The sequence below is a fragment of the Heteronotia binoei genome, chromosome 13 (genome assembly GCF_032191835.1).
Source record: "Heteronotia binoei isolate CCM8104 ecotype False Entrance Well chromosome 13, APGP_CSIRO_Hbin_v1, whole genome shotgun sequence".
NCBI classification, from domain to species: Eukaryota; Metazoa; Chordata; class Lepidosauria; order Squamata; family Gekkonidae; genus Heteronotia; species Heteronotia binoei.
The window spans coordinates 54,209,452-54,353,630 of NC_083235.1; the positions used below are offsets into that span (position 1 = coordinate 54,209,452).

General features: G+C 43.0%; 1 long non-coding RNA gene across 1 annotated transcript; it reads right to left on the bottom strand.

Annotated features, from left to right (window-relative positions):
• Positions 1-38,428: 38,428 nt before the first annotated feature.
• On the bottom strand, positions 38,429-111,596 carry LOC132581230 (uncharacterized). The gene is made up of 2 exons (XR_009556114.1): positions 111,394-111,596; positions 38,429-39,756 (listed from the first exon to the last, which is right to left on the bottom strand). It is a non-coding gene; the product is annotated as an uncharacterized LOC132581230 (long non-coding RNA).
• Between the last annotated feature and the right edge of the window lie 32,583 nt (positions 111,597-144,179).

Below are 144,179 nucleotides of genomic sequence, written 5' to 3' on the forward strand. Positions count from 1 at the left end.
GGGAGCCAGTGCAGCTGACGGAGCACTGGTTGAATATATGTTGTCCATGATGTTCCAGTTAGGACCCATGCCACCACATTCTGGACCAACTGGAATTTCCAGATCACTCTCAAGGGTAGCCCAGTGTAGAGTAAGTTACAGTAGTCCAGTCTGGAAGGGACTGCTCACTCCCTCGTTCACTCAAGGCCCAGTGGCAGCTACATGGAGAGGGACAATACACCCAGAGCTGGAGCCAGGGAGGGAAAAGGAAGGGAAGGGAGGGCAGGAGACAGAGGGCAGCGACCAACAGCAGCCCACCATGGCCAGCTGTCTTTGGCCCGAGGCCTACCTGCTGCTGAGGTGGTAGTTAAGGGTGGCATTAGGCCCAGCTGGTAGCTGTGGCAATGGACACCAAGGGGGTGGGGGGCCAGCAGTAAATGGGCCCACCTAATCTGTGGAGAGTAAAATGTGAGAACGGAGGAGCCAGATGAATGGGCCAATAGGATGAGAAGGCAGCTTCTCCTGTGGCCCAATCCTCATCTGTCCTAGGGCTAGATGATGAGGTTGCTCTCTGTCAAGATTGAGTGACATGAAGCTCAGCCAATGGAAGACAAGGCAAGTTGTCAACAACATGGCTTACCTTTTACAGAGAAAGAGATAAAACAACAGATGTGATGTGTGTGCAGTGCTGCATCCCTGATGCAATGACATCACTCTGTGTTAGGCTTCCCAATCCCCAGGTCCCAGAGGGGGATCCCCCAGTTTTACAGGCTTCCCCCCTCCCCCAGCCAGCTGGCCGGTGGGGGAAGCCCCACCCCACAGCCCTCATGCACCTCCCTGAACGATTCCCATAGGGATGATGGGGAATTGATCTGCAGGTATCGGAGGCTCTAGGAGGGACTGTTTTTTGAGATAGAGGCACCAAATTTTCAGTATAGCATCTAGTGCCTCTCCCCAAAATACCCCCAAGTTTCAAAAAGATTGGACCAAGGGGTCCAATTCTATGAGCCCCAAAAGAAGGTGCCCTTAGCCTTCATTATTTCCTATGGAAGGAAGGCATTTAAAAAGATGTGCAGTCCCTTTAAATGCGATGGCCAGCACTCCCTTTGGAGTTCAATTATGCTTGTCACGCCGTTGCTCTTGGCTCCGCCCCCAACATCTCCTGGCTCCACCCCCAAAGTCCCCAGATATTTCTTGAACAGGACTTGGCAACCCTACTCTGTGTGACACCATCATGTTGGGAATGCCCCCCCCCCACAAGAAGATGGGGAGATGGAACCTGGCAACCCTGTTCAAAATTCATTGTACAAAGACCATCCCTTTGAAATTCTAGAGAATGCTGCTTAAACACTGAGAGCAGACAAAACTAATCAAGCATTACAACCCTTTCCACACGAGCTCTCTGATTGGCACCTTTGGTGACAAGCACATCCCTCAACTTACTTTTGTGCTTCTTTTGTAAGACTTGGGATGGGGCTTGTGTAACCCATGCCATTTCACTTTAACATATTTTATTTCCATTAGAAGGTTTAGCATTTAGGGCCTAGAGAGAAAAACGTTATGTCATAGGCAGCTAGTCAAGCAGCTACTACATGACCCATTGTAAGAGCTCCACCTCCTCAGTCAGTCTGGCCTGCTGCAGGGCCAGAAGGATAGGGGCACACCTTCTTTAAAAACTATGGCCTAATTATTTCCCATATTGGTGTTGGTGTATTCCTTCCTCAACCTCAACACTTGCCCCCTGAAGATCATATCTCTGCAAATGTTGCTATGATCATAACCATCATGATTCAGTTTTACTTGTAGCTGTGAAGTTTCTGGGTTTATGATAAATATTTGATACTTTGAGAACTATAATACCTTGAATGTTTTCTTTTTGATGCAATTTCGTAATTACTTGCCAAGCCACAAAGGTGCTGCCATTTATTGACTTGAATCGCCCCCTCCCCAACTTTTCAATTGTCAAAGATAATTTAGGAGATGGATCTACACAACCAGCTTACATGCCTCTCCCACATTACCAAATGAGCATAAAAAAACAGGAAAAGGCATTCCCTTTTCCTGTCATACCCAAAGCCTGTCATATCCTGAGATGAGTGAAAAGAACCTTGTTTGGAAATATTAAGTCATTTAAGTCATATGCAAAATGAAATCTGAACATTCGCTTGAAGGACAGTTAGTGCAATCCAGCTGCTCATTCTGGTTCAATGCACCCAGGTAATGGGAATCTTACTTTAAAGCCTAACATATCAAGCAAAGTAAAGAATCGATATATACTCAAGGCTTATAATAAGTAAAATAAGAGTGTGACAGAATGAGGAGACTAAAGCCCAGCATCTTAGCAGGCAACAACTTGCAGGGACTTTAGTCTAGCCCAACCTATTCTTTTAGCAGTGTCCTCTTTATTTAGCTGATAGTATACAGCACAGGGTACTTCTAAACCCATTTTAAGCAGCACAGTCTTCACATCAGCTCAGGAGGGTGGAGAAAAGGGGCTTGCCAAAAATAAGCCAAAACAGTCATCAGCAGGCCACACACACAACTTTCCTCTTTTAAACTCAGTTGTTCCTGCTCCTCTCTCCAGATCCAGCACCATTTCAAAATACCACCCCAAGTTCATCAGCCTTTCTATACTCCAGGAATTTCATCTCAAAATATGAACACAATTACATCATTTCTGTTATTACCTTTGGGAAGCATTTAAATACTTGTTTGTTTTTTTCCTAAATGGATGCAGCTACTGCCAAACGTGAGCAACACGGAAATCTAGTTTCTGCCATCAGGTTAGATTAAGGCTACTGACACTTCAGATCTACCTATTACACTTTTGTAATCTGTCCTCCAAAGGTTTTCCCCTCCATCACAGCAATAGAGAGTGACTGACCCAAAGTCTCTCAGTGAGTTTAATGGCAGATCAGGAATTTGAACTAGGGTCTCCCTGGACTACACATGACTTTTTTTGTAGCAGGAACTTCTTTGCATATTAGATCACACACCCCTGATGTGGCCAGTCCTCCTGGAGCTTAATCTAGGCCCTGTACTAACAGCCCTGTAAAGTCTTGGAGGATTGGATATATCAGGGCAGTGTGGCCTAATACGCAAAGGAGTTTCTGCTACAAAAAAGCCCTGCCTACTACTATAACAGTCTAGTTACCGTGCAACCCTGTACATATTTATTTAGAAGTAAACTATATGTAATTCCATGGGAGGAAGCACAAGTAAATATGCATAAGAGTGGGCTGCATGACTGCAATCTTATCCACTTTACTGAAAGTAAAGTCTTATTGAATCTAGTCAGATTTATCTTGAATAAACATGCATAGAATACAGTTGATGTCTCTGTTTCTACTTATGCTTTATTTTGCATGAAACCAGGGGCTGAGAATTCCATGGGCTTCCATAGTTCCCTGGCTGGCACATTCAGAATTGCTCTCATTCTATCCCTGACTCCTTTCATATTCAAGCCCATCTAATGTAGATCGCAAACCCACTGAGAGACCCAGGCTTCAATCTCCATGTCTACCATGGAAGTGCTGCCCACTCTCAGCCTAGTCCTCTTCATAGGGCTGTCATGAGGATAAAATAGAGGAGGAAGAATCATGTTAGCTGCTTTGGGTTCCTGTTGGGAGAAAGCCAGAGTACAAATGAAATAAATAAGTAAATAAATAAATCATCCTCTGAAGGAAGGGGGGGGGGGCTTCTGCCATTCCCCCTTTTCACTGCAGCCTTCTGCAGCATGCCATACACAATTTCTACAAGTCCCCCTGACCTTCTGGAGCAGCTTTTTAGAGGTGCATGGCCTGTAGGAGAAAGGGGAAGAGATAATGAGAATCCAACCCCAGTATGTTTTCTTTAGTCTACCTTTTTGGGGGCAGGGCATTAAACATTAAGCAGAAACAAAAATAAAAAAGGAACGTAACGGGGTGGGAAAATAGTTGTGATATTAAGGAACAGGATACAATTCCAGAATTTGCTAAATCCACAGCCGGAGAAAGGAGAGTAGACACAGTTTGAGCAGAAAGAACATGCCATGCAAAATGTTCTCCAGTATTTTTACCTGTCTGCCTGGACTTAGTTTACATCCCTTATTGCTCCCCATGGTGCTGACGACATAATACGCAAAACACTAAAAATGGGCTAACACCTCTTAAAAAGATATTTCCACTTTGTGGTTAGCAATCAGACTTTCTCCTCCCCTTCTCCCTTTCACTTGCTACCAGACCCCCACGACAGAGTCTCTAAGTCCATTTAATTTGAAAAGCCTTATTTAGACTAATTGATAGCAGATGAGTGCCACAGAAAATGCAAAAGGGTATGTACATAGCATGACTACTCAGAAACAGACAGACATGCATGCACACACACACACCGACCCCGACTTTTATTTCACACTTCGAGGCCTACTGCCAAAGGTGGTATTCCTCCAAAAGAAAAAAAAATAAATTAGTGTTAAATTTTTTAACAGTTTTTAAACCTCTTTTTAATTGCTTTGCATAAACCTGTCCTAGAATTTTACAGCCTTCAATGGTCTAGACCTCCTTGCTGGTTTTCATTAGCCCAAGAGATGTCTGGCACATTAAATTAGAGAAGGAAAGCTTGCAGGAGGTAGGAGGGGAGAAAAAATAATAAACAGTAAATTCTAGAAATGTCTTGCTTTTGCGGGTTCCTGTCTTATATTATGCTGTACAAGACTAGTGAACACCAAATACAAAACATGGGCAGGCTACATGTCTCCTGTAACCCCTTCAGGGAAGGTTTCATGTCAGTTTGTAATTGGAGCCCAAATTGATGGTAGAACCAAACACTCCACTGTGTAGTGGCTACCAAATCCTTTGAGAAGCATGCCAGATTCCTCATATGGCCAAGAGGTACAATTCATATAGTATTTATTGCTGAGTTTATGTGATGCTCCCATTCCTGTCCAATTCAGTCCTCACAGCTGTCTCTCTGCTTACCACCATTTGCATGTGTCTCACTGTTCTGTATCAATCAGTCAGTCTTTATTGCACGAGTAAAAAATAAAAGTCATTGCAACGATACAAAATAAAATACAAATGTTCAATGAGATAAAAATTGAAAAATAATAAAAGCTGATAATTTTTACAGAAAGTATTAACCATCAAAGTCATCATTATATAGGTCAGGACAGCGCATCCCTTCATCTTTTTTATCCTTTATGATGGCAGCAGCAAATTTTGCCATTTGAAAAGAAATAAATCTGTCTCTGTCGTGCGTATCACTCTTGGCTATATTTTTGAATTCTTTTTTTTCCTCTTCCTACTATCACAAGGTCCTTATTTCTCACCTCCAAGTGCAAAAATTATTAAAAGTTACTTATTTTTAATTTACTATTTTGGGGGAGTTTTATTAAATTTATTCACAGTTTTTAAAGTAATAATTTACTTTGTTTGGATATAGGATATCCTCCATACAGTGGGATTTCCCCCACTGAAATATTTTCTTTCAATTGTATTAATATCTCTTTAAGATCACATTTGAAATTTGTTTAACTTTAATGTAAAGGCCATTCTGTACAAGCAGTAATTAATGGTTGCTTTATAGACTGAGGCTCAGGACTTTTTTTTGTAGAAAAAGCCCAGCAAGAACTCATTTTCATATTAGAACATACTCCCTGACATCACCATTGTTTTGCACAAGGCCTTTTTTTAAATAGAAAAAGCCCAACAGGAACACATTTGCATATTAGGCCATATACCCCTGACACCAAGCCAGTCAGAACTGCATTCCTGTGTGTTCCTGCTCACAAAAAACCCTGCTGGGCTATTATTGAGGATAGAGATAATTCTGCTGTGATCATAGCCAAGGGTGTTGATGACAGAACAGCTAACAACTGACAAGCAAATCTGTTTTGAGAATTTTTAAAGACTGGAAATTTCCAGAGGCCCAAGTTGCTGTTCCATATAGAAACTGGCACAGTAGTCTCATTTTATATGGTTCTAAAAGTGGAGAAATCAGACAGCCTCTTCTCTTCCTATAAAATCAAAGGATACCAAGAACAGTTTTTTCAAGGTTATGCTTAGCATGGTTAATATGAGCTGTTGAAGAGCCTGACTGATGAAACATCCCCTCTCCCTAAATATTTAAAGCTATATGCTTATTCTGATGGTTTCCCATCCATTGTCCATTTATGGTATTGTACTCTTCTACCAAAACCCAAAATTTTGTTGGTTTTTTTCATAATTAACATTAAGTAGGTTTTTACAATAGGAACTGAACTGCCTCAACAGCCTTCTGAGACCAATTTAAGTATGGAAAATTAGCAGCATGTCATCCACATAGAGAAAAATTAAAATATTCTTTCCAGCTACTTTGACTGGAAAGAAATGGGGTCCCAACAGGTATTTCACCATATCATTTATTTATAAATTAAAAGGCATTGTGGCCAAAACACAATCTTGGTGGACCCCTTTTGTGCTTTTTTACTGAGCTGGACAATGATATCTTGAGATGGAATCAAATGCAGCTTTGAGTTCAAAAAACATCACATATAGATAATCTATTGACTATTAATTGATAAGACTAGATAATCTATTGAATATTTATTGATAAGACAAGGAATAAGGACTGTTATGAAGAAAAATTCAATGGGCTCTAGAAAGAGGCTCTGGGCGAGTGCCGCTCCACCCTTACTGTCTTTCCACCCACCCATTCAAATGAAGGCATTCATTCCTCCCACTTTTGGTATCTTCCCACCCACTCCAACTACCTTCCACCCCCAACCACATCTTCCTCTCAACTGCCTCTGCACCCTTGGCACTTTACTACTCCCTCCACCCATGACATTCATTCATCCTTCCACAGGGGTCATTTTGTAGAAAAATAGGTGGTGGAGCTCATCCAGGGATTGTTATGCAGCTGCATCTACTATTCAATGGACAAGGTAGGTAGGTGGGGAGGAAGAGGGGGAACCCTCAGAAAGGTTCAGGAGCTGCCTTCCCCTGCCTGAAAACACTTCCCATGACTTCCTCAGGCTGAGCTGCCCCTGCTTCATCGGGAACTGGCCGGTTCCCTTTGAAGCAGGGGAGGGCCGGGCTGAGAATTTGTGTGTAGTGCGTGCAGCCCGATGACATTACTTCCGGTGAGATCATCGGGAAGTGCACACACAGAAAGACACGGGGGGCAGGCAAATGGGCCTCAGCCTAGGGGCACCAGAACCCCTAATGCTAGGCCTGTTTGCAGTGCAATGTTGCCACCTTTTTCTGTCATATTCAGCCTTGCTAAGTAAACACCCAACCTCTCTCCGCACACAGAGAGAGGTTGGGTGTTTACGTAGCTGCAGTTCCTCCATAGTCCTGGCAGTTCATCACATATTCAGCCTTGCAACATTTGATATCAGCATGAGCTTATGGCATGATCTGGGTTTTTTGGCCTGGCATGGTTATGTTACGGTATACTATAGAGTTTGCGCTTCAAGGTGGTCATTTTCTGTGGGAAAACTGATCTGACTTCAGTTTTCCATCTCCTCCCCCTCCCTGAAGCCTCTCCTAGCAAAAGTAGTCTTGCTCCACAGTGGGGACCAAAGCAGGAGGGAAGCAACCTCAGCAGGGTATAGTGACACAGAGTCCACCCTGCAAAGCAGCTATTTTCTCCAGGGGAACTGAACTCTGATATCTGGAAAGCAGCTGTAATTCTGAGCGTTCTCCAGACCTCACCTGGAGATTGGCAACAATGGCTTTCCAGGAGGACATGGATGGTTTGGAAGGTGAAGTCTATGACACTGTACCTGTCTGAGGTCCCACCCTTCCTCAAACCCCACCCTCTCCAAGCTCCACCCCTCAAATCTCCAAGAATTTCTTAACTTGGGGTTGGTAACCTATCTCCTTTTCAGCCAACCATCAGCCTTCCTTGATCTGCCCCTCTGACTTCATCTTTCCATCTCCTCCCCGCTCCCTGCAGCCTCTACCTAGGAAAAGTACAATCTTTCTTCACAGTGAGGACCAAAGCAGCTTACATCATTCTCATCTTCCCTTTTGATCTGCAGAACAACTCTGTGAAGTAGGTTCAGCTAAAAGTCTGTGAATGGTCTGAAATTACCCAGTCAGCTTCCACAGCAAGAACTGGGGTCTAGCAGATGCTGCCCTGAAGCACTACCTCCTATGCCACACTGACTGTAGTGGGGGGCTTGCTGCTGAACAATAGCAAGAAGAAAGGCCTAGTGTAGCCAGCTTCCAGGTGTAGCCTGAAGATCTCCTGGGATCACAACTGAACTTCAGACAACATATCTCTCTCCCTCTGGATAAAATAACTGTTTTAGAGAGTGGACTTTATAGAATTATATTCAGTTGAGGTCTCTCCCTTTACTGACAGAACCAAGCTTGGTTGCCTAGCAGCTTCCCTAGTGGCCCCATCCTCATCTGTCTTGGGGTGAGGCTGAGTGGAGGAGGGAGGGAGTAACAGGAAAGAGGTGGCAGCCATGGCTCCCAGCAGTGCCAGGCCTTGCTGCCTAGTAACATTACCACCTTCATTCCCTATCTTTTCATCATCTCCCCATTACTGCCTACTTTGTCTTCCGAATGCCACAAACAGTGGATTGGCAATTGTGGGTGGGAGAGAGAAGTGGACTCAACCAATGGAATGCAACAGAACTTGAGTGGCTGATGCAGTCAGTCATGATCAGTATGTTTGGGCTTTTATATTATAAGGGGATGTTGTAGAAGGTAGCGGTCCAGGGTGGAATGCCTTACTATTCTGTACAGGCAAACATACACAAGAGTCTGCTATGGGAAGGAAGGACAGGTCTGGAGCTTCACTCTTTAATTGTGCATGCTGGCACTGGATGCCGCCTCACCCAGGGTGAGTCAGTCAACAGGCATGGATATGGGTGTGGACCTGTAACTCTAATAAGCACATAATGATGCTCATGAACATATGGCCAGTCCATGGTGATATTTGATGATCTTGTATGTGACATGAAATTGTGCAGTGGATACCTAGGGAGGGCATTTTTTCACCTTTTATTTCCTTTTTAATTTTGAAACGTTATATGCATTATTCATTATTTGCTTTGTTTCCCATTTGCTTTTTTATTGCTACATTTCTGTTTTCTATCCAATTTAGATTAACATTTTAGGAACCGGTTTTATAGGCAATAAAATTTATCAGTTACTCAACAGGCAGAGTAGGCCATTTAGTACCATAGAAAGGCAGGCTGTATAGGCACAGGAAAGATTAAAGCATTTTTAAGAAATGTAGACAGAGTTACACAGTGGGGCGTAGAGGCTGACATTTTGTAACCCAAGGAAGCAGACAGAATTATAGTGGGGACTGAGGAAGCTATTTGTCACCCCCAAATAAGCAGGCAGCTATAACAAAGACAAAGCAAGAAAGTGCGGCAAAGCAGGCACCAGTGTTTTCTTGGTTTACTCTATGTGTGAAAGTGCTTGGTGTAAAACTAGCAGTAGAATAATATTTCTTAGTGGTAATCATTTAACTGTGTGTAGTGATGCCTGAACACTTGCCAGCTTGGCTCAAATCCTACTTGCCACACATGAGCAAGGAGCCAATTTTTCATTAAGCAGTTCAACTATATGAGGCATTTCTGATCACAGTCATTGAGAACAGTATGTTTGCCTGCATGTTTGAGGGATTAATCCCCACAAAAAAGAAAAAAGGAGTTTCTGCGGATTTAAGAAAAGGATGCCTTTAGTGGCCTTTTCAAGGCAAGCACAATAGTATTGCCAGCCTTCAGTTCTTGATTTCTGTCAGGAAGAGTGAAGGGGGAGAGTGCTGTTTTGACCATTGAGTGAGGACTCACTGGGGACAGACTCAGCAGCAAACACTGAGCAACTTGGGAAAATAAGATGCCCCCTACAAGTCTGTGTGGGTCCCCTGCTTGTAACTCTATCTAATTTTCAACATGGGTCCATCTATGCATATTACAACCAAAACACTTCCAGACAAGGAAGATCTTTGTATAGACCAGAGAAAAGCCCCTGGTTGCAAAAAACAAAACAAAACAAAAAAACCCTGAACTCTATTAAAATAAAATATGTGAGGGGATTGATTCCCCCAAATAAAACAGTGGCTGTAGCTTTAAGAAATGAAAGTTCTCTGGGATCCCAGTGACCATTTTGGGGTTGCTAGGCAAACACAACAATATTGCTGGCTTTCAAATCTTGTTTTTGTCAGTAAACAGCGGTAGAGAGGGCCCTTTCCAGGGTTTTTTTGGCCTCCCAATCCACCATTGCTCCCCTCCCTCCTGCCCTAGAAGGAGGACTCATCAGGGCAAGGCCAGCTGAAACCACTGGACAACTGGCCATCATGCAATTTGCACAACTCACCCAAGTAACTTGAGGCCACACAACTTGCCTGGATGAAGTTGCAGCCTCTGCAAATTTTGGCTGGGATTGGCAGCGGTTATAATACAAGTCACTTGTATCATGTTCAAATCTCCATCAAAGCTCCCTAGGTGACTTTGAAACAGCCACTATCTCAACCTAACCTACTTCACAAGATTGTTGTGAGGAGGGGAGAAGATATATATGTGCAGCTTTGGGTCCCCACTGGGGTGAAAGGTAGGGTATAAATGAAGTAAATACATAATAAATAAACTGAAGACTGGTAGGCAAAGAAAAGAAAGATTGGTTGGTGAGTGGAAAGAAGAAAATAAGGTAGGGAAAGAGAAGTGGTTATGAGAGCTGTTAGATGGAGAGAAAGAAGAAATAGCATGGGGAAAGGAGTACAGGGTGAAATGAACTGACACCCAGAAATCCTTAGGGGTTCTTCACTTGTATTAGTGTATATTACAGAGTTACAGAATGCACCACCTCTGAACCATCTCTGGATTATGAAATGTTCATCCAGTAGAAGCAGGAAAAATTGAAATTTGTTAAATCTTTCCAGCTAATTATCATATGTCACCTACTAGAGGTCAGAAATGGTTGCCATTAGTGAGCCAAAAACAAGCCACCAAATGCCATAAGATATCTTCAGAAGATAGTAGGCAAAGATTTACTTTTCTTCAAGCCACTGGTATTAAATTTTCCAAAAGGAGACATACGCTGTCATTTTAAAATAACTTGCATTTCAAGAGTGGATGTGTTCTCATTAAGCAGCTTTCTGTTGTCAATGCCACTCCCCACACACATACGCATACACCAATTCCTGCCCATATTGCCAAGAACCAAGAGATTACAAGTTTTGCTGTTAATGGTACACATATTTGCAAAGCAGATGCTTTAGAATCAATAGGATGCTCACAAACAAGAACCAAACCCCAGGTTGAAGTCAATTCTTCCAGTATGTGTAGACTGTTTAATGAATAATGGCAGAATGCCACTGGTCATTTTAAAAGTCTATAGAAATTATTGGGATATAGATCTGGGCTTTTAAAAATATATATCCAGTCAATGCCTTATAAAATTCATTAAGATGGGAGAAATGTCATTTCTATTCATTGTCTGTGTAGTTGAACCCATACTGTTCTATCCCCTGTTCACATTTATGATACGTTACAGAGCTACTTTAGTAAGTCTGACACAATTTGGCAGAGGGGGAAGAGTTCAACTTCAAAACATGGATTTGCTCAGCTCATAATGCCCAGCTGTATTCTATACTGAGAACCTTCCCCAGATACCATCAACGCTTCCAAATTTCAGAACTGGATTCAGAAACACCAAGCTATTTCTGATTTTTTTTAAAAAAATAAAATAAAAATAAAGAGTAGCTCAGTTAATTGGACCCAAATCTCAGTTGAAACTAATGGAGTTTGGCAATCACTAATATGCCCTCTTCCAGCAAAATCATATGCATGCAACAAATTTGGGAGGAATCCCCACTGAGACATATTTCCATACAACAATGTACTGGAGCAGGCTTAAGACCATATACATGTTGATGAGCCTGGGCATTACCCAAATATGAACAAAAATCTTTTAACTTTACCTATGACTATAAAAAAAACTGTACTGAGATTTCAGGCACTGAACATGAGAGTAGTTCTCTACTATCATGACAACATAGTTAATCCCGTTAATCATCTCCTGTCCCCTGTCATGTGAAACTGCCAACTGACAGGTTGCTGGCCTATCTGCCTATCCTTCTCTGTTTATATACCTGTTATACTTGCACCCCATTATTTTGTCACTCCAAAGTTTAAGGAAGCTGACGTGTTGGTAGTAGCAATAGTTATAAAATAAAGAATGGCTGTTTCAGTTATTTGCCAGCCTCGATTTTTTAGGCTGAAACTAGAGATTTCAGTAGAAAATGTTCATTGAAACAAACAAACCTTGGATTATGTAAACGTTTAACATTGTTATTTCTTTCCCTGGTACCTGCTTCTTCTTCATTCCGGAATTAATAAAATAGATGCTGTCACCCAGTCAAGAATCATGTAATGACTGAGACAATGACGCAGTGCTACTAGACATCAGTAAATGAAGTCAAGTGGGTAGATACAACTACGGTATCTGATTCTGATAACATGATTAGGTCACTGAGATAAATAGGAGCCACTAAGGTTAATGACAAGTGAAGGTGATATAAAATGAATGACCAAGCATTTTTCTCAAGGTATACTAAAAAATCAGCAGATGGGGCTCATCTGCCCAAAAGTGGCTTTCATTCAGCCCTGAAACTAAGTAGAGTTTTTAATGGCCTCTCTCTCTCTCTCATTTTTGTTGAAAACAAAGCAAGAAAAAGAACCTAGAGTAGCAGCCAAGGATCACATCTATATGAAATCTGATGCACAAGTGACTCATAGTGTAGCCACACGCAACAACAAATGTACCAAGCACCTCTGTTGACCAGAGCATACCCCTTCAAACCTGGCCATCAGGGGTAATTTGGGAAATTGAGTACCTGTTCAGTTTGCATAATGACAGTCCTTGATCATGAGGAATATGATCATTCCTTGGACAGGATGGGGGGTAGTGGTGGCTTTGAGTGTTTTCTCACCCTGCTTATCAGATGAAAGTGCTGTCACAGACAGAACTGATATGTTTGAGGGAAAAACGGTTTGATCTGAGCAGTCTCTCTCACACGCACATACAATCAACCATTTAGTAGCACTGATTAGGCATGTGGGTGGAAGGGATAGCATTTGACTACAAGAATCCTACAGGGCTGAATGAAAGCCACCTTACATCATGACAAAGCTGCCTCTATGTCAAATTGCAAGCCCTAGTTTGTTGTCTCACTACCACCAAGTCTTTGATGCGAAGACCTAGCACAGCAAGGGACTGGGGTTTGGTTTGGTTTTGAATAGAAAAGGTTATCAACCTATGGTTCACCCAGGACTGGAATGATTGTAATGGAACAGAGTGCTCAGAAGCTCGCTAAAGGATTCCTCTTCAATATTCTGCATAGGTACAGTTTGCAAACAGGTTCTATCTACCCTGAGCAATTATGTATCATCGGCTACAGGGTTCCCTTGTTTCTTGCAGTAGTTCTGCTGAATTCTCTGGACATGATCTGGACAGTCTTCAAAGGGGACTGGATTTGACTGCAGGCTGAACTGCTAACCAGATGACCAGACCATTAAAAGCTAATGCTAAATCCAGTCTCCAGTAGTTTATTGGTGAGCACGTCTTGCCAGCTTTTACAAAAGCATTTGCTGGCTACTTTTCACCACCTTTTTCATAATTGTTCTTCACACAGTTCTCCCTGCCCTGAATAGCTCACCACAGCAACTTGTATTCAAAGATACGAGATAGTTTCCTGATGAATGATCCCTCATCTTTGTGATCACCTCTTCTTGTTAGTGCCATGTACATGCATGCACCCACACCCAAAGAGTTGAAGTTTATACTATTTAACAAAGTCGCTGAACTCATTTATTGCTCTGCTCTTGCCTTAGGGCTTGAGATCTACAGACCAGATGGATAAGGTTTCAATAGCTTTTGATCTTGTCCTGTTTTGAAGCCTAGAAAGGACAAATAAGTGGACACTGCTCATCCCATCTCAGTTTTCATCTTGGGAGAAGGTGCGGACAGAAAGGGGCAGCCAGTCACTAGCTCGGTCAAGGCCTAGTGACTGCATGTACATGCAAGAATAATGCATGGCCAAAAATTCCTATGTTGTGTTGCCTCAGGTGATGCTGATAAGCTTTTGACAGGATAATTGTGCATTCAATTAGTGCTTTGTCTTATTTAACAGAAGAGTCGGGGTTACCTAAAAGTTTGAGCAGCAACCCCATCAGGAATGGGAAAAGTTTGCAGCTCTGAAATGTTATATCATAAAGACTTTGGTATTCCCCGCCACACCCATTACCACCCCTCACTTTCTAATCTTGCAGCATCTTATAAGGCAGAGTGAATTAAAAACAAACAAACCCTCTCACACCATCATTTCCCATTCAGCTACACTGTTTCTAACAGCCTTTTCTATAGCTCTCCCTTTCCCTACAGTTACCTAGCCTGATCATATGGAATGATCCTGTCCCTAGTCCCCAGTGCCTTAGTTGTTCACTTGCAGGCTATATTCACTGGCAGTCAGTTGCTGAGCCCCAGGGGAAGGGTGGAGATGAGGAGGCATCTGGCAAATTAGTCTGCTTTATCGCTGGGGTTCCTTCCTATCTTTGCAGAACTGTAACAACAGGATAGAGCCTTACCATGATTCAACATGAAGGAATCTGCTTTAGGCAGCAAATTCCTGAGAGGGTGCCATTTTGGTGCATCAGACGATATCTCTTGGTGCAATTAACAAATAAGTCCCAGTCTAGAACTCTGTGTGTCTCTTGAAATAACTAAGACAAGCATATATTATTTTATTGGCCAGATCTAGGTTTTTAACCCTTGTTTTCATGTTAACCGAAGGGCCTTCCATTATGGTAGTCGTGTGTGTTCCTGCCCTTCACTGCATGCCCCCTTCCTAAGTTTTATTTGTGTGGATTCAAAAGATTGTACGCACACCCAAGTAAAACATTTTTTTTCCTGGTTCACAGCTTTCTCTCTCTCTTGGTTGTTTGTTACATTAGGATATTTGTAGCAGTTTTTATATTCTGCATGTGATCATCTACCGGTGTGTTGAGAGATTCAAAAGAAAAAAAAAGTCATTTTAGAATGTAAGGCTGACAGACGCACAACTCTGACTATGCATTCTGAGCAACTACCTTTTAACTACCTTGGCATAACCCATCGCTTCTAAATAATGAATACAATATAACTTGTATACCTATTGCGGCATTGGAAAGACCATATAGACAAAAAGGCATTTCTTAACCAAGGATAGTTGAATGGTTCAGTACTTCACTCTTCTTCGTCATATTCATCATATTTCAGAACAAACATAGAGTTAGATCCAAAGTCAGTTTCCATTAGTAGGAAAAGGGGGGAAGTGATTTTTGCTGATTTCTTCCTCTTCACACACCCCTTGTGTGCCCTTAGAGTCTGTTGTCCCCCAGGAACAGCATTTTGGGGAGCTTAGTGGGAGGAGGAGAAGCAGTTTCAGAACCAGTATTGTAAACTGGGCCTAGCATATAAGGAGTACTTCAAGCACAGACCAAGAACAGCTTTCTGGTAGAAATAGGCTTCCCAACTCTCCCGCCCTGGTGGGGGACCCCAGGATTTCCAGCCTCTTCCCCCGCCCCCCCAAAAAACGGAAGCGGGGGGAGGGGGGAAATGGCGCCAAGGAGCGTGGCGAGCCGCCCCATCTCGGAACAGGCAACGCCGCTGCACTGCTGCCATCTCTTCTCCGCTTCACTGTAGCTGCTCCTCCGTGATGGGCTCAGGCTGAGCCCATCTCGGAGGAGCAGCTAAGATGAAGCGGAGAAGAGGCAGCAGCAGCGCAGCGGCATCGCCTGCTCCACTCCGCCTCTGAGGTAAAATCAGAGAAGGGGAGGGTGGAGGCAGCCCAGGAGCATGGCGAGCCACGAATCTGGGTCCTTCTAGGACCCGGACTCGCGGCTCGCCACACTCCTGGCCTGCCTCCACCCTCCCCTTCTCTGATTTCACCTCAGAGGCGGAGCGGGCGACACTGCTGAGCTGCCACCTTTTCTCCGCTTCACCGTAGCTGCTCCTCCGAGATGGGCTCAGGCTGACCCCATCTCGGAGGAGCAGCTACAATGAAGCGGAGAAGAGGCGGCAGCCGCGCAGCAGCATCGCCCACTCCGCTCCGCCTCCGAGGTGAAATCAGAGAAGGGGAGGGTGGAGGGAAGGAAGGCATTTAAAAAGTTGTGAGGTCCCTTTAATTGTGATGGACAGAACTCCCTTTGGAGTTCAGTTGTGCTTGTCACACACTTGCTCCTAGTTCCACCTGAGTGTCTCCTGGCTCCACCCCCAAAGTCCCCAGATATTTCTGGAATTGGACTTGGCAACCCTAGGTAGAAACCAGGTTTCATAATGCTTAACCAGCAATGTAGGGAACCTCCAGGAGGGTCTTATCTGCCACAATTACAGCTGATCTCCAGACTACAGGGGTCAGTTCCCTGGAGACAATGACAGCTTCAGAGGGTGGGCTCTGTAGGCATCACATACCTGTTGAGACTCCCCGCCCCACAAACTCTGCCCTTCCCAGGCTCAGCCCCCAAAGTGTCCAGAATTTCTCAAACTGGAGTTGGCAACCCTACTGCCAACTGTCTGGTAGAGCTTCTGCAGATCATGAATTAACCCTTGGGTTACCTCATCCTTTCCCCTGAAGTCTGTCTAAAGTCTAACAGGCAGATAGGCTGCTCTCAGCAGTCCGTGGGGAATGTGATTATTCTCCCCAGGATTCCCTGGCTCTTATGGTCAATAGGGTTATTCTCATAGGCAGCGCTGTTGTGGCTTGCATTGGCTCAGGTAGCTCTGGAACATTTGCAGGATTAGTAAACCCAGGAGTATTCATACCTCTTTTATAGAATCTGATCCAGTTAGGGCTGTGATGGCTTCAGGAGAAGTTACCTCACAAAATAATAGAATCATAGAGTTGGAAGGGACCTCCAAGGTCATCTAGTCCAACCCCCTGCACGATGCAGGAAATTCACAAATACCTCTCCCTAAATTCACAGGATCTGCATTTTTGTCAGATGGCCACCAGCCTCTGTTTAAAAACCTCCAAGGAAGGAGAGCCCACCACCTCCCAAGGAAGCCTGTTCCACTGAGGAACCACTCTTAACTGTCAAGAAGTTCTTCCTAATGTTGAGCTGGAAACTCTTTTGCTTTAATTTCAACCCGTCGGTTCTGGTCCTACCTTCTGGGGCCACAGAAAACAATTCTGCAGCATCCTCTACATGACAGTACTTTAAGATCACCTCTCAGCCGCCTCCTCTCCAGGCTAAACATGCCCAGTTCAGATGCACCATTTACTTGGTACCTTGGCATTTGGGAACTCAGGCTGTCTTGGTAAAGTTACAGGAACTCTCATTTCATAACAGGATTTGAGCCACATAATATCTTATAACTGTTCCATTCCCACTGCTGAGCATACAAGGAATATTTAGAGTGCAGATGAAACAAAACTTTTTTGGTAGAAAGCAAGCTTAATAAAGTTTAAACCCTGCCCCCCAGCAATCTCAGATCTCTCCTGCAGACCAGGGAGATTAACCCTTAGGCCACCACATCCTGTTAATTCCTCTAAAACCTGCACAGTTTTGTTCTCTTTGAAGTGGATATTCACCTATCCATTAATAAAATACAGCAATTTATTTCTGGAACTGTCCTGGGAAAGAAGAAGTATTATTAGATACGTGTAACAATCACAAATATGGGCACATCCCTCTTATATCAGTATCAGTCACATTTCTAGGAGTTGGTTGGATCTTTTCAAGTGTATGCTTTTAAGTTCCACTAAAATTAAAACTGTGTACTCTGAACATCAGTAGCTTTAAAACATCATCTGTGAAAAGGTTCCTGTATGTAACAAGATAACGTGGATAACCCGGGCTAGCCAGATCTTGTCTGTTCCTGGAAGCTAAGAAAGGTTGGCACTGATCAGTATTTATATGGGAAACCACCAAGGAATACTACAGTCACTGAACGAGGGCCAGCAATGGCTCAAACCACCTCTGAACATCTCTTGCCTTGAAAACCCTCTGAAGTCTCCATAAATTGGCTGCAATGTAATGAGCAAAAAAAAAGAAAGGTACCAAGACGGGGATACAGAAGGTAAGGAAATAGTGACTTGAGTATTGATTTTGACACTATACTTGCAAAACTTTCTGAATTTAAGATTAAAATAGCTTATTATTATTTGCAGTTCAGACAACACAGCTGAGTAAATCCAGGGTTCTTGCTTGTTCATTAAAGTACTAATCCTGTGTTTTCCATTGAACAAATCTCTTCCAGGAATTCCAGGGTGGTGCAGAATCTATGAGCGATTCATTCATAAAGAAAGAGCAGAGGGAAGTTCTTCCTACATAACTGTTTCTGCTTTGTACTGCAAAGCAGCTTTAACTTTGATTTTTCTCTTCCTAAATGAAACTACTGACAACATTCTAGGAGTCACATTCATGTGACTACAACATGAAAAAATGGAACTTGCAGGGAAAAGATCATCCTTTCCTATCCTGCACAACCATGTCCCTGGCACCCATTCTATAGAAAACCCTACAAATAAAGCTGAGAGAAAGGAGGTTCCCAGGACCAATGAGAATTCAGTGTAATCAACAGTGCCATCCTAAATGGAGTTAATCCCTTCTACATTCATTGATGTCAATTGTCTTAAAAGGGGGTAGCTCTGTTTAGGATTACTTTTTGACCCTTGTTTGAGCCTTGTGCCCAGTTCCCCCACCCCACCCCCTCACTATGCTGTCCATGACAACTCAAAAGTAACTTCCACCAAATTCAAAAGGGACTTGCTCCAAAGTGAGTGAGCCTAGGACCGCAGCCTTATTGACATGTGAGTGCTTAATACAGGTGAGAATTTGGAAGTGCAATCAAAAGTCAGCATAGGTTTTACATTTATGTTAAGGATCCATTTTAAAAACAAGCCAGATTTAATCCTCACATATGAGAATTCTCAGCAGTCAAATAATGCAGGAGGTTCATTGAAGACTGGCACAACTCTCCTAATGGAACTTTATCCTTTTGCCCTTGGCACACAGCATCATGTCACAAACTGATTTTCAGTCTCACTCAAGTTTTCAACATGATTGTGCTTATACTGGTTGGTTGCTGTTTGCAAAGCACATTCAAAGCCCAGCTGGGTTTATGGAACTAGTTAGATGATTCTTCTGATGAAGGCTTGTAGGCCCCCTCCCCATCTCTTACAGTTATGCAGGATGTAGTTGGGGACAAGTAAGTAGTGCCCTTCATGTACTTGTGAGCTGAAACTCTTCTGTTCAGGAAATCTCAATGAATAAGTGCTTTGATAAGTTTCCTTTGATGTTTTCATAAGAGAACACTACAAGGAGGAAGATAAGTTCCAACTGTAGTGGGGAAGCACTTCTAGTGGTGATCTGTAATATAAGCAGGTAGCATTATTGTCAGGATCCATAATTAAAACAAATCAGCCTGGAGGCCCATTTGGTCCACTGAGAAGTTTCATAGCCAGAGGGGTCATAATTCATTCCAGAGAGACAAACTGAACTGGCTAAGTTACTGCTCTACAGCCCATAAAGGCACATGTTACTTGGTTGGCTCCCACTGGGTATGTAATTTAATACCCCTTTGAATATTAATCCTTTAGCTTATGTCACCTCACCTGTGGTTTTTGGGCCCACTGATGCTCCTTTGGTTTGCCAGTAATCGGGGCCCAGCCCTGAAGAATCAGCCGAGCAGGATACACGTGGCGCCAGCAAGCAGGACAGCTTGGGGTATGGAGCTTAGCCAACCTGGCTCTTCACACATGGTAGTTAGTGCTTTTTAAAAACCCAGTAGTTATTACAATTAAAAACATTACTGGGGAGCGTCTCCCTAGTTAAGCATATTAGGATTAAAATAAATGAGAGCTGTACCCCTGGCAACAAAGCAGGTAGTTTATACACTGTTATTATTTTCAGAAATTATGCAGGAATTGGGGTGTGTGGGGAAAATATCTCACAAAACAGTTAATGTTGTAGCAAATTCCAGTTAACTCTTCATGAGTTGCAAATGACCGCTGCACATTCCTATCCATAAGTGTGGTCCACTCTACAGTTGGTATGAGAACCAGACTTTGGATCATGTCTTGTCCTTTTCCCCCCATTTACCTTATCAACACCCTTCTAACCATCTCTTGTGAACAGATACTGAACTGACCTTCTCACTGTGCTTTTATTTAACAAATCATCATCATATCTAATAGTACAGTGCATAGCTTAAGGTCACAAAAGCAGCCAAACCAGGCTGTCCAGGTTTATATGTAGGACAGAAGTGTGCAGAAAAAATATGACTTTATAAATTAAACAAAAGGACAATAAATAACAAATGCCCTGATGAAGATTGGGTGTGCACCAAGAGTCATGGAATGGTAAATGCAGGTAGAATCAGGTGAAGGAAAAGGCGGGAAACGCTAAGGGAGATGGACAAAATTCACCAAGCCTTTGAGAAGTTGTGCAGTTCTAAATGGGTAGAATGGTATGGAAGAGGTAGCTCCCAACTGTTTGCCTGCACCACGATTCATTGTAGACTCCCTGTTTATTTAAACATAATTGTGCAAGTTTAGCAATCTTGCAGGAAATTAAGGTTGTCAGCTTCCAGGTGGGGCCTGGGCATCCCCTGGGATTACAATTGCTCTCCATATGACAGAGGCTAGTTCCCATAGAAAAAAACCAGCTACTTTAGAGAGTGAATTCTATGGCATTTTAGTCCACTGAGGTCCTTCGCCTCCCCAAATCCAATTGCCTCCAGACTGCATCCCCAATTTCTGCAAGAACTTTCCAACCCAGAGCTGACAACTCTCTGCAGGACTGTTGTGAGCAGGACATTTATGTAGAAAAAGCCTAGCAGGAACTTATCTGCATATTAGGCCACACACCCCAACACCAAGCCAGCCACAATTGCATTCCTGTGCATTCCTGCTCAAAAAAAGCTCTGGTTGTAAGGATAAAAATGTCACTCTGAGCTCTGTAAAGAAGGAAAGATACAAATAAATAAAATTTAACATTTTTGATACAATATACAGAGTAAACAAATTTCACTATATAGTAATCAAATTCCCCTTTATAAATTTTAAAGTTTATTTAAAGGAGAATACAAGATAATAAAATATCCAACATTTCAACCATCCTATAGACATAAAACCGGTTTCATATTGGCAAATCTGAGCTCCCTGATTGGTTGGGACTTGGTGGGACTGCACTGCATCAACCTTTGGCCCGTCAAACTATCAATCAAGAGTTCTTGTGTGCCATTGGAGAGCCAGTTTGGTGTAGTGGTTAAGTGTGCAGACTCTTATCTGGGAGAACAGGGTTTGATTCCCCAGTCCTCCACTTACAGCTGCTGGAATGGTCTTGGGTCAGCCATAGCTATTGCAGGAGTTGTCCTTGAAAGGGCAGCTGTTGCGAGAGTCTTCTCAGCCCCACCCACCTTACAGGGTGTCTGTTGTGGGGGGAGAAGATATAGGAGATTGTAAGCCGCTCTGGGTCTCTGATTCAGAGAGAAGGGCGGGGTATAAATCTGCAGTCTTCTTCTTCTTGACTATGGCTGCCAGTTCCAGGTTCTGTGGTGGAGTTTCAGGAGGGCATAGGAGTTATGGCTTCAGAGCCGGGTATGCCAGACACAAGTTCTTGCTGTGGAAGCTGACTGGGTGATTTCAGACCAGTCACAGACTTCCAGCCTAACCCACCTCACAGGATCGTGAGAGAATGATGTAAGCTGCTTTGATCCCCCACTCCCCCACTATGGAGAAAGACTGTCCTTTTCCTATGTGGAGGCTGCAGAGAGGGGGAAGGTGATGGAAAGCTGCAAGTCAAAAGAACATATAAAGGGAAGGAGATATGGTTACCAACTCCAGGTTGGCGATTTAAGGGGTGAAGCCTGGAGAGGATGGGATTTGAGGAAGGGTGGGACCTCAGACAGGTACAATGCCCCTTCCTCCTGGAGAACCACTGTTTCCAATCTCCAAGTGAGAGCTGGAAATCACTCAGAATTGCAACAATTCTCCAGTGGTAGAGATCAGCTCCCACTGAGGTGGGGGGGGGGGAGTGAATGACTTCATTACGAGGGGGAGACAGCAAGGGGGGGCACTCACCCAGAGTCTCTTTCTAGAGCCTGTTGTATTTTTCTTCACAATGGACCTTATTCCTAGTATATACTAAAGCTGCAGAACAACCAGACATGGTTATTTTCAGTATTCCTCCCCCCCCCCCCCAAAAAAAAGCAAAAGCAACTTAAAAACAGAATAGGCCAATGAACAGAAAACAAAAAAAGAGTTTCATCCCTCAATGAAATATCTGCAAGGAGGTGAACATCTCAGAGCACAGTGTTCCAAAGCTGTGGGGCAATTACAGCAAAGGCCCTGCTGTGTGTGAAAGTCAAACTTTCCTCCCTGCTAGGTGGAACCTAAAGCAGGACCTCCCCAGCTGATTGGAACTTTCTGGAGGGTGGGTGGATTTCATATCTATGACTACATGGTGCCCAGGCTGTTTAGGGTTCTATAGGTGAAACCAGCACTTTAAAAAATAACAACAGGGAGCCAGAGCAGTTGCTGCAGTATTGATGTTCTATGTTCTCTCCTGCTGCTACCTGACACAAGTCTGGCTGTGGCATTCATCTGGAGTTTTGAAAATGTATTTAAGGGCAGCCCTGAGTAGATTACATTACAGTGATTATGTTGCTGGCCAGCGGTAGGCAACCAGAGGCATCTGGGGGGTACCATCAGTGCAATTGCATCACATCACTTCTTGGGAAAACTGGGAAGCAACTTCATGCCATTCTAGAAATTGCTATGGTAAATTTATAGAACATCTGGCAACTTCTAGAGTTTTCCCTTGAGTGACATAATGCAATTGGGGTGTTAACAATTTTGGGGTTTATTTTTCTCCTGCCACCTGAAAGAGTAGTGGAGATCAGAAGGTCCCACCATAGCAGGAGATCTGGCAGCCCTACTCTCAGGGCTTTCTTTTAGTAGCAGGAGCTCATTTGCATATTAGTCAATCCTCCTGGAGCTTACAGTAAGCCCTGTACAAAGAGCACTGTAAACTCATGGAGGATTGACTGCAGCAGAGGTTTTCTGGCCTAATATGCAAATGAGTTCCTGCTACCAAAACAGCTGCCAAGGTATGACTCTTGAGGAGGGGCCATGGCTTAATGGTAGAGCATCTGCTTGACATGTAGACAGACCCTGGTTCAATCCCTGGCATCTCTCCAGTTAAAATGATCATGCATTCACATGAGCAAGTATGGATTGCAGTGGCAATGTCACTATCAAGGTTAAGAGCTAGATTGGTATGAAAAACTAGAGACATTTTCCTACATCTCTCTGCTGGAAAATAACATTAACATATATTCAACCAGAAGTTCTACAGTAAACTGCAGAGTTCATATTTTCACTTGGAGAAAAGCAAAGTATTAAAGCACCCCTTTCAGAAATTTTTGTGTAGGCTTCTAAATGGAGATGTTGTAGGTGTGCAGTGCCATGGTAAACCCAGTTAGATGCTTTTCTGAAATCAGAAAAGCGCATATGCTTTCCTGATTCATGTGATACATGTGGGTAGCCTGCATCTATATCTAGATTCCATCAACTGAACTGCTAATGTTATTGGTCTTACTGTCAGCCAAGGACTGGAGAATTCTGCGTTTTCAAACACTGACAAATTTACTGAAGAGTTTTCATGAATGTGTACATCTACTAGGCTGCAAATTCCAAAGAGATTTGATCAGTCGGAATTACTTAAAATGGGGGATGCTAAACAAAAAGTTCTATCAACATGCTGCCACACGCAAAATCTTTGCAAGCAGATCATGAATATTGTTAATCCTGTGTCAGTTGAAATTAACTTGTTTTTCACTTGCACATATCAAAGGAGCTGGAAAGGGTGATACGTGAAGCAAACAAGCATCCCTTAACACACCTCTGCAACTTAGTCAGGAGTAACACCTCAGAAGGTCAGTAGCTTGCAGCTATGGGTTATGAGGCACAGTTATTTACAGAATGATAAGAGAAATTTAAGTGGCACTTAGCTTCCTTGGCACTTGTCTGAGAAAGGTGGTTTTTACAGCAAGTAAAAGCACTTTACTGGGATATATCATGTTATAATAGAAATTTCCTTTTTCATATCCAAAAGCAACCTTTCAAGATCACTGAACTTGAAAATGCAATGTTCAGGGTTTCCCCTTCTCCTCCCTTCTTTAACACACACACACACACACACGGTGTGGGGGGAGAGAGAGGGAGAGAGAGTCTTGCATGATCTCAGCCAAATTGCTAATCCTACACTTTCTGTCGTTTCATTTGATTTTAGGAGAGAGGTGGGGTGTTTTTCTGAAAGTGAGAGCAAAGGAGAGGAGAAGTGAGTTTGAAATGCAGGGCAAGGATACAGGTGCAATGGAATTTCATGCATGCTTTGCATCTCAGATGTTTGTGATCAAGAGCAAACTCTTCCTCCTGTCTCCTTCTTGCTTCCACTTGCCTTTTTTAAGTGGTCTATCAGAGTTTAGTGTCTCATACTAAGGATAATGGAAGCCTATGCAAGCATGGGGGATAGGGATACGTGGGTGGGTACATGGGCTGAGCATCCTGCACAGAAAATTAGGAGCAATATTTACATGATGCCTCAAACCCTTTGGAAGAAGGAGGGGGATCCTAGGCAAAACACCCTTGAACAAGCCTCCCTCATACTGTTGCAACAAGGACAGAATGCTTGTGTATGGACGGGGCACCAGTAAAAATTTGTGCCTACCTTGAGCTTGGAAGGCAAAGGGTAAGCAGCAAAGTAATGAAAGCATGTCAATATCATGCCAGCACCCAGTGTTCTTCTGCTAATGTAAATCCAGATGTGCCAGTGCAGATGATTTATGGCTCATAGCTTTAGGGCACTTTCTGATATCAAGCTATCTCATCCCTAATTAGATACCCCCTAGTTAAATAAACTACTGTCTGAGCTGATTTCACAAATGAAAATACAGATCAGCTACCTGAAGGTTGTTTTCTGTAAAATGTGGAACAACTGCATAGTTTGGACCAATCAAACTGGTACCTTGATCAAGAATGTGAAGGATTATTTGGGAATTTAGAACACGGGCCCTTAGCTACAATGAAGGCATACTGCTTTTGGGAAATACAGAAACACCTTGGGCAGTCTCATTTCCCCATACCTCAAGTGTGAGTAATAAAAAGTGACCTCCCTCCCTTGCAGGCCCGTGATGATGATGGATGAGCTAATGATAGCAAAGTGCTCTGTTGCACTTAAAATAACTCCATTAGATGTTTTAGCTAACAAGCCATCTGTAACAGGATACAAGAACTACAAAACAGCAAGGCAGTAGTAACATCAGAAACAATTGGGAAACTATCAAGGGACAAAAGAAAGGAAAGAGAGCCTGCCTACTGGTTAGAGTGCAGCTATAGCAAAAAAAAAAAAAGACTATCATTGAATGAATCTCATTTCATCTACAAAAAGGACATTGCAAACCACTTGGGCTGCAACCATAGTTTGATTCAGGTCTCTGATTATAGGGTTGCCAGCTTCTGCCTGGGAAATTCCTGGAAATCTGGAAGTAGTGCTTGTGGAAGGGGATTTTGAGAAGGGATTTCTCCTAGAATCTATGGATACCGCAGAGCTGGCCCTCTCAAGCTACCATTTTCTCCAGGCGAACTGATCACTGTAGCCTGGGGATCAGTTGTAATTCTGGAAGGACACATAAGAGGCTTGCAGCCGTAGATTCTGTTTGTTCAGAAGGATCAGCAATTTGGATGCCTGAAGCTACTTCCAGCTGTTGTTTCCTACCACAACCACCCATTAGATTGAAGTGTGTAGTGTAGGCATGTGACAAAGGCCCCAGAGAATGCAAGAAACGAATTTTGCAAAGGGAAGGGGCAGAAGAATCACCACATTTCCCAGCCAAATGACTTCCTCCTCCTCAAATCTGAAGTGTACCTCAGGTGTATATTGTTATTAAATTCATGATATGGAAAAGCAGTAATGAAAAGCAGCATTGAAATGCTTTCCTAGCATGTCAGTTTGGGTCTTGTCAGTTTCATATATACACTCTTCCCTTCCAGCCCATGCGAGGCATCTTTAGGTACACCTGCAGCTGCTGAACTGGGCATTGTTAAGCTGTCAAAACAAACAGTGTAGTAAAACACATGCTGTATTGAAATCTGCAAATCATCAGTACAAGGGACCACACCAAGGGCTGGGAATTCCCTCAGAGCTGGTCAGCAGCAACTGCTGCAGATGGACTTTATGGACCCCAGAGGGGAAATAACAAGAAGAGCATCTACAAGTTCCTCTAAATTACACACCAGATGATGCTGGAAGGAATAAAAAAGAAAATATTAACTGGAAGAAGAAAGCTCAGGGCAGACACATAATAATACCCATCATCATTGAGGACAAATAGCTAATGTGATAGGATCAACAGCCAGCATTGCACACTCATAAACTGGCGAGAACTATCAAGGGTCTGAGGAAGAACAGCCGAGGTCATCCCGCTCCAACCCATTCAAAAAGTAGACTCTTGTCCTGTAAGCTTCAGGACTGCCAGCTCCTGGAGTATGAAAATTATAAACCAGTTTCTTCTACACAATGGCCACAATCCAGAGAACTACTTTAGGCATGCCCAATTTCTTGTTCATACCTAGAAGAAGTTTTAAATCTTTTTTCCTGGAACAGCCAGTCTCCTTGGCACACCATTCCTTTTGGCAGACAAACTACTTTTGAAACTCCCCTGCATCTTGAAAGCATTTGCCCTGATCTAGATCAGGAGATTTGCTAATCACTTACTGGATCAGGAACTGCAGCCATAACTCAGTGCATCCAAATACAGTGCATCTCTATCCAAAGTCTGACACAGAGACAAAGCAGAATGTTCCTGCAAAGGTAATGTGGGGATGCTAGAGGCTGCTTTTTGAAAACAGCCAAGACCCTAAACACAACTCCCAGCTTATATCATTAGGCTGAAGGTATGAGATTAGCTAATTTGAAGTATTAACATTGGATTTTGGGTTGATCATCTGGTTCTTTGCAGGCATGAATTCCAATCACACACACACTTAAATGTGAGCTGTGATTCTTGTTTACTTATAGAACACTGTCACAGTTTACTCGCATAAATTGATGGACATAGCATTGGGGTTGCCAACAACCTGGAGGAAAAAAAACCTTTCTTGTCCTTTGATAAAGGCCTAATGGGATGTTATTTGTCCAGTGATTATACTTACTTCTGCGTCACAAAAAAAAGCTTCATCTGCTGGTTTTTGTGCATTAACCTCTCCTTTTGATTATCTGGTGCCTGGAGCCAGTCAAACATGGAGGCAATGAGGCTTCTACAGATTCTTTTCTGACTCTAGAAGATATTGGATTTATATCCCGCTCTCCACTCCGAAGAGTCTCAGAGCGGCTCACAATCTCCTTTACCTTCCTCCCCCACAACAGACACCCTGTGAGGTGGGTGGGGCTGAGAGGGCTCTCACAGCAGCTGCCCTTTCAAGGACAACCTCTGCCAGAGCTATGGCTGACCCAAGGCCATTCCAGCAGGTGCAAGTGGAGGAGTGGGGCATCAAACCCGGTTCTCCCAGATAAGAGTCCGCACACTTAACCACTACACCAAACTGGCTCTCTCTAAAAGAGTATGACAGACACAGTTTCCATGATTCGACTGGGATCACTGTATTCAGGGGAAAAAATAACACTTTTCACTTTGAGAGTATAATTCTCCTGTTTGATTTTACATATCTGCAGGCTGAAGCACAGTCACAATTCTTTATTTTGTTAAAAAAAAATCTGCACATTTTTCTAGGCATAAGTCCACTAAAACCAGTGACTCCTTTGGAAATATACATAGAAGGATCTAGCTGGATGATAGCCTTTTCTGCCTTTCATTTCTGTTTCTGAAGGCATAGGAAGTTGGTTCATGGTTAATTGCAGACCCATTCTGCTAATGATTATTATTTAGGATATCTTGTATTTTTAAAACATAACTAGGATATCTTTAAAACATTATTTAGAACATCTTGTATTTTAAAAACTGAACTGTAACTTGGGTTATGAGTTAATTGTTTTCAAAAAGTTAAGTATTAGGAACAGTGTCGCGCTCATTTTGCTTCTTGAGAGAGCCAGTTTGGTGTAGTGGTTAACTGGGAGAACCGGGTTTGATTCCCCACTCCTTCACCTGCACCTGCTGAAATGGCCTTGGGTCAGCCATAGCTCTGGCAGAGGTTGTCCTTGAGAGGGCAGCTGCTGTGAGAGCCCTCTCAGCCCCACCCACCTCACAGGGTGTCTGTTGTGGGGGGAGAAGATATAGGAGATTGTGAGCCGCTCTGAGTCTCTGATTCAGAGAGAAGGGCGGGGTATAAATCTGCAGTTCTTCTTTTTCTTCTTCTACAGATACATGCAATAAAGGATACCCAGTGTTGCATTGGGCCAAAACTATTCTAGAAAGATGCACAGCTGAGTACCATTTTACCCAATTGGCATAGACTTTTTTTCTATGTCATGGCATGCAGTTCTCAGCAAAATAGAAAATGCTGAAATAAATCATTTCATTCTGCAACTCTTCCTTTCAATAGCATATGCCTATCAAATTCTTCACACAGCAAACGTTAAATTATGCCAAGGAAGTGTATCAGTTATTCCTTAGGTTGCCAAACCCCTAGTGGGACCTGAAGATCTCCTAGAATTACTGATCTCCAGACTATAGAAATTGGTCCCCCCGAAGAAAATGGTTTTCATCAATTAGATTTATGGATCACCAATCTCTGGTATAGCAGGGCTCTAGCCGATGCACAACAGAGATTAAAAAAAAAAACATTAAGCATAATAAAGAATTATTTACAGTCTAAAATCAGATGGCAAAATCCTATAATTACAATTGTAGACTGCCAGCTACTTGGTCTCATGCAAAGGGAGACCTGTTTGGAGATGTGCATTTTCTCAGTCCAGGAATAAAACATGGCTTTCTGAACAGGGGAGATATGCCTCTCCCCACTCCAGATGAAATGCAGATGCATGGGAGAAAAGCAGCAAATACCTCATGCACTCTCTTTCTTGTTGCTTTTTGGAACTTCCAGAGAAAGGCCTTTAACCAAATAACAGGCCAGAGCAACAAGAATAATTGAATACAGTTCCAATTTGTCAACTATCTATACATGCAATTGCGTAGGGAACCGAAGAAGATGAAGATATTGGATTTATATCCCGCCCCCCCACTCCAAAGAGTCTCAGAGCGGCTCACAATCTCCTTTTACCTTCCTCCCCCACAACAGACACCCTGTGAGGTGGGTGGGGCTGGAGAGGGCTCTCACAGCAGCTGCCCTTTCAAGGACAACCTCTGCCAGAGCTATGGCTGACCCAAGGCCATTCCAGCAGGTGCAAGTGGAGGAGTGGGGAATCAAACCTGGTTCTCCCAGATAAGAGTCCGCACACTTAACCACTACACCAAACTGGCTCTCCAGTTTGGGTGTCCAAAGCTTATGCATCACAATATGGCCATGTTCCCAGTAATACTTTTCATTTAAAGGCTCCCAGATGAGTGAATTTATCATCTGAGAGCAGAGCTTGGTGGGGAATTCAGACCACCTCTTTCCCCCCATTTCTCAGATGGTCCTAGGTAGTCTGCTATCAACAGTAGATTATGCTGTTTACAAGGATATAACTCCTCATCATTTTTGTCCTCTTCCTGATGGTTTTGGTTGAGAGGAATCTGGCTGAGTGCCTTTACACCTGTTAATGATACCAACTGACCATCAGGAACACATACCAGGAACTGCATTTTGAGGAGCGGCTACGGTTCTCTTCTGGCTTGGGGATCTATCAATGAGCCAAAAGGACCTCTTTGTAAATGTCATAGATGATGAGATGATGACCAGTTACCACTGATGGTTAGCCAAAATAGTTAAAAGCGGTACCTCCCATCTGTGAAAACACCTGGATCCTCATTTCTCTAGGACAAATCAGAGGAGTATTATCACTATTGAATACTGCTAGCAAGTTTCATATAGATCAATTGGTTGGCCTTGGCTAGAAGTGAATGATAAACTAGTTGGGTGCTTCTTGCTTGCTGGATCAGCATTAAGTTTTAAAAGCATTCTCTGCTGAACTGATAGGTGAAGTAAAACTTCAGGGTCCACATGGACAACTGGATTGGTAAATCCAGTCACTGCACAAGCCCTGTGCAGAGGTGCGTTTATTAGAGACATGAGAGAGAGAATCTGACACTGATGACAGCAAACACAACTAATGGGATATAATTAATTGAAGATGACTTACTTGTCTTTTTCTTCCAAGTGACACAGGTAAATAGTCATGGGACTCCCAAATCCTCACCTTCTCATTTAGCCACGATGATTCGGCTTATCACTGGCATTCTATTTCCAAACAAGCCAAGATTATACAGCTAATCTGTAGGGAGGCACAGCCTTTGTAGAAATTGTTACAAATGCACCATCTGGATACCTTCAGAATGGATATAAATGAAGATGGTTCATTGGGATTGACAACAAGTTGAGCTAAGATGGAGCAAGGAGTGGAATAGAAGACATCAACAGTATAATGCAGGCTTCAGAATGGTCTTTGTTGTTTCACTTAGCATAATGTTGAATAATATGCAGCATATGTGCTGTGCAACTCTAAACAACTAGGGCGTGCTGTCAGGATGTCTATGTTTAGAACTGGCTCAGGGCAAAGAAGTGCTTTGAAAAAGGATCCCAAACCATAGGGCTACTGTAATTATTTATATTGTGTCAAACTAAAGATGTGCGTGTCGGTGGTCATCAGTGCTGCTTAAATTCCTTTTTGCTACTTAGGTGATGGAAACACAGCAGGCACTATCAGCAATACACATTTTAGTACTAAGAATCAATGTCCATAAAAGAAAATACTTCTGAGGTTACTGCTAATATCCCTCTTTGTCTCTTTAGGAAAGTGAAACCTTTTAACCACATTATGTTATGGGACACCTAGCAGATGGGAGCACTCTAGTTCTGCAGAACTTTATAAACTGCCAATTAATATATTTTCTATTCATCTCCACCAGCAAAACATGGAACTGGCAAAGATAGGTAGTACTATTGTACTTTGGCGAAGTCCAAAGCAAATCAGTCACCCACCATCACTGTTGATTGTTATGTAAGCCAAAATGCCCTCAAAATGAGGATGGGGAATTGTCAGCTGGGCACCTGGCTTAATCAGGATCTTTTACCTGTGTATACAGGATTCCACGTCCAGAAATTAATGCTTAAAAATATTAGGGACTCTAATTAAGTAAAACAATTACAATTTATTCCAGAAAAATATAGGTTTGCATACCGGATAAAATACTCATAAAATCATTCATACAGTCCTAGGAAATATATAGATATAGAGACAACATTTGGGTAGACAAACAGGGTGATAATTACCGATCGTAGTCTTCAAGAAGGCTCCAATGGCGACGATAGAGGACGGGTGAAATGGGACCCTCAACTGGCCAAGAATTGGGGATGGATCTAGACAGCGGAGTTGGGTCAGAGGTTAAATAGACTAACTTAAACCCTCAAGAAATAGGAGGTACACGGGAGGAGAAAGGGGAGGCTCTGCAGTGACCATAAGGGCTGGACTTCTGCAGTAGCCAACAGCAAGTTAATTGGTGGCACCTAATTGGGTGCCCATGACTGGCCAATGAACAAGCTTGGTCCAGGGGTACCTGGTTGGACTTTCAGGTTGCAATGGACCAGGCTGAGGCTCCAAAATGACAGTTGGGGAGAAGAATGGGGGAGATTACTGGGTGGGGAAATGCTTAAGACTATTAAACTTATCTAAAAGGGTGACAATAGAGAGCCAAATCATTGCCTAGGTGACACCCGGTTTACACAAAGGAACTTGGCTCTGGCAGAAGATGGTCGTCCTCTTTTTCAGTCTTCTCCTTGCTACCAGTCTTTGTCCTGGGTTTCGTTGGACAAAGGCTTGGGTGGTCTGGAAGGATCCATGCCTGGATAAGCTTGATGGTTCCATGGGTGGCTCACATCTGTTGCGTACGTGTGCCTCCTGCTGTCCTGAAATGGAGTCTTGGTACTGCTGGAAAATAGCTGATGTTAGCCTCCCAAAGTGAATTCTATGGTCAAGGCTGAAAACCGCTTGGTCTGGATAGCTCCTAACGGCACGCTTTTCTTCCGCTCCAAGATAGAGATGGCATTCGCCCGAAGCGACTGGAAACCATCCGCTTTCCTTACTGGCGCTCTTCCAGGAACACGGAGCGCTGCTTTAGCGTTGTGGCTTTTAGTAGTCATAAGTCCTTTCCATTCTGGTAGGCAAACCCACGTCCTTCTGTCAGATGTGTGAGAGCTCTGTCTCCAGGCACTCTGGCACCCAGACGGGTGACTACGATGTTCTGGAAATTAGGGGCATTTCTTTACAATTAGTACTGCTTCCCCAGAAGTCACAAGCTACATCTAGTTAAAATAGTCATGTCCTGCCCACTGCTGACTCGAATGTGGATGTAATATAAATCACAGGATCATGTCCTGTGGATGCTCTGGGAACTTTATTTCTCCTGCCAACACAATATGTTGATACAGGCAGTGAGGCACATCTAAGGAGAAATCTAAACTAAATGCAGATTTGACTGGCCAACAAATTATCCTGTTGTCCAGGGATGGGCCCATTCCCAGACTCACTTGCCAGCCCTCTCCCAGTGTCAGGAGCTACATCTAAGGGGAAAGCACTGAACAAGGGCTATGAGAGTGGCAGCCCCAGACTCACCACAGCTGGCAGGGACTCAGCAGGGGTCCCAGAGGACCAGAACAGCAACATCACATCACTTAAAGAAGCAGGCAGCCAGTGGGAGGAGGGAGAACAAGCATCACAGGAAGTGATGGGCAGGTCTGTGGGAAGCTGGCACAGCACAGGGGTTAGAAATTTCCTGTCTGGTAGACCTCCTGGGTCAGCAAATTGGGCTGACAAGGCAGCCCCATGAGGGATCTATCATGGAGAGAACAGGGAATGGAAGGAACCAGATCAGACCTGCTTTGAAAGACTAGACCATATAAAGGACTGGGGTTGCTGGGGGGAGGGGGGGTTGGGGAAGAGGCAGGGCCAAACCCAATTCATAGAAAGCCAATTCCGACAACAGACCATGGAAGAAACAATGGATCCTGCTCCAGGACTGTGTGGGCAGGTGTTCGGGGAGAGAGAGGCACCATGTGGTACAGCCATCTTCTCTCCCTATTCTAAGGCCTGAGAAAGTTCAGGGGCTGATGCCCATGCTACAGAAGGACATGCTTCAGGGCTGGCTTGTGCAAACAATGCAACAGTAACATTAGCAAAACACCATGGACATTTCCATGTAAGGATAGTGCGGTTATTGTGTTGGACTAGGATTTGGGAGGGTTCAAATCCCTACTCTGCCATGGAAGATTTTTAAAGGACCTTGGGTCAGTCATATATTCTCAGCCTAACCTATCTCACAGGATTTTGAGAGTATAAAATGGAACAGAGGGAAACACAGCCTTCCAATATGTATTAAACATTGATAAGAAGTAGCCAAATGCCCATATATCCATAGAAACAATGCTAGTCATATTTTCATGCATATTTCCAGGTTACAATTGTAAGGGTTATGAACACGCGCAAACTGGTTTGGTGCAAGGATTTCTGTCCACAGTATGTGACTTGTGTGGTAGCCTCTTCTGTGGCAGCCCCAAATAACCACTGAGCAGGCTTTCGGAGGTAATTTTTGGCTGCCATAGCAAGAGGAAGCCGTGAAAGTCACACTTCATGGGTAGAAGCCTTCACACCTGTAGAAATGTTGCTCTGGAATCAATGCTCCCTCTAAGCTGTGGAGTCTTGTGAGCAAAAATTCTACTTTGTGAGCTATTGACATTAAAGTCATGAGCTACAGTTTGCTCTGGGCCCATTTTTCCTGAGCTAAGACAAAAATGTGTGAGCTGGAAGCAAAAAAACTGAGCTAGCTCACACTAACTCAGCTTAGAGGGGACTCTGGGAACACCAACCGATAACTGGAATCTTTAAAAACTGAACTTGTGTTTTTTAATGACTCTGTAGTGCTTATCAGCTGATAAGGCAGTTGATCCCCTTTCTCAAACGCGACAACTTGGCAACAGTGATCCATGCTACAGTCACCTCGAGACTGGATTACTGTGATGCCCTCTACATGGGGCTGCCCTTGTCCCAAATCCAGAATCTTCAACTGGTGCAGAATGCTGCAGCCAGGTTGTTAATGGGGCTTCCTTCACTGGAACACATTCAACCTGTGCTGAAAGTGCTGCACTGGTTACCTATTACTTACTGGATTCGCTTCAAGGTGCTGGTTATCACTTTTAAAGCCCTATATGGCCAGGGACTTGCATACCTTAGGGACCGCCTTTCCCTGCATGTACTCCAGAGAGCACTTCAATCAGGGTCACAAAACCTGCTTTCGATCCCCAGCATCAAAGAGGCCAGGCTCAAGATGACCAGAGCCAGGGCCTTTTCTGTTGTGGCTCCTTGCTGGTGGAACGAGCTTCCGGAGGAGGTTAGGGCCCTGTGAGAGCTTTCACAGTTCTGCAGGGCCTGCAAAATGGTGCTCTTCCACCAGGCATTTCTGAATTAAAATCCATGACAACAGTTAAAAAACAGATATTAAACCATCTGGTTCACAAAAAACAGACACTATTTCGCCCACCTCAAACACTCTACTATGACCTGGGACTTTTTTCTTAATAGGACATCTAGCAGTAACAGCTAAATAATAAAACTTAACATTGACTGAATTGGCAGCTACCCATTACTAATACATCAATATATCCCGCTATTAGATCAAAATAGCACCTGACATTGTTTTATGATATTGTTTTATATGCTTTTATCTATGATGTACTTTATATTTTTGTTATGGTTTATTAATATTGATTTTTATGACCTTTGAATGTGAGCCGCCCTGAGTCTGCTTTGGTGGGGAGGCAGAGATACAAGTCAAATAAATAAATAAATAAATACCACCAGGTTTCAAACAAGCTTATATCTACCGCTCCATTGGGTGCATGGTTTGGAGACCCTCCCCCCGCTTCAGGGTCATCAGAAAGCGGGGGGGGGGAGGGAAATGTCTGCTGGGAACTCCATTATTCCTTATGGAGATTTATTCCCATAGAAAATCATGGAGAATTGATCTGCGGGTATCTGGGGCTCTGGGGGGGCTGTTTTTTGGGGCAGAGGCACCAAATTTTCAGTATAGCATCTACTGCCTCTCCCCAAAATACCCCCCAAGTTTCAAAAAGATTGGACCAGGGGATCCAATTCTATGAGCCCCCAAAGAAGGTACCCCTATCCTTCATTATTTCCTATGGAAGGAAGGAATTGAAAAGGTGTGCCGTCCTTTTAAATGTGATGGCCAGAACTCCCTTTGGAGTTCAATTATGTTTGTCACAGCCTTGATCTTGGCTCCACCCCTAACGTCTCCTGGCTCCACCCCCAAAGTCCCCAGATATTTCTTGAATTGGACTTGGCAACCCTAATTCTTGGCAACCCATCTCCCACCTTGTGTTGCCGACAGACACGGATGCAAGTGAAACATATACATTTGTTCCCACAGTCAGTTTGGTTGCCCAACAGCTAACTGCATCCTTAAATGAACTGTCAGAAGTGCACATTCATTAAGAAGAATGTACACTGAATCCCTAGCAAGCCATAACAATGGGATTCATTGCAATCACAAATAGCTGAGGTAGATTCACTAATGGGAAAACATGTAATTTCCTTGCAGAATATTTCTGTTATAGAGCTTCCACCACAAAGGAAGCTCTTCCATATGCCCAAAAGGAGAACTGCCAAGAGAACTATTCAGAAAACCTCAATAAATCCAGGAGATTACTTGTTTGCATTCACACCCTTTTATTACTGAGTTACCCATTTAAATAGATCCTTTTGGCTGTCTACCCAGATGTGTCAACAGCGCCACATTTCAGCACTGCATTAAAGGCCCACATGCACAAGCAAATATTATCCATGAGAAATGTTGTAGACAGTTGGCAATGCACTCAAAGAAATATGCTACAATTATTGCTGAAGGTCTAGTGAGTGCATCCACTGTTTTCAGGTTTTGTTGAAAGAATAAGTGATTTGACTTCAAGGGCCTAAAATCTTAAGGTTTTTATATCTTTTTGGCATTCCCCTCCTCTTCATATAAACTGTTATAGCTGCTTATAAAAGTGTTGTGTGATGTGGCACTCCTCATTATACTCTGCTGTTTCCACTGCCATTATATCAGACGCCGCATTCACTCAGATAGACTTCCAAAAACAGAAAACTATTCATACATGCTGATGTCACTGAATAAAATGTCAAGTGACATGAAATTGGTTGTGCCCAATCCTACTTCTAACAAGATGGAGAGCTTTCAGAAAAATTTGGAAAGAAAATAGGCTAACCCAAACTGTTGATTGCTACTACTGACAGCAAGTGTGATGTTAGCGTGCCAGACTAGATGCTGGAAGACCTATGCATTAATCCCCACTCTGCCATGGAAGCTTGCTGGGTGACCCCGGAACAGTCACACACTTTCAGTCCAATCTACCTGACAGGGTTGTTCTGTACACTTTCTTAACCTATTTTGGAGGGGACTTCCTAAATGTTTCCAGAGCAATACATTCTGCAGTTCTGGGCTACCCAGACCTGTAGTGACATACATGATTTACACATACCAAGGCAATGTGTGTCGAGAAGGTGCAGAATCAAAGCACATTATTCCCCCCCCCTCCCACATTGGCTGCTTGAAAATATGCACGAAAATTTTGTGCCCAGTGTGTTGATGGCTGTGTGCATGGATGGAACATACTCAATAGAATATCATTATGCTTGATTTGCACACAATGTAAAAAACCCTCAATGGACCTCCATTGGTAGTTTCACATCTTCCATGTCTTGTAGTATTTAGGTCATCTACACCATGCTTGCCTTTCTGGTGCTTCTTCTAAACCAGTGCACAGAAGTGTTCAGCAGAGCAGTAACTCCCCCTGTTGGCAGTTCCAGAACGACGTATACAATGTACTTCAGTGCTGCTTATTTAATTCTAATGCACTTTGAATGAAACTCCTTTATTTAATACCATTCTTTGTGAGGGGCTGAAAGAACCTTGAGAAGCATGAACAAAAAAAAACCCCCTTTGAAATTATTTCAAATTGTACTGTAAAATGAATATTTAGAGGGATCACCCAAATTACTATTGCCAAATGACTTCCACTACCCTATCGTTAACAATGCGAGAGAAAAATATGGATGGATGGACAGTTGGATGGGAACATTATCATTTTTACTGCTAAATACACTAAAGCCCATTTCAAATTAAAATTAGGCAACTGACAGTCAACTGAACTGGGTTTACATAAGACTGCACTGTCAGTTTGTGTTCCAGCTAACTCATTTCACTTTCTGGTTAAATTTTTTTTTACAAAAAATCCTCAAATCCAAAATGAATTTATTTAAATGAGCAACACCTCCTGGTTTTTGCTGGAATTTTTGCTATGTACAATCTCAACACCAAGATAATTGACTAGTGCAAAGAATATATCTTCTAGTACAACACCAGGTTAACCAGGAGCAGTGGTAGTCTCTATTTTAGCAGAAATTATAGGAGTCTACATTAGTCAACTGCTTGACCTATGGAAGGTCATAGTGCTCATGTGTTCGTCATTGAAAGGGTCTGTTATCTTCCATTCGACAAAGTTTTGCCTCCTTTCCAAATGTTTAGATGTCTGAAGAGATGACATGAAGGTTTACTGAGGAAAGACCTTTGCCTAACACAAAATGAGGCACTTGTGTTATTTTCTTTGTGAAACTGATCCACAGCATGACAACCACCTGCTCAGTGACAGGCTGTAATATCAGTAAGGTACTGATACTGATGTCACCCCGTCGACTGCGGGGTGACATGATAGAGGTTTACAAGATAATGCATGGAATGGAGAAAGTAGAGAAAGAAGTACTTTTCTCCCTTTCTCACAATACAAGAACTCGTGGGCATTCGATGAAATTGCTGAGCAGACAGGTTAAGACGGATAAAAGGAAGTACTTCTTCACCCAAAGGGTGATTAACATGTGGAATTCACTGCCACAGGAGGTGGTGGCGGCCACAAGTATAGCCACCTTCAAGAGGGGTTTAGATAAAAATATGGAGCACAGGTCCATCAGTGGCTATTAGCCACAGTGTATGGAGCACAGGTCCACCAGTGGCTATTAGCCACAGTGTATGTGTGTATATAACATTTTTTGCCACTGTGTGACACAGAGTGTTGGACTTGATGGGCCGTTGGCCTGATCCAACATGGCTTCTCTTATGTTCTTATGTTCTTACTTTAATGATGTCCTTTTCTTCATTGCCCTTTTCTACTAGTCATACAAGAAACACCTTTAGAAGTAATGTGATAATGACTGAAAGGACAGACATTGTAGATACAGGTGGGGTTGCTCTTGCATTGCCAGAACTTGGTTGGAATAAATTTGGTGGTTCTCATCATGCACATATACAGACAAAACCTCTTTATTTCATTTTTAAAAAAAGGTAAACCAGAAATTATGAAGAATAAATTTAGGGCATAGGCAGGACATGCTACAGACTTGTACCATTTCTCATGCAGACAATTCTCTTTGATGTTGTGGTTGACTGAGATCACCCTGTAGTTTAACTGAATCCAGGTCTACCAGTTGCCATCTCTCTCACTTGTCTATGCTACTTGCCTGGGATTGCTAAATCCATCTCAAGACAGATGAGTCATGCATCATTTGATTATTCCTTATGGTTACTTCTCTGTTTAGCTAGTTCTGTTGACTACTAAGCAAAACTAGATACTCAGGCAAGTAGACAGACCTAGCACAGAAACACTTGCACTCCAAGAAAATAATGCTAATGTAATGGTTTTGCACAGAAAGGAAAGATGCTGAAATGGCAACATGAATTTACTAGTCCTGACTAAAATACTCAATAGATTCTAGTACAATGAGAAACATTACTCCTTTAGCTTCTTTAAACCACCCCCCAAGGGTTTACTTTCATCTAGCCTTCAGAAAAGGTACAGGGCTAATGTACTCATCCTCGCTCTCCCCACCTTCGTGGAATTTCTTATATTTTAGATGGACTTTTCTACAGAACATTGCATAACTATCTCCCTTCCTTCATAAGGAAATTTTATCTCCTGCGTTTTCCCAAGACCAACTCACTCTAACCCCATGAAGAACTGACCACAGTTTTTCTGATAATCTCTAATCATGGATATTCCTTGTCCAATTGCCTTGTTGACCCACAAGTCTGTATTAAGTAACAAGCCAAAAGTAAACATGGTGGACATCAGGTCAACCAGGGCACTAAAAAAGGCAGGAGACAGTCTCAGCTGTTTCCACTGAATATATAAGCTCTGAATGTGTGATAAAAAGAAGGAAAATGCACATTGAAATGTAATTAAATGTCTGTTTGCCGCAAGTGATTTTCAAGTCTATAGTGTAGGAAAATATCCAACGATGATAGATAATGAGGCGATAGCTGTAAGCTGAAAATTCAGAGAAAGCACAACAAAATTAACCGATTAATCAGGCATAGCTAATAGTTAGCCATCAATTTTCTAGCTAAAGATCCCATTCTGTGTTTCTGTTGATCATAAAACAAGATCTTCTTGCCCACCAGACATCTGTTTTGGATCTTGAACATGGTGGACCTCTACCAAAAGGTTCTGGCATTTCCAAACAGGTTCCCTTGTCAGCTGATGTCTTTTCTACACAATGAGTGGGTCTTTAGCAGCCTGGTCTTTCTGTTAGCATCCTTTGTGTTGCAATTTACTTCTTTCTTTTGGGATGTGATCCTGCAGAGAAACAAAGAAGCAGAAATATTATTTACTATTGAAACTCTTTTCCCAAATAGTTGAGCTGCATACTCTGTCCCCTACTAGCATGACACTTAATGTTTTGACAGAAAACAGCTCCTGCTTCAGTAGAACAATTCATTTTGACACAGGTCTCCAGAGGGCTCATTCTGATTCCAAAATATGCAGTTTTCATTAACACAGAAATTTCATTTTGATGTTTAGCTACCTCTAAGAATATCTGAAGAAGAAGAGTTGAATTTATACCCCACCCTTCACTCAGAGTCTCAGACTGGCTTACAATGTCCTTCCCTTCCTCTCCCCACAATAGACACCCTGTGAGGTAAGTGGGGCTCACAGCACTCTGAGAGAATTGCTCTTGAGAGAACAGTTCTGAGAACTATAACTGACCCAAGGTCACCCAGTTGGCTTTATGTGGAAGAGTGGGGAATCAAGCCCAGTTCTCCAGTTTAGAGTTCACTGTCTTAACTACTACACCAAACTGGTTTTAATTTACCCAAATTAAGACACAAATCTAGATGTGATGGTGGCAAAAATCAAATGGTAGAACTGGTCACTACCAAAAGCTCATAGGAAGGGATATTCTTGACTCTTCATCACGAGCACGTCGCCACACTCGCTCTAGCCATCTAAGTTGCCATTTCATCCTCAGAAGCTCCATGGTATACCACCTATGTCCCATCCCGAGGCATGTTGGTTTTGGGGCTAGGAAGATCCCATCTCCGACACTGGTATTGATTAATGCCAGGTCCATCAATAATAAGGTCGTGACTCTGCGAGATTTTCTCGTGGAGCAGCAGGTGGACCTGGCATGTATGACGGAGACCTGGATGCAGAAGTTAGTGGAGGCCTGGTACTTCTAGTTCTCCATTGCCATCGATGACATCGCTCCCTGGCGCCCTCTTCATTGTCGCACCAAAGCTGCCCCATGGTATACCATGGAGCTGCTGAGGATGAAACGGCAACTTAGATGGCTACAGCAAGTGTGGCGACGTGCTTGTGACGAAGAGTCAAGAACCTCTTACAGAGCACTTATGAAGGTTTATGAAGGGGCTATGAAGTCCACTAAGAAAAAGTTCTATGCGGTCTCCATAGAGTCTGTGAAGTCATGCCCAGCCCAACTTTTTAGAGTAATTTGGTCATTACCAGTCTTGCCAACAGACAATCAAAATGGTAGAGAATTGGATATTGGCTCTGAGGCTTTTGCGACATATTTCACAGATAAAATCCTGACTCTCCACCTGGACCTACCCGCCGTGATTGATACGGTAGGCGACCTGGAAGCCCCTTGGCCGTCTTTTGGTCCTATATTGGACTGTTTCAGCAGGCTCTTACCGGAGGATGTGGACAGGATCCTGGCTGCAGTGAAACCTACCACTTGCCCCCCGGATCCCTGTTCATCCTGGCTGGTGAAAGCCAGTCGGGATGGTATCAGGGATTCTCTGGGTGATATTGTCAACTTGTCCCTTTCAACAGGGACCTTCCCAGAGAAATTGAAGGAGGCAGTGGCGTGTCTGCTTTTGAAAAAACCATCATTAGACCCTGGGGTCTTGGCCAACTACCGCCCAGTTTCGAATTTACCATTTCTGGGTAAGGTAGTTGAGAAAGCAGTGGCGGAGCAGTTACAGGTTTTCCTGGATGATACATCCACCTTGGACCCATTCCAGTCGGGCTTTCGGCTGGGCCATGGGACGGAGATTTTCCTAGTCGCTCTCACAGATGACTTAAGATAGCATCTGGATCAAAGTGGGTCAGCGCTGCTGAAACTTCTTGATCTGTCAGCATCATTTGACATGGTCGCTTGTGACCTTATGACCCACTGCCTCACCATTGCCAGAGTTCGGGGGGTGGCCTTACAATGGTTTTCCTCCTTTCTCCAGGGATGGGGACAAAGGGTGGTGCTTGACAGGCAGACTTCCTTGCGGCATCCACTTATATGTGGAGTGCCGCAGAGAGCCATTCTCTTGCCAATATTATTTAACATCTATATGTGCCCCCTTGCCCAGATTGCCCGAGGCTTTGGACTGGGTTGCCACCAGTATGCTGATGACACCCAGCTCTATCTGTTGATGAGTGGCCGGCCAGTCGTCACCCCTGACCAGTTGTCTGAGGCATTGGGAGCCGTGGCTGGGTGGTTACAACACAGCTGGCTGAAGCTGAATCCAGCTAAGACGGAGGTCCTGTACCAGAGTCAGGGTGAGGTGGGTATGGGCATTGAGCTCTCAGCTTTGGACGGTGCCACATTGGTGCCAACCTAAAGGATGAGAAGCTTGTGAGTAAGCTTGGATGCCTCCCTTTGCATGGAGGCCCAGATCACAATGGTTGGCAGGTCTGCCTTTTGTTATCTTCGGCAAATCAGGCAGCTAGCACCATATCTATCCCCCAGGACCTGACTACAGTGATCCATGCAATGGTCACTTCCAGACTAGACTACTGTAACTCGCTCTATGCTGGCTTACCCTGAGACTGATCCGGAAACTACAGTGGGTGCAGAATGCGGCGCTTGCCTGCCGACTGCACCACCTTTACGAGTGAGCATTCGGCTGGCGCTTCGCAGTCTGCACTGGCTGCCCATCGAGTACCAGATCCACTTCAAGGTTCTAGTGCTAACATTTAAAGCCTTACATGGTCTGGGACCAACATACCTGCAGGATCATCTCTTTCTATATATGCCCAGGAGGTCGTTACGTTCAGCCTCCCAACATCTGTTGGCAGTCCCCGACCCAAGAGACGCCCGACTCGCCTCAACTAGGGTCAGGGCTTTTTCACTCCTGGCCCCAACCTGGTGGAATGAGCTCTCTATTGAGATCCGGGCCCTACCTGGCTTATTAGCCTTCCATAGGGCCTGTAAAATGGAGCTGTTCTGCCAGGCTTTTAGCTGAGGCTGCGGGCATCTATTCTTGATCTGGTTGGCCTCCCCGGCCAGCACTGTCATCTGTGCAAGGAACTGGAATAAAAACTGCCATTCCCTATGAGATATCATGATGTGAGATGGTGAGGCTGGGCAATATGTGATGTCATGGTAATCTGAGTGCTGTCGAGTTGTCTGTTTTAAAATGTTTTTATTGCATTTTATTGTTTTATTATATGTTGTACTCCACCCTGAGCCCTACGGGGAATGGGTGGAATAGAAATTTACTAAATTAAATAAACAAACCAACTAAATCAAATATTTAAAACTCAGAAGTGGTGGACAGGTTGCAAAAGCGGAGTCCCTAAAATTCTCTGCTCAGCTGCTTTTCTTTGTGGAGCTCTAAAACTCAAATACCCAGTAGAGACAAAAAGAGACAAGGAAAAGTGGTTTGTGGAGAGAAGCATGGGCAGGGGAAGCAGCATCTCACTAGCTGCTTCTTTTGCCGGTTTGGTGTAGTGGTTAAGTGTGCGAACTCTTATATGGGAGCACCAGGTTTGATTTCCCACTCCTCCACTTATACTTGCTGGAATGGCCTTGGGTTAGCCATAGCTCTGGCAGAGGTTGTCCTTGAAAGGGAAGCTGCTGTGAGAGCCCTCTCAGCCCCACCCACCTCACAGGGTGTCTGTTGTGGGGGAGGAAGGGAAAGGAGATTGTGAGCCGCTCTGAGACTCTGAGATTAGGAGTGGAGGGCGGGATATAAATCCAATATCATCATCTTCTTCTTTTCTTCCTACCGCCTCAACAAGTCACACTGCCCTAACATGTAGTTAGAGTCAGACCTTCTTAAAGAAGTTGCAATCCTGTCCATACCAGTGTATTTAGAACATATGGCATGCCTAACAAAATAATGCAGCAGATCATACAAAAACTGGATGTATAAATTACATAAGAGTCAGACACATTGCATAGGAGTTTCCAGAAAACTCAAGCGGGAAATTCAGAAACGTTTAGTTCTCTTAAGGAGAACAATTCAGTCTCACATGCCCTCTCCTATCCCCAACAACACCTTTGCGCCAAGATATCCATTGATCGTCTCATGGGTACAATTCTAAGAGCAAATCCAAAAGCAGGTAGTTGCTTTCACAATATTTTGTTATGGAACTCAGAAGCTCACTGAGAAAATTATATTAAAGCAGCAGCCATTAAAGCAGAAAATGACAGTACAACATCAGTAAAGCAAGAATAAAATAAGGTAAGTAATCATTTCTTATTTTGCCCAGAAGAAAGATACCAGCACAGAGAGACAGCAACTCTCCAAATATATGGGCCCAACCTTGAATTAATTGAGTGCAGTCATGGTTCAACGGCAGAGCATCTGCTTGGTCCGCTTGCGGAGAGGGCGGGATATAAATGTAAAGTAATAAATAAATAAATAAATAAATTGGTAAGCTGAAGGTCCCAAAGGTTTAAACTCCAGTATCTCCATTAAAAAAAAATCAGCTAGTAGGTAACATGAAAGACCTCTGCTTAAGAATCAGGAGAGATGCTGCCAATCTGAGTAGACAATACAGACCTTGATGGGCCAATGTTCTGACTTCGTATATGGCAGCTTCATGTGAGTAAATTATTCATATTTAATAGAATGCCAAGAATGAGAAGTAATGTGCCCCGTTTTCGAGTCCTCATAGGTCCAAGGGTCACTCACAAGAACATTTTCATAAAATGATACCTTCTAACATACTTAATTATTATCCAAATCAAGACTGTTCAAATGTCTTCCAGTCTTGAAAAGCACACTGATACAGGACAGCATAGCTAAGCTACTTTATATTATGCTAAGAACCCTTTATTAATTTGGGGAAAAGACACAGTGGCCCTGTTCATACAGCGTTGAGTCTGTGTTAAACTGACTCGGTTCTGTTCTGAATATCTTTGTTCTGGATATTATTGACAGACTGCCATACTGCAATTCAAATCACTCTGCAGTGAAACCGTCTTCTGCCATCCACATGACAGCACCATGCAATTATTTTTTTCTTTCACTGTTATGCGCATGGTGCATTATGCACATGTGCATAGGTTAAAACATTATGTGGTTATGCAGTTATGCTCATATTGCTAAGTAATAAAAAAACTGGCGACTGTAAACCGAGGCTGAGGCTCCTTTTGCTCTGAGACAGCCATCAGACATCCGGAAGTTGGTTAATATCACAGCAGAACTATCCAGACGGAGAAAACTATGAGGTGAAACCGGAGAACTCAAAAAACACCACAAAGGAGCAGATAAAATAATCCGGTTCCAAGAAGGATTGGCCGGGGGGGGGGGCTACCACGAGTTAATACTGGGAGGCAGATGTTGCTGTCTGATCAGCCACTTTAAATCCGGAAGGAAACAGCAGCAACATCTGATTATACTGTGTGTCTGAACAGGACCAGTGTAACAGAATGTCCCCATATATGTGGCTTGAAATAATGGAATGGATTTATTTTATTTCATTTTTAAAAAACCTATCCTTTGGATACATTTTATACTTTATGCACAATTGTATCATTTGGATACATTTTATATTTTATGCACAAACAAGAGTTTGTTGAAGTTTAGCGCTTAATCCATATCAAATGGAATTAAAATGTTATAAAATTTTGGGCTTCTAATTCTAATCTATGCTATCAGTTCAGGGAAATGAAGAAGGAGGTCATGTTTACCTTTGATTAAACGGGATTAAAAATACAGAACATAATGAATATTCAGCCAGAAACAGTAAACACAATCCTGAGGAGAACTTGTTCCAATCAAAGTAAAACTCAAGAGAGGCAGTTTTGTCTAAACTGGCAATGAGTCCAGGACACGCTGGCTGTGTCGTTCTCCTAGAAACATTAGATTAGAAATAAATGAGGCTTTGCCCCAGGATGCTAACACGAAACGACTGGCCACAACCACGTGGCTCCAGCTGGCACTTCCTTTCTGTTGCCTGGCAACAGCATGTGCTTGACAGAGGATGATAAACAGAAGGCCAGAGGGAGGAGGTTCTGCTCAGCCACTGTGCTCAGAAGAACTAATCCTGGGAGGGAAAGGCAGCATTAGGAATGGGTGGTGGTGAAAAAGGAAATTAGGTTGGACAAATTACCATTGCACATACTCCCTCACAGGCTACACAAGCAGGCTCTGTTACGCTTTTGGGGGCTAACAAGATGTACATTCTAGCATCTGGCCAATGTTTGACCAGCATGAGTCCAGAGACCAAAAAAAAAATAACACTCAGGTACAAGATAGTCAAGTCTGCCTGCAATTTACCTAGGTTTTGGGGCTTTTTTTTGGTAGGCCTCTTTGGTAAGATTAAAAGAAGCTAACAGAAGATATTTGGAGCCTGGTTTTTCTATCAACAGAAATTCAGGCTTTTACCATTTGGTGATGTGACTTATGATGCTGCCTGAAATGCTCAGCTAAGATCACTGACAGATATGGTCCAGTGCCATAGAGTCCAGCCTTCAAAGCAGCCATTTTCTCCAGGGGAGCTGATCTCTGCTAGCTAGAGATCAGGTGTAAAAGTGGGAGATCTCCAGGCTCCATCTGGTGGCTGGCAATCCTAAAAGGTCACCCAGTAAATGTCATGGCAGACATAGGATTTGATCTCAGGATCTTAGTCTGACACTAACTGAACAATTTCATTGGCTGTGTTACAGTGAGCCCCTGTACCACCACTACTGGACCACATGGATGTGTGTGTGTGTGTTTATTTATTGTTATTGTGGTCCTTAGACCAGACATACAAAAGGAATATACAAATATGCAAAGTTTCCAGGATTTTAAAATACTTAAAGCATTAAAAAATATTTTAAATTTTGTCTAAAAATTAGTAACTTCCTGTTTTCTAACTACCATTCATTTCCTGTAACCTCAGTATCGCCATGCAGAAACTGGCCACTTGGGAAGTGATCTTGGGATGTCTATCAGATAGAAGGAACTCAAATTTAGCTTTTTCTGAAAGGCCTGAATTTTTTTCAATCAGTGGGGGTGATGATGTCCTTATAAAAGGGGCATATGAAAAACATGAACTCTGTAGTCTCAACCTCCCTTAACAGGCAAGTACAGAGCCTTTTTGTCAAAGGAATGTTCTTATATTTTCATTCAAGTACAGCAGAAGGCAAGGCAAAGCACCTTTGCCCCAGCAAAGACTCTTCTAAAAACTCTTTTTACTTTTAAAGATATTAAACAGTTTGCTGGTTCAACTGTGTTTCTGATATTTGCCCTCATCATACTATTTTGTACGCTAGAGAAATTGATTTGGCATTCAACATCCTCAATTCTCTGCTTAACTATTTTTTTTTCCTGGTCTATTCCACAGGATAAGAGTGCCACGTGGATATGTTCCCCTCAGATGACCCTGGGCTTCTCAATTTGCCCAAATGATATAAGTAGCGGCAGCAATAAAGCAACTTGCATACCACCAGCATAATTTTAATACTCATTCTTAGGGACTAACAATGGCTTCTGCAAATCAGACTCCTAGGATCAAAGGTGCATGTTTGTGTAGCTGACAAGAGTTATCCCGAGCTCACAAAAGTTTGTGACATGATACAATTGCTAGCAGGGGCAGCATAAGGCATGGGTTGTTAGGCACACAATTCCAACATATCCCTACCCTTTATTCCCCTCCACCTACCACAGCTAAAAAAGCCTCTCATAGGCACCAGTGGGCTAAAAGGAGAAGCAGAGTTGATGTCCCTCCAGAAAACAGGAGATTAGCATCAGAATTCCCTATAACATTCAAAGAGCCTCTGGGATGATATCCCCTTTTTTGATGGAAGAAGGACCTGGGGGAAACAGAAGAGGCGTTGATTCTCCTGCTCTTTGCTTCCAGACTGACCTACCATCTTCAGTCTGCATTAGGAAGTGGGTCCTCCATTGGGCTGAAAGGCCTGGGAGGTGTTTGATCATGTAACACCTGATGCCAACCCTTTTAGGATATGGCAAGATCATTGGTGTTTTTTTGCTATAAGACTAAACACAGATGCCCCTCTAGAATGCGAAGGATGAGCATATTGTTCTTGGTTGCTGAACTGTATCAGTCTGCATTCTAGTTTGGTGACTTCACTTTTACCACTAAGGAAAGGCAACAGAAGAGTTTTTAACACAACTTTTGAACAGTTTCCCCCTCTAAAACTGAGATGGTAGAAAAGGAATGTACATTACATTGTGCTTTACTATAAGTATTTCTTAGTTACAGTCTTATACCCCCCACACCCTTCTTTACAGTTCTTTGTACGTGGTGTAGTGCGAGTGTGCAGCTTTTGAAGTTTCTTTGGGCTCCTAAGTATGCTGCTGCAATCAACGCCTCATAAAAACAGTGATATGAGAGGCCATGGGTAGAAAGCTGTTTATCTGTTATCTCACTTATTCAGGTAGGTCACTCTTTGCGGCTCATAAGAAAGACTGCTGCCATCAAAGATCAAAGCTATTTCCTGAAATGCCCCACCCTGGCCAGATTGTAGATGGCATCTAGCTTTCCTGGTGGTAAACAGCAATACTAATGCTGTTTACTAATGAAAAACTTGAAATCCTCATCCTGTGTGAATGATGGTAGTGAATCCAATCAATTTTGGGAAAAATTCAGAGTCTTCAGGCTAGGATCACAGTACAGTTAGGCCAGCTGAGGTGGATCCTATTCCTACCCTACCATTCCACTGAGAAAAAATCTGAAGACTTATTGCTGCCTAAGGAGCCTTCCTCCAATGGAAAAGCTACTTAAGCTGCAAGAAGGCTCCTTGGAGGCAAATTAGATCCATGGCACTATAGATGGAGATACCAGAATCCACAAGAATAAAAAGCATGTGGATTAGAGCTACTGGCCCAAAAGTTATTGAGATTTGCAGTAAAAGTCAAATTTATCCTATATTCCTCCCCATCCTGAGATTAGAGTTGTCAATCCCCAGGTGGGGGCAGGAGATCCCCCGGTTTGGAGGCCCTCCCTCCACTTCAGGGTCGTCAGAAAGCGGGGGGAAGGGAGGGAAAGGTCTGCTGGGAACTCTGTTATTCCCTATGGAGATTTATTCCCATAGAAAATCATGGAGAATTGATCTGTGGGTATCTGGGGCTCTGGAGGGGCTGTATTTTGGGTTAGAGGCACCAAATTTTCAGTATAGCATCTAGTGCCTCTCCCCAAAATACCCACCAAGTTTCAAAAAGATTGGACCAGGGGGTCCAATTTTATGAGCCCCAAAAAAGGTGCCCCTATCCTTCATTATTTCCTATGGATGGAAGGAATTGAAAAGGTGTGCTGTCCCTTTAAATGTGATGGCCAGAACTCCCTTTGGAGTTCAATTATGCTTGTCACAGCCTTGATCTTGCCTCCACCCCTAATGTCTCCTGGCTCCACCCCCAAAGTTCCCAGCTATTTCTTGAATTGGACTTGGCAACCCTACCTGAGACACAAGTTTTCACTGTCTCCCTCTAGTTAGCAAGGAAAGGAATATGGCCTCTCAAAACTGTTACACTATTTTAATACGTGCCTCATTCAGAATCATACACTACTAATCAATCCACATGCCACAACTCTAGATCTTCCTGGGAATGAAAGCAACAGAACTAAATTTAGCTAGATGCACTCGTGCCTTGCATAACACTTAACAACACTGCATTGATTTTAACTGAGCTTTATGCTACATGCGAGCATTCATGACCGCTGGTGGAGGGGGGGGAGACTACCGTACAGTATTAGACCCCAGCAGTGAAACTCACTCTGCACTTAACTATATATGAACCAAGTATTGCTTCATCTCTTGATCCCTGAGATGCAACCCAATACTAGTGCAGTCAAGATTTATCAATACAGCACACGGGGCAGCAATTATAGAACGACTATACCATTCACCACCATGATGGAGACAGAGGAATGCCTTGTAAATGCAGTGGAATAGGCACTGTAGGATGTCAACCTTGGTAACCTAGGACACTATATCATCATTTGATCCACAAATCCACTCAATTTCACTACAACAAAGAATTTAGCTTATATAACATTAGGTGCAGTTATTTTATTAAATGTAGGGTCTGCATCCTTCTGTCAGCTCCATTTCAAATGGCAGGTCAGACTGTATATTTACATATACAGTGGGATCTATCTAAACAAGTATCAGATAACAAGTAGCATATTTCTTCAAATCATAAGCCTTGAATCATAAGCCTCAAAAGTACTGCCTTCTGGCAAAAAGAAATAACCTGGTTATCCAACAGTTGAAAGCTCCCACAAACACACCATGTGGACTGAATGATTCAGCTCATGGCCCACACAGGCAGTGAGGCCAAAGAATCTCAAGGGCCAAAGAGTCCTGGCCTTGAGCCCCTCCCACCCGCTTTGCACTAACCACCAACTCACAGACTCATTCAAGACTGTATGGATGGAAGGTATATAAACTGTTACGGCTGTAGCTGGCCTCTGTACAAGGACACAAGCTGTAAATGAGCAAATTCCACCTCAAGCAGCAGGACAGGAAGACGTTTTCTTCCAGAGAAAACAGTGAGAAAGGCAATCATAGAATAATAATAATCAGCATCCAGATCTATTTACTTGCCTCAGCTCCTTCACCTGCTTCATTACTTCCACAAACACGTGTTCAACAACACCAAGAGACTCTCTTGGCCAATTCGTTTTGGGTCTTTTTATGATTCAGAAAGACACCCTGGGACATGGAATTTTGTTTATCTGCACAACTGTGTGGGTAGCAAAACAAAACAGGAAAGGAAGCTATTCTGGCAGTTTTAACTGTACAGCTTTCCCCTAGCAGCCATCAAAAACTAAAAAGCCCCTTTCAGCTGCTCTCTTTGTGCAAGAGGCACTTCTTAACCATGGATAGTCAGAAATGAGCGCTTCTGCAGTGGTTTCCTCCCTTTCAGAGATGGCAAAGCTAGGAAACCAGTAGGCTTCAGTGCTCTGTCTTTAAACTGAGGCAGGAATGCAGAATTTAGATTGTTTGTCTAAGCTTATTCCATGTTCAGAAAACTTCAAATTTATTCATTCAACAACTTATGCACCATGCTATTTCAGAAAAGCTTTAGGTAGAATAGAATGGTTTTTTTTTTTAAATTAAAGCAACCTTTAATAATTAAAGTAAGATAGCTACACAGATACGTTCTTGCAATCACATAATCTTGAAAAAACCATTCTGGTTGAGACTAGTGGTTCTATCAAGCCCAACATTCTGTTTCATAAAGTGGCAAAACAGATGTCTCCAGGAGGCTGACAAACAGCACACTGAGCTGTAAGCCTCTTCTGCTATTACTCTCAACATTAGTATTCAGAGGGTTACTAATTGCCATTGATGGGCCTGTCTTCCACAAATGTGTCTAATGCTCTTTTAAAGTCATTTAAACTAATGGCCAACTCTACATCCCACAGCAGCAAATTCCACGAGCCAGTCTCTGAGAAAAGTAGTACTTCTGTTTGTCTGCTGCCCAATAAGAACATAAAAGCAGCCATGCTATATTAGTCTTCAAATATTCAGTCTTTTGGATATTTCATTTATTGAAAAGAACTCCCTATAGGCTTCCCAATCCCCAGGTCCCAGAGGGGGATCCCCCGGTTTTACAGGCTTCCCCCCTCCCCCAGCCAGCTGGCCGACGGGGGAAGCCCCGCCCCCAGAGCCATCATGCACCTCCATGAACGATTCCCATAGGGAATGATGGGGAATTGAACCACGGGTATCGGGGGCTCTGGGGGGGCTGTTTTTTGAGATAGAGGCACCAAATTTTCAGTATAGCATCTAGTGCCTCTCCCCAAAATACCTACCAACCAGGGAGTCCAATTCTATGAGCCCCAAAAGAAGGTGCCCTATCCTTCATTATTTCCTATGGAAGGAATGCATTTAAAAATTTGTGCAGTCCTTTTAAATGTGATGGCCAGAACTCCCTTGAAGTTCAATTATGCTTGTCACACCCTTGCTCTTGGCTCCGCCCCCAATGTCTCCTGGCTCCACCCCCAAAGTCTCCTGGCTCCGCCCCCAAAGTCCCCAGATATTTCTTAAATTGGACTTGGCAACCCTAACTCCTTAGTGTTCTCAGAATGCTTTAACTGTCCAAGGTTAACTGATGTTTTTGTTTTCATTCAACTGGCTTAGCATCCTCTTTGTAATGTGCTAACTCCATACACAGAATTGCAGACTCCAAATAGAAATTTGATTGGTATGTTCAAGACACAATTCTGCATTTCAAGTTCAGTGCCTGTTTCAAAAGGGGAGAGAGAAATGAAAAACACAGTCACAACATATCTGAAGACAGAAATACTGGAATCAAGCTGATGTGCAGACTCAATGCACCACTCAGTGTTTCAGATATGAATCCCAGCCTAACCACCACTGAGACATCGGGGGGAGGGGAGACTCAGAACCATGCACATTTAAAAACACAGTGGTGTATACTTGAGCTCCACCACACACTTTCAAGGGGAATAGAGAAGCACACATTACAGTAGTCAGAAATGATAGTGTGTCACAAAAATGAAATCTCAGCTTGAATCCCACAAAAAAAATATCTTTTGAAGTCCTTCCATTAATGGAGCATGACTTTCTCTTTAACCCTGCTGCAGCCCCAAATGCTGCTCCCCAGAAAAAAAATGATGGGAGAGTCAGAAGTTTGCCATCGCAGAGGGGACGGGGATCAATTAAACAAGTGGAAGTGTTTTATATGATGTAACTTTTGGTATGTACATATATGACAGTTCTCCATTTTAAATTTGATCATTAGCTCTACTCCTAAATCTATTTTCAAAGGGTGGGAGAAACAATTCTAAATACTTTATGATGTAACAAAATGAGCCCTTTTTAGCATTTTGCTTAACCCAGACTGTTACTGTGCTTGGGCCAATGAAAGTTCTAAAATTGATTAGTTGAGCTGGTGCGATGGCACAGATTCAAAGTGGTCAAATTACAGAATCCTCAACAGTAGAAAGTTCACAGGTTTTTTTTTTTTTCTGATTTCTCAGTCTTCCGGGCAGATATCACATTGGGTTTTGTTCTATAGCATTCTTAATTCCTTTGGAAATGGGTGGTGGTGTTAGTTAGGCTGTGAAAAGGAATAGCTGTCACTTAAGTTATGATTTAAGCCTCATATATACCTTTTGGGTGCTTTATGAGAATGCCTAAGGATTGGAAAACTTGCTGGAAAGAAACCCAGAGAAGAAAGGACAGAAAGAGTAGAAAATGCAGAGGCAGGGCAATGGAAGGAAATGAGAATAAACATTGGACTAATACATACAGTGGTCCAGTTCAATTTCTATTAATTTCTTTAGTTTATCCATTGGTTGTCCTTGAGACATTATTTAATTTCTCATAGCTAGTATTCATTCAGTTATAAGGGTGGCAGCACTCTCCCACTCAGATGTTATAGGCTAATTGAAATAGTTCTGTTTTACAGGCCCTGTGGAATTGGGAAAGATCCTACAAGGCCCTTATAGCCTCCGGGAGGGTGTTCCACAGCATTGGCACTGCCACCTAAAAGGCTCTGGCCCTTGTAGAGCTCAGTCTGGCCTCCTTTGGTCTGGGGATGGAGAGAGGATTCTGCCCTCCTGAACACAGTGCTCTCTGGGGGACATGTGGGGAAAGGCAGACCCACAGATAGGCAGCCCTCTGGCCATATAGGGTTTTATAGGTCAATACCAGCACCTTGAAGCGGATTCAGAATGCAATAGGCAGCCAGTGCAGCTCTTTTAGCACCGGTTGAATGTGCTCCTGTTGAGGGAGCCCCATTAATAACCATGTTGCAGCATTTTGCACCAGTTGCACCTTCTGAATCAGAGTCAAGGGCAGCCCCATGTAGACGGCATTACAGTAATCCACTCTCGAGATGACTGTAGGGTGGATCACCATCGCTAAGTCACTATGCTCCAGGAAAGGGAACTCTGTGGAATTCATATCTGAGTAACATGGTTTTGGATCAAGCTGCCAGACAGTCTGGTATTGTTAATTTCTGCTTTATTCTGAGTATCAGATTCTGCTCTGCAATACAGAAAAGATCTTTGTAAAGGATGAGTCAGGTCAGTCCCATAATCAAAATATAGATGCTGGCCTCCAGGTAAGACCCAAGAACCCCACAGAATTAAAGCTCATCACCAGACTACAGAGTCTAGAGATACTTTGCTTTGGAGGGTGGACTCTTCTGTATTATACCCCACTGAGGTCCCTGTCCTCCCCAGGTTTCATCTCCAAGAGTTTCCCAATCTGGATCTGGAAACCCTAAACCCCCATCCCTCACCGGTAGCCAGAGGGGATCCTGCAACCCTATTACTTCAAAATCACATCAAATGCATTGCTAAATGTCCTATTATTAGATACCCAGGGCTTCAGGAAGCTTAAGCAAACTCTTTGGTTCCCAGAACACCCTTTGCTAGTAACTTGTTAATAAGTAACCATACGTCCCAGACAGGTGCTGTCGGCAAAGCCTTAGGAGTTCTTGTTTGGATGAAAGGTGAGTCATTTCCCTTTTATGTTGGTAAATGAACAATGCGTCATGGAAAAGACAGATCCTCTTAATAAGAAATGAAACAGTAACTTTTTTTTACACACATTCACCATGCACTTTCACACACACGAATTCCATAGCAAAGGGTGTTTTAAAATGGTCCTTTGGCTTTGAACTATTGAAGAATTTGATTCTTTTTTTATTTTGGAGAGGCAGTGCAATGCAGCAGTCAGACTGTTAGACAGACAGGAAGAGACCAGGGTTAAAATCCTCACATTCCCATGAAACTGTGGTGGACCACAGGCCAGTCTCATTCTCTCAGTGTTATAGTGAAGATAAGCTGGAAGAAGAGAGGTCCATGTATGCCGCTCAGAGTTCCTTGGAAGACAAATGCACTAACTACAGATTAGGACCAGGAACAAAATGCTAGTTCATACTTTATGAAATATATGGGATCTTGTGTTTGTGTACACAATGTTTACCACAAGCTTCCGGACTTACATCACTATTGTATGATTTATTTGGACCTTTATGAAATTTAACTCCAAGGAACTCACCTATTACATATATCCATGCAGTAGGCAAGCATGGGAAAAAGACAATTCCTCCCCTCATTATGGCCTCTGAACAAGGATTCAGCCTTTCCTGCCTGTTCCACACTCTAAGGAACAAAAACCATTTTGAACAGTGACTGTGAGCAGAAATTTTCCAATGTGGTGAAGGCCTGAGAGTCAAAATATAAACACAAGTGTTACCTAAACCACACGTCCTTTTAGCAAAGGTGCTCAAGGGACATTATATGACAAGTTTGCTCAGGGAAAAGGCAGTAATCTCTTTGCCCTCCCATGATCTAACCACCAACCTTCCACTTGCCCCTTAAAATCAGGGCAACACCTGAAATGTCATCATTTCATGAGCTGATTAGGGTCAGTGAACCATGCTTTCTTCTGTCCATCAATTACTTAACAGGATGCACCTTTTCCTACTGTCATTAAGCTGCCTAGGTCCATACTCAAGCATCATTAGGGGAGGGATGGTGGCTCAGCGGTAGAGCATCTGCTTGGTAAGCAGAAGGTCCCAGGTTCAATCCCTGGCATCTCCAAAAAAGGGGTCCAGGCAAATAGGTGTGAAAAACCTCAGCTTAAGACCCTGGAGAGCCGCTGCCAGTCTGAGTAGACAATACTGACTTTGATGGACCCAGGGTCTGATTCAGTATAAGGCAGATTCATATGTCCATCATATATCAACAATAGAAGACTGGTTACTTTTCTAATGCTTTCATGTCAGTGGAACAATTGAGTGGTGTGAGTATATCCAGTATATCCAAGATCATCCCAGGATGTAGTTTCCATATACTATGATTTTTCTTTTAATGAGATTGCATATTTGTAAGATGCTTTGGGGAGAAAAGCAGAGCAAATATTCCAAAATAAATAGATATGCACATTTTGGATCCAAAATTTTAGCCTACTAGGATCATGTTTTTATAACAACTCTGAAGTTGTCAAAAATGGCTGATGATGGTGAAATACATTATCTCTAGGGGATGCTTTAGAGAGGAAAAGCTTAAGGAGAAACCTCCAGTGATCAATCCCACTTAGTGTTTCACTCTCTGGCAGCAAAGCTTTGCAAAAATTCTACATTTTATGGGCTCAACACATCAAGACCCACCCACCCCCAAAGCTTAACCTTTGAGCAGTAAAGCTATGTCACTGGTTTTAAGACGTTCCACATCCCTCTGTGAGTCTTTTTGACTGTAAAGGTCTTCAACAATATGTCCATTTATCTGGAAGAACTTACTTGCCACAGATCAAGACAGACAACTTTTAGCCCACTGAAACCAAGTCTTCAACATTAGGTTCCTCTTCCCAGTTCCATATTCCACTTTTGATATAATGACTACTGCACCTTTAAATAGCACATGTGTCATACCTGACCTGGCAAGCTGACTAAAGAATGAAGAAAATCCCCTTCTCCTGGGTTTCTAAAACAAGTTGATAAACAGCATGGTGATGTTAGCTCTAAACCACAGTGGGTCTGGAGACAGCTCTTCCTGAGAAAACTCCTTGGGGCTTTTTAATAAACACCATCTACAAGGAATGGAGAGATGTTCAATTTCGAAGTTATGTTAAACTTATCTCCCTCCAGCCATCAGTCTGCACTCCTCTGGAGTCCTATTCCTACCCCCACCAATATGATTCTTTCTTTGGCTACAGATGTCTGTTGAACAGAGTTGTCTTGCAATTCAACCATAACACTCATGTGGCATCCTACATTTTAATAAATCTCCTTTATTTTTACATTTTAATAAAATGTAGGAGGTTTTAATCAATCCATTTAGGATTGCATCCTAGTTTCATTGTCACTCTGTTCTCAAAAAAGCATCTACATTTATTTTGGGATATTAGAAGCTCCATCTACCAAGCTTCAGAACTTTAGTCTGTGCATCCTCCATTTTCTTTCCCAGCCACTTTTAGTGTAGCGTCTCTAGCAACTAATTAAATAAATAAACTAAACCTGTAGATTCTATAATACAACATATCTGAGAACAAAAGCTGATATCAAACACAGCCACCTTCTATAACAAAGTTAGTTGGAGGATGAAGCAAGAGTTGAGACAGATAGAGCATGAGGGGCAGAAAACTCATAACGAAGATGAGAATATCTTATGGGACATTTATAAAAGCCTATGAGATGGCAGTGAAGACTGCTAAGCAAGATTTCTATGCGGCATCCATTGCATCTGCAAGCGCTCACCCAGCCCAATTGTTCTGGACTATTCGGTCATTAAACTCATTGCCTTCAGGCAACCAAAATGATAGAGGTATTGGCTATTGGTTGCAAGGCATTTGTGAGCCATATTGCAGATAAAGTTCTGCTGCTCAGCTAGGACTTTCCAGCCACAATTGATACAGTAAAGCCCCTTGGCTGTATTCAGGTCCAGTTTTGGACCAATTTAGCCAACTCTCCCAGGAGGAGGTCGACAAGACCTGATGGCCCACCACTTGCCTCTTTGACCTGTGCCCATCCTGGCTGGTTAAGTCCTGCAGCAATTATGATGATATTGGATCTATATCCTGCCTTCCACTCAGAATCTCAGAGACTCAGAGCGGCTCACAATCTCCTTTATTTTCCTCCCCCACAACAGACATCCTGTGAGGTGGGTGGGGCTGAAAGGACTCTCACAGCAGCTGCCCTTTCAAGGACAACCTCTGCCAGAGGTATGGCTGACCCAAGGCCATTACAGCAAGTGCAAGTGGAGGAGTGGTGTCCACTTATCTCTGTCTTTGGGAGTTTTCCCAGTGGGGCTCAAGGAGGCTGTGGTGTGATCAGTTTTGAAGAAACCATCATTGGACCCAACAATCCTAACCAACTACTGCCCATTGTCCAACCTACTGCTCCTGGGCACAGTGGCTGAGAGAGCAGTAGCCAAGCAGCTTCAGGTTTTCTTGGATGATGCCGCCATCCTGGATCCATTCCAGTCCAGCTTCCACCCTGGCCATGGAATGGAGACTGTGTTGGTTGCCCTTACAAATGACCTCCAGAGTTGGCAACCCCTGACCTAAGTTATAAAGGGACTGGGACAAAACAATGTTGCTCCTTCCCTCAGGGCTAGCTCTAGAAGTTTCCGAATCTAGCTCTGTGCATGTGCAAAGTCCACCAGCATTCAAACGAAGCAGCAGCATTCTAATATTCCACATACATTTAGGTAATGCTTTAGCTAATTGATAAGGGGCATTTCTGTTGATTGTTCAGAAAAGTTTTGTGAAAACATCAATCAGAAGATAAATCTCCCAAGGACCCTAAGTACTGAAGTCTGTTGTTCTCCCAGACATACTGTGTTCTGTCTGGAATTCTCCCTTAAGGTGCTTCACAAGCACACATCCACCCCCACAAACACAGACTGGAAAATCCCAAACAGAGAGGCATCATCCTGGATAGTTTCACAATCCAAGCTGAATTGCTCGACTCCTCAAATATAAAAGAAGGATGCCTTCCTTCCTCCTCTGTCCTGGGGCTGTGCTTACATGGAGATTGTTTGCAGTGAATTCACTGAGACTAACAGGTCGATACGAATCACAGAATCTGTTGATCACTCAGGAAAGTTTTGTGAAAGCATCACCCAAGAGATAAATCACCCAAGGACCCTAAGTACTGGTCTGTTATTTGTTTAATGCTATAAATCACTGAACACAAATCAATAATGTTACAGCAGGGGTGGCCACATGTGGCTCTTTCACACACATTTCACACACTCTCAAAGGTCCCACCACCCCATTGGTCAACTTGGAGAAGGTATTTCTTTCTTTAAAACACTTCTCCAAGCCAAGACAGTTGGAAGCTTAGAGAATGCATTTAAAGATTAAGTTGCTTTCTTTCCACCTCTACCTCCCTCCCCACTCCCCCATATATGTTCCTTCCTTCCTTCCTTCCTTCCTTCCTTCCTTCCTTCCTTCCTTCCTTCCTTCCTTCCTTCCTTCCTTCCTCTATTGTGGCTCTTACATTATGTGAGTTTGACCACCCCTGTGTTACAGTATTCTACAGCAAACGTTATAATGGAGGTATTTGTTCAAAAGAATGACAACACAGAGTAAATTCAAAATAATCACTCCTCTGACCTCTTTCTGTCATGGGTCAGCCAGTGAGGATTCCTCAGAAGAAGAAGAACATGAGGAAATCAGTTCTGAACCAGCAGAAACCAAAAAGCAAGAAGTTGGGCTGCAGGTTTGTCAGAGTTTACAGTCAATAGCTGATGTAGAGCCACCGAGTACTTTCCAGCCCCCTTCCAACAGAGGAAACCCAGGTGGTCATTATCAGTCCTCCAGGTTCACCCACGCCTTTTGAGTGCCTGAGACAAAGGTGTAGAATGGAGCTCCAGGAGAGAAGAAAAGCATATGTCTCCTGGCCCAATGCCAGCTGCCTGCTAATAATGAGTAGCTACAGGGTTACTCCTAATCAGCTGGCTGCAAGTAAAACCTTCCAGCAGAGGTCTATAAAAGCCAGTCAAGGGAAACTGCTCGATGTGGATGCAACAAGTCACCTACCTCTTGCCTCAGTGAACACAGCTCTGAACTCTGCTTGGTTCCTGTGACCCTTGGATTGGCTTTTGACTTGGGAATCTTCTCCCTTCACTTGTGAATGACCACTGACTGTTGGACCTTGCTTTCTGTATAACACTCTGAACTGGGCTCTGCTCTCTCAGTAACTGATCTTCAGACTGAATTCTGACCCTGGAATTTGACTCTCATCAGACAATCAGTTCTCCAGAGTGCTGGCTGCAAGGGGACTCTCTGGAGTCAGACCCAGAGCTTTGGGCTTCCATCCCAATCTGGCCCCCTACCTATTTGGCTGGCTGCCACAGATCCTCACCTCAAAGATCTTTTTTGGCTTTGATCAGCAATAATCTCTCAGTCAACTACGGTATTTCTTTTACCATGTGCACCCACGCTGCACATAGTCTTGCAGCAACCCTCCTGATGGTTTCAGTAAAGCCCCCATCACTGGCCTCAGCCTCTCTTCAACTGAGGCTTTGCTTCCAAAGTTGCTGCAGGCCCCCCAATCCTCACAAGCAAGGCAGCAAGGACCCAGCAGGAGCAATGTTATTCATAGCAGAGACAGGGGTGTCCCTGCAACTTCCCAGTCTGCAGGGTCTTTTCTCCAAAGTGAGCCTTCTGTGCATGGGTCTTCCAAGGCCACTATGGGTGTTTCATCCCCACACCATCATATTAGGTTTACTGGGAACATGAGGGAGGACCTGTGAATCTGTCTCTCTTTTGAGGCTTCACAGTTGCCATGGAGCCTCCGCAAGACTTTGCAGGTTCACTTGATGCTTCCAGCTGTCTAGGGCTTGGGGCCCACTTGTTAAGTCACTGGTGCATCCAATGCTGGCCTCCACAGTGGGCTGGGATCAGTATTCTCAGGGACATTACCTTCTTGGAGTCTTTTCCAGTTCTGGGGTGGTGCTCATTTGGTGGGGCCTCTTTAAGAACAAGCAGGCCCTGATCTGGTGCGACAACCAGGTCTCAGTCAAGGTGATTAATCAACAGTCATCACTCTCTGAGCAGGTTATGTGACTGGTGGGGAGGTTCATTATGTCCTGCCTCACATTTGGGCATTACGATGGATCCATTTGGGGACTCCCTTAAGCTGGGGATGGGGGTAATATCAGGCAGCAGGTGAGTCACCTGACACTGGATTTGTCTCCATGCTGCACCAATGCTCCTTCTACTATAAAAGTTGTGCCCTATTTTTCCCCAGTTCTGTCTGTATGTTGTTTTTTCCTCCTCACCCTTGCTCCCACTCTTGCCCTGGAGCTGCAAGCATTGTCCTTAAAACTCAGGGCGGAACTTTTTTCTCGGTTAAAACAATTGTATTGGTAACATATGGTAACAAATCTATTTCTTACATCTTAACAACTTTTTTAATCTACCCCATATATTACTTTCTACCCACCCCTCCCGCCGTTACTTGACCCCCGCCGGTGTTATTTACTTAAAATGCTAATATTTAAAGGTACCCTTAACTATTAAAACAAAAACTTATATTCTGCTTCTTTCTATAACTTAATCATTATCAAAAATTGCCCAATGTCCTTTTATTTTCCACTCTTTTTCTACATATCTTCTAAACTTTTCCCACTTCATCTTAAAAACTTCTAAATCATAGTCTATTAATATTCTTGTTAATTTGTCCATTTCACTCCATGTCATAACTTTTATAATCCAATCCAATTTCTCTGGTATTTTTTCTTGCTTCCTTAACTGCGCATATAATGTCCTAGCAGCTGAAAGCAAGTACCAAATTACAGTTCTATCTTCTTTTGGAAATTTTTCCATTTGTAATCCCAACAGAAAAATCTCTGCAACTTTCTTAAATTCATATCCCAAGATCTTAGAAATTTCTTGCTGAATCATCGGCCAATACTTTTTTGCCCTTTCACAAGTCCACCACATATGGTAGAATATTATGCCATTAAAGGTTTGGTATGGTATGATATGGTAGAAAGAACCTTCATGTTTTTTACATTTCCAACATCTATCTGGCATCTTATTGTTCATCTTTGCCAATTTTTTAGGAGTCATATACCATCTATACATCATTTTGAAACAGTTCTCTTTAATACTATGACACGTCGAAAGCTTCATAGAACTTTTAGGGCGGAACTTTTTTCCCAATGGCCCAATCCATGACTATTTTAGAAGTATGGGGGGAGGGGGATGAGCAACATCCGCATATAGCATTAATACAGGGTTAGTATCTGCAGAAATTAGCACATGATGTAGAGCATTCAGACAAATGCATCTCCTGTGTCTCTCTGAAAGTCTGTATCATCCCAGATATACTGAAAAGAAGTCCATAATTGTACAAGATGAAAACAAACTCATTGCTTTCCAGTGGATCAGGACTTGGAACCAGGCCAAAGCGAAGGCAGTCACACACAGAATTCTCTATAACTCTCACTACCCTTCAAAAGAAGAAAAAAAATGCTTCTTTATTTCATAGTTGTAAGCAGATCTGCAAGATAAAGATGGTTACCAGCCGAGGGAGTATTTTTTCTATTGCCACAAGCTGAATAACTTTCCATCTCTCAAATACACAAGACTATACAGGGCAACAGGAGAAAACTACCATTCAGGGAACAGCGACAGCCACTGGACGCAAAAGAAAAGTTTTCCCTTTCACATGTATCTCGATCATTCCATAACTCAGGTTCCCTGGGTAGCAAGACTCTGTGTTTCTCAGGCAGTTCTGTTTCCTTGCATCTGTTTGCACCATGGCTGGGTACTCAAATTATATAGCACATTAATAACAATGACATTACCAATTATTATTTTTTTCTCTGAAATACTATTTCTGTTAGCAATAGCCAAACAGGTTGGTGATAATAATTAAAGTGGCAACATTAAGTGTTGAGAGTTAGACACAATAGACATTTATTCGCTACTCACAGTTGAGAAGGGCCACAAGTTATACTACAAGCAGAGCTTCTCCAGTTTTAGAAATCTCCTCCTCCCATACTATTACCCCATCTCTCAAACACCCCTCATGTTCCCCATTCTTCAGTGATCACAATCTCCTTACCAAGCCTGAGTTCTCTTTACAGGACTGGGAACCTCTTTCCCTGCCAAACTGACCTGTTTTTGGATTGTACAAGTGTGATCTTAGTCCTATCCCTGACCAACACAGTATCCAGTCTTGAAACATTTTGGGACATTGCCTATGTCTACATAGTGGCTAGTGAAAAAGGTGGTTTATTTGCAGTGTCTTCGCAAAACCAACCGACAGTGCTCCGTTCCATACGGGAATGAGGCAAGCACCTCTTGCATGGTGTCGCTTCAGTTTTAGCAGAAGAACTCAATGAAGATTGCCTTAGTAGTACTACTGGGGACAAGGTAGTAGTTTACTTAACAACTTTTTTGCATTGTATATTTGAACAGTTGAGGAAGAAGCCCAAATTTAAGTTTCCCATTTATTTAAAGCATTTCTCTCCCCATTCCACTTTACATCCTCTCTTCTGTAATATTTAAAACCTCAATCCATCACTAAAGAGGCAATTCAAATGAAGGCTCAACTTCTTACTGAAATACTAACTTCAGATGCAACTATTAAGGGAACACCAGACTGCCACATCCAGCACCAGGTCAGATGTTCAGTTATATCTTGTTATTAAATCAAAACCAGCATTTTCAGTTCCTAGAAAGTAGACAGACAGATAGGGCTTTTTTTGAGTAGGAAAGCACAGGAATGCAGTTCCAGCTGGCTTGGGGTCAGGGTGTGTGGCCTAATATGAAAATGAATTCCTGCTGAACTTTTTCTACAAAAAAAGCCCTGTATGTTGGTAGTATCACATTTTCTGTTACTAGAAGTTATTAAAAAATAATCCAATACCAATTCTAATATGGTTTCTATTATACAACCAGGAATGGTGCTAGCAGCACAGAATTCCAAATGCCACAAAATTCTCTATTTTCCACCAAATTATTTTCTACTTCCTTTACAACATCCATGCTTAGTCTGCAAACCATGGTGAGGGGCGGGAGCTGTCAGACTATATTTGAACATAAGAACATAAGAGAAGCCATGTTGGATCAGGTCAATGGCCCATCCAGTCCAATACTCTGTGTCAAATTACTATATTTGGTAATTTGTTAACAATAAAGGAATTATTGGTCTGACTCTGTCTGATCTAACAAGGTGTTGTTTTTCACACAAAAAATAGGCCACCATTCCAAGCTTCACAAGAAGAATAAAGACTAATGGCAGAGTTCTGATGTGACTAAGGGGCCATCACAAAAGTCTCACCTAGCCACTTTGCCTGCAAGAGGATTTAAAGGGAAAAAAACATTTCCTGCACTGCAATGACCTCATTCTGATGCCTGTCAAGTGAGCCTGGGGCAGTGGGAAGAGGAGGGCAAGTTCTGATCATCTAAAGTACACACACACACACACACACACATACCTTTTGCAATGCCACAGGAAAATCATGCATCACACCCAGCCCTATAAACAGCTAATTACACAATCTGATCCAGTAAATTAGCACAGCAAAAGACTGTCTAATTCTCACAATGGACTCCAAGAGTGGATCAGGAGGTAAAATTAATTCACATCCTCCATGAGACAGGCCCGCAGGTGAGGATTAGAGCCAACTATGGAGACAGGGTGGAGGAGAAATTTCAAAACTGTCCCCACCCTGAGTTTAGCCTTTGGATAGAGGCAATCTGGAGCTGTTCCATTGCCCTGCCAGCATACAAAATACAACGCACTGAATGGAAACAATGCTTTCAACCTGGAAACTAATTGGTCTTTGGACTTCTAAGTGTAAAATACAATTACAAAGAAACAATTTGCATTCAGATTCTCCAATTAAATAACTGTCATGATACCTTGTGCCTCAGAACCTCCTCAGTTCATATGCGAAACATATTTTTTCCCCTAGAAGTCCTATGACCTAATTTCACATGGATAGCCTTAAGCAAGATCATTTACATCCTCTGATCCCATCTGTAAAATCAGAAAAATCACAACAGCCCAAGAGGCTACCAAAGATATTGAGTGAGATAGAACTCCGTGCCATTAGAACTAAGGAATCGATTCCAGGCCCTTGCAGTGGAGGCAGAAATGGGAACACTCCCAGTGGAAGCATCACATACGTAATGAAGATAGAGGAAGGAAAACCAGGGAGATAAGAAGAAATGGCATGGGGAGGGGAGGAAAGGTGTTGGTCACAGGTGACTCCCTGCTGTTGAGTATGGAATATCATGTGTCCAGGCCTGACCCTCTGGCCAGAGAGATTCTGTCCTTCACCATTGCAGTCCAACAAATTAAAAACAGGTTGCTAGATATTGAGCACCAAGACCTATACAGTCTGGCTACGAAAACTTGTTCCCCAATGAGTTTTGAGATCTCTCTTAGTACTGGGAAAATGGCCTCATATCTATCCCTCTTGCAGGTGCCACAGCAGCATAGAGATTTCCCTTGCAAGATGCAATGCCATGCCCTCTGCATTCTTTATGGCAGATTTAACAAGACAGCCTACTCAGTCAGATACTGTCTCTGTAAGCAAAAGAGTCAGTTACTCATATTCTTCTTTATTGTAATTTGTATACAGATCTTCATCACAAGTATTTACATCCTCTTTCAGTTAGCATGGTTGATTGTTCTGATGCACTTAAGGTCTATAATCTTTTGAACGATACTTCATCTAGCGTCACTAAGAAAGTGGCTAAGTTTCTTTATTCTGTTTTAAAGGCACGCCAGAGGATCTCATAGAAATAGTTCATGTTTATGCTTTTCCTGATGTATATGTATGCAATCATTCCATTTTATCTTTCTTTTAAAAAAACCAATTTGCTCTGATATATACATCTATATTTTATGCTAATAAAAGCTAACTTGACTTGAGATGTGTTGCTTGCCGGGGGTGAAAATTAATGATATTGTAGACAGGATCCCAAACCTCATCAAACCTACAGAGCATTATTCCTTAGTGATTATCCACGTACGAACCAATGACATGACCGTGATCACTATCAAAAGCATTAAGGCAGACTATGAAGCTCTCAGGAGGAACCTGAAGAGAGTGGGGGCACAGGTGGTATTCTCTTCAATCCTTCCTGTCATAGGAAGGGGAATATGACAGGAGCAGATGATAATGAAGGTGAACCACTGGCTGCATTGGTGTGCCAGCAGGAGCTATCTGGATTCTGGGACCATGAGCTAGGTTTTATGGATGACAACCTGCTAGCATGTGATGGACTTCACCTGTCAATAGCTTTTATTACTTTTTATTGGTTTCCCACCCAAACGCTATCCAGACCAAATGATCTTTCAATTTGATTATTTCACTATTTTACCACTGGAGCCTAACTTTGTAGCACTGTTAATTCTTAACCACTGCCCACTAGCTATATGTGGTTCTGCTCAGTACTCCATTCCATTGTCTGAAGAAGTATGCATGCATATGAAAGCTTACATTCGGAATAAAACTTTGTTGGTCTTAAAGGTGCTACTGGACTCCTACTTTATTCGATTGCTTCAGACCAACACGGCTGCCAATCTGGATCGATTCACCTGTCAAGGGGAAGAATGTATTTGGCAGAAACCTGGGGAGATTAAACAAGAGTCTTTCAACTGACACCACAAAGGGAAGGAAATGACCAACATAGGGATTTAAATGAAGGAGAGCAAACAACAAAGGCCCACCTAGGGGGACTGGGTCTGATAGAGCCAAAGATGCAAGGCTTCAGGTTCTATGTACCAATGCTCAAAGCCTGGGCAATAAAAAGGAAGAGCTAGAGCTTCTTATTCAGATAGAGGGATATGATTTAGTAGGCATTACAGAGACTTGGTAGGATTATTTCTATGACTGGGATGTAGTAGTGAATGTTTGTTCAAGACTGAGTTGTTCAAGAAAAACCGAAAGGGTGGAAGAGGAGGTAGAGTGGTGATGTATGTGAGCAGAGAGTTTGTTAGTCAGGAGGGGGAGGGCAGCAGCCCAATGGAAAGTATCTGGGTAAGGATAAGGGAAGGAAGGACAAACAATATTGTGGTTGGAGACCTCCTGACCAGGATGAGGAGGTGAATGCTGCTTTCCTTGAACAGCTTGACAGGGTTTCCAAACAACATGAACAGGTAGTTATGGGTGACTTTAACTTCCCTGATGTGTGCTGGGAGACAAACTTTGCAAAGCATCCACACTTGTTCCTGACCAGTCTGCCTGACAACTTCCTTCATTAAGTGGTGGAGGAGGCTATGAGGGGCTCAGCTGTACTTGTTTAATACTGACCAACAGACAAGAAATGGTAGATGAGGTGAAGGTGGTGGGGACCTCAAGGGGAAGTGACCATGTCCTGCTATAATTCCTTTTGCTGAGGGGGACCAAGAAAGTGTATAGCCACACATATACATTAGATTTCAGTAGGGCAGTAGATTTAATAAACTCAGAGGCATAATGAGAATCATTCTATGAGCAAGACTGCTGGAAGGGAAAGAAGCAAGCTCAAGCCATCACTATTTCAACAAGAAGGAAATGTGGTAGAGGATCGAAGAAGGCAATGTGGATGAACAAAGAATTCCATGATGTGCTATGGGAGAAAAGGGAAATGTTCAAGAAATGGAGGCAAGGACATACCTCTGAAGAATATCTGCAGCTTGCTAGGCACTGTAAGTCAGCCATCAGAGAGGCCAAAGCTCATGGTGAGCTAAAGCTGGCCAGGGAGGCTTGCTACAGACATGACAATGAGGAGCAAACACAAGATAAATGAGGTGATGTTGAGTGGAAATGGCAAAACTTTGACAGAGGACAGAGAGAAAGCAGAAAGGCTTAATGCCTCAGGTTTTTTCCCCTGAAGAAGAGAATAGGCTCATCTGGAGATGGTAGTAGGCAAAGCACAGTGTCCAGGCTGCTGGTTGACATGGACAGGAAGATAGCTGAGAAGCACCTGGCTGTACTAAGTGAGTACAAATTCTCTGGGCCAGTTGGTATGCACCCAAGAGTGCTCAAAAAGCTTTCTAGAAGCTTGCAGAGCCTTCATCCATCATCTTCCAGACTTCTTGGATGATGAGAGATGTGCAACGAGACTGGAAGAAGGCAGATGTTATCCCAATTTTCATAAAAGGGAGGAGGAATTACCCAGGAAACTACAGGCCAGTCACTGACATCTGGCCCAAGGAAGATACTAGAGCAGATTTTAGAGGGATCAGTCTGAGCATTTAAAGGACAACTTGGTGATCTGGGGAACTCAGCATGGATTTGTCCCCAACAGGTCTTGCTAGACCAACCCCATTTCCTTCTTTGATCAAGTGACAAGCTTATTGGGTTGAGGGAATGCTGTTGATGTTGTTTACCTGGATTTCAATTAAGCTTTTGACAGGGTTCTCCATGATGTTCTGATGGGTAAACTAGAGGACTGTGGACTGATCTCTAGGATAGTCAGATGGACAGATAACTAGTTGGTGAAAGGCACTCTAAGAGTAATTGTCAATGGCATTTCATCTGAATGGAAGGAAGTGTCCAGTGGGGTGTCACAGTGCTTGTTTCTGGGCCTGGTATTTTTCAATATTTTCTTCAATGATCTCAGTGAGGATGTGGAGGGACTACTCATTAAATTTGCAGATGACACAAAATTGAGTGGAGCAGCAAACACACCAGAAGATAGAATTCAGTGAGATTTGAACACATCAGAAAAATGGGTGGATGTGAAGAAGATGCAATTTAACAGAGCACGTGCCAAGTTCTACATCTGGGTAATAAAAATGAGATCTTGGGGTACAGGAGGATCTCAGTTAAATACAAGCAGCCAGTATGATGCAGTGACAAAAAAGATTAATGCAATCTTGCAGTGTATCAATAAAGGCATAACATCCAAATAGAAGGATGTCATAGTGCTGCTGCGCATCGGTCAGGTCACACCTGGAGTACTGTGTGCAGTTCTGGAAGCCTCATTTCAAGAAGGATGTGGACAGAATGGAACAGGTGCAAAGGAGAGTGACAAGAATGATCAGAGGCCTGGAGACCATGCCCTATGAGGAAAGGCCAAGGAACTTGGGAATGTTCAGTCTGGAGGCTGAGGGTGGACATAATTGCTCTCTCTCCAAGTGTTTGAAGGGTTGTCATGTAGAGGCAGGCAGGGTGCTGTTCTGTTGGCAGCAGAGGATAGGACTCACAATAATAGGTTTAAATTAAGGGCAGGAAGATACCAGCTCAATATTAGAAAAAACTTTTTAACAGTAGGCGTTGTTCAACAGTGAAATCAGCTATTAAGGGAGGTGGTGATCTCCCCCTCACTAGCAGTCTTTAGGTAACAGGAGGACAAACATTTGCCAGGGATGCTCTAAGCTGATCCTGCATTGAGCAAGGGACTGGACTAGATGGCCTGTATGACCCCCTCCAACTCTGTAATTCTATGAAACGCAACAGATAAGAAAATGATGCCAATCATAAGCTTCTGGGAAGGCAAACATGTTTAAAAATGCAACAGGTACAATATGAAATTCAGACATTCTTTGGGAAATGCAAATCAGCAATAACACTTTCCATTTATTTCTGCTCTGGACCTTCTACTGGATTTGGGGTTTGCTTGTTCAACCAACCCTTGCAATACATATAGAGCCTCATAAGGTCTAAAATGCATCCTGAATGGCAGAAGCAAACTGGGATCTAGAAATTATGCACTGAAAACATTTGTTTGTGACCTAAAATGGATGCCCCCTAAATTAATATCTCTCTGGAAAATGGGAAATTTGAGAAGAAAAGCATGATTATGGTTAGGTAGCTCACTTTTGTCATGGGATATAACAGGTAGTTGAAAGATTGAGGAACTCTCAAATATGCATGTGTAAGAAATCACTGTTTATATAACCACCATGTATATATTTTAAGCCCTTTTCTTTACTTCAGGAAAGTCTATTTTGATAAATAATATTTATCTTAACCCAAGACTTAATTTAAAAATAAAATACTAATTCATTATCACATTTGTCTAAATACAGATAAAATATCTATTCCTTATATACTGCTTCACCTTTAACAACTATAATTTGTTTCAGTTGATTCCAATTTACCCCTTTCTTCTGGAGTAATACATTGGAGCAAAGCTGACTACTACTACATGCTGCCCCACAGAAATGGAATGCCAAGGTCAACATGCAGAGCAAGAAACCCCATGTATGCAAACTTTTTATTTCTGTTTTCACTGCAACACTTCTCAACAGCTGCAATCAAAAGTAAGAAGTCATTGCCTCACGCTAGACATATGGACCTTGGAAGTTCTCAGTTTCATTCACTTACTCTCTTGTTTTCTTCTCCTCTCTTCAGTCAGTAGTAGAAGCCTTCCTGGTTATCAAGAAGCCAGTTTACTGGTACCTCCAAACCACAAACTACAGTTTCTTACACAAACCTTGATTCAATCACACCTTAAACCACTGGCACACAGCGACCCAGCCATGTTACTCTCTCTCATGATACATCCTGGCTCATGCTCCCAGTCTCAAATTAGGCCACTACCAAGGCAATGCCATGGACACTTTCTTCCTGTTGAAGGTGCTGAGATGTTGAAGAGCTCCATACCCTATTAAAATTCCTACACCAAAAAAGTGCTTGTTTTCCACAATTCTCTCCAACTGATTTCTACATGGAAACATCTTCAGACAAACATCTCCACATGTGAACCCAAGAAGTCTTTAGACAGGGACTTCAACTCACCTTAAAATGAAACATGTGAATCAGCTCTTCAGTGCTGAACAAAGAGTATGAGAACCTTCATGCAGACATATTTTAATACACAGCCACTCTCAGCAGACCAGTCTTAGAATGGTCATGTTCCTTCCAAGACTCTTTGGAATCCATTGATTTATAACTTCCATTTGGGGAAAAAAAGATGTTCGTGTTTTAAGGCAATGCTGTTTCATGCATATACACTTGTGCCCAACTAAGCAAACTCTTTTTCCTTTTTAAACACTTATGCAATGTGGCAGATTTACATGCTTGCCATTTTATTTTTGTTTGCTTTAATTGTGATGGGGAGGAGGAAAATGTTAGCCATATATTTACCTGTGTGTCAGTTTTCAGGTGCCTTGATTTATTGATTTGGCCAATTCCCATTTAATAGACTCTCTTTCAGTCTCAAGTAAATAGCATTCCTGAGGGGACTTTACTCTCACCTCTGCAGTCACAAGGGAGGGGAAGCCAAGTGAGGCAATCTACACTTGGAGGCCCAGGTTAGACCAAGTACATTTTTTCACTTTTTCAGAAATCGTTTTTCGGCCTCAAGGCCAGCAGGAAGCTAAGTCAAGTACTGTCCAAAGGCAGTCTGGCAAATAAAAATGCTGACATAGTCAGCCAGGATGACAAAGAACCATTCCTTTATTTCTTGATGTAGCTACTCAGAAGTCCCCATACTTGACCTTTCTCCACATCTAATGAGTTCAACTGTATATTCAGGAAACACTTCACTTCTTGGTATAAGATTGGGGTAATTAGTGTGAAGGCCATGGCTAGAATCTTTTCTTAGCTATGAAATCACTACATATACTTTGGCAAGCTAATCTCTCTCAGCTTCTAAGACCTCATCTCAAAGTGACTTTTTAATTTATTATTTATCTCATTGATAATCTGCCTTTTTTACTCTGACACAAGGAGGATTACACAGGGTGAGTCCATCCAATCAACATATGAGGTATTCAATAAACAATGCAACAGAATTAGGATTGCAGAACTAATTAGAATTTTTTTAAAAAGCAAAGCATAAGTCTTAACAAGATACAATGAAAGATGCAAAATTACATAGGACACTAGTTTCAGCAAGGCATACACACTAGTATAGACTACAGTCCTTAATAATTTATCTAAGTAACTTTGTCAATCATTTATTCTATTGCCTGCATAAAAAGTCCCTCTTGAATAATTCAGTTTTGCATAGTTTGTGAAAAGCCAGGAGATTGGGAGCCTTCCTAATTTCCTTAGACAGGCCATTCCACAACAGAGTGGGCACATGTATGGGCAGTTGCTGATTTTGCCCAATTGTAGGTTGGCACCTACATAAGTCCTTGCTCAGATGAGTGAAGCTGTTGTGGTGGTGTATAGGTAGTCTGGCATATATGAGAGACCAAGTCCGTGAAAGGCATTGGACGTGATAGCCAGTATTTTAAATTGGGTCCAGTAACTGATGGGCAACCAGTGAAGTGAATAGCAGGGGTGGCCAACAGTAGCTCTCCATATGTTTTTTGCCTACAATTCCCATCAGCCCCAGACAGCATGGCCAATGGCTGGGGCTGATGGGAGTTGTAGGCAAAAAAACATATGGCGAACTACTGTTGGCCACCCCTGGAATATCGAATGGGAATAATATGTATGCGTGATCTAGCTCCTGATAATAACTGAACAATGAATGTTCTGCACCAACTGGAGTTTCCAAACTGATTTTTGAGGGGAGACCAATGTACAGTATATTACAGTAGTCTCATCTGGATGTCACCATGGCATGGATCCAAGTGGCCAGATCAGCTGTATCAAGAGAAGGGCCCATCTTACGGGCTAGGCTGTGTTGGGGTAAAGCCTTTTTGCAGCTGCATTAATTTGCTTCTCCAGCAATAACACTGGGTCCAGTATAACCTCAAGGCTCTTAACTGAGCCAGCAAGGGTCAGCTGAACTCCATCAAAAGTGGGTAGCACCATGTCCCTCAAGATTTCCACCTTCCCAACATTACCTCTGTCTTTTCAGGATTTAGTTTCAATTTGTTTGCTCTTAGCCAGTTTACCACAGTAGACAGACAGCAATTTACCTCATCATCATGAGATCTGAATAAGGATATGTAGAGCTGGGTATCATGTGATGACAACCAACCCCAAAAGCTATGATGATTTGTCCTAAGCTCTTCACATAGACTTCTCTAATAGGGATATAGCAATGGTTTAAATTAGATGCTGGACACATGAGAAACATTCACCGACAGTATGGCGACTATTACTGCTCATGTGCTTGGCATGCAGAAGGTCCCAGTTTCAATCCCTGCCACCTTCAGTTTAAAAGGATTAAATAGTAGGTGATGTAAAGACCTATGCCTAAGATAAGGCATTGCCAGTCAAAGTAGAAAAGGAGATTGGGTTTATACCCCACCCTTCACTTGGAGTCTCAGAGCAGTTTACAATCTCCTTTCCCTTCCTCTCCCCACAACAAACACCCTGTGAGGTAGGTAGGGCTGAGAGAGCTCTCTGAGAACAGGTCTTGAGAGGAACAGCTCTGAGAGAGTTATGACTAACTCAAGGTCATACCAGCAGGTGCAGGTGAAGGAATGGGGAACCATACCTGGTTCTCCCAGATTAGAATCCACACACTTAACCACTTCATCAAACGGGCTAACCTCAATACTATTCTCAATAGATTGATGATCAATTCAGTGTCAGGCAGCCATGTGCATTTAAAGGATTCCAGTTAGTGAGGTCAGAAAACACTTTACCCTACAACGATAGAGAGCTAATGTCAGTCAGAGTAGACAATACTGAGCATAATGGATGTTTGTCTAACTCCGTTTGAGGCAACATCTTACATATTTACTTTCACATGACCCAATATCATTTTCTAAAGGTTCTTAAATTGCATTGAACAATGGGTTGGATTAGATGGCCTCTTTGACCCCTTCCAACTCTATGGCCGTTTTCGCACTTAGCGTTTGCTCCCCTTATTCCGCGGATCATTTTTCTCGTTTTCCCACTAGTGACTCTTTGCGGAGTCGCCTTCCCTGAAGCCCCGGCTCAAATCGTTTTCCCACTGGCATCGGCTTGAGTTCGATGCCCTGTCAATCATTTTTTTTTAAGCGCAAGTCTGGTTGCGTAATGACGTACTAACGTACTAACGTAACATCGAGCTGTTCCCTCCCCTTCTTTTCTTGGACAAACCGCATCACGTGTGCTGCTGCTGCTTATGGATTGGCTGCAGCTGTAGAATCCTCCACAGCCCTTTATGTATTAACGGAAGCATTCACAGTGGAGAATCCTAGCACTAGATTCCCCCCCCCCAAATTCTGAAGCACTAGATCCCCCCCCCCCAAATTTCCTCCGCTCTCTTTACCCTCCCCGGCTGGCGCTTGCAACGGGGACATGACTGATTCCTGCTGCCAGAGCTCCCCCCCCCCGCTCCATTCTCTCCTTCCCCTTCTGTGGCGCGTGTGAAGAGCTCGCTCGCGTCTACTTTCTAACCGAGCGGAATGTAGCCAGGGAGAAGAATGCAGGACTCCAACTTCCCATTTTATACATGGCGATTTTGTGCAGGTCCAGAAATCCTGGTGGCACAGCTGAGGGAGGCATTCCCTTTTTAAAACACACACACATGAACGCTTTGGCCCGCACCGGCACTAGATTCCCCCCCCCCAACAATGGTCGTTTTCGCATTATCGAGATAACGCAACAGCGAAATAACGCAACTAAAGCCAATAATAATAAAAAAAAATTCTAACGAAACCAATTGAAGTGGCAATTGAGGCTATTCCAGGAGGGTTTTTTTTTTTCTATTTGTTAATTTCGAAATATCGCTATTACGCAAAACTGTGAAGTTTTTAAAAAAAAATGGCCGCGCCGGCACTTTGGGGAAGCGCCGCGAAAGGCTGATGATTGGCCAAGCGGGTGGATGGGGTGGGAGGACGGAAAGGGAGAGGGTGACGCCCACAAAGCAGTCGATCCGGCGTGGATGGATTTCGCACAGCAAACTCCGCTGAGCGGATCCGGAGTGGATCCGGAGGTTTTCGGAAACTCCGGCAGCATGCTGAAAAACATACTCCGGCGTAAAATCCCTGAAGCGCCGGAGCAAAGCGCAGCGCCGGAGCAACATGTGCGAAATCCAAGAGAAGATCCGGAGGTAAATGGGGCGCTACGCCGGAGCAAACGCTAGTGCGAAAACGGCCTATGATTATATGTATGCTCGTTCATACAGTGTCTGAGGGCCACTTGGCCAATGTGTACGTAGTGCTCGCTCAAGGATATTACTTCTACTTGCTGGCCCATCAAAATGTAAAGCCAAGGTCAGGAGCCTAAACAAGAATTGTGTCATAAAAGAAGCTATGCGTGCAAGCTTAACTTTGTTTTCACTGCAATACTTCCCAATGACCCTGACCTGGATGGCCCAGGCTAGTCTGAGCTCATCAGATCTTGGAAGCTAAGCAGGGGTGGCCTTGGTTAATGCTTGGATGGAAGATCATCAAGGAAATACAGAGTTGCTGTGCAGAGACAGGCAATGGCAAATCACCTCTGTTCATCTCTTGACTTGAAACTATATATATGGGGTTGCCCTAAGTCAGCTGTGAACTGACAGCAGTTTTCACCCCACTTCTCAATGGCTGAATTCAATTGTAATGATGAATCTCTGTATAATGTTTTAAGCCCTTTTAATCACACAACTTGTGTGAATATGTTTGTTTTTTGACTCAGCATCTCATCTAAAACTGGAATTCTGATAATTTCTAATGCTATAAAAATTATCATTTGTCACAATGATTAATGGGGAGGGAGGGAGAAGGAAGTGCACTCAGGCAGCACGTTTAATCTCAGCAGCAAACAGTCAACCAAGAGGTTAATTCACAATGGCAGCACCACCTGTCCACATGGAAGACAAGGGCAACAGCATGGTTTCTGCACTTAGCATTGCTGGCTTCCTCTATTGTTTGCAGGATGACCCCAAAGGGAAAATGCACAGCACTTGAGAGTGTGCAAGTAGCTGCTATGACCAACTCTCAGCTACACGATCCTTACTAATAATAGTCAATCACCTTACCTGAAAGGCTCATGAACAGTAAGTCTTCATTCAAGACAATGGTACTAATGCACTAGCCCAGTTGATCTGATGTGCCAGTGGATAAGTACTATGTACAGGAGACTGATAAATGGCAATTAGAAAAAAAAGAACTACTTTTAATGACTAACGATATCAGCTTTAGACAGTCTCTGCTTTCTGCAAAAGGTCCAAGTCAAGAACAATTACTTCTGCCCTCTTAAGAGTTCTTGCTGGGAACCACTCAAAGTCTGTAAAAAGATGGGAGGGTGCAGTGTTCAGAACAGTCCTGTCATTAGTCAAGGAGAATGACTTCTTCTAGAAGTATCAAGATAGTAGAAACAAAAAAAAAACTTGTGCTCTCCCATGCGCATAGAAGCCTGATTCTCAGCCTGCAAGGGTGGAAAATTTGTTTCATTTCATTTCATTTATTGCTCTTATGGCTATAGTCTTAAGCAGTTCAACACAAAGCAGCAATAAGAGGAATAATAATGACAGCAACAATAAATGATAGTAACAGTAATAGTAGTGACAGTAACAATAACAGTGTATACAATAAATACACCATAAATGACAATATACCAGATACACCTATATCAGATAAAACATTATCCAGATCTAATTATCTATTAGATTTGATTATACAAGAGCAATGGCTAGGGTAGTATCTTAGTCGCTTCCAGCCAAAAGAGTCTATAGCTTACAATAGACTGGAAAACTAGCCAGGTCCTTTAAAAGGGGGGAAATAACTGTGATTATGTACCTCTGAAATTTTGGACAGCCCAATAAACAATGAAGCAAGGTATCAGGACTCCCTGTATCACAACTACTGAGTCTTTCAGCTAACGGGACCTTCCCAAAATGGCCAAAAAGTTCTGCCATTGGGATTGGATTAAGACAAGCAAGCATGAAGTCTTGTCTATATTTAGGAACTGTCAGAAAATCAAGGTAAGCTGGGCTGAATTTTGAATATGTCAGTCCCAGATAGAGGGGAGAGCAAATTCTATGGCCCAAAATCTAGTCATGGATTCATCCAACGCATACAGATGTCTCAAGATCAAATTTCTAATAGAGGTCAGACAGAGACAATCAATACCGTTAGGGGAAATCCCTAGGCAGACAATGCAGGAGGTTACCAGTTTCTGCCAAGATTTTTTTTAAAGATGTTCTTCTTCAGTAGATGGAGTCTGCTCATTCCCTGAGTGGCAAAGTTGGTTTAAGGCAATAGTGGAACGTCTGTGTAGTACTGAGTCTCACATAAAATTCACACGTTATTGTTATGTGTGCCCTACTTCTCTGAGCAGTGAGAAGTAAGATGGCTAGAGTCGGAGGACAGTCTTTCTTTTTTTTTTGAGGCCTGTCCTCTGAAATAGATCCAGGTGGGCAGCCGTGTTGGTCTGAAGCAATAGAACAAAATAGGAGTCCAGTAGCATCTTTAAGACCAACGAAGTTTTATTCAGAATGTAAGCTTTTGTATGTATGCATACTTCTTCAGACAATGGAATGGGGCACAGTGAGCAAAGCTACATATAGCTGGTAGGAGGTGGTTAAAAATGCAAAGTGGTACAAAATAGTGAAATTAACAAATTGAAAGAACATTTGGCCTGGATAACATTTGCGTGGGAAACCAATAAAACAGTAACATGTCAGAATGGAAGAATGATGGTGAGAATGCCATGAGGCGATAAATGAAGTCTCTTAATTGCTCTAAAAAGGTAAAGATAGTGCCCTGTGCAAGCACCAGTCGTTTTTGACTCTGGGGTGAAGTTGCTTTCACAATGCTTTCACAGCAGACTTTTTACGGGGTGGTTTGCCACTGCCTTCCCCAGTCATCTACACTTTCCCCCCAGCAAGCTGGGTACTCATTTTGCTGACCTTGGAAGGATGGAAGGCTGAGTCAACCTGGAGCCGGCTACCTGAACCAGCTTCCACTGAGATCGAACTCAGGTCATGAGCAGAGGGCTCTGACTGCAGTACTGCAGCTTTACCACTCTGCGCCACGGGGCTCTTTGTTAATTGCTCTACTGCTTGCAAATGAGGGTTAAACTGAGAACATGTCTTTCCCAGAGATGTTCCTAGCCACCATGTTACTTTTTAACATGTAACATACATTATAAACATCATTCTAGTTTGCCATTAGAAAAAAAAAAGAATACATTAAAATACAGCGGAAGATGGGTTTAGTATATGTAATGAGATAAACAGTCAATATCCCTTGAGTATGTCAATACAAAAAACATTCTGATACACTATTCTAAAAGAGAAATACATTGGAATACTGTGAATATATAGCTATACTTGGTGAGAATGGGTTTAGCATATGTAATGAGATTTTTTTTAAAAAAAAAACCCCAATATCCCTGTTCAGTCCCAGGGACGTGTTTGTTCCAAGTTTCATAATAATTGTAATTCAGCAATTTTGCTCTCCATTTCTGTTCCTGAAGTTCCTTTGCAGTAAAACAGCTACTTATTATAAACTTTGAAGTCCCCATTGAATGTTCTGGAAGATTAAAGTGTTCTGCTACAGGATCTCTTACAGGTCCTCTGAAATAGAGTAGGAGTCAAGTAGCACCTTTAAGACCAACGAAGTTTTATTCAGATTGTAAGCTTACATATGCATTCATACTTCTTCAGATGAGGGAATGGGGTACAGTTAGAGATGTAAAGTTTTCAGAAATTTTGAAAAAAAAATTCCATTTTTTTCCGGGGTTTTTTTTGGGGGGGGGGGGGGTATGGGAACGGAAATTTTTGGCAAAATTGAAAAAAATGCTACATTAGCACTTCTTTTTTCTTTTCCAGAATGAAAGTCATTCTGTTACTTTAGGAACATAAAATATGACTATGGACAATTTTACTTGGCATGAAATAATCACAACTAGCATATTAAAAAATAGTGTATCCAAACAATTATTACAAACAGAATTTACTTTTTAAATAATGTTTTTTTTTTAATTGTGACAAATGGAGCAACCATCTCCTGAACTGTTTACTAGTTTATGTGGAACAGACAAAAAAATCTCCACAAAACAATTTTTAAAAATCCAGAAGTAACATTTATTCATATCTCCTCTCCACAGTATTAAATAAAAAACTCATTCTCATAAAAAGAATTGAAGAGGGGGGAAGTGTATAGAAGGCAGTGTAGGACTAAGTTTCAATGAATGGGCATGACCTTGGACTAGCTTGTCCTCAGTGCACAGAAATTAGAATAATCTGATACCATTCATATTTTTTAGAAATGATTTGGAAAAAATTTGAACACCTTGTCTTAAAATATTTTATTCATCATATTAAAATAAAACATTCCATAATCAATTCTCTTTTCTTTTTTTTCAATTTTTCAGAAAAAATACAAAAAAAGCTTCAGGAAAAAAACGGAAAAAAATGTTTTTCCCCCGAATTTTTCCAGGCCTTCACATCTCTAGGTACAGCGAGCAGAACTACATATAACTGGTGGGTAGTGGTTAAGAATGTGATACAAATTTAGGATCCAATGGCAAAATAGTATAGTAAACAAACTGGAAGACCATTTGGTCTGGATAACATTTATATGGGAAACCAATAAAAGATTATAAAAGTTGCCTGTTAATTGCTCTTGCTACAAGTCTAGGTGAAACAAAAGGACATGCATTTCCTAGTGATGTGCTTGTCCACCTAATATACTTTTTAACATGAAACATACATTATAAACATCATTCTAGTTTGCCATTAAAAACAAAGAATGCATAAAATATAGTGAAAATGGGTTATGTGTATGTCATGAGATAAACAGCCAATATTCCTTATTTGTGTATGTCAATAATGTCCTTTGAAATCTCTGGGTCCTACTTCTGTCTTAACCGCTCAGAGTAGCCCCTCTAGTTTTTACTTTTGTCTGAACCCCTCAGAGTAGCCAAACTACCTGCAGTTGGAAAAAGAGCTTCTGAAGCTAGCCCAGCCGTTTGGGGTGAATGAAAGCTTATGAGACATAAGACGGGAGACAGAGAGCAAGCCCTTGAAAATGTCTCTCATCAATATGTAGCATCTAGATACCAGAAAGAGTTGGCACTATAGTCAATGGTATATTTAAGTTATAGTAATAATGTTTAAATCTGCATCTAGGGACATAAATCAACATGTGCAAATTCTGTCTTTTTTTGCCATCTGCAGATGGTTATCCTACATCATTTTGTATAAATTGTACAGGATGTTGATATTATTGTATTTTTATTAGCCTTTACTAGTGTTGTAAGCTGCCTTGAGTTGCCATTTGTGGTGAGAAAGGTAAGACAGCAATATTGTAATAAATATTTTAAAACAGCTTTTTTTAAAAAATTAAAATATGCACACACACACACACACACAAATCCAGATCAATCCAAGAAAGAGGTCATTTATCACTAACACACCTAGCCAAGATTCTATTAGCCCAGCCAACATCTCCCACATATTCTGGGCACACCCTATCCTAGAATATATTCCAGAATTATTCACAATGTGTAACAGCTCCATAGCAGGTGTTCAGAAGGCAAATCTGCATGGAAAGTGTTCCCTGAGGGCAGGAAGTTTGAAGAAGAAGAAGATGATGATATTGGATTTATATCCCGCCCTCCACTCCGAAGAATCTCATAGCGGCTCACAGTCTCCTTTACCTTCCTCCCCCACAACAGACACCCTGTGAGGTGGGTGGGGCTGAGAGGGCTTTAACCTCTGCCAGAGCTATGGCTGACCCAAGGCCATTCCAGCAGCTGTAAGTGGAGGAGTGGGGAATCAAACCCGGTTCTCCCAGATAAGAGTCCGCACACTTAACCACTATACCAAACTGGCTCTGTGTTATCTCATTTGAATACACAAATTGTATTAGTCTCAAACAAGTATGTCACTTTAACAGAGCAATTGCCAAGCTACTATTCTATGGATGTGTTGCATTCATTATATGATATTTTATCACACCTGTGTGCACAATGTCAGCTCCGAAACACAAACCAACAGGATTTTCTTGTGGGATTTGCATCCTCCATTGTTGGTATCTAAGTTAAGGGGACAAAACTTGAGCCATATTTGTAAAATTCGGACCAGTTGGCAAGCATAGCATCTACTGATGTTTGCAATTGGTCTTTAGTCATTTGTTAGCCAGTTGCTGGAACTTGGTATGGCAGTTTTCCCAACAGCATAGCTAGGATTACCAGATGTCCTTTTTTTTCCAGAGGAAATGTCCTCTTTTTTGGTGTCTGTCCTCTTCTGGGTTGTTTTTTTTTTTTTTTTAAAAAACTGAAAAAAAATATTTTGGGGGATGGAAGGCTAGAAATATTCCTAGTTAGTAGCAATTATCACAGCTTAAAAAGGAGTGTTTAAAATGAGATTAGTCATAGCGAACACTTGTTTGAAGTTGTCATTCAGGAAAGATGTCCTCTTTTTTGCTTTTCAAAATATGGTAACCAAAATTTAGCAGATTACCAAAAAATCTCTGCGTACCAGGCTTTACCTCCCCCAACTTCTCCTTCATGTTTAGTTAAGTGAGAAGGTGCAAAAATGCTGGCATCTTAAGTAGATTCTTCCCATCCCGAGAGAGACAGCACTGTCTGTGAGAACCGCTTCTTCCTTGGGAGAGTCACGTTCCACCTGTGCCCTCCAGGGGTTCCTAATGACGCCGACAGGAGCAAATGTCTCCCAGACTTGCATTCAGACACATACAGAAACTATGCAGACTGACCTCTTAATCCTTAATAGGTTTCCTCCTCTACAAGTTTGGTGTGGTTTCAACCACAAAAACCACACTGTGGGAGAGAAAGCCGGCAAGACTGGCCCAGCAGCCTAATACACTGGGACATATTGCAAAGCAGTCACTCCCAAACATTTCATTCTAGTAAATAAGCAAAGAATCGATCAATCAATCACCCTCTAAAGCATTCAGTCCCACTTTGCTTTGCCTTTAACAACTGCAGGACTTTGAAGATAAGCCCTGCTTAGTTAGGGATGGCCAGCCAGAAAGCTGACATCTGCACCTCCATATCTTACTTCCCATTCATCCTGTGGTACCATCTGATGAACTTTCTGTTATGAACGTGCCTGAGGTGGTAGCTTCAGTGGGCACAATGATCTGATGAAAAAATTCCTGCATCAATAACAACTCTGCAGAACAGAAAACCTCAATAAGTGCAAGCTTGGCATGCAAGTAATAAGGAAAGCTGCACAAACTGATGTCTCCTGTCAATGTCCTCCTTTCTATCTGGACATGCAAACTGCAATAAAGAAAGTAGTATAGAAAATGATGCCACAGGAACAGCAGAAGGCAAAGGGGTGGATGGGGGACAAAATCATGACTCAAGAGTCTCAAGGAAGAAGACGAGACACCTCAGGAGAAGGAGCTGTAAATAAAGGAAGAAAGGATAAGAGCGAAGAGAAAGATGAGTTAGGTGGTACAAGTGAAAAAGAACTGCTCTCTGTACAGCCTGGATTACCCCAGCTTGATTTTAAACTGGGTTGATAAATCTTGCATTATGTGGAATCCAGGAAGATGGGGAAGGAGAATTCGCATGGGAGAAGGGAGGGCCTTTGCTATCTAGGGTTGCCAAGTCTAATTCAAGAACTATCTGGGGATTTGGGGGGTGGAGCCAGGTTGTGACAAGCATAACTGAACTCCAAAGGAAGTTCTGGCCATCACATTTAAAGGGACAGCACACCTTTTAAATGCCTTCCCTCTATTGGAAATAATGAAGGATAGGGGCGCACCTTCTTTGGGGGCTCATAGAATTGGACCCCCTGGTTCAATTCTTTTGAAAGTTGGAAGGTGTTTTGAGGAGAGGTACCAGATGCTATGTTGCAAATGTGGTGCCTCTACCTCAAAAAGGGCCCCCCAGGGTCCCAGATACCCATGGATCAATTCTCCATTGTACCCTATGGGAATAGGTCTCCACAGGGAATAATGGAGTGCCCAGCAGACATTTTCCACCTCCCCCTTGCTTTCTGATGACCCTGAAGTGAGGGGGGAGGGCCTCTAAACTGGGGATCCCCTGCCCCCACCTGGGGATTGGAGAAAAATGACAAACTCACTCCATGTACAAAATAATTATTTGTGTAATCCACAAAATACAATTTCTGGTCTTGAATAACAAATCAATGGTACAGAAAAAAAGTCCATCCAATGCACAACACAACTACTGTACAAAAACCATACTGACGTTTCAACTGTAGTCCAACAATAAAAAGAACCGGTCCAATTTCATTTCGGATATGAACTATCCTTCTTCAGGGGACCATCTTCCAAATTCTTAGGTTCAGTAGAGTTGAAGTGGCAGATTTCATTTCCTGGCTTTCCAAGTTTCTATTTCAATTTTTCTGGAATGCCACTACCAATTACAACCCATCAGCATTTGGTTGCGTTCCAGTTCTTTTTATCGTTGAACCTCCATTTCTTTCCTTTCCTTTTGTACCCTTAGAAGCTCATTTATTTACAGAAGACAATTATTTCTTATTTTTTTGATGCAAGGGCTAAAAGGACTGAGACAAATTTCACAATTGCTAGAGCAATATTGGAATCTTTATCACTGAGCAAAAGAGCGAGGGTTTCCAGAGTATGTGGGGATGATTGATTGAATAAAGGCTTAATACAATTTCCCCTCATAATCTAAAAAAAAAAAAATCTGCATTCTAGCAGAGCATGAAAGGATGTATCAATCCTATTAAGGCCACAAGGGCAGATTCTGTCAGTGTAGGGTCTGTTCAAAAATCTCCCTTGCAGAACCATTGTAGATATAATGGTCAGTCTTGGAAACAAAAAAGCTCTGCAATAATGTGGGAACTTGTTTGTACATTCCTGCCTACTAAACATGAAGCGCCAATGAAACACAGAAACCTATGCTTGAGTGCTAAAGCAGAAATTGAAAAGAAAGTCTCTCTCCTCAAAGTTTCAAAGACCTTGTTGAAAAGCAAAAACACTTACCTGCTGGCGACATATTAGATTTAGTGTGATTACAAAGTTCCCTCAGTTTTTATCATCTGATTCCATCTAACCTTTTCTCCTCTAAGTTAAATAAAACTTTTTGTTTATTTTAAACTTCCCAAACCCTCTCGTGTTCTACTTCAGAAGTAGAAGATAGGGAGATGATTTTGTCTCTTTCTTAAAGACCCTGGACTGGACCAGCATCAAAATCTACAATAAAGTGAAAGGCTGAGACAGCAATAGACCAACAAATAACAAGAAAATATATGTAGGGGCTGCTCCACAAGCAAGAAAGAAGAAACAAATGGAAAATCCTGTGCATGACAGAGGGAAGAAGCCGTAACATCTTTTCTCCATCTATAGCAACTTCATCTGTAGCAACTTCAATCAGAGATAGGGATGCGAGTCTCCAGGTGGGGGATCCACAGATTTTGCAGGCACCTGCCTATGAGCCCCACCCCCAGAAGCAACCACCAGCAGCCACCCCTCTCCTTCCCTTCCTGAGAGATTTAAAGGGCTCTAGCTGATCAGCAGGAGCACATGGCCTGCTGATCAGCTGGAGGGTTATTTAAATCTTGCAGGAGGGAGGGAGAGGATTGGATGCTAGCTGCACGCCTAAACTCCAAGTGGCAAACTGACTGCTGGAGTTCAGGTGCACACCCTCCCCCCTCTTGCAGACAGCATTTAAGGTGTCACTTTAAATGCTGTTTACAAGAAGTATGGGCAGGGCTTTTTTTTTTAAATCAGGAACGCACAGGAACGCAGCTCCAGCTGGCATGGTGTCAGGGGATATGGCTTAATATGCAAATAACTTCAAGTTGAGCTTTTTCTACAAAAAAGCCCTGTGTGAAACAATGGTGCCATTGGGGGTGTGGCCTAATATGCAAATGAGTTCCTTCCAGGCTTTTTCTACAAAAAGAAGAAGAAGAAGAAGAAGAAGAAGAAGAAGAAGAAGAAGAAGAAGAAGAAGAAGAAGAAGAAGAAGAAGATGATATTGGATTTATATCCCGCCCTCCACTCCGAAGAGTCTCAGAGCGGCTTACAATCTCCTTTACCTTCCTCCCCCACAACAGACACCCTGTGAGGTGGGTGGGGCTGGAGAGGGCTCTCACAGCAGCTGCCCTTTCAAGGACAACCTCTACCAGAGCTATGGCTGACCCAAGGCCATTCCAGCAGCTGCAAGTGGAGGAGTGGGGAATCAAACCCAGTTCTCCCAGATAAGAGTCCGCACACTTAACCACTACACCAAACTGGCTCTCCAAAAGCCCTGAGTATGGGGGGTGCACACCTGAACTCCAGCAGCTACCTTTAAATGATGTTTGCAAAGGGTGGGGCATGCCTGAACTCCAGTGGTGAAGTCATCACTTGGAGTTCAGGGGTGCATGGCCCACGCTTCTTGTAAACAGCATTTAAATGCTGTTTACATACTTTACAGTAAGTAAACTCCAGTAGCAAATTCACTGTTTGAAGTTCAGGCATGCAGGGCACTGGTCCCAAATGCGATGATTTCACTTCTGTGTGACATCATCACATTAGGGATATCCCTGCCTCCTCTAGGAACACCTCCCCAAAAGTCCCTCTTCCAGGGATGAGGAAAGATTTAGCAACCCTAATGAGACATCATGAATGGACTTTATTTGATGGTGTCTGACATTATTCAAGGACACTGGTAGCAAGGACCTGGTAAATGGAACAACTGAGCTGACAAAATGAAAAAATTCAAATTAGAGAAAAGGAGGAGCAGAGTTGCATGCAAGGGCCAAACAATCCCGATGCCATTTTAAAGCCTGCTGAATTGCAACTCTTTTCTACCATTCCAAGGTAGCCAGATATCAAACCACACAATCCGTTTAGCTCCCTTAGGCTCAGCATGGGTCCTAAAGTCAAGTTCCTAATGGGTTAAATAGATGTCTTCAAGCATATACCTTAAAACATACAGGGCCCACCTGGTTAAAATTTCGAAGACAAACATACCATGGCTACTCTTTTTGCAGGCAGACCACAGCTGTTCAAAAACAGTGCTGGTAGGGTTTGTGTCCCTGGCAACTACCCTGCTTTCAGTTTTATACCTTTTTAAAAATGCATGCATGAGTTCAGCAAACTGTCATCAAGGCTAAAAAAAAATTGTGAAGTATGGCTCACCGGCGAGGCTGGGTATAAAACAAACAGCTGGCAAGAACCACTGAGTCTCAGGCTGTGGGTCTGTGAAAACTGGATAGCAAAGAAGGCTGGGCTTCCCAGACGAAGAAAAATCACACCTATGCCATGCTATGATACAAGCTGAACAGTACATGGAAATAACTCCAGCAGAGTCACTGATCAACAGGGATTCAGTTTCATGGCCAAAAAAGTATTCCCAGAGGAACCAGTTTGAGGGAGTGGGTAACTGCATCTTAAGTGAACAGTAATCCCTTGTGATCAGGAGTAAGTAACTTTAAACTGGAGATGGGAAGAAGTCAAGAGATCAGAAACTGCTGTGGTTTAATCTTGCTCAATAAACTGAAAATTCTAGGGCCTCCAATGCAATTATAACAGACTACACAAGTGAATGTAACTTTAATTTCTACCACATTAGGATACTTTGGGCCACAAAGAACACACAGCACTGCTACACTCTGATGAACAAGAGTAAAGAAGGCTGATGTAAGAGAAGAGAGGCATTTACAGTCTATTTATCTCCTTCAGTCACACTAGAAATACACATTGAGAGTGTGATTACATCATTTTAAAAAACCCTGCACTTTTCAAGATAAGGAAAAATGACATAAAATGTCCATGGAGGAAATATTTATATGTTCATTTTCCCTCATCAGGCTGACCCTGCCTCCATTATATTTATGAAGCGAACAGTTTGTGATTAAAAATATTAGATTCCTTTTATGATTGCCACAAAAGTAACACTATTTTAAGTGCCAGAGAAGTATTTAAGGCAAAAGGTACATCCAATACCTCTGTGTGGAGTCTGAAACCACAGAAGGTCTTTCGTGGCCTCTAAAAGCTACCCCAACCATCTCCCTGGCAATCTAATGAAATCTTGGCTTCTTACCACATGGATTAAGTTTTCCATCTGTGCTACCATTAGCAAGCAATGACTGCAGATGCCAAAAAAAACCACCTTTCCATCCCAATTTACACCCACCTCCATTTAAAAAAATGTTCTCAATATTTGCCTACACTATGTTTTTAAAAAAGAGTGTGCGGCATCTGGCTGATTTTTGTTGTATACCAGAATTTGCTGGTGGCCCTCCTTCCCAGGTTAGTCATCTAATGCCAAACATCCTCAGATCCTTGTGGCCATCCCCAAGGTAGACCACAGCACTCTTCAATCAATTCCTGTGAACAAGCCATTCATAGTCCTTCTCCATCTACCATCCCATCTGCTGCTGAATTCACTCTAGCAGGATATTTCACAAAGCAAATTTTACATTATTGGAATGTACCCAAAAATATACTTTGCTGAAAACAGTGGCAATCTAGAGGAACACCTATAAGTTACTGTTTTGGGGAGGATACAAGTCTAATAACAGTGTAACAATGATTACTGGAAAACTGATGGTATCTCTCCTCCCCCCGCCCCACATATATCATATAGGCAGGAACGAGGAGTATGCACTAAGAAAAAAAAAATCATCGCACTTTTGTATTTGAGGTTCAGGAGTGGATTTTTTTTTCTGTAATCGCTTATGCTTTTGTAGGAAATTACTGGTCCAGGATTCAAATCTGTGCAGTTTTTTGGGTTCTGGAGCTTGGGAAGCATTACCTTCAATGGGGAATCTACTGGAGAGTCTGGGCAGCTGTTTATAAAAAAAAAACAATGGCATTAATTTGCCTAGAACATACTCTTCTCTCTAAACTGAAGATCCTCCCAAGCTGCAGAAATAGCAATGCAGCATGAGTTCCTCTTTTTCTTTGATCCCAATGATTTCCTGGGCAATGACATTTGTTTCATTTTCCTACTCTTACAGTAGCAGACTGACAATATAAAAAAAAATCTTCTGAAACCTCTGTGTTTGCCATGCTTCCTTGTCACAGTCTGTTTGTTTCATACAGTGAGGAAGGAGATGTCAGCTTTCCCATTACTCCCTGTGTGGGATGGGGAGGAGTAGAATGGCAAGTGACACCAAAATTGCAGGGACGTGAGGACCACCTGTCATGTTAAGACAATCAAATTATCAAAGCCTACTACAGCCAGGATTTCTGCATGCAAAGGCATCATTCATGAGTTCTGGACAAAATGTATTACTTGAAATTTAGATGGTTTTGCAATATTGAATCCCATTGTCCTGCTTAGATCTTATCCTCTTGATTCCACTCTAGATGGGGAATCTATCATGAAAGCAGGTTGTGTCAGGATGTCAGAGGCCAATAAATGTGCTATGTAAATGAATGGAATTTGTAAAAAAAAATTAAAAACTGTTCTACTGTTTCTGCATTTACAAAAATATAGTTGGAATGGTAGTACAGCATCAATTTTCTGTGACAACTTCTACTATGATGCTGGCTCCTCACTTACTCTGGGAGTTTCATCAATTAATTAAAAAAAATGCAGTACTAGTCCAAAGATGAGTTTGCACTCAATAATGGAGAACTGTAATACAAAATACACATACTGCTAGGCATGTGGCACCTTGACACGGTAGTGGGCATATCACTTAACAGAGAAAACCAAACCATCATCGCTTACAGAAAGGATATCCTATACAAACAATTATCTCAAAAACAAAGTTACCAGTGTGTGAGTTATGAGTTCTCTCATCATGGCTGAATTCTCCATTGTGATCTTTGCTTACATTACTGAATTACACTTATCACCCAAACTGGTCAGGCAAGAAGATACCTATACAAACAATGCACATGTTTGCTCAAAGGACTCTGATGCTCATTATACACAAGGAGATGTTGCCTCACTGATTTGGCTTGCCATATCGAGTGGGAATTGACTGAAGCCTTCTTCTCTGTCAGCAATTAATCCCATCTAAACTCAACAGGACAGGAATAACCTATAGCTGATTAAGCGCTGCAATGATTTCTCCAGGATTTGATCAGAGCAAGCTCTATAGCTATGGCAGTTTCCCACTGAGCTTCCATTGCCCTCTTCTTGGCCTTATGCCGCTTATCCCTCCCCTCCTCCTGCTACACTCTCTCAGCCAGCACTTTCTGTCCAACCGGTTCTACACTTATTTTTGTTTCACTAAGGATTATCTCCATGGTGATGTCCAGGTGACAGCAGGGAGGGGGGGAAACCCACCTGCACTGAGACTTAATCCCTTACAGAGTGTCAAAAAGGAGTGCAACTATTGTCCCAGAGCCTAGATGTCTTCAAACCAACAAAAAATGCAGTGTAAAGGGGGGGGGGGGGGGACCAAACCACTCACTACTGAAGGACTCTGAGTATCAAAGGATATGTACCTGATTTTTAAGAAAATGCAAATCCTGGAATCAAGACCAGCTGATTTTGTCCCCTTCCCCACATAGGAAGATGAACAATGCTGTTCTTTCCACAAATGTTGCATTTCTAATAGCTCTTGTTCTGTTATAAACAGATTTTGTCATAAAAACTCAGTAGGTTAGAAAAATGGAAGTCTGCTTCTTTTGCAAATAAAACCTTTCTTAGAGTTGCTTAAGAGCTTTGCAGAATGTTCTACTTTTTCAGAACTGCCAGAAAGTCATAGCTACAGAGGAAATTCAGAGTTTGGAAATGCAGAACTCCCTGAGGGTTTCTTAACTCCCGAACACTGTATTTCAAGTTCATTACATGGGCTGGAAAGAAAACAAAATTCAAATATTCCTAGATGCCCAATCAACTAGAAAATCAGGGATTATTTCACCCAAAGATCTAGAAAGAACCTGTGGATGGTGCAGTTTTATACATGATAATAAAACATGACTCAAAGTAACTGGGAACCAGACTGCACTGATTATGGATATGGGATGCTCCTCCTTGGTTCTGGCCCAGTTACGCAGCAGAATAAGAGACTGAAGGGGGAATACAGAGCCTGCTTCTTTCACTCATTACCCTCAGGGCCAAACATGAATACTCACATTTCCTGTCAAATATCAACTGTGCAGATGTTGGATTCTTGGCAGGGAGTACACCATATACTCCCCAAGGTAACAAATAAGCACACTCCCAAGGGCATGCTCCAGCCAAGCACACAATTCAAGAGCTGGTGATGCCCACCAGTCTCACCTACTCTAAAACAGGTAACAATTTTGGGTCTTGATCTACATTTTGTATCTGTGGTTTCTCTAGCTCTCAGTCTTGATCTTTTTTGTTGGCAATAGAAAAGCAGCACCAGGAGAGATAGGCAAGTGCTTTTGGCTGGGGATTCAAGAAAGAGAGATACTAAAGATGGAAATGATAATTTCCCAAGAAAACGCTAGCTCTCAGACTGTGTGTGTGTCCATGTGTGTGAAATGCCATTAAGTCACAGCAAACTTGTGGTGAACCCATAGGGTTTTCAAGGCAAGTCATTAAGAAAAGGTGGTTTGTCATTGCCTTCCTTTGCAAAGTCCTTCTCAGTGATCTCCCTTCCAAGTATATTCACCCCATAAGCAAAAAGAATTCAAAGTGTAGTATACAATACTATTGTGTAGAAAAAATATATAAAGTGGAACAGTAATCCAAATCTGCTTAGTTTCTAAGATCTGACAAGATAGGGCTGTACTGTACCATTCCACTCTCAATCATTAGTACTCTATTAAGATTTCTCTCCGCTGCTGACTGCAATGTAGTGGAAGGATGATCAGCAAAGGAGACTCTTCATGTATAAGCAAATTACATTACTGTACTGGCCTCCCGTTGGGGGATCCAACAACAATGAACTGGATCAAGCACTTGTCACAGCTAGTTTGAACAATGCAATTGCATGAGTATGGGCACAAGACTTTTTTATTTAGCATTTTAAGTGTGTTTGATTTGAATCTTTGTAATCACATACAATTAGGTGCCACTGTAATTATATTTTGTTCATTCAATTACTGTTCCACTTTATATATTTTTCTACACAATAGTATTGTATAACCATACTTACTGTGAGTTCTTTTTGCTTATGGGGTGAAAATCTGTAAAGCTGACCTTCAGATACAAAATTCAACAAATTCAATGAATACATAAAATAGATATATGAACAAGTATAGAGAAAATAGCAGCCTAAATAGCCCTGTACAACCTTATGAACATATATGAACATATGAAGCTGCCTTATACTGAATCAGACCCTTAGTCCATCAAAGTCAGTATTGTCTTCTCAGACTGGCAGCGGCTCTCCAGGGTCTCAAGCGGAGGTTTTTCACACCTATTTGCCTGGACCCTTATTTGGAGATGCCAGGGATTGAACCTGGGACCTTCTGCTTCCCAAGCAGATGCTCTACCACTGAGCCACCATCCCAGCACATGTATAATCAAATTACAAATTATAAGCAAACCTTAGCTCGTCAGAGCTTGGAAGCAACACAGGGTTGGCCATTGTTAGTACTTGGATGGAAGACCACCATGAAAGACCAGGATTGCTATGCTGAAGAAGGCAATGACAAACAGTTTGGTGTAGTGGTTAAGAGAATTACTTCAAAAACAAATGAAATCTAGGAATTCAGCAAAGTCGATGCACATAGCATAATAACTTTATAACAACATTAAATTGATGATTATTTTTTAAACGCTACTGCAGTATAGAGAAATTGCTGCTGTATGGGCATGACCAGTAAAACCTGAAGTTTCCTGCTCTTGCCCATGTGGTAGTTATTCAACTTTTGCTGTGATCTTCCTCAAAACTTCACAGCAGGGAGCCTTGGAAGGTGTATGAATATACCACTAACAGAGATGGCCCGTCCACTAGGCAGCTGCCTAGGGTACAGGCTGGGGAGGTGATGGGTTGGCCCCTCCCCCCACCTCCAGGGTGATTGATATCACCCGAGAGGAAGGCCCCTGGGAGCCCAGAAGAGGCTACATGATGTCTGGCCTTCTCCTCAGCACCCGCCCTCTTCCACCACCCCTGCGAACAAAGCTGGAGGGCGCATATACTGATGCAGCAAAACACAGGGAGGCTGCATGCCACCTGGCTGTAGTCTCTCCACTTCTGCAAGGTGGAGTGACAGCGAGAGGGGCGCATGGCCTCTCTGCACTTTGCCGCATGTGCTCTCCCCACCCTCTGGCCTTGCCCATAGAGGCAACAGCAGAGGGTAGCAGGCACCTAGGGCACAAGATGCCCTAGGGCTGCCCCTGACTACTAAGCAGAGGGGAAAGCCTGCTTTCCAGCAGCATTGAACCTGAGGCATTCTTCCCATGCAGGAGAGAATGATCACTGACCAAGACATTATGTAGCATTCTGAATACTAAGCAGCAGCAGGGGGACTGGCAGTTTTGGATTTTCTCTCTACTTCTTTTACTCCTATTAATAATTAAGTTACTGAACAAGCAAAATCTGTTAGTCACCTGTGCACTAAATGAAATTAAATATTAAAATTTCAACACAACACAATCTCAGTCTACTTTCAAGCACTCTATTCTCAGTCTCTTAGAGTTTTATGCATCTTCAAGACTGGGAATTCAGGATTAAAAGTAGGACCTCTGCAGTTGCTGCTCCTGACTCCAGCACCAGTCAAGAGCCTGAACTGGAATCCCTGGGCCAGCATGACTGTATCATTGTGGTAGGTGAAGCTGACAGCAATGCATCCAACAGTAGTCTATTTTGGAGAAGCAACAGTTAAAGCAGAGCTCTGTGGCTGATATGTACGAGCCCATCACACAAAATGTTATTTATTTATTTATTCCACTTTTCACCACCAGCATGGGGAAGTGATTCACACTAAAACCCAGAACTGCTAACGATAGGCATAGTTACCAAGCAGCAATTAAATTGAACATGAACATAACTGAACATGAACATATGAAGCTGCCTTATACTGAATCAGACCTTTGGTCCATCAAAGTCAGTATTGTCTTCTCAGACTGGCAGCGGCTCTCCAGGGTCTCAAGCTGAGGTTTTTCACACCTCTTTGCCTGGACCCTTTTTTGGAGATGCCAGGGATTGAACCTGGGACCTTCTGCTTTCAGTTCTATACTGCCCCAAGGCTGGCTATCTGGAATATGAGTACTTAAGTATGAGTGTAGGTATGCTCGCCAACCTGGGGCCCTTTTAATTCTCCTAGTGATAGACCTTTTAAAGCTCTTAATAAAATTACTACTTCACTTTATACAAAACCTTTGTATTCCCTAAAGCACCTTCTGTGGGCCTATCACTCAAGGTCCCTGCTCCTGCTCTCCTGCTTGTGAAAAAAAACCCCTCTCATCTATTTATTTATTTGTTGACTTCACTTATACCCCACCTTTCTCCCCATTGGGGATCAAAGGTGATTTCTTCTTTTGCCAGCATTTTATCTCTGTTCTGTGTGGGATAGGCAGGTATGCAACCAAACTGATTCAAAGGAGAAGCTCACAGATACTAGGATTTTATGTATATATTAAAAAAAAATTAGAGGCCTGATTAGCAGTTGAGTAAATAGAATAAAGAATAGCCATTGGCCTATTGAACCCAGAACTTTCTGCCCACTGGTGGCTAGATTTACAATTTCTCTCATACTAAATAACATTTCTAAGGTATAGTCGGAAAGTGCAAGAAAGAATTCAGGCGAAGTCTTGAGAGCTATCTGTTTTCAATCTGGATGAGGCCATTATTAAAATAAACCAAATCAAGTTATGATTTTAAGTTTCAAAGAAAAAGTAACTGGCTCACTGAGTTTTGCAGAAGTACTTTATGGACACAAACATGTTTTGCTATGCAGGCCAAGTGCTTCTCTCCACCCACAACACCTAGACTTAGCCACGGTCACTGGCAGTGCTAAAAGATTTTCTGCTCACCTAGCCAGTTCTCCAAGTAGCATTGCCTCTGTCTCAGGAAAGGCACAAAGTTATCTCCTCTGCTTGCTTTGAAAATATTGACCTAAGTAGCAGAGGAATTTATCAATCTTTAATGCCACAGCATTTTAAAATCAGAAAGCAAGCATTAAAAGAAGGGGCGGAGTGTGAACAAGGGAAGGAATTAAGCTCTCTGTTGGGAGGGAAATCTCTCCACTGAAATGTTTTGTTTAATCTGAAGTCGTCTATAGCCTTAAAGCTGGCTATCTCAGATTCAAACGGAATGCTCGAACAAATGTGTGTGTTCATCCAAACCAGTATGCTATACCTTGAATTCAAGGTAGCATTGGAGAGCAAACTGAGCCCTTAAGCAAGAGAGGAATAACATGATCCTCTCATTATGTAAAAAGTCTTGGCACTCTTCCTGCATCTATGTATTCTCTTAGCAATTTTGTATCCGGTTTGGGAATTCCAAGAACATCTGCAATTGTCTTTTGCTTAACCACACATCTGCAAGATGAGACGCATCATGTCCCTACCTGCAGTGCCCTGTCATTAGAAACGAAGCATGCATTCCCTTCCAACCAACGAAACATATAAACCCCTGGTGCTAAGCCACACCTGGAGTGCTCACCTCTTAACCCTAACCTCCCCTTGAGACTACTGACAAAATAACCCATCACATTCCTACCATTAGCTGGGGAGACAACAGACACTGGGAAGTAGAAACATTAGGCCATACTAGCGAATGGCCCCCTCCCTAGCCCCCTATACCATATATAGAAGCTTCAGCCCAAAGAGCACCATAACCATTTAGGAAAGCCAGCCAAACTAAAGACTGGAACTCATGTCTATGCATGCTGTTGTTATGATAAAACATTGTCTGAGATCAGGGAGTATTTCTGATCTCAGCCAAGTGACAGCTGGGGGAGAGAAACATACACAGATTTCATTAACAGCATTGTGACAATAAGCCACATCAGAGAGAGAACCGCAGCTCCCAAAAAACGGACCTGAACCTAGCCCTCCATCAAGGAAGCAACTGGTGGAAAAAGTTTAACTTACAAAAATAGCCAGAAGGCATCAACGGAAAAAGGGGGGTGGGGGGGAGAGAAGATAATCCTAAATAAATATCCAAGAAGAGTCAATTGATCAGACCAAAGTCCCAGCACTTAAAGCAGGGATTGAGAATACAATTCTCACAAAATCCTCATGAGGCTATAGAGGAAGTTGTGAAATGCTTAACATAACAATAGGCTGGGCCTACAGCCAAATGGACTAGTGGGTACTTTCAGACAGCATTGTTTCTCTAAGGCTATCATGCATTCACTCTGCAATCAACTCAGCAAGGAAGGTGGCACTGCAACTCGGAACATTCAACAAGTTTCTTCATGGAATCACTCTCTGCAGGGAGGAAGGTGCGAAGAGGAGGTGGACAGTTACCACAGTGTACTTGCATTCTATCATCATCTGCTACCTCAGGGCTTTCCTACATGGCCTGTGACCCCTGACCTTGCTATCTTCTTTCCCAGAGAAATGTTTCTGTGCTTTTGGTAGGCTTGCCTGTCCCCCAGGTTTTGCAGACCCCGGTTTTGCTGGCCCCTCCCCACCATCAGCCAGCTTGCTGGTGGGGAAAGCCCTGCCCCAGCAGTCATGATGTACCTTTAAATCTCTGTAGATTTAGAAGAAGTTTGGAATATGTGTCTCCCTTTAAACCTCAGGAGGAGGAAAGCTGTATGGAGGTGGGGTGAGCAGGCAGAGCCACATGGCTCTTCCTGGTGAGTGTGTGCAGCTGTGAGAAAGGAAGACAGCACAGTCCCTCTGTTTGTTTTGCATTCAGTTCAGAAGTCATTTGCATAGTAAAATGGATAGTAAAGAGTAAACTAGAACCTGATTATGGGATAGAAAAAAACTCCACCCCCTGGACTGCTTTGTTCCTTACTTTCATTTCCCTGTGTTAGTCTGAAGAAGTTGGTTGAAATACAGTAGACTATTATATCCAGCAGCTCCAATGAATAAATTACCCCAGTGAGATCACAGAAGTGTGGGTTTGCAAACTATTTGCATTTATGTTGGCTGCTTTCCTTAATAAAGCCATGCTTAGAAATGCCACCAAAACCTGGCAAGGGACTTGTGGGGTATGACAAATTTTACTTTCATTTAGTGGAAGTGCAGCTGCTGAGGAACTCTTTGAAGGTAAAAAAGAGAATGAAGAAATGAAGACTGCATTCAGGGGGGCTGCACTGCTATATTTTTATTTTCAGGGCTTTTTTTAAGCAGGAATGCATAGGAACACAGTTTCAGCTGGCTTGGCATCAGGGGTGTGGTCTAATATGCAAATGAGTTCCTGCTGGGCTTTTTCTAGGGAAAAAAGTCCTTTGTTTTAGGGAATTGAACAGTCTTCAGGCTCCACCCTAAAGTCCCCAGGTATTTCCTGATTTGGACCTGACAGCCCTAGCTTTTTGCAGCAACATTGGCAAGGAACACTTCAACAGGAGAAGTCATCTCCACCACTGCTCCCTCTGTTGAGGTTCTGTCACATGTCCTTTAAGGACTAGGAACTTTGTCAGAGTAAGATGGTACCCCTTCCTTCCTGCTGTGATGAAGCAGCAGCAGTGACAATGGCCAATATGTTGAAATTAGAATTTTGGAGTCCAGCTAAATAGGCACTGGGATTTTGTGTTCTGAGCTTGCTAGAATTTTCTTTTGCATATAACACCTGTGGGGGGAAATCTGGATGGAGACCCTTGGTGCAAGGGGGCAAGAGATTTAACCCTTTTTCCTCACCCACGATTTTTCCACCTGAAGGGGCACTGCTGAATTATAGGTGCCTGTATATTTGCTCAAATCAAGCAAATTGCCACTCTGAGGGTCAGAATTATGAGGATCAGGACTGTGCTGCAGTTCTGATCTGAACTGGGTCCCTGCACTGCTACTGCTTACAAACACAACAATACTTGGGAACTGTGAACACAGCATTCCCACTATTTCATCTAGCTCCACTCTTTAAAGCAGAGGTGTCAAACTCATTTGTTACGAGGCTGGATCCGTAGGGTTGCCAGGTCCCCTCACAGTCATGGCAGGGGAATCTGGGGGCCATTCTGAGGGTGGCAACATTGTGTGCAATGCTATGGTTTGGGGGCAAATTTCTACGTTTTTTGCCTTCAAAACCACAGATTTTGCCCAAAAATCAGAGTGTCATCATGTTGAGGATGTTGCATGGTGATGTCCATTTGGGGGTGGGGTTTCCTCTGCCAGCCAGCTGGCCAGCAGTGAATCAAAGCCCCCAAAAGCAGGGAACTCCCACTGGGACCTGGCAACTCTACAGATCTGCCATAAATGTCACTTTGTTGGGCCATGCCATGTGTGCCATAAAATGTAATGCCAGGTACCAGGGTTATAAACTTTATAAAGGACACAGGCAAACACAATTGACATTATTTATATTCAAAATACAAGCACCCCCTTCCACCTCTCAAGTACCTCTACCATCCCTTTAGCGTTGCCAGGTCCACAATGGGAAATATCTGGAAATTTGGGGGGCAGTGCTTAGCAACAATGTGATATTACATCTGTGATGTCACATCCTACAGCATCACTTCATGGTGTCACGCTTCCTCCTTTTACGCCATTTCTGTGGCCCGCACACATACACATATATACATATACAAACCAATTCTGAATTCAAAGGAATCTACTCCCAAGTAACTATGATTAATTGCAACCTAAATACTAGGTAGCAATAACTATGAATATAAATTAAATAATCCCTAATAACACAACATGATTAAAAATATGGTCAAGAAAATATTAAATTAAAATGTATATTTGCCCTGGAGAGGGGGTGGTCAAACCTCCAGTCAATTTCATTGTCTTCATCGTTTGGGCCACTTGATGAAACCCCCTTGTACTACTACAGGCTAGATTTATGACTTCTTGCAAAGGACAGAACTGGTAGTGTTAATGTGTCACCCCTTTTAGTCCAGACATTTAAATACATATACACAGCTACTGATGAATCCTCTTGCTGCTATCTGGCTAAGGGGAGAGGATCATAACAAACTTAGTGTTGTCATAAATTCTGTAATACTCCTGGATGTTTTGCCTTGCATAAATTGTCATATTCATAACCTGTAATTCCATTACTGTCATGTGGCTGTTATTTTTCTCCCTATATTTGATTATCTAGTATATTTATTTTAAAACCCAAAATAAGATTTTTAAAACACTCCTCACCTTTTTCCTGCTTTTTCCCTTGTTTACTGTCACTGGTGCTAGGGTGTTGGAGAGGGCTTATTTGGGGGATGGAGGGATGTAGAGAAAAAACTGGGGGGGGGGGAGGAAGAAACAAAGAAAGAGGGAGACATAAGAGTTCTTTAAGGAGGTCTTCGCCCTCCTCCTTTCCTCCTTAGTCCTGAATCCTTCTGTTGGCTGTTGGGAGGGGGGGCGTGATAAAGAGCAGGAGCTGTCAAACACAGAAAAGGACACTTATTTGAGCTTTTTTCTACCTTAGAAAATCTGTAAACCTTAAGCAATCTCACTTTGAGTTTTTACAGCCATGTTCTGGTTGTCCACGCTACAAAGAAGAAGTTGTGCACTGCTGGTTACCACCAAGGTGTACTTTCCCTTCTCCTCAGTCCACCTACTCCTTTGGGTGCTCATGTGTGTGCACCCCAGACAAGAGGCATTCTGAGCTGAAGAGAACTGGCTCCTGGCACTGCCCATACCACCAGACAGCAGGCTGCTCTCAACCTAGTCCTGACAAGGCATTCTAGAAGAGAAGGGGGTCACATGCAGCTACTGCACCAGAGCCAGACAAGAGGGCCACATACACACACCTCTGCCCATGAGGCATCCCCCCACTCTGGTTGCAGTGGAGCAGACAGAAAAGAAAAAAGCAGCCAGGGAAGGAGAAGACAAGCTAAGGGAGAGGCAGATACTTGGAAAAATCAAGTGAGGGAAAGAAGAAAACTAGCAAGAGGAAGGCTTGCTAGTTGGCCTGGTGAGAGTGGCTGCAATGAGAGATACAGCATGTGGCTGCAGTAGAACCCAGGGCTTTAGTTCTTCTAAGCAGACAAAAGGCACGTGGCCATGGCAACATGATGGCTGTGGGGGCAACAGATCTCAGAAGACCACTTCAGGCAACGAGGGTTCAGCAAGTGGCCACCATGGCACAGGTCACCTAAAGACCAAGAGCTGCCCACCTGACCCCTGGACAAGGAGCAGTTGCAGCTGCTGCAATGGCTTTAGGGGGTTAAAACTCAAACCAACTTCCCTCCTGTTTCTCACTTGCTCCACATGTGTTGGTGCATGTGCATCAGCTTTTAAGTCTGGGATAACAATCTAGAGCACCTAGTCTGTGCTGTGTTTACAACAGAAATAAAATCAGAGAAAGGTGCCACCGTTTTCTCCCTCTTTTTATTGATCAATAGCAGGAGGGGCAGGTTTTCAGCTGGAGATTGCCCACCAGAAATAGGAGCATGGGAATCCAACTTCCCTCCCTCACACCAGTTACTCGCAGGCTGAATAAGATGGGCCACTTCTATCCCACAGGCTGCATGGTTGACACCCATGCTATAGAGTGTTTCAAAAATCAAAATTTTAACTATCCTCACTTCTGGTCTATTTTATATCTGGGTGGAAGAAAATGTTAAAAGAACCGTCTAGTTAACACTCTGATGTGAGTCAGAGAAGTCTATGCAGTAGCTGCCCATAGACAAAACTGCATAGTCCAGACCAACCAGGACTAACAGGCAAAGGAAGGTGTACTTTGAGACATGCTTCCTGAGCAACAGTTCCAGATGGCACAGACATGCTTGCCAGGGCAAATACTGAAAGGGGAGGTTGACTAGACAAACATCCTATTTCCTAAATTACCAGGGAAGGTCAGGAAAGAGTACTTCAGATCCAAAATATATCCAATTGCAAGGATGCACACAGTGCAGAGGAAGAGTCACCACCACCGGAGAGCCGGTTTGGTGTAGTGGTTAAGTGTGCGGACTCTTATCTGGGAGAACCGGGTTTGATTCCCCACTCCTCCACTTGCACCTGCTAGCATGGCCTTGGGTCAGCCAGAGCTCTGGCAGAGGTTGTCCTTGAAAGGGCAGCTGCTGTGAGAGCCCTCTCCAGCCCCACCCACCTCACAGGGTGTCTGTTGTGGGGGAGGAAGGTAAAGGAGATTGTGAGCCGCTCTGAGACTCTTCGGAGTGGAGGGCGGGATAGAAATCCAATAAATCCAATATCTTCACATGAAGACAGATACCACAGAACTAAAGGACCTCTTCAAGGGAAAGCCACTAAGGGAGCCTCAAAAACTGGAGTCTGCACTGGGCTGATGGCCGAATTCACTCCACACAAAATCTTCCTTTCTTGTATAGAACTTTGAATAGGTATCTGGAGAGGTGGCATATAGATTTTCTAAATAAACCTAATGCCACATGCCAGGCAGATTGACCTTGTGTTCCACCCACCCCCCCTCACACACCCACAGAGATTTATGTCATCCAGACCTAGCAATCTAGCTTCTAGTAAGAGGTGACACTGAAAAAGCAATTACAACCACCAGAACAACTTTTAAAAGGCACTGCAATTTCTCCGTTGCCAATGAAGGCAGCAGAGAACATCAGTGGAGGCAGGGTTTAACACCAGACAAGAACAAGAGCAGAGATGTGGTACACACAAGCACTCCTGTTGCAGAAATAAGAGTGGGTTTTTATAGTGAACATCAACCAATCAGAAACAAAAAGTAAGAACCAGCAAGGGGATGGGATTTCCCTCCCACCAGGAGTTATCTGCGGGTTCCCTGCTTGCAAGTGGGCTAGTCGCTAGACATTTTTATGATGTGTGGAACTGGAGTGAAGTGTCCGCTTTGGTAGCTGAAAACGAAAGAATAAAAGGCGAAATGACCCTATTCTCTGTGTTCAAACATACAATTTGAACTCCAAAGAAATACTAGACAAATCAGAAAGAAGCTGTGTATCATTTCAGCTTTTCTCAGGCCTTTACTGTTTTCTGTTTTGCTCACAGCCATACATGCTTCAGTTTGCATCCATTTTGCTAAACCAGTACTACAAAGAGTAAAGGAAGGGCAAGAAGGATTATCCATGTCCCTTGAGGGAGCATTAGCTAAGGAAATGACCAAGATGTTGACTATTACCAAAGCAATAGTTAGATTTGCTGGAAAGAGTCGAAATTTAGTGCCCCCTGCCCTTGTGTAAGGGGAACCATAAACTCTGACCTTAGGTAGTAACTCATTGTTGCTACCAGCTTCTTTGTCATTTGGGAGAGAAGACCAGCATGGGCATGTAAAATGCACAACAACCCTACCCCTCCTCCAGCACAATCTTCCTTGAGGGTTTTGGCAAAAGGTTAAGAAGAGGACAACATAGGGAGGAGTTGGGAGCAGAAAAATGGATCCTCAGGCCCTGGATCAGTGCACAGAGGCTATAAATCAGTAGAAAGCAAAAAGGCAAATCTCATCCTAAAATGTCATGCATAGATTGGTTAAAATTAGGGATTTAGTACTGCACACAGCTAGATGAAGCATTTACTACATTATCTAGCAGTCCAGATGCCACTTCCGTCCTCACCCACTCACAAACTGCAGACCCCTGATCCTCACTGGGACTTGCCAGATTCATAAACTTGCTTCTTAATGTGGGCATTTAAAGTGCTTGCTGTAATGTATATAGCCATGCAAGTCCAGTGGCACTACTGAGAATGTGCACTGAAGATGCCTGCATCACTTTAAGTAAGAAAGCCCACATGGACAATTAATCTTGACAAGATTCTGTAGCTATTCAGGTTACCAATGCCATGAATGAAGCAAGTGGAGGGAGACAGCAGGACAGAAGGTGTCCCCAGCAAAGGACAGAGCAAAGCAGAATGCTACATTTTATGGATCAGATCTGGTGGCAGATCGGGAAGGAAACAGTAAATTAGGGTTCAGTAAGAAACACATGTGGTTTCCATGATTACCCATTTCCAGGGCTTTTTTGTAGCAGGAACTCCTTTGCATATTAGGCCACACACCCCTGATGTAGCCAATCCTCCAACAGCTTACAGGGCTCTTAGTACATGACCTTCTGTAAGCTCCAGGAGGATTGCCTACATCAGGGGTGTGTGACCTAATATGCCAGGGGTGGCCAACGGTAGCTCTCCAGATGTTTTTTGCCTACAACTCCCATCAGCCCCAGCCAGTGGGCCAATGGCTGGGACTGATGGGAGCTGTAGGCAAAAAGCATCTGGAAAGCTATCATTGGCCACCCCTGTAATATGCAAAAGAGTTCCTGCTACAAAAAAAAGCACTGCCCATTTCTGTGATGGCAGCCTAGATTAGAAACCATGCAAATAATTCCACATTATGAAAGAGTTACAAGAGGGGAAATGGCTGTGTATCAGTTGCCGGGTTCAATTCGAGATGCTGGCTATCACATATAAAGTCCTTCATGGCCTTGGACCCTCATACCTGCAAGACTGCCTCTCAATGTATGTCGCACCATGACAAATTCTTTAATTTGAGCACTGCCTTCTGCAGGTGCTATCCTACGCATAGACTTTTCTCTGTAGCCCCCTCTTCCTGGAATGGCCTACCTGAGGCGGTCAAGAAGGTGTTTATGCTCCTGGCATTTCATGAAGTATGTAAAACAAAAAATGTTCAGGAGGGCATTTTTATAATGGAATCAGGGCTGCATCACAACAGAAACATAACACAGCTGCACAGCAGTCTAGTGGCCTGAGACAATGCTACTGCACAAATGTATCTGACACTTTTACAAAGCAAACATGAGCAAAACAAGACAGCTACTATGGAACCTGCAAGCCCAACTTTCAACAATGGGAAAAAGGGGAGAGTCATGGATGAGGCATAAGGATAAAGTAAGTGTATGGGAGCAAATGGGATGGCAACGTATGTTTTCTCTTTCAGCTACTGATGACACTGAGAAGTTAACTGTAATGCAGGGGTGTCAAATGTCCAGCCTGTAGGCCAGAACCATCCCACCAGGGCTTTAATCAGGCCCCTGGGGCTCTTTTCTCCCCCTCCTGTCCTCACCCTTTGAAGCTCTGAGACTGACAAAGCTCCCAGCTCCTTCTTCCTTGTCCTTGCAGTCTGAAGCAGCAAGTAATTCTGGGTTTGTAAAGCTGCAAGGAAAATGTGGAATGCATTTTCCATTAAAGTTTCTGTGCCCAGATAGCTAGGACCCGGAGACATTTTTCTTTATAACTTTGACTGATTTCTCACTAGTGTTGCTCCACCCAGGTCCACAGCCAGAAAATTCTGGTTGGGGGGGCCCCACGGGAAAAATTTTGGATGGAGGGGCCCCCCCTCTGGCAACCTCCACTCTTTCTGCTGCAACTTTTCTCTCCATGGCTCTGGCAGCCCTGCCACCCTCCATGCAGTACCTCCCCCTCCCTCCCACCCAGCCACCCACTCACCCATTGAACTTTCTGATTGCGCCAGAAAGAGGCGTAAGAACCGCCAGCTTCAGTGCAGCTTTTCCAGCCGATCACGTGATCGTCGGGGAGGCACCTTGCAAGAGCCCCAGAAGTCCACTCTTTACAGTTTCACCCAGTGGGTGAATTGGTGGCTGGATGGAAGGGAGAGGTGCTGCGCAGAGGGGGATGGGGATGCCAGAGCTGCCAGAAGAAAAGTGGTGGCGGAGAGAGCAGGGGCTGGGAAAAGGACGGGCCATAAAGGTCTGAGGGGGGGTTGGGTGGAGGGGCTGTGCCCCCCCATGCTTCTACCCCCCCCCCCCCGTGGCTGCAGGCCTGGCTCCACCTCCAGGAGTCTATTTCCCTCAGTGCAAGCAAGTAATTTCCCACCAGTTGGTCTGCAGGCACATTTTGATGCGAGCCTCCTTACAATTTCATGCACGGCATTGTATTCCTTAAAAGACAGCATCACAAAACTTCACAGGAAACTGGAGGGAGCCCTGTGTCAAAATGCGTCTAACAAGCAACTGGTGGGAAATCGATCACTTGCACCGGGGGAAACAAAAGCATGGGGTCGGAGTGACGCTTGTGAGGAATCGGCCTATGTGCTGTAATGTGCTTCAATGAAGTGGAGATCAGTTTCACTTTCAGCGTTCCTATATAGACAGCAGAAGCTCATGCTTCCCTGGAGTTGCGTCCTTGCAAATAAAGGGCTGATGCTTTGAGCCAACTTGTCTCTGCTCAATGGATCTCAGAACTAGTGCCTAGTGAGTATTCTAACCACAGCCAAAGGGAGATATTACACTGGAGAGCCATTGCCAATCTGATTAGACCCTTGGGGTAGTGTGGGAGAGAAGCTTGCAATATCATTTCATTGTTTTCCCAGGCTCAGAGCATTTTATATTTTTTAGTTTCTGCTGTGATTCTTGTGATTTTTCTTGATGTTCCGTTTTAAAAATTGCATTGCCAAATCCCACTCTTCCCCCACCTTTCAATTTTAAACAAAATATTACAAGAGTTTTAAGTATGTTTGTATTTTAAGTTAAAACGTAAAACATAAACATAATCCCTCCCTCCTGTTTCCTTTATAAAGTTTATATCTCCCCTACTTCACATTACATTTTATGACACACACGGTCTGACCGCACAAAGTCCAATTTGTGTCAGATCTGGCCCTCCTAACATATGAGTTTGACACCCTTGGTAAAGCTTCACAAAACAGGTGACTGGGATGAGAGGAGTCCCCAGACCAGGAATAGCTGCTCTCCACCACCATAACCATCATAATAGATTCTACCTGTTCAGTGACATTTTTGCAATGCTGCTAAATAGATTCCACCCTTCCTGCCTTCAATGTTTCAAAAGTTCACTTTGCATGCTTCAGATGCTTAAGCTGGGGGCGGAGGTGGGGGTGGGGGGCAAAGAGAGATGATGGACGTGAACAGGAACCCATGATTTTTTAACCTACTTCTAATATAATTACACAGTTTGACATACAGGAGAAACAAAGCAACTACCAGCCTACAACATTTCACATAATCTGTTCCAAAACACTGAATCCCATCCTCTGCTAGCAAGTTCCACAAGTGAATTAATACAGGCCATGACAATGTTATCAGCCAAAGGATACTTCATGCCATGCAGTACTGATCCCCCAGAGAACATCGTCCTCCTTTTTTTTGCATTAAAGCATGCATTTTCTCTCAAGTAGGGCTTTTTTTTTTTTTTTTTTGCAGAAAAAGCCCAGCAAGAACTCATCCCATTATGTCACCATTGTTTCACATGGGGCTTTTTTGTAGAAAAAGCCCAGCAATAGCTCATTTGCATATTAGGCCAAACCCCCTGATGCCAAGGCAGCCGAAACTGCATGCCTGCTCAAAAAAAGTCCTGCTGCCAAGGAATGTGAGCCTGCTCCATACTGATAAACAGCATGCAGCTTCAGTTAAACTCCAGATATGGGCACCTTTAAATGGCAGGTTGAAGCAATGAGACAAAAAGGTAGATTCTCCTAAGGGCTAAAAATGCCATTTAGAAGATGGATAATTTGATTTCTTCATTAAAAGCAATAGGGAGGGTGAGACACTAACAAGAGGGCTTTTTTTGTAGTTGGAACTTCTTTGCATATTAGGCCACACACACCCCTGATGCAGCCAGTCCTCCAAGAGCTTACAGAGCTCTTAGTACAGGGCCTATTGTAAACTCCAGGAGGATTGGCTACATCAGGAGTGTGTGGCCTAATATGCGAAGGATTTTCTGCTACAAAAAAAGCCCTGCTCATGTCGGTCACAAGAGCTAGACACAAAACAAACAAGTAAAGTTTATGGTTACCTGGTGAATTAATCAAAAGTTAGATTGCATGATTCAGTTTGCAGGCTGACTGTGGAATACTTTGCTAAATAAAACGGAAGGTGAGATCAAGAATTTGGTGACACTAGAAATAATATTGAGTTACACTCACAGATTGGCACAAATACTATCAGAGATTACCTTTATTTCTTGACTACCACCATAACAGTGAACCAAATTCAAAATAATGTCTTGCCCTATTGTCTTAGAAGAAATGATCATTCTGCCCAATTTTTCATGGGGCAGCCATGTTTGTCTGTCACAGAAAAACAAGAGAATCTTCTGGTATTTAAAGACTAAAAGATAAATTCGGTCATTGGCTTCTGTGAACTAGAGCCACATTTATCAAACACATGAAGTGTGTCCTTAGCTGTCATGCACATAATATGCCTGCATATATCTATATAGCTAAATGATAAAGGTAAAGGTAGTCCCCTGTACAAGCACCAGTCGTTTCCAACTCTGGGGTAATTAAGCTTACATTTTGATATTTCTATATACACAACAGAACTAACCCAGAACAGAAAAGATTACCATCTCCAAGATTTGTTAAACTAATTTAATACCGGTAATATGATAGGAATTCATTGTTCCAGGAAAGGTCTAATGAGATTGAAATCTATCAGAAAGACTGACACTAATTTTGCAGTCTGCCTCCCTTTGAAGTTTTGTCTGAAAAAAACAGTGTCTTGTCTCCGTCTGCCGGATCAGAGACAAGGAGCTCTAAACCCAAGACTGCCCATACATTGTGTATCATGTTTCATCACACCAATACTGCCCAAAAACAGCACACTTGCTACTAAGCCAACAAAACTCTGATGCAAGTGGAGTAAATTCATGATAGATGAGAATGAGGGCAGCCTTTTAATAACTGGATTGGATGAGATGGTGGAGTCTCATGGTATGACTAGCTCTCATGCGGTGACTTTTCTATGGAGGTGCCTTCTGACAATTGTGTACATTGACTATCCCAGAAACAGAAAACATATTTATCAGCTTAGGCACATTAAGAAGTATCCTGATGTCATGTAATCTGCAAATGAAAAAAAAATGTTTCCAAACTGATGGTCAATAATTCAGACGTTTACAGTAATTCAACCTATGATTTTTGAGCCACCTTGCAGAAAAAACAATATGAATATTCCCAGCTGTATTAAACTAACACTACTGTCACGAGAGTGAATCATTCACACTGGCATTGAGTGTAAAGAGTTTGTCCTTAAATCAAGGTACTGTGTGTCATGGGTCTGAAACAACTGCAGCATTAAAAATAAACATATCTATTCTCTAGTATAATGCTAATTAGAATTTTCCTCTTCTGAAACTACTATACTTTTAGTAAACAATGCAGTAGAAGCAACTGCTTTACATAAAGCCAGTTCCCAGAAACCAAGAACATTATAATACTATTCAAGATGAGCAGGCAACCCATAGTCTTATTTCAAGGGCATCCATAAAAAATATAAAACTACAGGTAACAAACAACGAAGGAAGATGATTTTTTTTTTAACATCCTGTGTTGAATGTTCCTTTCTCCGGAGCAAGGTTTAGTCCAGGCTTGCACCGCCTAACTTGGTAGCTCTAATGTGTACCATCAGTGAATTGCTTGATTTTGACAACAGTTTCTTGCTGGGACAAAATACTAGACAAAAATACTAGGCTAGATGGCTATTATCAATAGTAAATTGCCAAAGGCCAGTTTGAATACAGGGAAGAGATGTAGAACAGGCCTACCAGAATATCCCGCTGTACTGACACAGATCTAATTGTCCTCCATTCCACTATGATTCACTATGATCAAAAATTAAAGAGTTTCCCTTTAAATGTGCATTGGCAACGCTTTTGTATCTATCTGAACTCTAGCAACACACCCATTCATATATGGATCTCATAAGAGGAGCCTGGCTAGATCAGACCAGCAGTGGTCCATCTAACCTAGCATCCTGTCTCACATAGCAGCCATCCATTCTTCTGGAGGGCCAACAACAGGGCAAAGAATAAAGGTTGAAGCCTTCCCCTGATATTACCTTCAGGCACTGGTTTTTAGAGGTTTACTGCCTCTGAATGTGGAGAGTCCCTTTAGTCACCATGGTTAGTAGCCACTTATAGACCTGTCCTCTATGAACCTGTCTAATCTTCTTTTAAAGCCATTTATGCCTGTGGCCATCAATACAGCCTCTGGCAGCAAATTCTATACTTACAGCACAATTCGGGGGGGGGGGAGTCTTTTGGGAGCAGACGAGCCACTACATGGGTACAGGAAGGGTTTGCACCGACGTACGACCAGTGCCGCCACAGTGGAAGGGAGTTATGTGGGCGGGGGACCGCCTGAGCGCTGCTCCACCCGAGGGCAGCAGCGGCTGAGGGCTGCGCCCGAGTGTGGGGAGAAGTGAGGCGGAGCACGGTGTTCAGGCGGGGGGTGGAGTTGGGGGCGCGGCCAGGCTTAAGCGACTTCCTGAGCAGTTTGGCCCAGGACATGACCCCCCCCCCCGAGAGGCGCAACTTTACGCCAGCAAAAATGGCGGCATGGCCCATAGGCACTCATTGAAACCAAAAACAAAGGTCGCCTCTGCAGAAGCTCACAAACCCCTTAGGGAGCAGTGTGATTGCCTCACCAATCCCCTCGCACCTCGGGCTGACGAGCCCCCTCCCCAGCACCCAATCGTGGTATCCCCCCTCCTAGAAATACTTCCACTCTGGCCTCACACAAATCAGTTGTTAGGGAGAGGAGCGCATGGTGGGAAGTTCTGCCAGTGAGCTCCCAGCCATACAGACTTAGAGTGAGGGACAGGCAGGCACACTGGTGACGGATTATGCACTGGGCGGTTGCTTTGACAGTATCTTTGATTTATGAGGGGGAGAGAGGTCTCTCCCTTGGGGCTAACTGCTCTTGTTTCCAGATCTCCACAGGTTCCGAGCTCCCGGAGGCTCTGCATGCGAGGACTGCCGCCCATGGCTGGGTAAGTTCCACTGTCCCCCCCAGCCTCCCCCTCCCCTCGCTCTCGACCGCTTGGTGTGCGAGTGTCTCTGGCACTTGAACCTGGCAGTGGGCTCCGGCAGGGGGCATTTGCTGACCCCACTCCCCTGTGCTGCTGCCTGCTCCCTTCCCTTGGTCTGCCCTCTGCCACGTTCTCAACCCCTGGCAGGGCACAGGGTGTGTGTGTGGCAGCTGCCTCGTTGTGGGGAGGTGGGTCAGAGACTGTCCCTTTAAGAGAGTGCCCGGCTGAAATGCAGCCTGCTCTTCCAGCTGCCGCCCCTGCAGGTGCTCTTGATCTCTATCTCCATTTTGCAGGTGGAACTCTAACAGAGAGGCTTCCATGTGTGTTGCTCCACCCCCCCCCCTCAGCTGTTTCTGCCCGCCGCTCGGAATGGAGCCCCGACCACGGCGAGACTGCCCAGTGCGCGCCAGGGAGACTGTTGCACTCTGTTCTGGAAAAATAAAGTCTGAGCTGTGCCCTCTGTTGTCTCTCCTGCTTGGCATCTGCTGCAAATTCCCTGGGCAACCCCCCCCCCCCCATCAGTGGTCTCTCCAAGGGAATGCCTGGGAGGGTGGGCAGACTTGGTTTTATGGGGGGAACGGTCTATGAGCCGTCACACTGCCCCCTGCATGACTGGACAGGGGAGGGGAGTGCCGCCCTTCAGCCTGTCTGGGCTGTTGTGCGCAGGACACTAAGGGGGGCTGATGAAGTGGACTCAGAGTTCTGCGGCTGATGCACTCGCACTCTGAGTTCCGAGGCCCCCGGGGAAGGTGTTCTGTGCACATGGCAGGGGGCATCAAGGCAACACAAGGGGTCTCTGGGTGGGGGGTCTGCTGCTGGCTTGCTCACTCCCAGACACATTCCAGTCACTGTCTATGACAGCAAACACCTGCACTTAGTACTTCCTGCTTGTCTGCCTGACATTGGCAGAGTCTCTGACAGCAGGAGGGTGTGAGGGGATTGATGGCTTCTCCATGGTCCCATGTGGCCTTGTCTCGCCCCCACCTCTGCCTTGCCACCAAGCCAGGCTTCTCATGCGCGCATGCCCAGCCTCACTCCTGTTCCCTCCCCGCGTTGGTGGGACATCTCTCCTTTGCCTGTGAGGTCTGCCCATCATTGGCTCCGTTCTGTTTGGGGGCGGGTTGGGGATGGCTATCTGCCTCTGTGAGGCTTCCTCTCCCCATCCCTGACTGACATGAGCTGCAGTGCATGCTCCAGGATTGGCCAATGGGGGGGTGGGCTGGCCCTCCCCTCTGGCTGCCTCTGCCTCCCTTGTGTGCCTATGCCAGCGGCATTGCCATGGTGACCGTCTCCCGCACAGCAAGCTACACCTCTCCCCTCCCCATGGTCCAGCATGCCAAAGTCCTCAGGAAGTCTACTAGCGGGTCGGCAGCTACACCACGGCTGGCCACTTATGTCTGGATTGGGCTGCCCTTCAATCATTGTGTTAAGAAGTACAAGGATAATTCTACCAATGGCTATTAGTTATAGTGACAGAAAGGGGATTCTCCACACTCAGAGGCACTAAACCTAGAAACCCCAGAGCTAGGAGGCAATATTGGGCCTCTATGCCCTGTTGTTGGACCTCCAGAGGAACTGGTTGGCCACTCCTCCTTTCTTTTTTGTTTTTTAAACTGAAATGTCTCAGACCTTTTAGCCTTCCCTCACAGGTTGCCATCCCTCATCTTGGTTGCCATCTTCTGTACTTTTTCCAGCTCTGCAATGTTCTTTTTGAAATACAGTGACAAAGAACTGCACATAGTATTTCAAATGAACCCACGCCATAAATCTGTACAGAGGCATTATAATACTGACTGTTTTATTTTCAGTTCCTTTCCTAACAATCCCCAGCACGGAGTTTGCCTTTTTCACTGTCGCAGCATGGGGTTAAAATTTTCAATGAGCTATCCATTATAATCCTAAAGTCCATTAGCATATATTTAAAGTTGGGAATTTTTGTTCCAGTGTACATCAGTTTATACTTAGCTACACTGAACTTCATTTGCCACATCGTTGCTCCCTCACCAAATTTGTGCAGATCCTCCCAGAACTCTCTACAGTTGGCTTTGGTTTCTCTCATCCTGAATAGTTTTGTGTCAACTGCAACCCTGGCCACTACTAGGGATGGGCACAGACCCAAACCCGAGCCAAAATTTGAATCAAATCAAATTTTGCCCTGCCCATGAATTCTGGATCCAGGTGCGGTGAAGCAGCCTTTCCTTGAACACTCACTGAGCTTCTGCCCATCTCCCAATGCATGAATGCCACTTCCAGATTCTGGAAGTGGATTCTGGGTTCTGCCCCCAGCACACCTCCATCCAGAAGTGACATCATCCAGAAGTGACACAACTGTGTCACCCAACATGCTTATGTCACTATGGGTAATGTGGGCACATTGGGGGTGATGCCTGACACCACCCAGAAGCTGTATGCGTGTGTTTACAAGAGGACCCTGAACTGGTTCAATTCAGACAGGTTTTGCTTGGGTGTTCAGTTCAGGGCATCCCAGTTCGCAAATCCCAAACTGGGCTTTCCTGGTCTGTGCTCATCCCTAGGCACTACACAGTTCACTCCCATTTCCACACTGATAAACAAATTAAGTTGCACCAACTCCAATTTAAGTCCTTGTGGGACTACTGAAAGAATTGTCCATTTACTCCTACTCTTTGCTTCCAGTCATTTAACTAATTTTTAATACATAAGAGAACCCTCTTATGCCATGACAGCTCAGCCTAGTTCATGAGTCTTTGGTGTGGTACCTTGACAAAAGCCTTTTGAAAATCCAGTACATAATGTCTACCAGGTCACTGCTATCTGCATGCCTCCTTGTTTTCTCAAAGAACTTTTGGTGAGGCAGGATTTCCTTTTTGCAGAATTCATGCTGATTTTCCCTCAGCAGGCTTTGTTGCTGTGTGTGTCTAATATCTCCTGTTTTCTCTTCACTGCCTATTCAAACACAACCAAGCTCTACCCTGCAACCATCATTCTCAGACTCCCTTTTCTCTCTGTCTGGGTTTTTAACAGGCAGAATGATATGGGCCAAACTAGACAATGCACATAGATTTGTGTAACATTCTTCTAATACGAGCACTTTGTATTAACACTTCCCAACATCCAAACATTAAATGGAGTCTCAGGAATTTGCATTCAGGAAAGAAGGACTAATGAAGGAAGGGTGTGCTTATTCCTCTATGTAAAACAAAATATACATAATCACAAGTCAAGTCACATATGACTTAAGAGGAAAAGCAAGTAACAAATTTGTGTCCCTAAATGGAACTCGGCAATTCAGAGTTTTAGCTCAGGGGTGTCAAATTCATTTGGCCGAATCTGACATAAATGAGACTTTGTCAGGCCGAGTCATGTTGGGTTGGGCCAGGCCATTTGTGTACCTATTTATGAACAGGTAGCAGAGGTATAAACTTTATAAAGGACACAGACAAACACAAAGATATAAAAAAAAACCACTTAAAACATCAGCACTCAGTCTTAAAGGTGCTTTCTTTGAATTTCTCCCATGGGATCCAGGGAACTGGGCAAAGGAAGTTCTGGCTCTTTCCCTCTTTCCCCAGGGAACAGGAGGGGGAGGAGCCTCAGCCAATAGAAGGAAGAGCGACTTGGCTCATAGCTCTGCTGTGCGATTGAGAGAGTCTGGCAAAGCAAGCTGTTATGCAGAAGGAAGCAAGAGAGAAGGAGAAGGAAGCAGATGCCAGCCAGTTGCTTGGGGGCCTGACAGGAGCCCTCTGGGGGCCTGATTCGGTCCCCGGGCCACATGTTTGACATCCTTGTTTTAGCTCCTAGAGAGAATTTAGTCTTGACTAGACTCACCACTGCATATAAGCATTAACTAAAAGGGAAACATCTTCATAAGTAGAGTTTAATTTATTTTCAGAACTAGGACCAAAAAAAAAGGCAATAACTGGTTTCTTTACATTAGCCCCTCTTCCATTCCCCTGTAGTTCCCTGCATACAATCGAAACCAAAGCACGCCACACCAGAGTTGAGCCTTATTTACCTGGACAAGTATCAGTCCTACTGTACATACATCTGAGAAGCTGGGAAACAGCCAAGACCACTGATTAAGATGCTGGGGAAAATAAAACAAGATGAGAGAAACTTTGATTAATGCAGAAGCAACAGCCAGGCCGTGTTTGCCTAAGATTACACAGTGGAATGTAGTTCTCCTTCTTAGCATACACATTCATTGGGGGAAAAATGAGTAAAGGCAATGTCTGGCATAGTGAACAGAGAGGTAAATCAAGGATCTATGCAGACTGGTTCAGCATAATCTGTGGCAGTGATATCGGAAAGCAGTTCAGAATTAATCAGAAAAAGATTTCTGCATTAGACACTAAAGCACAGCTACCCTGTGCGAATGTCCAACTAGCTGGCACAGCGCACCTTGCTGTTAACCCCCTCCATCTCAATACACACACACCTTGCACTTACAAATATCTGTGGCTTCGGTTGCACTAAGTAGTTGAAAACCCTTTAACAGCAGAGACCAGGGCTGAAAATATATCATCTGGAACTCTCTGAATGCTAGCTCTTGGCACTGGTACATGAAGAGTCTATCTTTTAGCATATATGCAGCATCTCTCTCCCAAACACGGATAGAGACAGATCAGAGACACACTAGTACAAGTCCCAGCCTGAAAAATGCTTGTCCACACAAATGGACATAAGACTGGTAATGTCAGGAGTGATCAAAAAAATCAGAACTTAAATGAAGCCATAATTCAATCCCTGTTTCTAAGTACTATGGCTTAGCACTGGAAATGTGTGGAATAAGTGTATGAGCTTTAAAGTGTGTACCTAATTCATTTTTCTCACAACTAAGTAATCAAAATGAGCACACATTTCAGGTTAGTGAAACAGTCTTCTAAATCAGAGGACATGACACCCAAGTGTATTTAAAATCTCTAGTCTTCATTTTAGCAGTCAATCCTTGTACTACCTTTATATGTGGCACTAAGAATAAAGCCTGTTGTGGAGAAAAAATACAACAGGCTCTAGAAAGAGGCTTTAGGTGAGTGCCCTCCCCCCAAGTGAAGGCATTCACTCCCCCCCCCACCTCAAAGGGAACTGATCTCTGCCATCTAGAGAGCACACTGGCAACAGTGATTCCCCAGGAGGTACCTGTCTGAGGTCCCACCCTTCCTCAAACTCCACCCTCTCCAGGTTCTACCCCTCAAATCTCCAGGAATTTCCCAACCTGGAGTTGGCAACTCTATCTCCTCAGCCAACCATCCTGAAGTGAGGCTGAGGGGAGGAGGCAGAGAGGGAGTGACAGTAAAGGCAGGAAAGACAGCAAAAGTAAGACAACCATGCCCTCGAACACTCCCGGCGATGCAAGGCCTTGCTGCCTAGTCGCATGAGTATGGTGGTAGCTCTTTGGCAATTTTTGGTGGTGCAGTAGAGCAGCAGGCCTTTCTGAGGTTGGTTGGCAGAGAAGCATTGGAGATGTGTCTGTGACTGAGGTAAAACTGTTTTGGCGGTTCAACATTTCTGGGCCTGCAAAAAGCAGGGGCAGGGGAGCCAGCCAATGGGAGACCAGAGATGGTGACAGATGGTTCATGAGCCAAAAGGTCATGCAGAAAAGTTCCAACCAATGAGGATGCTCGATTTTGCCACCACCACAAGGGAATTATGTATAAAGGATATGGTCCCCAAATACCCATGCAAAACACACACATATAACTGACCATGGAAACTGCTAAGGATTTAACATAACTAGCAGTACATAAAGTGGCAGAATAATATTAACCATTCTTTCCACCTGAATCAACTGTCCTTTTCTAAAACAGAGTCAAGAGTCAAAGATCTTGCCGTTGCAGTACATGCCCTGGTAACACTCAGATTAGATTACTGCAATGTGCTCTATGCGAGGGTGTTACTCAAATCAGTGTATAAATGAAGTTTCTGTAACTTGCAAAGGTATCCACTTGCTAGAGCAAATATATGTATTTCAGGATAAAATATATATTTGGGATTGTAACCCCACATATAACAAATTCTAGATTCAGACTAACACTCAAAAGAACAAAGGAGAATAATCTTTCTTAGAAAAAGGATTTTATTTAATAAACAGAACGTAAGAGAAACTATGTTGGATAAATCCAATGGTCTATCCAGCCCAACACTCTGTGTGACACAGTGGACAAAAAAAACAGTTGCCATCTGGAGGTCCATCAGTGGGGCCAAGACACTAGAAGCCCTCCCACTGTTGCACCCCCCCACCCCCCCGCAGCACCAACAATACAGAGCATCACTGCCCCTGACAGAGAGTTCCATCTATATGCTGTATCTAATAGCCACTGATGGACCTCTGCTCCATATGTTTATCCAATCCCCTCTTGAAGCTATCTATGCTTGTACCTGCCACCACCTCCTGCGGCAGTGAATTCCATGTGTTAATCACCCTTTGGGTGAAGAAGTACTCCTTTTATCCACTCTAACCCAACTGCTCAGAAATTTCATCGAGTGACCACAATTTCTTGTATTGTGAGAAATGGAGAAAAGAACTTTACCTTCTCTATCCCATGCATAATCTTGTAAACTTCAATCATGTCACCCCTCAGTCAATGTTTCTCCAAGCTAAAGAGCCCCAAGCGTTTTAACCTTTCTTCGTAGGGAAAGTGTTCCAATCCTTTAATAATTCTAGTTGCCCTTTTCTGCACTTTTTTCCAATGCTATAATATCTTCTTTGAGGTGCAGTGACCAGAACTGAACACAATACTCGAAATGAGGCTGCACCATCGATTTATATAGGGGCATTATAATACTGGCTGATTTGTTTACAATTCCCTTCCTAATAATTCCCAGCATAGCATAGGTCTTTTTTATTGCAGTCACACACTGTCTTGACATTTTCAGTGTGTTATTTACCATGACCCCAAGATCTCTCTCATGGTCAGTCCCCGCTTGTTCACACCCCATCAACTTCCATTTATAGTTAGGATTTTTGGCCCCAATGTGCATTATTTTGCACTTGGTCATGTTGAACCTCATTTGCTACAGGTCCCATTGGAGTGCCTTACAATCCTCTCTGGTTCTTACTACCCTGAACAATTTAGTGTCATCTGCAAACTTAGCCACTTCACTGCTTACTCCCAACTCCAAATCATTAATGAACAAGTTAAAAAGCAGTGTTGAGCCCTGCGGCACCCCACTCCTTACCACCCTCCACTGTGAAAACTGCCCATTTATACACACTTTGTTTCATATTAATCAGCCAATTTTTGATCCACAAGAGGACTTAGAATCATAGAACCATAGAGTTGGAAGGGACCTCCAGGGTCACTTAGTACCTGTCTATAGGCGGAAATTGAGAGTGGAAAACAGAACCTACAAACAAGCCTTGGAGAGAAAGGGGAGAGGCTCCTCAGGGCCATGAGGCAGCTTTGGGAGTTTGAAACTGACCAGGCAAGGAAGAAAATGCAGCAAAGTGGATCTTGGTAGCAAGGAGGCAAAGGGGCCAACTGTGAAGTTGGGACAACTGCATGAATCCAGACTGGGACAGAGTCCGGACTCCTTATAATCCTTTTGCCAGGAGTGAGGAGGGGAAGTGGTGTTGGCATTAGAATGTGAGAGTAATACAAATCCAGTCTTCACAGAGATGAGTGAGTTTGAAAAGAAATTCTTGCATTGTGAAGGGGAGTCTCCCCTGTTTGCCTAAGTATCACAAGTGTTCCTTGGGGTAGAGGGTGGGGGTTGAAAGTTAGAGCTATGGCAGGGTTCTTGCCATGATTAAGGAAGGACAGGATTTGATTGTTTGTTTACCTGATCCCCTCGTCTGATGAAGTGTGCTTACAGAGCACACAAAAGCTTACGTTCTGAATAAAACTTGGTTGGTCTTAAAGGTGAGATTTGACTCCTGCTTTGTTCAACTACTTCAAACCAACACGGCTGCCCACCTGGATCTTTCCTGTTTGATTGTTTAAGATGGAGGAACTAGCTGGAATTAGTCTCTTGATTATTGTTTTGGATAGCTGGGTCATTAGTTTAGATTAGTTGTCTAGAAAGAGGCTCCAAGGTCCTTGGGGGAAACTGTCTTTGAGTGAATTCTTCTTAGGGTGGGTTTTTTACACCCCTGATAGAGGACCTGCCCTGCATTCCTTTAAGCCTTTAGTGTGGCTCACTGCCATCTGATATTAGTTTAATACAGGCTCCATGTATCATTTCTAGGTCCGTGCTAAGATGTACACATGTACAAAATGGGGAAACAAGCCCTGACAAAATGGGGTTCTCCATGAGGTGAAGATCCCAGGTCCATCAAGGCTGCCCTTGAAGAATGTCTGGAAACTACAGCTGGTACAGAATGCTGTAGCCAGAATGTTAGTTAGAGTGAGTCACAGAAAACATATCACTCCATCCTATTCTATCTGCACTGGCTCCCAGTTTACTTCTGGGCGCAGTTCAAGGTGCTGGTGTTTACCTATAAAGTCCTCTATGACTTGTGGCCAGCATACCTTGAACAGTTAGGCCAGGCCAATGAAGTACTCCTTGGCTAATTTTGATTCTGTTCCATTCTTCTATCATATCAATTCCACTCTTTCCTTGATTTGCTATGAATTTTCCAAAGCTATGAAATATGATAGTGGAGAGCCATTTTACTGCTCTGTGTGCTTAGAAGCCACTGGGCTTCTATGCTGGTACTATTACAGCATGCTCCCTAGCATAGCAATGTTATTGCTGGCAAGCAGCTGTAGCTTAGCTTTGTAAGTGGGGAAACCCAGCAGCTGATCTAAGAGATGTCAATAACCTGACAGCTGTAGAAAATGAACATAGAAGAGTGGGGGAAGGTTTGTCAACTTCTAGCACCTTTTTCTTAACCTCCAACATTGCTACCTGTACAGGTGCATTACACAACGCTGCTTGCAGGAATTCTATATGCCAGAATATGTTTATGCAAATAAAGTAATGCCTTAATTATAACCTTAGCTTGTGGGTTCTGTGGGGCAGAACTTGGAATGAATCTTGCAATAATTCAAAGAAAATAAAACATACTTTTCACTTAACATCATATCGGGTAACAAAAACATAGAATTTAGTAACACAACAAAACTTTTAAAGCCCAGACAATTAACATTTCCTTCCTTCACAGCTTGCCACTCCAAAGTCCATCTCTTTCCTCTTGCTGGTGGCCCAGGAAGTCTCTAGCTGAACACTCTGTGCACGTGCTTCGAAGATGAGGGTCACAAATGAGCTCCCCAATTAGATAACACGGCCCTTAAACAAGGTGTTAAGAGCCTATAATTAAGGTTCAAGCTCCCTGGGAGACCACTCTTGCTTCCCTCTTCTGCTTTCCTTCTGCATCTAAAGGCTCCACCCCTTCCTGGCTCACTCCATTCCTAGCTAGGGATTACACAATATCCATGGATGCCAGTTCACTTAAACATAGCTCACATTCATGCAAGCTTCACCAGGCTAAAAGGGTCTTTGTCTCTTGAGGATAAAAATAAGCTATCTGTCAACACATTTTAACATATGGAATTTTATCAAGTGCAACTTACAAACAGAAGGTGCATTGAAAGTAGCCTTTGCTGCCTTGACATCAATGTCGATAAAGGTATGCTAGAGAAACATAAGCAAATTTGGCAGCCTCCCACTACTACGCTTCCCATGCGGCAATGGTGATGGGCATCCAATCTACTCACATTCATGAAAATCATCTCTTCACTGAGACCTTTCCCCAGATGCAGCTAACCCTTTTAACTTTAGAAATTTCACTCATTATCAGGTTGTGTCATTAAAGTACCCAAGAACTTTAAACCTTTCATTGTCAACAAACGGATACCCACACTACTGCTAGTATCTAGAAACAGAGCTCTTATTGGCTACTTTCACATGAATGTTTTGCTCCACTTTTGCCTTCAAACTGGAAACACTCGCCTTGAGTAATCACACTTCATTATCCTAATCCTTGTTCTTTCCAGGCTTTCTCCTATTTTGCTACAATCTTTTATGAAAAATGCAGTCCAAGTGCATTTGATTGCTCTCTGATCAGAACGGTGTGCATTTTTGAAGATCCAGCCCACATTGTGACAATTTTCCTTTGGTAAGCCTCCTGTAGCCATCATTTTCACCACTGAAGGGCTTTCTTTTAAAAAAAAATACATAACTGGACCTGTGCTAGGCTGCAACAACATCATAATGATTTATTGCTGCGATCTACCAGTTCTTCTGAATCCTGAGTTTTCATTTAAAATAAGTAGCCCTGTTCATTATTTCTTTTGAAAATTAGTATGCCACCTCTTGAGGTGTCTCGTAGGTAAAACAGTAAAAAGATAAGACTAAAAACAAAACAAACCGATATAAATAATTGTGTAAATATAAGGTGCAGGCAATTTTTGCCCAAGTTGTCTTGAAAAAAAAGTGAGAAGATAAAAGATTGATGGAGTAGAATGAGGAATTTGCTGCTCCACCAATCATGTGTTAGAGCTCCACTGCTGTTGCAAATGTCTTTACTATGCATGGGCACAAACCAAAACATGAAACATGAACTGGTTAATGGTTTGCGAACCAGGGATTCAAGAAACATGTTTCCCATGAACCCTCCCGGAAGGAACCTTCCATGGAGGTTCAGGGAGGGTTTGTGCCCACCCTTCCAACCCTTGGCTTCCACAGACACCCTGAAGTTGGGGTGTGCCTTTGGAAGCCTTTCCCAGGAGAGAAGGCAGTTCAAACTGCCTTCCTTCCAAGCTCCAGCAGAGCCCATCTGTTGGCAGAATCAGCTGTTTGCAGGCTCTGCTGGGCTGCCTGATTGAAGCTGGACAGCCCAACTGAGCCTATGGAGAGACCTCTCCCTGATCTCCCCCCCCCCCTTTTCCTTGGTTGGGGAAGGGAAGAGAGAAGGGGAAAGAGATCTCTCCACTGTATCCTATGGTCCCACAGGGTACAATGGAGAGATTGTGGATTGGAAAAGGGAAGAGATGGCATTCCAATGCCTCCTCCTCCCTCCACCAGCCATGTAGCTGCTGTGTAGTGTCCCACCACATGACACAACAGAACAGGCCAGCTGGGGAAGTGAGGAGGAGGCTTCCAAGCCCAATGGAGTGAAACTGACCCCTCCTCTTAGCTTCCTCCAGCCTGCGGCTGTGGAAGAACAGATGGGGAAAGGAAGGGAAGGGAGAACTGGTCAATTTCAGTCCACTGAAACTGACCATGACCAATGGGAAGTGAACTCTGAAGGCATTTAAATGTCTTCAAAGTTCACTGGGGACACGATGAACCATGAAACAGTTCAGGGAATCAAACCGAACCATGAACAAACATAAACCACTGGTTCAGGTAAACAAATCATGAACCAACCAAACCACCATTTTCATGTTCTGTGCCCATCCCTAGCCTTTATATTTCCAGGGGTAATGACAATAACAGTGTTCATTGTTATTTGTTAAAGGTTTGCTTTTCTCATCATTAAAGCCCATTTAACTTCCATGAACTTCCATGATTGTAACAGCTGAAACAGAATATCCCTGGGATGCTCTTGCAACATCAAGAAAAGAAGAGGACGACTGCAGATTTATACCCCGCACTTCTCTCTGTATCAGAGAGAAACCAGCACCAATTGGTAGAGTCCCAATATCTTCAACACATGGCATGTAAATAGGTGGGGAATTTCAGAGGTTGAAGCAGGTTGTGTGTTTGACCTGCAAGGGTCTAAAAATTCAGCCTTCCTTGGGCTAGTTTACACAAGCAAGTTCTCCAGCAGAAACCACATTCTGAGCTGTTTCAATTACATATGAGATCATGATCGCACATACAAAGTTAACATGTAATCTGGCCTCTCATGCAAATACCCCACAAAACTTACACTACTGCATTATTTTGGTTGTCTTCAAAAGCATTACATGATTTTCATTTTGAGATTTCACTTCCGATGACCACGGATACCTCCAACCTCATGCAAATGAAGTAACCATGCAGTGATTTCCATAACCATAGCTGCAGTTTCTCAGACTCACAGGAATCACTACAGTGGTTGCATAGACTACAACCTTCATGCAATCACATGTGCACGTAAAAGAGGACCATTTAGGGTTCCTGATGCACAGTCAGTTCACTCACGGAAATCTTAAAACAGGTTTGCATACATGACCCTATAAGCATGAGTCACACTTTGTGTTTTTAAAATTATCTGAACTGTATCTCAGAACCTGTGTGGACAAGACATGCATCTCCTTGATAGGACTGCCAACCTCTAGGTGGAGGCTGGAGTTTTCCCTGAATGACAACTGATCTCCAGACTACAGAGCAGTTTCCCTGGAGAAAATGACAGCTTTGGAGGATGGAGCCTATAGCATCACATCCCTACTGAGATCCCTTCCCAAACACCCCACTTCCCAGGCTCTGCCCCTAAATTTCTAGCAATGTCCCACAGCTGGCAACTATATAAGGGAAAGATGTATGAACTTGCTTAAAAAAAAAAAAACCCTACAAAATCCAAAACTACAGAGCTGTTCTGCCCAGGTCTCAGAAATTTGACTGCAAAATCATCCAAAGCATAATGTATTTTGAGTTGCTTTCTATGCATTTTTTTTTCTTTTTGGCTGTCAATTTGCAGTGGATTTATGGTCACAACATAAGCATTTTCAAGGCAAGAGACATTCAGAAGTGGTTTCTCATTGCCTACCTTTGCATAGCAGCACTAGCCTTCCTTGGTGTTCTCCTAACCAAGTACTAAGCAGGGCTGGCTCAGCTTAGCTTCTAAGATCAGATGAGACTGGACTAGCCGTGGCTACCTAGTTCACGGTACATAAGAACTACAAACATACACATGCTCTTCAGAACTGTAAATCATTGATAAATAAAATAACAACCACCGCACCACAAAGGTGTGAGTGGGGGGAGACCAGAAAATAATTTTTTTCACTGCAGAGACTGGGGTGGGCAGAGAAGCTGGCAATACCTTCTCAAGGCTCAATCAAGACACACATTAGATAAATTCACGAAGAACTCATTGACAAATTTCCACATGTTCTGAGGGGGCAGGTCTGTTTCACATTTTCAGGACCGGGCTTTATGCTTGCAGTTTTTGGTGAGCTGTGGAAGGACTGAAGTCTGAATCATCCTCATGCAATTCCAGGAATCCTTTCAGATATGGTTGCCAACATCCAGGTGGATGATGCAGAGAATTCATAATGAAATAATAACTACAAATTATAATATATACAAATTCATTTCCCATTCTCTAATATTCGCTCATAGTCCAAATTTCTCAGTTTTGGATTGTTGTTAGAAGCCCAACAACAATCCAGCATTGAGGAATTTTGGGCTGTGGATTAATATTGAAATTGCGGCACAAGCACTTCATTCCCTTTAATTCAAAGGTGGAGTTCATCAGCACTTTAAACTTTTGTAACTAAGAATGGATATGAGACTTCGGAGCAAATATTGGAGAGTGGAAAATGAATTATGCAAACCATTTGTGCACTATGAATTAATTGAGACATGAGATGGATATAAATATTTATCGAATTTGTATATTTTGTAATTTGCAGTTATTATTTCACAGGGTATTCTTTGCATTATCTTCCTTTCCGTGAATCTCTTTTTGGTTGTAATATCCAGGTGGAGCCTAGAGATCTCCTAGAACTACAACTGATCTCCAAGTGACAGAGATCAGTTGCCTGGAGAAAACAGCTGCTTTAAAGGGTGGGCTCTCTGGCATTATACCCCACTGAGGCCCTTTTCAAACTCCAACCTACCTAGGCTCCACCCCCAAAACTCCAGAAATGTCCCAACTTGATGCCAGCAACTCTTACAAGCAAGCGTTTGGACAAACAAAGCAACAATTGGGGGGAGGGGTTTGCAGGGAAGGCAGAATGAGGAAAGAAGGGGTAACAAGAGGGCAAACAGGAGGTAGGGACAAGTAATTGGGGCAAAGGGAAAGGAAGGACAGCATAGAAGGGAAAAGATGGGAGGAGAAGGTGGCACTGGGAGGAAAGGGTAGAGAAAGTTGGCAGGGTGTGTATGTCAGGAGCCAGAGGAAAAGGCAGACATCAGTGGGGGAATTCCCCTGTGAACATCTCATGGGCCCTTGCTTGTCAATGTATCTAATTCTCAACATGGGCCCATCTGTGCATATTTAAATCCAAAGACTAGAGACATGAACAGGCAAGACAGATCTTTCTATAAACATGGAAATTTGAAACCTTTAAAAACTGGAGGTTAACCCCCCCCCCCCCCGCCCCAATAATAGAAGCTGTATCTGTATGAAATGAATGCCATCTGCAGTGGCCACTGAGGGTGTTGCTATGGAATCATATTACTAATGCCAGCCTTCAAACCTCAGGGATAGCCCTTTTCATGATTGTTTTGACCTCTGAGGGTGGACTTACTGGGGCGAGGACTGGCAGCAACCACTGGGTGATTTGCTGCAATGCAACCTGAATGACTTACCAAGAACTGCCTGTTAGCTATCGTACCCCACAAAAGCCATTATGGTGTAGTGGTTAAGAGCTTCAGTTTAGGGTCTTGGGGACCCAGGTTCAAATCACTACTTTGCTGTGGAAAGCTCATTGGATCACCTTTGCCCAGTTACAAATTCTCAGTATAACCTACCTCACAGGGTTGTTGTAAGGAAAAATGTAGGTGAGAATGATATAAGCTGCTTTGGGGCCCCATGGCAGGGTATAATAAATATAGCTGATGAGGAGCAAATAAGATAGGTTGGGGTGGAAGGGAAGAAGGAAGCAGGAAAAGGTTGTCAGGAGACAAGAAACAGGAAATAGTGCAGTGAGGGGGATACAAGAGAATCCTCCTTCAAGTCAGTGCAGGTTTCCCACCATTCAACGGGGCCTGGCCCAATGGCCAGCACTGCACAACTAGGCCATAGTTCTCCCAGATAAGGACTGCAAGGTGGAGGGAAGGCGGGAGAAGGAAGGGGGGTAAGTACAGTTAGCCTGGGTGGGAAGAAGAGAAGTAAGTAGGAAAAGGGGAGAGGCTATGGTTATGGGATTTCCTAAGCCCTGGGAACAAAGGTAATGAACAATTTGTCTGACCATGCTTAGAGAAGCTTTTCTCAGAGCCTTAGAAACCAGCCTTTAGTGCTGTTAGTATGCCTCTTGTTCCATCCAGGATTTGAAAGTCAAATAAATGATAATTTGAAGGAGCCAACTGAAAGTACATGAAGAAGTAGAGATGACTTTTGTCAAAACAAAAAAGCTAAAGAGACAGTTTTGGCTCATTTGTAAGCTAGTAGTTACACTGACTGAAGAGTTCCCCATGTTGACACTCTATAGAACTGAGAAAATGAAGAAAGTTACAGGACACCAAGGACTGAGCAGCCTGTAACTTGGTCAAGGTCACACAGAGAGTCTCTGTGCTGGAGTTTAACTTGGCCAGCGTGCAAGACCCTTCTTGCTGGAGCTGCCTTCCTTTACGCATTTGTCAATACAAGGAAAGACACGAAGTGCCAGAACTCTGAAGGAGCTTCTGCCCCTAATACACACTTGGTAAATACATGCAGCAGAATTCCCTGAACCAAAATTCCTGACTAGTTTTACCTCAGTGTTCTCCTACTTAGACCAACAGCAGTGCTTGTGGTTATTGGGGAGGGAGAATTCAAGTTACAGGACACAAACTGAGACCTTTCTTTCAAAACAGGACAATAAGAAATGTCTTCACTCTGCTATAGAACAACATACAATAATTAAAATAAGAAGCACCAGGGAAAGGAAATTCAGTGAAAAGCCATCTAGAATGTTCCATATTCCAGCTACTAGTTGGCAACTGCCTGCATTACCATAATAGGCAGCTATTACAGGTTCCTGCATGCTACTTTTCCTAACTAGTGGTGCAGAGCTAAGATTGCTGCCTTTGGGACTATGTAACGTGTGGAGGTGATAGTATTTCTGTGTGTGGTATGCTGCAGTTTATGTTCACTACCCATGCTCCAAAATTTAAGATTGTCAGTGGCTTTCTGAGGAACAACGTCAGGACAAAGGGGGGGGGGGGGAGAGATTGCCCTTTGCTACCAGAAGTTCAGTGGTCATTGTCTATCTGAAGCATCTTCCATTTTTTTTAATATCCCTTTCTTGTATCAAATTAGAACGAATAAAAGGCCTTTCCCAACAAGGTATTTCTCTCACTCATCCACCAAAGAAATTATATCAGTGTAGCACCCCCAGGGGGCAAGGGAACATTATACCCAGAGTTCATGAGACCACGAACTCAACCACTGTTTCTGTATGCAGTTATTTTAACTGTCATACCAAATCCCCAGAAGGTATGGTTCAACTCGTCCACTATATTATACCAGAAAAGAGCCATACCACTCCCATCTCCTTCAGCTTTCTTCCCCTACCAGCCTCCTCCCAGTTTCCCCTTCTTCCCCTTTTATATTCCCAGCTTCACACCTGGTCCTTGTATACGGTTGCTAGGTCTGACTCAGGAAATATCTGGGGACTTTGACGTGGAGCCAGGAGACTTTGGGAGTGGAGCCAGGAGCATGGTTGTGACAAGCACAATTGAACTCTGAAGGAAATTCCTGCCATCACATTAAAATGAACCACAATCCTTTTAAAAGCCTTCCTTCCATTGGAAATAATGAAGGATGGGGGCGCTCCCTTGAGGGCTCATATAATTGGTCCTCCTGGTCCAAATCTTTTTGAAATTTGGGGTTTTTCTGAGGAGAGGCGCTAGATGCTATGAGGAAAATTTAGTGTCTCTACCTCTAAAAACAGTCCCCCCCCACAAGCCCCAGATACCCACGGATCATTTCTACATTATACCCTACAGGGGATTGATCTCCATTGGGTATAACAGAGTGCCCAGCAGACATTTCCTCCCCTCCCAATAACCCTGAAGTGGGGGAGGGCCTCCAAACCAGGGGATCCCCTGCCCCCAATTGGGGATTGGCAACCCTGTTTTGTTGAAACCCAGACCAATTTCGCACTAGACTTTTAATCCTGGATTAGCCCTGTCCGCAAGCTGACATTCTACACTAAAATCATAGAATCATAGAGTTATAGAATTGGTTTCTCTGATTCTAGTGTAGAATATCAGTTTGGGGACAGAGTTAAACCAGGATTAAAGGTCTAGTGCGAAATTGTTCCCACTCTCTTCTCTTTTTCCTGGTTTGCCTCACAACCCCTGGACCCAGAGAGTTATTGCAAAGTCTGCCACTTTATGCCCTTATTCCCATCCTGCTCCACCCTGGATCCAAGGGCTTGTTCTACCCTGCTAGGCAGTTTGTTTCTGTGTAGCCTTCCACAGTCAGCCAAAGCGATCATTGAGTTTCTTACATCTCATGCCTGTGAGATCGTCCATAGATATTTAGACAAGACATGCAAAGGTCTGAGCTGGTTTTCTTTCTGAATTCCAGGTTTATGGGATATAACACACCCATGTCAAGCAGTTTAATGAGACAGGAAGTTTGTTTACACCACTGAAGGACAAAGTTGTTGGTACAGAAGAACACACAGTTCTGTGGCCATTTCCTGTGGTCTTATACCAAGAAACAGTGCTGTAAGTACTCATTAGTATACCCAGTACAGGCTTTCCATTTCAGGCCATCCTCCCAAGGACTTAGCACCAGGGTGAGTTAAAAATGGCACCAGACACATGGAAGGGGACTGCTGCTAAATTGATTCTGCTCAAAGTCATTATGCAAAACATCTTGCTGGATTCTGTCCAGGATCACATATCTAGTTTTCTGCAGCAGAAGTTCAGCAGCTTAATACATTTGTATGATATTATACTGAAGGTGAAAGGCTAAGACAACTTGTAACTACTGTCCTCACTAAAGTTCTAAATAAGCTGATGTATGAGAGTGGAGCTCTCAGAGAATTTCCATGAAAACAATGCGGTAATCATATATATATAAAATCCCAAGCATATTGGCACTTTCTGGCTCTCCCATTGGCTGTGGTGTGCACTCCATCAGGCATTGGCCCTTCAACCATCACTCATGTTCTATTGCATTCCATTGTTTGAGTCCACTACTTTCTCCCACTCACTGTCGCCTATCCATTCTCTGTGGCATTCAGAAGATAAAGTAGGCAGTGGCGGCAGGGAGACAACAAAGAGACAGGGAACAAAGGTGGTAATGCGACTAGGTGGCAAGGCCTGGCCCCTGTCACTCCCTCCCACCTTCCTCCCCTCAGTTTCACATCAGGACAAATGAGGATTGGGCCACCAGGAAAGTTACTAGGCAGTGGCTGTTGCTAGTCAACCAAGCTTGGTTCTGTCAGTAAAAGGAGAGGCTTCAGCTGAATAGAATGCCATAGAGCCCACCCTCCAAAGCAGTTATTTTCTCCAGAGGGAGAGAGATCTGTCATCTGGAGTTCAGTGGTGATCCCAGAAGATCTTCAGGAACCATCTGGATGTTGGCTACTCTAGGTATGGCTGCTAACTACTGTTCAACAGAGGCAAACCCCACCCCCCATGACAGCCAGTGTGGCATAGGAGTTAGTGCTTCAGAGCACAGTCTGCCAGACCCAGGTTCTTCTTGTGGAAGCTGACTGGATGATTTCAGATCATTCACAGACATTCAGCCTAACCTACCTCACAGGATTGTTGTGCAGATCAAAAGGGAGAGGAGAATGATGTAAGCTGCTTTAGTCCTTGCTACAGAGAAATACTCTATTTTTCCTAGGTAGAGTGGAAGGAGATGGAAAGCTGAAGACAGAGGGGCAGATCAAAGAAGGCTGATGGTTGGCTGAGAAGGAGATAGGGTTGGCAACTCCAGGTGAGAAACCTCCCGGAGATCTGAGGGGTGCAACCTGGAGAGGGTGGAGTTTGAGGAGCTGTTGAACCTCAGACAGGTACAATGCCATAGACTCCACCCTCTAAACCAGCCATTTCCTCCTGGGAAACCAGTGTTGCCAATCCCTAGGTGAGGGCTGGAGATCACTCAGAATTACAGCTGCTCCCAAGATGGCAGAGTTCAGCTCCCTTGTAGAAAATGGCTGCTTTGCAGGCTAGACTTTATGTCATTATATCCTGCTGAGGTTGCTTTCCTCCTGCTTTGGTCCCCACTGCGGAGAAAGATTGTACTTTTCCTATGAGAGGCTGCAGGGAGGGAGAAGAGATAGAAACTGAAGTCAGAGAAATTCACCTTCAGAAAACAGTCGCCTTGAGGCACATACTCTATGGTATACTATAACACAATCATGCCAGGCAAAAAACCCCCAGATCAGGCTACAAGCTCATGCTGATGCAAAATGCCACAAGGGTGAATATGACAGAAAAAGGCAGCAACAATGCACTGCAAACAAAAGGAATGCATAGCTTCAGCGTCTATGTGATAGTCATTATGCCACCCTGCACACCCCTCCCTCCAATAATTATTCTTATCTCCATTCTGGGCCTCTTTCAGGGCTTCAAGCCACCACAGACATGGGGATACACAGGGTGGGGGTGGGTGGTGGGGCAGCATCTCTTTCAGCTGCTGGATGGGAAGACAGCAGAGGTGGGGGGATGAGTGAATGCCGAGGGTTGTGGGGTGGTTGAGTGGGAAGACAGCAAGGGTGGAGGTGAGGGAATGTCACAGGTGGGGGGAGTACTGGAATGCCAAGGGTGCAGGGGTAACTGAGAGAAGGAGATGGTTGGAGAATGGGTGGTAGTTGGAGGTGGGGTGGGTAGACACCAAGGGGAGTGTATGCCTTCACTTGTGTGGGTGGGAAGACAGAAAGTGGGGGGGGGGGCACTCGCCCAGAGCCTCTTCCTATTTTTCCTCACAACGGGACTTATTCCTAGATTTCAATAATTCCCCACTCATGTTGCTGTCTCCAGAGGTTCCCTGTCCACCAGGAAGAGCATTTTGGGGAACATGTTTTGGTTACAGTTTGAGGTGAGAAGCAAGGAAGATATATTCTATTACTGGAATTTCCATCAATGGGAATTATTAGTGGGATCTAAGTCATGGTATTTCTTCCATCACCTTAACAACATTCTTAATTACTACACACTGAAACAAAATGTTGCATATTTTACTATTTGACAATATATGCTAATTGACAGTCTTCAATGTTTATCTGTTCCCCTTTTCACACTCAGGGCAGCTGCCCCTCACACAGTTCCTACAAACACATGAGGCTGCCTTATACAGAGCCTGACCATTGGTCCAATGAGTTCAGTACTGCCAATTCTGCCTGGCAGCAACTATCCAGGATCTCAGAGTTCCAGCAACTGGAGATTATTTTAGCTGGAGATTCCATGGATTGAATCTGGAAACTTCTATATGCAAAGCATGTGCTCTCCCCACACTCTGATCTACAGCCCCTCCCAACATCGCACCTTGCCCAAGTTACACTAGTTCCAAGAAAAGTACACCATCTCTCAGGACATTCACAATTTGTAACACTTTTGAAATCACCTGGAGTGAACTGGGATATTTTTGAATGAAGGAAAGAAGAAAGAAAAATTAAATGACTATTCAAAAACAACAAATCTGTTGATTTTATTTGGAAAAAAATAATAACCCCACAATATACATACATAGAAAAAACACAGTTCTAAGGGGGAAAATATCATGCTTGGGGAAAAAAATAATAAAAGCTGAAATTCCCATTTATTTTATATCCACAATCAAAGGAGAGTGGAAGGAAAAGAAACACAACATGCTGTTGATGAGTTTTCCATTAAGAATGAACATTTAACACCCCCCCCCTTTGTAATACAGCCCTAGCTCTTAGCCATGACTTTACCCCTCCTTAATAAAAATAAGAATAATAAAAAAGTTATATGACTTTAATTAAATGCACTTATTACAAGAGTGAAATATTTGGAGAGGCTGGCTTTCTTTTTTAAGTGCTAAAGGCACATTTTCCAGCATGCTGCAGAGTGTCTGCATCCGCCCGCCCCAGGCCATTTTTAATGCACAAATAAATCCCCACCTGAAGTGCTGACAGATTATTATGCAGTGTGGCAGCCAACTAAAGTAAACACTGGGGCAAAAGTTTTAACCTCTTGCAGTCATAGAGCATTCCCCCCCCCCCCCCGCTTCCTACCAGCCACTCTAACCTTCAGTGTAGATCTGATCACTTGAGCAAGTTTCCCCCAAGTGCCACCTCTCGGTCTTCCAGGACTGCTGCAACTGCTTCTCCCTCACCCACCCCATTCCTAGAACAGAATGCACTTGAAGTAACATCACTAGTAGATGGTTTATAAAACATATTCTGATGGTAAAATACACAGTTCAGACGGTCTGGGTTCCTACTACCATTTTATATATATTTGGCCAGTGAAGGTTACAATTGATTCAGTCAACATACTACATAAAATTGAGATGCATGAGGAATCACAGAGAAATTTTCTGTGTTTACTATACAATAAGCAAAAGACTGCTGAGCTCTGAGGCTAGGGGCAGGGAATCTTTTAGACCCAAGCGCTGAAGAAATTGTGATATCTGTGAAGATATCAGCGTACCAGAAAACAAAACTGGGTGGTATGCTCTTCTTTATAAATATAGAAAGATAATCAAAAACAGAGAGTTGCTCATTCACAAAGACATGGCTGATGTGTGCCTATCCAGATTAACATCCCAACACCCAGCAATAAAATCTGCACAAATCCTGCAGTCACAAAATTTTATTCTAGGGAATGAATAGCTGTGCGCGTAGATGCAATCAGTTCCACCATAACCTGATAAACACCAATGAGAGGCCCTCAGAATTTGACTTGCCACATGAAGTATGGAAGATGGCTAATACAAATGGGGCAAAATACCAGGACCCAAATGTATTTGTGGCGCCCACCAAACTATTTTCCATCTGTCACAGGAATGTGAGCATTGTGCTTTCCAGGGAGATGTGGCAGAGGTCTCTGAGGTCTCCCCAGCTGCGACTGAGTGGACTGAAAATCTAGATATTAGTATTTAGGGGGATTGCCCAATCAGTCTGCATACCCATTGTATCAACTTGGTCACATATTTTATACTTCCTGTGTAACTCTGCTATATGATAAATAAAAAATTACTGAGTTGGAGTGAGGTTTGTAATTCAAAAGACAACACAAGCAGTTTAGAGATTAACATTGGACACAAATGGTGGCTGTGCAGGACTGGGAGGCAATTACATGCATAAGTCATGCCTGTTGCATTCTGTGGGTGGTAATGGCCTGTCTGATGTGCCACTGTCTGCACACATGCTGGAAATTGCCTATCCTTGGGCTAGAGGAACAAGAAGCTTTACTGATCTCTTGAATCCTGAGGTTCTTAAGTGAGCAGGAAACTATTTGTTTGGCCCAGAGCCAAAGGAACATTAGGGAGAAGAGAGAGGTACATTTTATCTCACCCTCTCTATGTTGTATGGCACCATATTCCCCGACTCCATTTTCCATCAAGCTCTCACAATGGTTTGGGCTGTTAGGCTCTTTTGCAGCTTGAAGATCCAGGAAACCGGAATGAGATTCATCAGGACTAGAGGAAGCTCTTTTCCTCCAGTCCCTATTAATTCTTCCACTTTGACCCATGGTTTGCTCTTAAAAGCATTCTGACCTGGCAGGGATATGGGAAATTAGAGCTGGGAGAATGAATACCTCAAAATGACAGCTGATGCTAAATGTTGAGGACATATTGTCTTGATTTGAAAGCTAGTTTCTTACTAGGATTACCAGGTCCCCCCCACCCCCCCAAGCCATGGCAGAGGATGAGGGGGTAGAGTTGACAGATTAAAGTTGGGAAACTATTGGAGATTTGGAAGTGGAGCCTGGGGAGGACAGGGGCCTCAGTGGGGTACAATGCCATAGAGTCCAGCCTCCAAAATATCCATTTGCTCCAGGGAAGCTGATTTCTGTAGTCTAGAGATGAACTGTAATTCCAGGAGATCCCCAGGTACCACCTAGAGGCTGAATACCTCTATTTCTGATATGCGTACTCTCCCTGCTTGGAACACCCTGCAGTAATCTCCCACCCACCTCCACACAAACCTGAAGTACTATCAACATTTAGAGAAATATTACTGCTGCAGCTATGGGAGGTGGAGAGGGAGGACTTTCTGGCAACCACCCACTGGATTGAAGACTATCCAATCCTGCATCCTCTTCTATACATTGTTTAACCCCAGCCACCCACAATCAGGTAACAGGGAGGACACAAGCTTTGATTAAAGCGGGTTGATATAATGTAAAGGTCTCTTATTGGGGACAGGCTGTAATTATTTATGTGGTAAACAGAAATCACTTCTTCATAGATATTTGAATACACAGGCAAGACACAGTTGGAGATGAACAACAAAGGTTTATTGAACAGAAACCAAAGTATTCAATAGGGTAAATGTTTTGTATGGATGGCTTCAATATATAATGTGAAACTGGGTCTCAGCTTCACCCCCATAACTACTTTGTAGCTGAATCTCAAGTAAAGTAAATAAACCATGAAGGGAGCTTTGATTCCCCTTTCTCCAGACAGGTTACCTCAGCTTACAAAGTTTCACTAGAACTTATTTCCATAACAGGCAGGTTCAAAGTTGCTCTTTTAACACAGAGATCTCCTGTCCACAAAGTGTGTACACGTAAGTTAGGAATGTTGGGCCCTTAACAGGATGCTTATTTGTTTCACTAAAACAAGTTTTCTTTCCTAAAGCCAACCCTCAAACCCTTACAGAAAGCCAAATAAAAACCTGGCTGAACGGATATTCTAATTCAGAGCCACCAAGATTCCCTGTCTAAGGGGTGGGGGGGGGGAATTTCTACTCTTAAACTGAAGCTAGCTCATCCTCTCCCATCTAGAGGAGTTCCAAGGGCTCTGATTGGCTGGCAATCAAATGGCTTTGCATGAAACCAAAGTCACAAGGATTCCTTCAAAGTGCTGGAGGAGAAGCAATATTCTGGGGGATGATTGCTGCATTTACCAATAAAACTGACACCCATTTTTGCTTTAATGGTTTAAAGAAAAAAATGGGAACACAAGGAACAAAAATGGGTGCGAGGAAAAACCTTCAGAATGACAACATAAAAAGCAAGAGGAAATGAAAAAGGGAATATGAATATCCCTATTAATTACACTTAGCTCTCTGTAAGCTTCCCAATCCCCAGGTCCCAGCAGGGGATTCCCCAGTTTTGCAGGCTCCTTTCTGCCCCTAGTCAGCTGGCCAGTGGGGGGAAGCCCCACCCCAACAGCCACCATGGGCCTTTCCACTTCAGAAGGCTAGAAGAAGCTTGGAAACTGCTTGCTTTTTAGAAAGTGTGTGTATGCCTTTCAATCTGTAGAAGCCAGGCTGAATGGGGGCAGGGTGAACCAGCAGAACAACATGGCTGCTCCCAGTGAACTACTAGAAAGAAAGGAAAACCAGCACAACAACCGGAGGGTTTGTTTTACATTCCTTTCAGAAGTTGTTTGCACAGTAAAATAGAGAATAAAGAATAAACTAGAGCCTTTGGTTTCCCTGTTTAAGTCTGAAGAACTTAGCTGAATATACAGCAGATGTTTACATTCAACAACCCTGTGAGTAAATTGCCCCAGTAAGATCACAACAGTGTGAGATTGCAAACTATGTGAGTGTGAGAGAGAGATATGATGTGCAGCTGCCAGGGGATGAAGAAATGAAGACTGTATTCAGGGGAACTGCACCACTGTTTTTTTTTTATTTATTTATTTTAGGGAATGTGAAAGTCTCGTTGTTCTACCCCCAAAGTCCCCAGATACTTTCTGAGTTAGACTTGGCAACCCTAGCTTCCAGTTTTCAGTCTGCCAAGACACCCGAAGTGACTCAAGCAAGCCAACCCCACCCCCTCTGTTTTTGTTTAACTGACTTCCAACTACTCTAAATACTCCATGCAACCTCCTGGAACATGTCCAATCCTTACCAGGACATGTATTTTAGTCTGGATCATTAACAAAGTCATACTTTCCCACATACTTAAGAAGTCTCCCCCTCTTTAATAATGTTCTTTACCTTGTCCTACCAACTAAAAATTACTGATGTTAATCACCAGCAACAATCCAGGTGTATCAGTTGCAACTAAATATGGCCCAGAATGAGGTTCTAGAACAGGACAATCACATTAATCTTGGTGCAAAACCACCCAAAATATGGGTATGGCAGGACACTTGATCTTAGAGATACTAGCACAGGAACTCTAATGCAACAAATGATGAATAAAAAGCAGTTGAGGGACAGCAGATTTCCCATAATTCAAGATGCAAAGAAACAAACTCTGGTTTGTCCAGTCACCTGGATTCAAACATAATAGCAAATTGGAGCTGGTTTCCCAAACCACAAATTTCAGTCATGTTTTGTGTGAGAGCGGAGGTATTGGGAAGAAGCTGTATTTAATTTGTGCCTGTCACTGAGGACTGCCATGGTTTCAGAACAAGCTGGAATTCGAAGTACATATTACCAGAAGTTCCATTGATTTCAATGGTGATTACTTACAAGTAGACAAAGTTAGAACAGGACTATTAAATATCTGTAAGTACTCTGATACAGTGCAGAGCTGAATCTCACATGAATTAAAGGCCACCAGTCCAGGAAGCAGTGAATGACTTGCCTGATGAAAGGATATTCTGGTTTAATTTAGAGTCTCTTCCCAACACTAATCCAGAGGAAGGAGGATGTTCATTTGTGTGGGAAAAGACTCAGCTCTACACATGTGGTTATATCACAGTCTCAAGCCACATAGGACTGTACCGACAAGGAATCATCTTCCATACAGCTGTGTGTGAAAGGGTCTTCTGTTATTTTGCCCAGTCATACCATACCTGGTATGTATACAGAAATTCCCAAATCACAGTTTGGGACCCACATGCATGTTCCAAGGATCATACACATATGGGCGGGGGTGTGGGGGAACAGGATATGTCAGTACAACAAGCAATGGGGGAATTACTTCCAGAGCTTATTTATTTATTTATTTATTTAATGATTTATATCCCGCCCTTCCCACAAGTGGCTCAGGGCGGCTCACAACAAATAATTAGACATAATTTAAACTAGCATATAAAATATTAAGATTTAAAACATTTAAAGCTGGAACCAATTGGTAGACCCAAAACAAAACACAGAATTCAGCTCAATGAGTTGTGTCAGTTGATAGCTTGGAAAAGAACAGAAAGCTTAGGCACTGCCAATCTTATTTATTTATTTATTTATTTATTTATTTATTTATTTATTTATATTGGAATTTATACCCCGCCCTTCACACCGAAGTGTCTCAGGGCGGCTTACAACATAATAATTTAATACTACAATTTAAAACACTTACAAGTAGAATTAAAACCATAAATTAATAAAAACAAGATAGATAAAACCGGCGGTCTACAGATGCATTTCGTTCCATCCAAAAGATTTCCTTGTCAGTCAGTATTATAGGCCTGCCGGAAGAGGGCTGTCTTACAGGCCCTGCGGAACTGCCCTAGGTCCCGCAGGGCCCGCACCTTAACTTTCAAGCCAGGCCCATTTATCTAAATTAAACAAATGCTCATGACTACTGGTCTGTGGTATCCATTCTGTTAGCAACAATCAGCTCGCCTCTCTATTGGAGACACTACTAAACATTTGTTAGGAAGAGACTTGTTCCTCACCTCCCCCCCCCCCCCCATTACACAGGTATATGTATTTTTCCTCTTTGCAATCTTCCTGGTGATATCTGTCCCACTAACCATGTTTATGATATCTATCCCATTAACCATGTTTAAATTGTCCTTCTGCTACACTTATTCATCACCAGAAAACAGTTGCCCATAGCACTTTACAGAGCATACTCAGGATTTAAGTTTTCAGGCTGTGAGTCACAGCCCTAGCCTGAAGAAAATATAGATCAATTATGTTTTGCTACCACACCCAGCCACTGGATGCTTCAGCTAATGCAATGCACTAATCAATATGCATTTTGAAACCTGAATCCTTTCTAGGGGAAGCCTTAGTTAAATGAGTAACAGTAACGGCGAGCAAGAACATTTTAGACAGTTTCTAAATTTCTAGAATAGTTATTATGAGAAAGACAGAGGTATAAATGGATCAAATCAGAAACTGCCTGCAGCTTTAAAAAAAAAAAATACAGTTATGCACGACTGACCATTCATGTGAAATAAAATAGTATTTTAAGGCTGTGCTAGAAAAAATGCCAACATTATTATCCATTTGAAATTATTGCCCAAAAATTAGTTCTCTTCCAATCTTGGTGAAGCAGCAGGACCAAAACTGGGGAGGGTGGAACCAGCATCACATTGAAGTTGTGATGTCACTTCTGCCATAAACTTGGAATTGATAGTACTGTATCAAACTGATGCTCTAGGAGTCACCCCAAACTCGACAGGACTTTGCCCCCCACCCCACCCCTAGCCCAGACGAAGTTTTTCACATTTGACAAGATGCCACATGCTTTGATAATCCTTGCAGGAGATTTGTTTTTAATGCAAAATTCCTTCCTTTTAAAAAGTGGCAATTATGAAGTTATGTTCCTCAAGCTCCTGGCTAGAGAAGATGAGCTGGAAGTTAGACTATTCTTTTGATTTCACAATAACAGAAATCTCTGTTGCATCACATTTAGTTGCAGAACTTTTCCAACAGGGTGATATCCTACCTGCCAGCTCCTCTAGAGAACGATGTATTTTTTAAAAAATTAACAACTCCCATATATGCATAAGACAAAAATTATTTTAAAAGGACTTTTCCAAATAACCCAAACCTCTAGATTTGTTTTCTCCCAATCTAGGAGCAGTGCATGAAACTGTAATTTGACATGGTACATTATACCAAAGCAGCAGCTTAGCTAGCCTCAAATCGTGAAGGAGAGACAGGGACACTATCACATTGCAAAGCTGAAGATCTGTAATATGACAGGAGAGCCAATGTGGGATAGTGACTAGAATGTCAAACTGGGTCTGGGAGACCTGGATCACACATGCTAAATAATGCACTATGTGAACTGGCAAAATCCAGTTTGAAAGTGCACTGAAAGTGTGTTGAAACTGCATTATTTAGCATGTGTGATCGCAGCCTCAGCCTAATTCTTTCACAGTGTTGCAGTGAGGATCAAACAGAGAACCAAATATGCCTCCTTGAGCTCCTTGGAGTACAGGCAAAATAAAGCGGTGGTAAGACTCCCTCAAGGCACTGTCAGGCCTACTTCAGTTAGGTAACTGCCACTGGCTTTTGCTATCTGCTACTTTTGTATTAGGGTTTGTTTACATAATCCACTCCCTGACATCAGTTGCAACAGTTTAGTAGAATCCCTGTTTGGAGAACCTCCATCCCACTACCAGGACTCAAACTTAGAGAGAGGGAGAGGGAAGCAGATGACAGCCAGTTGCTTGAGGGCCTGATAGGAGCCCTCCAGGGGCCTGATTCAGCTCCTGAACTGCATGTTTGACACCCCTGCTTTAAGCATTTCAGGCAAAAGCTCTGTTTAACATAATAACTTAATATAATAATAATAATTTTTAAAATAAACATATTTCTTAAAAATATTTTCTTGCAAACACCTTCAGTCATGCAGTGACGATCTCTGACTACAGCTTCCAAAGTAACTAAAACATTTGCTCACCCAATCAGAAAACCTACTGGGCAAAATTCCTACCTGGCTCCACCTACTTTCTAAAAATGCTTAGCAGGTGTCAGGAAGAAGAAAAGAACAAGAAAATATTGGATTTATACTCCACCCTTCACTACCCAAAGGAGTCTCAAAGCAGTTTACAATCTCCTTTTCCCTTCCCCTCCCCACAACAGACACCCTGTGAGGTAGGTGGGACTGAGAGCTCTGACAGAAACTGCTCTTCAGAGAACAGCTCTGAGAGGGTTACGATGACCCAAGGTCACTCCAGCAGTTCAAACCCAGTTCTTCCAGATAAGAGTCCATGCCCTTAACTACTACACTAAACTGGCTCTCAGGAAAGGTGTCAGCAGGCACCATGGCACCTACTACCCTCACACTGGGGGCTGCTGCTCTAGCCAATACACCATGCTGAATTCCCAACACTACGGCAGTTTCACCTTGCAAGATGGATGGCTTCAAAATCAGCTTTTTAATTTTATTTACAGAAAGAGTGGAATTTATTACACCTGAAGTCCTCCTACCCAACATTTTTCATCCCATACAATCCCAATGAAAGTAACAGTTACTAGCCACAGAAAATATGCTGTAACTTTTAGCAGCAGCAAAAGCCAAACATGGATCACTCTGCTACAATTAAATGGGAAAATCTATGCTTGTATTAATAACCACAGAATAATCTGATCATATGATGATGGACTCCCAGGACTGAGGCAGGTTGAAGCCGCTGGGGCAAGTTTGTGGGAGAGAGATCGAAGGCAGCTGTTTCTACTCAACGTAAGAAAATAAAATGGAGAGAGTGAGTATATGTGTGTAACTCCAGCAGTGTTAGATCAATTTATATGAAACATGAGGAAAGATGCCCTGGAATCTAGGACATCTAGAGCAGCAGCCTTCACCCATATATTAAAACAAGGGGAAGGGTAGCAAGTGCCAATAACTGTCAGAAGACATTTCTGCTTGCAGCAGCTTTGGCAAGAAAGACATAACTAATTTAGTGCTGCCTCAGTCAGGTATATTAAGCTGTCAGTCTGGATGACAGGAGTTTAATCACCTGCAATAGATCAAAGCCCCACTCGCCCCTTTGGTGGTGGGCCCGGCTCAAACACCACACAGACCAAGGAGAGAATCTTGCAGAGGCTATATAGCAGGAAAGCAAGGATGAAATGGAGCTATGCCAAAATATGAAAGGCGATAAGACCTTCCTTCTCATGGAGGTCATATATCATGACTCTCCATGAAGATATGAGAGATCAAAAGTGTCACACTGTCTTTCCTTCAGCCACCAGAAAAGTGATATTGATGCAAGCAAGAACTTTAGCAGACCTGTCATACACAGACAAGCTGTATATAACCCTTTATGCTTCTTTTAAAAAGAAGGGTGGACCCTCAGATCAACAGCAAAGGACTACTGCAGGCTCCAAGCCTGCGAAATAATACAAGCTCACCTAAACTGCTAACGATGGTGCACTGTTCTAAAATGGTATCTCAGGGGACTCCCTTTATCAGCTTTCCTACAGTTCTTCCATTTCACTGCTCTCAACTGATGTAGGGTTTTTATCATAAATGGTACACTGGGAAGGACCTGTTGATCCTGCTTTTCCTCACAAACTCTTTCCATACACCTGAAATCCTATCTGAACACAGGCCTCCTCCCCAATACACAAATGTGTTCCATGCCTTTGAAAAATAACGGCTACAGGTCCTGCATTTGGGACCTACATACTACCACAGGCAGGGCTTCCAACATATGAATGTCAAACATGTTAAGCAGGTCAAAAGACAACATCTCATCTTCTCCATATAAACACCTGTGTGAATTTAGTGTTTCTCCGCACAGATCTTCAGAAGATGGTTCACAATTCTCATATTATCTGAACAAACAACAGTGATTTTCAATAGTATGGAACACTTTAGTGACCCTTCATCATGATGGAGATAGCTTCACAACAGTGTCCTCACATCTTCAGAAATCTGAGGAAGCAAGAAAACAGCAACATGCTTGCCATCGCTTGGCAGAATTTTGTAGATGACTGGGTTACTAAATGGTTACATACATGCCACTGGTTAAGCTACCATTTAGTAGCCAGTCATCTATGCTCTCCATTTATTCCTGCAGCCACTCCTGCTTGATAAGGAAGGCAGTTTCAGGGATGAATTCTACTACAGAAGCAATACCCCAGTTCTCTTATTTTGCAAATGCTTGCAGAGTCCTAGTCTTCTTCTTGGTTTCCCTATTTAGAGAGGAAGATCATTAAAATAGGGGTTAGTTGTGGGGAATTACTCCTGCTGCCAGAAAGATCAGCCTTTGGTTTAATTAAATAAAGAATGTTGGATACTGAACACAAAGAGCTGATTAGCCATGCCTCAAGTAGATGTTCTCCCCTGAGCATAGGGATTTCTCCCTATCTCTATAGCAGAATATTTCCTTTGTTTAACTGCTCCACATTACCAAAGAGCCTTTACATTAGCCTCTTTTAACGTGTCACCTTTGACTGTATTGCTTGGGAGGTTTCATTAAAACCCATATGCTGATAAATTATGTGTTTGTGGAGCTAATGAAATACAAAGCTTGGATTATATCCCTCTTGCATTGTACTTATTATTGTGATAGCCAAGCCTTGTATCTGGAGATTTTATTGAGAACCCAAGAAAATCAACCTGATGAGTGAAAAATACCATTTTTACTTTCTAATTGTTGCATAGTGACTATGGAAAGGGTGGCCATTTTTTGTATCTGCCTCCAAGAGGAGAGACTGTATTAATAAATGTTAATAATTACTGGATTTTCTTGCCTGTCTGTGATGTTGTGGTATGCCATTAAAGTTTGTTGTTGTAAAGAAGCAACAGGGGAAATACCAGAATCCTATTACAACAAAACACTGGAAATGGTAGTTCAGCCATCTTCCTCTGAAATACAAGTTGCTATTTTTCACTCAGTATTTGTAATGCGACAGTGGCAGGAATTACAAAGATGGAGATAACTGTATTGGCCAGCATCTCTGGAAGTTCCCTAATACAGCCCATTTTTCCAAAAATCTCCAAGCCAGCAGAGTAATTTCACCCAGGCAATCAGGCAAGCACATGCTAACCTTCATGGAAGATGAGGAAAAGGACCAAAGAACTAACACAGTAATCAGTTTCCTCAAGAGATCCTGCTAACTCCTGACCTCAGCTTTCTCTCAGTCGATCAGATGTTTTGTAATAAGTAGTAAAATTATTATACATCTCATTTTGTGTATACATTTGTCATGGCTATAGAGCTTGGAGTGTGATGTGATAATACAAGGAAGACTGCATGTGTGACAAATCAAGCACAGCAGGAGTTAATGAGTAGCAGACCGAGTTTAATAATAATAATAAGCAGAAAAACAACTGGAAAGCACCTGCAGATTAGGAACAGGAAGATGTTGCTCCTCCTTCTAAGAGTCCACCTCCCCACTGTCAAGCACTTGGAGAAAAACAGTAGAAAGGTAAAAGGAGGAACAATTCAAAGGAGAGCTATAAAGCTATGCACCTATTCCAATAGGTTTATAGCTGCAGGTCGCAGGAAGACTTGGCCACATGCCAAACACCCAATCAGATTGTCCCACATCATGTCTCTGGCTGGATTCCTTCACCATTATTTAGACAACCTGTTCACAGTTCCCACTTTCAAACATTCACGAAACAAAGAAGACGACGACATTGGATTTATATCCTGGCCCTTCATTCTGAATCTCAGAGTGGCTTACGATCTCCTTTACCTTTCTCCCCCACAACAGACACCCTCCTGTGAGGTGGGTGGGCCTGAGAGATCTCTCACAGAAGCTGCTCTTTCAAGGATAGTTCTGCGAGAGCTACGGCTGACCCAAGACCATTCCAGCAGCTGCAAGTGGAGGAGTGGGGAATCAATTATCCACAAATATACTGCTAGCACCTTCCTTCATCTCTTGCTTTCCACAACTGCACAAAAGACTGCAAATCCTCACATGGTCAAGTATCCCTGTATTGGCTGCCACACTTTCTCAGCCTTCTAAATCAGTAGTAAACAAAAGTGTGACTATGAAAAGAACACTGGAGCCTGATTTTTCTACAGGAGAAAAATGAATTCTGCCACCTGCAGAAAACACACAGGGAAACTGGCAACATGACCTACAAGTCTAACAACTATCAAATTGGCAGCACAAAGAATACCCAGTGTTCTAATACTCCTACTTTCGAAGCCATGTCTATAAAGTTACTTCCTGCACTCCCTGGAACTAAATTGCTGTAAACTGGATCACTTGACTGTGTTGTAAGTGGTACATATGGGATTCCCAAACTGTCTCTTATTCCATGTCCAGGCTTGATTAACTTCCGAGATGAAAGCACAGAAATTACCCTCGGGCATCTCCGCAGCCCTAAATGTGCAACCTTAGCAACAAGAAGGGGACTAACACAGGAACCGTTGCACTTGTTAAAGGCAAATCTACTATGGATATATACATCACCACCACCCCAAAAATAACCTGCCATGTGAAGATGCTGTAGACAGTTCAGTTAGAAAGCAAGAGGTATACAGCTTGTTTATTTAGATCAGTGATACTTATTGCCTCAGGAACTTAGGGAGGGAAAGGATCAGTGCCAGAGGTAGGGTTCCCAGCAGGTGGGCATGATGTCACATGCGATGCTCTGTTTTTTTGGACAAAACTCTATGGTCTGCCCCAAAACCAGAGCTCCACCATATGATGTCCCCATCACTATGATACTACCTAGAAATGACATCATCATGTGGTGGATGTCACATAGAATCTTTGCAATTTCTCTGGAGTTTTTAATTGTAAAAAAATTATTTCATTGAAAAAATATGCAAGAGTGACTGGTCCAGGATGACCCAGCAAGCTTCCATAGTAGAGTAGGGATTTGAATTCAGGTTTATCAGATTCTAGCCCACGGGTGGCCAAACTTGTTTAATGTAAGAGCCAAGTAGATGTTTGAGAGCTGAAAAAACCCAAGCAAATATTATACATGCATCTTTATTAAAACTCTTAATACTTTCTTTGAACAGAAAGATAAAATATATATGTATGCACTTTACAAAACGACCTTGCTAGAAGGAGACAAAAGCTGGGAATAACAATCCCCATAAAACCAGCATAGGGAAAGGTTATGGGATTATTTTTTGGCACCAAGGGGAGAAGAAAACAAACATGTATCATATAAATCACTGACCACCATTTGCATCATTATGCCTCTTTGCCTTGACACCAAGATTAGTATGAAAATAAGGGGGAACTCTGTGCCACCCTCTTTAATTCTGTCCCTCCTTCCAGAGGCTCCCTCAGCTCTTGCATCCTCTTTCCCCACTCTTGGTCTCTGGGCGACCTCTGTGGTGAGGGAAAAGAGCTTGCAAGCCTGCCTATTTCTCCCTCCTTCCCCACTTCACATATGGCAGATATAGCCACCTACCTATAGGTCAAGTGCTCAGAGGCTGACTGAGGTCCTGATGCTAAGCATGCTTACTTGAGAGTAAGCCTGCATTAAGTTCCTCCTCAACTTCCGGGAGCTGCACAATATGTGTGATAGAGCTGTATGTGGCTCTTGAGCTGCAGTTTGGCCCCACCCGTTCTAGCCTAACTAACTACACCATGCCAGCTGTGCTGCAGTCTCCTCATTCTGCTTCACATTATTTCAGGAAGATTCATAACAGCTTATGTAAAACCAATAATCTTTTCCAGAAAACATGATGTTCTGGTGCCCAAACAGTCCACTGTTCTTAGGTCTAAATGTAGTTTGCTCCAGTCCAAATCACTTGAGACAATTTCTTTTTTAATTAATCCCACTAAAAGCCAGTTTTCACATCAGTAAGGTCAAGGGTCAGGTAGCAAAGTGCACCGTAAACCAGTTTTCACACTCAACTTAGCCTGTGCTCCAGATGCATTGCAAAGTAGGTAATCCTGTGTGTATGCCAAGAACAGTTTGAAAAATTTACTCTCAGAACAAAACAAAATAAATAAATAAAATACTGATGTGACTTCTTTAGATGGTGACCAATAGAACAATGCTTTTATCGGAAATCTTGGCAAAGAAAGTACAGTGCATTTCAGAACACTGATTAATCAGGCATTGAAAAAAAAACTGTATCTTTCTTCTCTTTTCACTTTTAAATTAACCTGAAATCAAAGCTTGTTCTTCCTACCTTTTTAGCCATTCCTCTCAAACAACAATACAAATGGATCTGGGCCATCTCATTGAAACCCAAGAACGTCTCCTGTGTTTGTTTGTAATATTGTTCTCTACTCAGATTGCTGATGCTTAACGCAGTCTGGTGGGAGGGAGGAGGAGTTTTAGGAAAGGCTTGATTATGTGGCTGCAACTATGTCCTTAATGAACTATGAATCAGGACGGCTGAGAGCCATCACGGGCTCCCAAAAAACATCATCATACTGAAAAAAACCTCACAACTTCCTAATGTCATTAATAGATTAATTATTGTTCATTAGGTAAGAAACAGTAAAGGAAAACAGACAGAATTATTGAAGAATAATTTTTTACTTCACATTTGATTTACACTGTGCAGATTGTAATAGGATACGAAACAAAAAGGAGGGGAAGAGAAAAAAAGAGCAAGCAGAATCAGAAAGACTCCGCCACCAAGGGACGTAGCCAGAGTACTGTACTATAAACTGAGTACAGACGAGAATCAAATGGTTTGGAAATAAGCTTTGTTGCGTGAAGTGAGACATTAGTCTCTCTCAAAATGTACTCAATTGGGGGGGAAAAATCTTTAAAATATTTTTGCTTACCAAAACAAAAAAAAAGCAAGTTCACAACAACTCCACTGTGTTTAATGGCGAAGGAAAACTGGACAGATGTGAAAAGTCAGTTGTATCCTCCATAGAGAGGAGGCAGGTAAGCTGAGCCTCCAGATAGTGGAAATTCCTCTGTTTCCTTTCTATCATCCCCTGTTATTTCCCCTTATATCATCTATTTGCTTTACACAGCCAGCGCCTCTCAGTATTTCTGTCTCTAACCACTGTGCCTAATATTCTATTTACACATGCATCTATCTGCCTACCAAAACAAGAGACACTTCTTCCAGCTGACAAAGTGGGTTCTAGTTCACAAAAACTTCATGTCACAATAATCTTTAGTAAGTAAATCAGTAAGAACAAAATAGGGTGTTGCTTATAAAGCAGTGCTGAGTGAGAAGCACTGGGATCAATGGGATTGACATATCTCTTAAAAGGTTTGTTATAACATGAAACTTAATGCTTACAGTAGCAAAATTATATTTACGGAAGGCCAAGTATCAGATGTCCCACTGATACAACAGCAGCAGCAGCGGATTGCTTAAACAATTAATCACTTCCAGTTATGGGGGGGGGGGGGGGAGTAGTTCTAACTAATAAACGCAGACTTGATATATGCTTTAACTCAGGGGTGTCAAACTCATTTGTTATGAGGGCTGGATCTACCATAAATGAAACCTTGTGGGGTTGGGCCATGTCAGGCCATGTGTGTAGCTATTTAAGAGTAGGTGGCAGATATATAAACTTTATAAAGGACACAAACAAGTGCAATTAAATTTAAAAAAAACTTTAAATAAAACATGCTTAAAACATTAGCACTTGTTGTTCTTAAAGGTGCTTTCTTTGTATTTCTCCCATGGGACCCAGGGAACTGGGCAAAGGAAGCTCTGGCTCTTTCCTTCCTTCCCCAGGAGACAAGGAGGGGGAGGAGCCTCAGCCAACAGAAGGAAGCTAGGCATGGCTCAGTAGCTCTGAGACTGAGAGAGCCTGGCAAAGCAAGCTCTCCCTCATCCTTCCTCCCCAAGGGAGGAGCCTCAACCAATTGAGAAAATAGAGGTTTTACTCTTTAGCTCCTATGTGATTCAGCAAGACTTGCAAAGCAAGCTGTTATGCAGAAGGAAGCAAGAGAGAGGGCGAAGGAAGCAGATAACAGCTAGTTGCTCAGGGGCTTGATAGGAGCCCTCCGGGAGCCTGATTTGGCCCCTGGGCTGCTTGTTTGACACCCCTCAAATAGAGTTTTCTAATGAAAGCTAGGAATTCAGAAAATGTGATACACATGTGCCCCTGGAATTTCATCCCCCACCCACCCCAAGCATCTCATTTTTGAGCAGAGAAAGACCTATAATAAGAAACCAGAATGTGAATCCCACGCATTTGAACACCTTAAAAGTTCTTTCAGAAAATCATTATAAACTCATGATTTCTTGCCTGATCCATTATCAGCAGAATAAGTTATTGTGGAATATTTTTTAAAAATCAAACCATACTATAGATACAAAATTTGAAGTATTTTGCCTGCTATTAGTATGCAGAATGACTGTATAAATACATATAAATTGTCGGTTACATAAAACTTGGAGAACTG